The sequence below is a fragment of the Balaenoptera musculus genome, chromosome 19 (assembly GCF_009873245.2).
Source record: "Balaenoptera musculus isolate JJ_BM4_2016_0621 chromosome 19, mBalMus1.pri.v3, whole genome shotgun sequence".
Lineage (NCBI taxonomy): Eukaryota > Metazoa > Chordata > Mammalia > Artiodactyla > Balaenopteridae > Balaenoptera > Balaenoptera musculus.
In genome coordinates, this window is record NC_045803.1 from 2,591,023 (window position 1) to 2,733,186 (window position 142,164).

The 142,164-nt window shown below is 49.3% G+C and overlaps 4 protein-coding genes across 9 annotated transcripts in view; 1 reads left to right on the forward strand and 3 right to left on the reverse strand.

Annotated features, from left to right (window-relative positions):
• Positions 1-3,721: 3,721 nt before the first annotated feature.
• Positions 3,722-18,251, reverse strand: ZNF444 (zinc finger protein 444). 2 transcript variants are annotated; one of them, XM_036832273.1, is made up of 4 exons: positions 18,163-18,251; positions 11,009-11,342; positions 6,456-6,540; positions 3,722-5,006 (listed from the first exon to the last, which is right to left on the reverse strand). In XM_036832273.1, exons 1-4 carry the CDS (start codon positions 18,186-18,188, stop codon positions 4,423-4,425), a joined length of 1,029 nt encoding a protein of 342 aa, XP_036688168.1. In that variant the 5' UTR covers positions 18,189-18,251; the 3' UTR covers positions 3,722-4,422. The 2 variants fall into 2 exon arrangements, with proteins under 2 accessions (XP_036688168.1, XP_036688169.1); XM_036832274.1 differs by lacking the exon at positions 18,163-18,251 and adding an exon at positions 17,991-18,083.
• A 14,223-nt stretch (positions 18,252-32,474) lies between these two features.
• On the forward strand, positions 32,475-56,950 carry ZNF787 (zinc finger protein 787). 5 transcript variants are annotated; one of them, XR_005017335.1, is made up of 4 exons: positions 32,475-32,622; positions 47,102-47,190; positions 55,144-56,458; positions 56,493-56,950. XR_005017335.1 is itself a non-coding variant. In XM_036832270.1 (4 exons), coding segments are annotated over exons 3-4 (1,074 nt in total). In that variant the 5' UTR covers positions 32,475-32,622; positions 47,102-47,190; positions 48,516-48,612; the 3' UTR covers positions 56,217-56,950. The 5 variants fall into 5 exon arrangements, 4 of the variants coding, with proteins under 4 accessions (XP_036688165.1, XP_036688164.1, XP_036688167.1 ...); XM_036832270.1 differs by adding an exon at positions 48,516-48,613 and having other exon boundaries at positions 55,144-56,950; XM_036832271.1 differs by lacking the exon at positions 32,475-32,622 and adding exons at positions 33,229-33,250; positions 48,516-48,613 and having other exon boundaries at positions 55,144-56,950.
• A 3,977-nt stretch (positions 56,951-60,927) lies between these two features.
• Positions 60,928-92,044, reverse strand: NLRP5 (NLR family pyrin domain containing 5). Its single transcript, XM_036834850.1, has 11 exons — positions 91,691-92,044; positions 88,993-89,070; positions 83,982-85,578; positions 82,477-82,644; positions 79,042-79,206; positions 74,762-74,932; positions 72,078-72,248; positions 69,266-69,436; positions 66,561-66,728; positions 63,130-63,300; positions 60,928-61,060 (listed from the first exon to the last, which is right to left on the reverse strand). The coding sequence occupies exons 1-11, from the start codon at positions 91,977-91,979 to the stop codon at positions 60,928-60,930; spliced, it is 3,282 nt and encodes a 1,093-aa protein (XP_036690745.1). The 5' UTR covers positions 91,980-92,044.
• A 9,391-nt stretch (positions 92,045-101,435) lies between these two features.
• Positions 101,436-142,164, reverse strand: part of NLRP8 (NLR family pyrin domain containing 8) — a 114,606-nt gene continuing 73,877 nt past the window's right edge. Inside the window, exons 3-13 of the mRNA XM_036833981.1 lie at positions 123,937-124,000; positions 123,549-123,803; positions 122,239-122,313; positions 119,484-121,083; positions 118,246-118,416; positions 115,565-115,732; positions 112,499-112,654; positions 110,836-111,006; positions 108,960-109,130; positions 105,045-105,215; positions 101,436-101,565 (exon numbers count right to left, since the gene is read on the reverse strand). Of these exons, the coding sequence (XP_036689876.1) occupies positions 101,436-101,565; positions 105,045-105,215; positions 108,960-109,130; positions 110,836-111,006; positions 112,499-112,654; positions 115,565-115,732; positions 118,246-118,416; positions 119,484-121,083; positions 122,239-122,313; positions 123,549-123,803; positions 123,937-124,000 (3,132 nt within the window). The remainder of the gene's footprint in view (positions 101,566-105,044; positions 105,216-108,959; positions 109,131-110,835; positions 111,007-112,498; positions 112,655-115,564; positions 115,733-118,245; positions 118,417-119,483; positions 121,084-122,238; positions 122,314-123,548; positions 123,804-123,936; positions 124,001-142,164) is intronic.

Here is a 142,164-nt window from a genome sequence, read left to right on the forward strand (position 1 = left end):
TCAGATTTAAAGTTTTAGACCCATGTTTGTCTTTTCAGTCTTATCAGAGAATTCCCCTCACATACACGCAATGAAGCAACAAACAGGAGGTCCTTGTGCAGTTTGAAAACCATTTGCATGAAAGCTTGATTTCTCTTTCCTGCCTGAGAAAGGAGGTAAAGAGAGATTTCCTGGGCGTCAGGAGACAGGCATCCTTCTTTCTCGTGGCTCAGCTTCGAGCAAGCACCTCTGTCCATTGTGCTGAATATTCCTGCATCTCCCTCAATCAGTTCCTCCTCATCTTGGACCAAAATCAAGGGATTACAATTAACTCTCTAAAGGACATGGGTGTGTTATTGTTGGGGTTGGGGATCTGGATTAGGTTTAACACCCCTCTCCCTCTCCTGCCCGTAAATAACCCAGAGGTCAGTGTCGTCCCAACACCCCCCACTTCCCCACTCCTGTTTTCACCACTTCACGCCCCAAAAAGAAGGGATTTGGGGAGTCATGCTTCAGTTGTTGCCCTGACTCAAGAGAGGGGCAGTGAGGAGGCATCCCTGCATCTCACTGGCCGACTGTGGGATTGTGGTAGATTCTCTGCGGGTCTGTGGACCTCCATCTCCTCACTGATGACCCGGGGAACCGATTGTATCTTGGATTTTTTCCTACGTTTATGGACCCTCTTAAAATCTGTTGTGTCATTTTGTGAGTGGGGTGGGGGTGGTGCTATAGATCTGATTTTCTTTCTTTCTTTCATTCTCCCTGCTGTCACCGCCCGGAATGTTTCGAAGAGAGGTCATGCTTCTGCGATACTTCTAGTTCCTTGCCTCCAGCTTCGGGTAGTATTCAGTAAAGTCATAATTATTGATTTAAAAAAAAAATCTCATACAAATAGATACCAGTGCTGGGTTGATGATTTATTGGGCTTCTTTACGACAGACCAGCAGGATGCAGAGCTTGCTGGATTAGGGCTGGATGAGCCGGGGCTGTGCGGTTGGTGGGGTGCGATGTCGAAGCAGGGCTGCTGCTCAAAACTGGTTCATGCCGCACCAGACGGTCAACCTCCACACCTGGCTGCTCCGTCTGCCAGACGGAATAAACCTGGTCCCCACAGCCACCTAGCTGTGTTCGGCTTAACCTCTGACTTGGCAGGAGCGGTGAACCAACCCCTCTCCAAACTGTTAGCCCGACACAGTTTCATTTGCAAGGAGTTACAGGAAACTCGGGTTGTTTTTGTTTTTGTTTTTTTTAACACTCTAGCATGATTTTATAAGGCTGCACAGCTGAATTCTCACCCTGTTTCTGGGTTTTGGACAACTTTTCCTGAACAGTGTGCGTGCACCTCCTCCTCCCCCGCTCCCACGGTGGACACCCGAACAGCCTCGCGAGGCACAGGGCTACTACGCAAGTGCTCCTGTGTGCGGCGGAGCACGGGAGAGTGTCGGGGTGGGCGAGCACGGGAGTTTATCGGGGTGGGGTGGGGGCCAGGGCGTGAGTCCACCACGGATGACGCCGACACGCTACAGAATCTGGAGTCCTGCCAGCTGGTTCTGCCTGCGCCCGCCTGCACCCCCAGCAGCAGGGCACATGCTTCCTCCCGCCGTGCAGAGGGTCTTTCTGTTCCATTTCAGCCTCCCAGCCTCTCCTTCCCACCCCGACCCCGGCCACTGTGCGAGCCTTGGAGGAAGGCACGGCCCATCACCAGGTGTGGGAGCCAAGGTGGGACCAGCGCTCCCCGGCAGGCAGACAGGGGGCGGGGGTGGGTGCCTGTGTGGAAACAGGCGAAGCTCTGGCTGTCAGAGCGCTTCATCTTCCCAGCTGTCTCTGATACAGGGTGTTTTCTCCCCCTCCACCAACCCCTACCATGCCCGAGGCTCGTCCAGCACTGTGATCCCCAGTGACACAAAGGTGGAGGGGATGGGACATCTCGAGGGACCGTCCACACTGGTGGATGCAGTGTGTTGGGGTGGGAGGTCCCCAGAGGGAGGTCAGGGATGGAGGCTTAACAAGCCCAAGCCACGGTTGTGCTGGCGGCAGAGGCTGGGGCCCCTGAGCGACGGTAGGAGCTGGACTAAGTACTATTGCTGGGTGACGAGCAGGCATCAGGCCGCCGGGGCCAGACACCCAGCTCAGATCCGTGACCGCGGCCCAACCACGCACCCTTTCGATACCTTGGGCCCCTCACCTGCGTGATGGGGGTAACCACAGTGCTTGCCTCCTTGGGTTATGACGATTAAAAGACCTGATGGCTTTAAGTGCTTGAAAGAGGGGCCGGCACATGGCACGCTATTGTCAGACCCAGTCTTCGGCCCCCAGCGCCACGGCCTGACACCTCCACTCTCCCCCCTTGTGAGGTCCTGCGGCAGATGACGTGGCCTCTTGAAGCCGGCTTCCTCTGCTATAGACGTGGCAACATGGACCTCTAGTGGAAGGAGAGCCCTGCCACTAAAGGTGCCCTCGGTGCTCACTGCTTCTAATGGCCCGGCAGTGCAAGCGTTTGCAGTCATTCCCTCATTTCGTTTCCAGAATGGGCCCCTTCTCAGGGGCCAGAGATCACGGAGCCTGGGAGCTGTTAAGGCCAAGACTCCAACCCAAGCCGTTCGGTGCTGGGCTGAGTCTGGCCTGTGTTATTAGCCCCATTTCACAAGGTGGGTGCTGAGGTCTGAGGGTTTGCCCAAGGCACCCTGGCAGTTACCTGCAGACCACCTGGCACCCGAATCTCCTCCAGCTGTTACGGGTCTCGGAAGGTGGGGCCCGGCTCTGGGTGTAAATGCCGGACAGTCCAGCTACTTGCTTTCCCAGACTCCCCTGCAGCCACCCAGGTATGACCGGTGGCCTGGGTTTTACTGGACCAGGAGCTGGCAGAGGAAAGCCTATGGCAGTGACCATGGACGATTTGGCCGGCAGAAGCCCAGCCAGGCTCGGGCGCTGGACACACAGGAGCCCAGGGCAACACAGAACCGGGAGGGCGGGTGGACGTCAGCAGGGGGCGTGGTCAGGCCAGAGCTCTCCTTCCAGGACACCCAAACAAGGCAGCTGCCTTTCCTCCCCCGAGAGGAGGGACCAGGGTCTGGACCCCAAGCTGCACTGAGGACCCTGAGGAGGGGGCTGGCCAAGGGCTGCCCCCAACAGTGAGCCTGCCCCAGGCCCCCACCTCCTCCCCCGGGGCTCCCAGGTTGGCGGCCACCAGGGTCCTGTGACCACTCCCAGCAGGAGACCGGATGGTTTCCTCTTTGGAAAACGGGCCACCAGAGAGACCTACTGACACTGATATTTGAGGGTCCCCCAATGAAAGGGGGTGACCTGCCCTTAGGAAGGGATGTGCGTGCCATTGCTATTTACAGATGTGAACACCAAGGCTCAGAGGGGGAGGTGACCTGAGATCATGGAGCCTGGAAGTTGTTAAGGCCAAGACTCCAACCCAAGCCGTTGGGAGCTGGGCTGAGCCCGGCCTGCGCGAGGTGGAAGCAGGGAGCGCTCCTCCTGGGGCGGGGAGTGGGCTCCACGAGGTGGCGTGTGCCCGCATTTCCCCCACAGCGCAGACCCCCGCGAGAACTCCTCTCTGTCACCTCTCACGGGGTTCATCTCAACTCTAGGCTCAAGGACAAGGAACCAGCCCCCTGGGCCCAGGCTCCCAGGGCCCTGCCAGCTGGGAGGGTCTGAGGTGGGGCCCACAATGCCCCTCCCATCCTGGGCAGCTTGGGGAGGGCGGCCCCCAGGACAGAACGCAGGGCACTCGGGGTCTGCACAACTTATCAGTGGCTTTATTACTCTCCAGATGCTGGTGAACTGTCGTCTCCGACGCGCTTCCCACGGGCAGGCATCTCTGTCCATCCCATGCCTTCTGGCTCGCGGAGAGACAAGCCAGGCCAGGGAGCCCACTGCCAGAACCCAGGTCTGTCCTGTCGGAGCCGGCCCCGACTCCGTCCTGGGGGGTGTCTCCGGGGGGGTGTCTCCAGGGGGGGGGTGTCTCCTGGGGGGGGGGTGTCCTGTCGGAGCCGTCCCCCACTCCGTCCTGGGGGGTGTCTCCGGGGGGGGGTATGTCTCCTGGGGGGGGTGTCCTGTCGGAGCCGTCCCCCACTCCGTCCTGGGGGGTGTCTCCGGGGGACGAGACCCAGTCCCCTTCCTCCGGCCTCCTCTAGACCAGGGGCCCCGCCTGCTGCTCCAGCCCTGCGCTCCACTTCTGGGCTCCTGGCCAGCCCTGCCCCCCACCCGGGAAAGGGAAGGACTGCGGAGTCTCCCTCTACAGGCGGGAGAGACTGCGAGGACGAGGACGGCGTGAGATCCGAACAGGAAAGTGAGGTTTGGGACCTAAAGTGAGGCTTGGGAAGGAACAGAGAGCTCTAGAGCACCAGGAGGTTCGGACAAAGGAGGGGCTGCTGGAGGAGAGACGGGGCCGAGGAGCCGGTGAGGGACGGGAGGGGTTGCACGGCGGGGCGGGGGCTACCCCAGCGGCCAGGGCGGGAAGGGACCCCCGCCTTCGGGGCCCGGCGCCGCCGCCCCACTCGCGCCCGCCGCGCGCCCGTGGATGCGCTGGTGGCGCAGCACGTGCTCGCGGCGCCCGAAGCCCTTGCCGCACTCCCAGCAAGCGAACGGCCGCGCGCCCGAGTGCGTCTTGCGGTGGCGCACCAGGTGCTCGCGCCAGTAGAAGGTCTTGCCGCACTCGCAGCAGGCGTGAGGCTTCTCGCGCGCAGGCAGCGGGCGCAGGGCCGGACCCGGGCCGCCGGGGTGCGTGCCGCGGTGGCGCCGCAGGTGCTCCTTGCGCCGGAAGGCCTTGCCGCACTCGGGGCAGGCGTGAGGCTTCTCGCCCGAGTGGCTCTGCCGATGGCGCAGCAGGTGCGCCGGCTTCAGCGAGGCCTTGCCGCACTCGGGGCAGGACGCGGAGCCCGGGGCCGCCAGGAAGGCGGGCAGGCTGGGCGCCGGTGGGGGCGGTGGCGCTGGCTGGGGGCTGCCCGGCTCCTGCTTGTAAGGGCGCGCGGCCTGGGCGTCCCCCGTCGCCAGTTCCTCAGCCCTGGGGGCTGCGTCTCCTGCAGGCAAAGGCGCAGAGTCAGGGCGGGCGCAGGGCACAGCCAGGCAAGGGCAGGCCGCGAGGGCGGCCCGTGTCCTGGCTAGAGGGGTGGTCCCGCGGCAGGCGGGGAACGCTTAACGCCAGGAAGCCCTCCGGGAGGGAAGAGCGTTGTCCGCCAGCTTCTGATTCACCCCTGGGTCCCTGTACTGCACAGGGCCTGGTGCAGAGTAAGTGCCCAATCAACGAATGGATGGGTGGATGGACGGGAGGAGGAAATCGATAGGTAGGTAAGTGATAAATGAAAGTATGTAGACGGATGTTGGAGTGGATGGATTGGGTGATGGATGGACGCGTGGGTGCACGGGTGGGTGGATGAACCACACATTTCCTTTCCTCAGGTTTCCAAACTGCTCTATGGAATTCCAAGGAGGTAAGCAACCTTTAAGTGTCACACTAGGACGGGTGTGATAAAAACCTGTCAGTCTCTCCCTCTGTGCCGGGCACGGTGCCGAGCACGTTGGTGTGCCGTCTCATTCCACCCCCACTGTGGTCCCCGTTGAGGGACACGAGGGCACTGCCTCGGGTCCCCAGTCACCGTCCCAGAGCTGCTCCCTCTCCGACCCACCCTCCTCTGGAGGTCCATAGGCACCCCCCCGCCCCCCCGCGACCCGGGCTCTACAGGTCCTGATGGTGTCATCAGAAGGGCCCCCATCCTGCCACCTCTACACGTGGCCTCAGAGACGATCCCCAGCTCCTCCGTCCCCTCCAGCCACAGCCCTGGCACAAGGTGAGCGCCACCCTCCCCCATGGGTCTCCAGGTGCCTGAGTCCACGCCGGCTACCAGAGTCACCTTTTTGCCTCTCGTGGCCATCCTCGGGTTTTGCCTCCCAGGTCTATTCCCCGCTTTGACGAGATTCAATCTGATTCCCCTTCCTCACCCTAATGCCCGTGGTCGGGGTGGAGCCAGCACCTTCCCCAGCTCCCGGCCCGGGCATCGGCGCCAGGCTGGCCAATGCGAAGAGAGTCCTGCACAGCGCCTGGGTCGGGAGGAGCATGACGGCAGGAGGTCTCGCCCCGCGAAGAACCGGGGCTCAAAGGCTCTGGGGTCAGGCTGCCGGGGTGCAACCCTGGCTTGGCCGGCACCCGAACCTGGGTGAGTTATTTCACTTCTCTGTGCCTGGGTTCCTGCAGCTACAAAAGGTAGCAGATGACGCCGGGTATCTCAAGGGCGGGCGCGGGATTTTGGCGAGCTGGCGGGACCACGCCTGGCGCATCACTGGCGCTCACTGTCCTGTCTGACCCCCCACTCGCCGTGCCCTCCAGGGCAGGGCGTGTCTGATTCAGCTGCCGCCCTGGTGCCAGCACGGGGCCTGGCTCACAGCAGCGATGTTCACTGGGCAAATAAAGGACGGACAGGAGAGGGTCCCCCAGGGCTGGGAGCGCCGTGGGGAAGGGGTGAGCTGCTCACCTGAGGGCGTCACCCCACCGTCTTCCTTTCTCACGCCGGCCCTGGAGCCTTCCGCCGCATCCCGAGGTGCCCTCATTGCTGGTCCCTGAAACCAGAGATACCACAACCCCAACTGAGCAACCTGAGCCACAGCCTCTACTTCTCTCCCTCTCAGTCCTACCGCTCGCTCTGGGGGAAGCCGGCTGCCAAGCTGGAGGGTGCTCGGCCACCCCACGGAGAGGCCCACGTGGCGAGGACGGAGGCCCCCAGCTGACCACCGCGTGACGGAGCCGCCTCAGAATCAGATCCTCCAGCCCTGGGCCGGCCTCCAGGTGAGGACAGCCCCAGCCGGGTCTTAACTGCAACCTCGTGAGAGACCTTGAGCCAGCACTGCCCCCAACTCCTGACCCACGGAAGCTGCCTGAGATGATAAATGTTTACTGTTCTGAGCCACTAAGTTTGAGGCGATTTGTTACACAGCAGATAAGTGATGCATCTGCTTTGAATTTTAGCTTTTTAATGCCTTTTGCAAACTCCTCGACAAAATGCAGAAGGAAAACAGAGAAGCTACTTTTAACTCAGCAAAAAATGAGAACGGAACTTTTCCCAGCTCAACCGGTGGTTAGCTCTGAGCAGCATGGCACCAGCCAGAAGACCAGTGGTTTAAAAAGAAGCTTCACACTACTTCTGGTTCCTTTATACTCTTTCTCATTATTCCTCGAGCCCATGCCTCCAGGAAAGACCAGAATTCTCCTGGTGCTGATGAGGAAGAGCTGTCAGGGGTTACAGGCACCCAACCCACCTTCTCACATTTCACTTGTTTCAACGCTTTTGGACCCAAGCAGCTGTTAGGCTGAAGACCAGCGATGCCGACAATTCTACCAGCTGGCGAGCAGATGGCAGGAAGCTTCCAGGGCCTTTTATGAAAGCTCATCTTTAGGGATCCCTAAGTGCCCACCTTGTCTGGTGGTGGCGGGAGAACCCGCACGGTCACCTTGCTACTTCAGCAGACTAGTGTGGCTCAGGGCGTTACAGCAACGCAGGTGCTGCCCCGTCACTCACGTCTGCTGTGGCCTGGTCGCTGCCACGCGCTCAGCCCCCACCTCTGCCCGGGGCCCCGCCCGCACCTCCAAGCCCAGGCAACAGCAAACGGCCGATGGTGTCCTGGGCGGGCCAGGCGCTCAGAGCCCTACGCTTCTGCACGCGCTCTTCCCTCTGCCCGGAGCCCCGTTCCCACCCCTGTGCCCGGCCTGCCCTCCTACACACCCTGCAGGCCCTGGCCAAGCGCCAGCTCTGCCACCTCCCGCAGGTTCAAGGGCGCCCCCATCCTGGTACCCTCCACACTGCACTCCCAGCAGCTTCATCGAAGCGTGACACACGAACAGTGAATGCACATGGCTCACGGCACACGACCCGAGGAGTTCCACGTGCATATGTGCTCATGAAGCCCCAGAACACACACGTGGCCCCGCAAGCTTCCCCGTGCACATCCGTAACCTCCCCGCTTCCCTCCAGCAGGGCAACCACTGATGTGCTTCCCGGCACGATACAGTGGTCTGTCTTCTAGGACTTTATGTTCATAGAGCCATACAGTAAATCGGTACTTCTTCGGGGCGGGGGGGAGGGTCTAGTTTCTTTCACTCAACATCACTGAGATTAAGGAGGAAGGCCTACAGTTGTCTTTCCTTGGTTTTGGTACCAGGAAAACGCTGGCCCTGTAGAATGAGCTGGAATGTTCCTTCCTCTTCAGATGCCGGGAAGAGTTGGTATGGAGTTATTTTCCCCGCGAAAGGCCTGGTCGACCTCCCAGTGGAGCTGCCTGGGCTTGCACGCTCCAGGAGGGCAGGGACTGGCCTGTCCCACTTCTGTGCTGACCCTGGCGCCAATCTTTTTATAAATAGCAGCTTTATCGCGACATGACTCATATGCCAGAGAATTCACCCATTTAAATTGCAATTCCACGGTTTTTGGTACGTTCTGTTGTGCAACCATTACCACAATGGATTCAAGAATATTTTCATCACCCCCAGCCCCCGTACCCCGTCCCTATCAGCAGTCACTCCCCACTTCCTCCCCGCCAGCCTCTGGGAACCACTAATCTGCTCCCCACCTCTATGGACCTGCCTCTTCTGCGAATCTCACGGCAACGGAATCATGCAACGAAAGTCCTTGTGACCGGCTTCTCTCATGTTTTCCTCGTGTTTTTGATGTTCGCCCACGGTGTAGCGCGTCAGGGCCTCACTCTTCTATGGCTGAGTAGTGTCCTGCTGCGTGGACAGGCCGCGTTCTGTTGATCCACTCACCAGACGGTGGATGTGAGGGTTGTTCTCACTTTTTGGCTGTTACGAGGGACGCTGACTTGCTACCACTCAGGTTGTGTCGCATGCGAGGTACGTGTGGACGTGTTTTCACTTCGCTGGGTTCACACACAGGAGTGGGGCTGCTGGCCCACGTGGCCGCTCCACGTTCAACCCGAGGACTGCTCTCCACCGCGGCTGCACCATTTTACATGCCCACCACCTCAGAGGGTCCCGACCCCCGGAGCCTCTCACCGCAGCCCGCAATGGACACTGAGCGAATGCACGGACGGAGGGATGGAGGTGTCCAGCCATCTGCCTTTGCTCCAATGGCTCACCATGTTCCTCGAGGAAGAGGGTCAAGACGAGGGCGTGACGAGGTGTGGGGCGGGGCTGGCACGGGGCCACCTGGGTCCTGGGCGCCTCCAGCCACAGACCTGCTTGGGGGGCCCGAGCGAGTTACTTCCCACGCAGGGGTCAGTTGTGGGGGGAGGTGGGCAGCACATGGTGTCACCTGGAGCCCCCGCTCAGACTGGTGGACGCCGAGCTCCCAGCTCCCTGGCCTCAGGGGGGCCCGGTAACCCCAGGTGACACCTGCCGGTGTGCAGGCAGGGTGGGAGCAGGACGCGGGCCGGCTCGCCCCGGAGTGGAGCCTGGGAAGCTGCACTGCCCGGCCACCCTGCGATTCCCAGGCACACAAACCTGGGAACTTTATACTGCTCGGGGCGGGGGGGCCCTGCAGGTGGCCTGCAGGCTCTCTGGTCCCGGGTCACAGGCACAGGATGCTGGACTGTGCCAAGGCTGAGCCCCATCCCCAGGAAGATGCTGGGCCAGGTGTTGGCACCCAGCGGGGGACAGAGGCAGGGATCCCGGGCCACAGCACATGGGTTCTGTCCCTCTCACTCCTCCCTAACTGGCTGTGTGACCTTAGGCAAGTCACTCGACTTCTCTGAGCCTCATACCTTCATCTCTGAAATGGAGAGGATGATAGCCTCCAGTGACCACCCCTCAGGACCGCATGGGGACACGCAGGCCATGCTGATAGTGCGATCTGGGGGAGGTCTGGCCCTGCTGTATCGGCTTGACCCCCAGACGGACCTGAGATTAAGGTCAGCCTCCCCGATTGGGAGGCCATGTCTACAGAGGCTGGGGAGCCCCCCTGGTTGGCAATACGCATGCTGTCCACGTGACCTGGGGCGAGGAAGCTCCGTGAGGGTCTCCCTGCCCCATCCGCCTGCTCCCTCGGCCGACTTTAATCTGTGTCCTTTCACTGTGATGAACAGCAGCTTTCCTCAAGCTCTGAGTACTTCCCATGAACGACTGAACCCGGGGGTGGTCCTGGGATCCCCGAACTCTGTACACGCGAGTCACCTGGTACCTGCCAGTGCCCAGGTTTTTCCCTGAAAGGGCCAGAGGGCAAAGGTTTTCGGCTCTGCGGGCCCTCTGGTCCCTGTCGCGACCGCTCAGCTCTGCCCTGGGGAGAAAGAGGCCACAGGCGACACACGAGTGGACGGCGAGGCCGTGCCCCCGTGAGGCTGTGTCACACCACAGCCCCAGAGGCTGGCAGATCTGGCCCTCAGGCTGCAGTCCGCTGACCCCTGGGGTGCAGCCAAGGGCTGACCTTACCCAGAGAGAGGTCTGGCCCTTGCCCTCACCTGCTGGGAGGGGACCGCTGAGCCCTCACTCAGCACGTCCTGCCTGCCAGGGGCCTTGGGCTGTGCTGGACACTCCAACAACATAACTCACGTGGAGGCTCTGGGCCACACTGTACCCGCTCAGCCTTTCGCGGGGGCTGGAGCCCCAACACCTCCAGGCGCGGGGAGCACCCTGGTTGGCGATGCTCCCTGTGTCTTGCACACGTTGTCGCCAAGAGTTGGCACCGCTGACGAATCCCCTGGGAGGAACCCTCCTGGACCCTGCCCTGCTGCGCCCTCCTCGGCTGATTTAATCTGTGTCCTTCCGCTGTGACCAGCTACAGCCGTGCGCAGGACGCTGAGTCCTTCCACTGAGCTGTCAGACCTGGGGGTGGTCCCGGGGACCCCGAACTTGCACTGAGCATCAGGAGGGCGGGCTTGCGTACAGTCCCTCTAAACGCCCTCGCTGGCCTGACTCCCCCGCCCCGACTCGACCACACCCTGGACCTCAGGGTGCCATGGAGCCTGTAGTGTTTGCCTCCGTGTGGAGCTGAGGACCCCCGGCCCTGGGGAGGGCAGACGGCAGGCCCGGGGCGGGGGGACGCGGCGGCGCAGGCCCCTCCCGCCAGCCGCCCCCGCTCACCCAGAACTCCTCCAGCAGGGCCGCGGCCTCCTCCCCGCTCTGGGGCCGCCGGCTGCACACCCAGGCCTGGAGGTTGGCGGGCAGGGCGCTCAGGAACTGCTCCAGCACCAGCAGCTCCAGCATCTGCTCCTTGGTGTGCACCTCGGGCTGCAGCCAGTCCCGGCACAAGGCGCGCAGCAGGCCCAGCGCCTCGTGGGGGCCCGAGGCGTCGCCCAGGTGGAAGTGGCGGAAGCGGTGCCACGGCGAGTCCAGGGTCAGGCCCTCGGCGGCCCGGCACTCCTGCTTCACAGGCTGGGCGGCCGGGGCCTCCATGGGGCCGGCGGGACGGCAGCGCCTGTCGAGGGGGAAGGGCAGTGGTGAGAGCCCAACTCCGTCCATCCCCCGGAAGCCCCCGCCTCCGCCGTGGGCACGGGGTTGGACACCACGCTCCGTGCGTGCGCGCCGCAGACGCCCGCCGCGCTCGCCGGCCTCGTGTGGCCTCCCTGCCCTCCCCCTCCCCCCGCAGCCTCCCCGCGCACAGAGAACTTAGAACGGATCCCGGCACGTAGCACATGCTCGGGAAAATGTGAGTCGTCATCACCACCATCGATGCCTGGTTACGTCCCAACCCACGTCCCTGAGGCAGACACCCTAGGATGCTTGCTCCAAAGCCCCCCCAGTCTCTTCCTTACTGTCCAGTGTGGACAGAACTATGTCCGTCCGTACCCCCCGCCAGGTTCATATGTGGAAGCTCTAACCCCAAATGTATTTGGAGATGGGGCTTTTAGGAGGAAATGAAGACTAAACGAGGTCATCAGACCGGGCTCCTACAGGACTGATGTCCTGGTAGGAAGAGGAGATGTGTCTCCCCTGGGTGTGAGGACACAGCAGGAAGCAACCGCCTGCAAGCCGGGATCTTCCCGGGCCCTCACCCGACACCGAGCCCGGCTGCACCTATCCCGGACGCCCGACCTCCAGAACTGCGAGGAATCAGTGTCTGCTGCTGAAGCCGCCTGGTCGGTGGTGTTGTCACGGCCGCCCAGCAGGCCACGACGCTCAGGGGCCCCCAATCACGTCTGGGTACTGGGAAACGCGAGAGACTGCAAGAGGCCCCCCTTATCCGTTCTCCCCGTTCTCCTTTTGTAAGACCTGCGCCCCGGCGCCCCGAGGAAGCCGTGTGCCCTCCACTTCCTCTTCCCCTTCCCGAAGGAGGAAACAGACGTGCAGCGGCTTCAGTCGTGAGGGTGACGCAAAGCAGGGGCTCTCGACCGGGGGTGACGTTACCCTGGGGAGGCATCTAGAAAGGTCTCGCTGGATGGGGGTGGGGGAGCCGTGCTGCTGGCATCCGGTGGCTGGAGGCCGGGGATGCCGCTAAGGGCCTTCCAGTGCACAGGACGGCCCCCAGCAGAGAAGGGCCCAGCCCCTAAGAAACGCCGGCCTGGAACTGTGGTCCTCCAATGGCCTGGGGACCCCCGGGATCCCCAAGGTCCTTCCGGGGGCACCTCTAGGTCAGAACTATTTTCCTAACACAGGTTACCAGCCTCTTTCGCTGCCATTCTCTCCTGAGTGTATGCTGGGGCCTTCCAGAGGCCACAGGCTGAGAGCAGAGGCAGATGGGAGAACCCAGCTGTTCAAGTCAGACACTGAGATGTGCAGAAAAATGATGCCATGTTTCCAGCTTTTCATTTGGGGAAACATGGTTATTTTTCATTTAAAAAGTGTTATTTTTAAAAAATAAATAAATAAAATAAAATAAAAAGTGTCATTTGCTGGGGGGGGGATAAATTGGGAGATTGGGACTAACATATACACACTACTATATATAGAATAGATAACTAATAAGAACCTACTGTATAGCACAGGGAACTCTACTCGATATTCTGTAATGACCTATATGGGACTAGAATCTGAAAAAGAGTGGCTACATGTGTATGTATAATGGACTCACCTTGCCGTACACCTGAAACTAACACAACATTGTAAATCAACTATACGCCAATAAAAAAAATTAAGGAAAAAAAGTGTTATTTATCTTAACATATGGAAAGTTGATTACTGCAATTTCTAAATGCATTAATATTTTGAAATTTTCTCAGCCTTAGTTTCTAACATGACACATACCAATAAATGTAATTCCTGTAAGCAAAAGTGCTTTGGGGGGGGATCTTCAAAAAAATTTTAAAGTATAAAGGGGTCCTGAGTTTAAAACCTTCAAGAGCCACTGGCCTGCAGCCTGGGTTTTGCTTTGTTTTGTTTTGTGTTTTCTTGTTTGTTTGTTTGTTTTTGCCCACACTGTGTGGTATGTGGGATCTTAGTTCCCCGACCAGGGATTGAACCTGCACCCCCTGCATTGGAAGGGCGGAGTCCTAACCACTGGACCACCGGGGAAATCCCTGCAGCCTGCTTGTTTAAGTCAAGTTTTACTGGCGCACAGCCACGCCCGTCTGCCACACACTGATGATCTTCTCAGACTCAAGGCTGGCCCGACCTCAGGGCCTTTGTACTGCCATTCTCTACCTCCATCTTTGCTCAGCTGGCTCCTTCTCACCTCTGAGGCCTAGATGCCATCCTTCCCTCCTTGGACAGCCTCCCTGAATCACCTACACACCCTCCCCTGCAGTTACTGTCATGTCAAGGTATTAATTTCATCTCAGCGTTTAATAAGATCTGGTCTTACCATATCTGGGCGCTGATTTCCCTTGCTAGAATTTAAGCGTTGCAAGGGCAAGAGGCCACATATACAGAGCCCGGCATGCTGGTTGGCACTGAAAGAAAATTTATAGGATGACCGGTCCTGTGTGATTAGCATTATTGCCCCCATTTTGCAGATGGAGAATGTGAAGGCCTTGCTCAAAATCACCCAGCTAATAAGTGGCAGGGGCTGAACTCACACTGGCGTCTGTCTGGCCCTGGAGCCGGTCACAGCATCACCTCCACCCACCCGTCCTTCCATTTAAGGACTGACTAGCCCAGCAGCGGCAGGAAAGACTTCCCAGAAGACCTGGGCCAGAGCCGAGTCTCAAAAGAGGCAGAGAAGCCTGCTCTGTTGTGAGAAAGATCCCTCTGGGACAGGAGTGGAGTCTGACCTGAGTGAGTGAGGCCCTGGGAATCACGCTGAAGGGCCTTGTGACCTCAGGGAGGACCACATGGACCCACGCTCCCGGCCGTCCAAGGTTAGCCCCTGAGGCAGGGCCAGACGGACTCTTCCCTGGATCCCAGGGTCACCGAGCTCAGGGGCTGCTCCTGATAAAGCACATACTGACTGATAAATAAGGTCACTCCATGCAGCCACTATGGAAAACACTATGGAGGTTCCTCAAAAAATTAAAAATAGAACTACTGGGGACTTCCCTGGTGGCGCAGTGGTTAAGAATCCGCCTGCCAATGCAGGGGACATGGGTTTGATCCCTGGTCCAGGAAGATCCCACATGCCGCGGAGCAACTAAGCCTGTGCGCCACAACTACAGAGCCTGCACTCTAGAGCCCACGAGCCACAACTACCGAGCCCGTGCGCCTCAACTACTGAAGCCCACGCACCTAGAGCCCATGCTCTGCAACAAGAAAAGCCCGCGCACTGCAACAGAGAGTAGCCCCTACTCGCAGCAACTAGAGACAGCCCGCGCGCAGCAACGAAGACCCGACACAAGCCAAAAAAAAAAAAAAAAGAATAAAGTAATTAATTTAAAAAAAATCGGTTTAAAAAAATAATAGAACTACCGTTTGATCCAGCAATTCTACTTCTGGATATGTATTCAAAGAAAACAAAAATACTAATTTGAAAAAATACATGCACCCCGACATTCATAACAGCATTATTTACAATAATAGCCAAGACATGGAAGCAACCTAAGTGTTGCTGATGGATAAATGGACAGAGAAGATGCAAAATATGTATATGTGTGTGTGTGTGTATATATATATATATATATATACATATATATATATATATATAAAGTGGAATATACAAATATAAAAACATATATAAATAAATATAATGGAATATTATTCAGCCATAAAAAAGAATGAAATCCTACTATTTGTGAAAACATGGATGGACCTCGAGGGTTTTATGATAAGAGAAATAAATCGGATAGAGAAAGGCAAATGTATAATTTCCCTTACATGTGCAATCCAAAAAAAACAAAAATAAGGCAAACTCATAGATACACTGAACAGATTGGTGGTTCCCAGAAGCAGGGGTGGGGGTGTTGGTAGGCAAAATGGGTGAAAAGAATCAAAACTTACAAACTCCCAGTTACAAAAGAACTAATTCCTAGGGATGTAAAGTACCGCTTGGTCACTATAGTTAATAATACTCTGTTGTGTATTTGAAAGTTGGGCTTCCCTGGTGGCGCAGTGGTTAAGAATCCGCCTGCCAACGCAAGCGACACGGGTTCGAGCCCTGGCCCGGGAAGATCCCACATGCCGCGGAGCAACTAAGCCTCTGAGCCACAACTACTGAGCCCGCGTGCCGCAACTAATGAAGCCCACGTGCCTAGAGCCCGTGCTCCGCAACAAGAGAAGCCACCGCAATGAGAAGCCCGCACACCTCAATGACGATCAGCCCCCGCTCGCCGCAACTAGAGAAAGCCCGCGCGTGCCAACGAAGACCCAACACAGGCAAAAATAAATAAATAAAATAAATAATTTTTTTTTAAAAAGCATTAAAAAATATATATCTTAAAAAAAAAGAAGGTTGCTGAGAGAACAACTCTTAAAAGTTCTCATCATGAGAAGAAAAAATTCTATAACTCTGTACGGCGATGGATATTAACTAGACTTACTGTGGTTATCGTTTTGCAATATATACAAATATCAAACCGTTATGTTGTATACTTGAAACGAATATATGTCAATTATAGCTTGACAAAAAATAAGAAGAAACAAAGCAAAATACATCCACACACAGAAAAGGTCCCTCTGCTGTGAAAAGCAACTCCTCTTATTCAGTGAGGGCCAGTAGCTCCAGCGGCTGCCACAGTGCTCTGTGCTGCCTCCATGAAAGTGACTGTAACATGCCTTTGTGTGTCCCCCTAGCATCATCCAGCCCCACCGGGCACCCTGGAGGCCTCAGGAGACCGCCACGAGGCCTGTGTCTTACTCTGCCCCACCCGTCCCTCCCAACAGCCCTGCGACTTGGGGAGATGAGCCCCACTGTAAAGAAGGAGAGAAATGGACACGCAGAGAGTGACAGAGAGGCAGGATTCGAATCCAGAGCCCACGCCTGCTGCATTAACTTAATGGTTAAGAGGCAGGGCTCTGGAAGAACAGACTGGTGGTTGCCAAGGGGGTGGGGGAGGGATGGAGTGGGAGTTTGGGATTAGCAGTTGCACGCTACTATATATAGGATGGATAAACAACAAGGTCCTCCTGTAGCGCATAGGGACTATATTTAATATCCTGTGATAAACCATAATGGAAAACAGAATAAAAAAGAATGTATATATGTGTATAACTGAATCACTTTGCTGTACAGCAGAAATTAACACAACATTGTAAATCAACTAAACTGCAGTAAGTTTTAAAAAACGCAAAAAAAAAAAAAAAAAGGAAAAAATTAAGAGACACAGCTCCTGGAGCTTGCCTGCCTGGCCTCCGCTTTTAATTCAGCCATTTACCGGTGGTGTAACCTTGGGCCCTCTCTGGACTTAAATTCCCCACCTGTAGTACAGATCTAAGAGTAACTCCTTCCCCACAGGGGTTGCTAGGAGCATGAATTAGAAGAGGCCCCCATCCCACACAGAGTAAGCGTTCAGTGAAGACCTGCTGGCCCACCCCTGGGCTTCCCACCCTTCACTAGTGACATTTAGCGCTGGGCAACTCTGTGTGGCAGCCATCCTCTGCAACCTACGGTGTTTAGCAGCATCTCTGGCCTCCTTCCACAGTGTGCCAGCAGTATCTCCCCAACTGTGACAATCAAAAATGTCTCCAGAGAGTGCCTCGAGGTGGGAGGGGGGCAGGCGCAGTTGTCCCTGGTGGAGAACCACCGGTCCACTGAACAAATATTTACTCAGAGCAAAGGGCCCTGGAGCAAATCCCAGCCCTGCCATCTCCCAGCTAGTCGTCCCAGGATAAGGTGTAGAACCTTTTACACACTGAATCTCCCTTCCCGGGCTGTAAAATGGGGAGAGAAGTCATACTTACCCAAGAGTAGCAGTAAGAATTCAAGATGTAAGGAAAACAAAGATGCTGAGAACAGCACCCAGCTGTGCTAAGCAAGCCTTCAACCAGAATTAACCTTTACTGTTACTGTTACTTGGTGAGGTGCTAGGGATATAGCTTCGATCAGAAGCACACACATTAAATCCAAGTATGAGCAGGAGTAGGGGTTAAAATAGCAAATAAAAGAGGGAGGGGGGGCTGACGGGGAGGAGGGCAGCCTCACACGCTAACAACAGCAAACACAGCCTTGAAGCACTGCACGCCCACGAAATTAGTCCCTTGCAACAAGCTAGTGGGGGGGGGGAGGGCACCCGAAAGAAAGAAAGAAAGAAAGAAAGAAAAAAAGGAAGAGGACAATTCAGCTCATCCTCGGGAATCTCACAACTCCACAAAAGTGAGATCCAACTTGTAAAGACATGCACGACGTGAACCACCTGCACCCCACCCACGTCTGGACCACGACCCTCCCCCAGAGCCCCTTCCAGCAAACCTCTCCGACCCGGTCCGTCCGGCGCCCCCAGACTCCTCGGCAGGGCCCAGCCCACCCGCTGCTGGAGTCCCCTCCCCCTCCCCCCACTTCCCGACCCTCCCCCACTACCCCCCCCTCAGTTTCCAACTCTCCCTCACGTTCTCCGCCTCCGGGACCCACAACCCCCTCCCACTTCCCGACCCTCCCCCTCCCGTTCACGCTCCCCTCCCCCTCCCCCTTCTCGGGCCCCCTTTTCATTCCCTCCCCCAACCCTCCCGTTCCTCCCTCCTCCGGCCTCCAGCCCCCCTCTCCCCAAAGCTCGTCCAACCGCCCCCCCCCTCCAATCCCTCCCTCCTTGCCCCCCTCGCTCACCTCACTCTCCCGGGCGAGGCCCCCCAAGCCCCCTCGCCACCTCGCACATGCGCACAGAGCTCACCAGGACTCCATGCCCCGGCAGGCTTTGCGCCAAACTCATCCGTCCCCCTCCCCCCAACACTCCCAGAAACCCAGTGGTCCTTTCCCCCCACTACCCCGCCGGCTTCACCCAGAACTGCATCTCCCACGAAGCATCGCGGCAAAGGCGGATTTCCATTGGCTCTCGCTGTGGCGACCCTCTCACGCCCGTCCCCGAATGGCTCCGCCAGAGCAGGAACTACACTTCCCAAGATGCATCGAAGCGCTGCCAGCGGCCTATGGGTCCTCGCAAACATGGCCTCTCAGCGCGTCAGGGTTTGGACTACATTTCCCAGAATGCACGTGTAATTCTTCCCATTGGCCCGCGCGCGGGCGGGCCCCGGGCATGCGCAGACGTGCCGAAGGTGGGAGCCGGTGGGCGAAGGGAGAAGGAGGAGCCATGGCGGCGTTGCCGTGGAAACCGGAGGAGGCTGGAGGCTCCTGGCCCTCAGGAAATGGGGCCCCTGTACCCTAGGAGCGGGCGGCCCGAGCCAGAGTTCTACGCCAATCAGGGCCTGCGGGGTGCGTCTCCTTGACAACGGGTCGCGTTTCACCCCACCCCAACCTGGGCAGAAGCAATGATGTCTGAGGTTGATGCGCGATCCGAACGTAAGCCGGCTGCCGGCCTCAGGGGAGCGTGGTCCGGGGGCCGACCCAGGCGCCCTGCTCTTTTCTGTGAGCCCGGCACGCGGTTTCTGGCCTCAGTTTACCCCGGACGCCCCGGAGTTACTCTTAGTTTGAATCGGGGAGGGAACTGCCTGAAAGTCCTCGACGTGCCCCCGTTGGACAGGGCCTCAGTCTCCCCATTTCAGCAACGGGAAGATGAGTTGGAGCTCTGTGCACAGACGGTTCCAGGCCGGAGGACGACCCAGGAGCCGCGTGGACCCAGGGCTAGTCAACGTCTGGTCCACACCTCGTTTCCTCGGTGCAGGAAGGGTGAGAAGGACACTCCCCTCGCCCCCACCTCCACCGTCCGGACTGGTGCGCAGACAGGGTGTGACAGTGGCTGGCGCGTAACCATCATTCATTAGATGGACAATCACTTTTCCCCTGGTTTCACAAGCGGTCAGTGGCTGAGTCACAATCTCCTGTCCGAGACCGGGTGAAAACCAACCTCCTCACTGTGGTCTAACCAACCCTGGCCCACCTCTCTGCCCACTTCTCCCCTCTTGCCCAATGTGTTCCAGCCACACAGGCATCTTTTCTGCTCCAGGAAAACACTGATCTTTGTTCCCACTCACTTCTGATTGACCCCTTGACGTCTCCACTTGGATTTTTTAAGGGACATCTCAAACCTTAAGGTGGGCAGAGGAGAATGTTTTGCCCCTCCCCCAGCAAGGAAACTTGCTTTCCCCACAGTTTTCTACCCTCTTAGACAATGAATCCAGGGGACTTCCCTGGCGGGCCAGTGGTTAAGACTGCGCTTCCACTGCAGGGCCACGGGTTTGATCCCTGGTCGGAGAACTAATATCCCACAAGCGGCACGGTGCAGCCAAAAAAAAAAAAAAAAAAGAATACAGTTCCACGGCATTCAGTACATTCACATTGTTGTGCAACCATCACCACCATCCATCTCCAAAACGCGATTCATCTTGCAAAACTGAAACTGTTCACACTGACTCCCCATTCCCCCTGCCACCAGCCCCTGGCAGCCACCATTCTACTTTCTCCCTATGAATTTGACTATTCTAGACACATCATGTAAGTAAGTGGAATCATACAGTACTTGTCTCTTGTGACTGGCTTATTTCACTTAGCATAATGTCAAGGTTCACCCATGTCATCATGGCAGGTGTCACAACTTCCTTCCTTTTTAAGGCTGAATAATATTCCATCGCATAGATAGACCACATTTTGTGTGTCCATTCCTCAGAAGGCGCTTCTTAAAACTTAAACCCTTGGACTTCCCTGGCGGTCCAGTGGTTAAGACTCTGAGCTTCCACTGCAGGAGACATGGGTTCGATCCCTGGTCGGGGAACTAAGATCCCGCACGCCGAACGGTGCAGCCAAAAACAAAAAAACTTAAACCCTTGACTCAATCGGACCCTTTCAGACCCAGGATTCCTCTAGCTTATGTGGTGCCTTTGTGCAAATTACAAGAGGGCACCCCGCGGAAGGAGTGCAGGGGCTTGGCAAGCAGATGTTCCTCTAACAGTGGTTCTCAAACTCTGGTCCCCAAAACAGCTGCAAAGCATCCCTTAGCAGCCCGTTAGAAATGCAAATTCTGGTACTTCACGGGTGGTCCAGTGGATAAGGCTCTGTGCTCCCAATGCAGGGTGCCTGGGTTCTATCCCCGGTCAGGGGAACTAGATCTCACATGCATGCAGCAACTAAGAGTTCGCATGCTGCAACTAAAGATCCCGCGTGCTGCAACTAAGACCCGGGCACAGCCTAAATAAATAAATAAGAAATGCAAATTCTCGGCCCCCAACTCAGAACCTCAGGGGGCAGGCCAGCACTTTGTTTTAACAAGCCCTCCAGGGGATTTTTATGCGCCTCACGTGCATCCACGCCTCAGGCACACACTAGAATAGTAACCACTCCACAGGGTTCCTGTGGGGATTCACGAGTGAATACATACAAAGCACTTAGGACACTGCCTGGCAGAGAGTAAGGCGTCAGTCGATAAATATTAGCTATTTTTCACTTCACCTATAATTGAGTCACTAATGAAGGCAAGCCCAACCCGGATGCAAAGTTGACCCCACCCCACCCCCAGCCCGCCACCATGTAACGAAACAGCTTATTTCACCACAGAATATCCTCTACTCATCACTTGTCCAATTCCTGTGTACTGGGCACTTATTATAAAGACAGCTCCTGGGCAGGCTCAGAGGATACAGGCGCAGACGGGAAACAGAATCCGGGTCCATCCCGAGCTTCAGCATCACACAGTGGGTGTGTCAAGGTTCAGAACGCCCCCCAGCACCCCTCCGCGGAGATGCAACACCCTGGGTGGACCAGTTCATCAGTGTCTTCATCCGAATTGGAAGTGACCTAGCACACAGAGTCCTGTGGGAAGGATGAGGGCCCAATAAAGGGCAGTGCTTATTGGCCTAAGCCAATCAGACGCTCCCGTTCTCCTTGCCAGTGATTGGCTGAGGCTCAGGTGTGTGACACCCTCTGACCAATGAGGCGTGAAGGCAGGTTTGTGGGGCACCTCAGGGAGAGGTTTCCCCAGCTCTCAAACAGGAGGTAAGCAGTCAGAGTGGTCCTGCATTGTCTGGTCTGTGGGTGACACTTTAAGCGGCGGCGGCCGCCATGGGTGCCATGAGGGGTGACAGTCGGAGATCCCACTTAGGATGGAAGGGAGGAGAGAGGGCGGAACCTGGTCCTTTTTTTCCCCGCTATTTTTAGTTTTTTGAGGAACCTCCATACTGTTCTCCATAGTGGCTGAACCAACTGACATTTCCACCAACAGTGTAGGATGGTCCCTTTTCTCCACACCCTCACGGCATTTGTTAAATTGTAGTTTTGATTTGCATTTCTCTAGCAATTAGTGATGATGAGCATCTCTTCATGTGTCTATTGCCCATTTGTATGTCTTCTTTGGAGAAATGTCTATTTAGATCTTCTGCCCATGAACCTGGTCCTTCTTAGCATGGTTGAATTAACCGACCAGACTCCTCTTTACGATCACATCCCCTCAAGCCTTTTCATGCCAAGCTGTCTGCTCTCGAAAACAAAGGTGACAAAAGTCACACACACCTCCAGGGTCAGTTCCCTGGAATTGCAACCTGTATGGTTGCCCAGGGCCCCACGCTCGGTTTAATGCTTTCTTGTGGCTATCTTCAAATTCTTTTTTTATTTTTTTAATATTTATTTATTTATTTGGCTGTGCTGGGTCTTAGTTGTGGTATGTGGGATCTAGTACCCTGACCAGGGATCGAACCTGGGCCCCCCTGCATTGGGAGCATGGAATTTTAACCACTGGACGACCAGGGAAGTCCCCATCTTCAAACTCTAAATGTTTTTTTTTTTTTTTAACATGAGGCTCTGCATTTTCACTCTTCATTGGGTCCGCAAATTAAGTAGCCATTCATGTAACATCACCTTGATGGTTTATGCAGTATCCACACACCACGGCTGTTTCTCCAGCATTCAAGTATACCATAGTTATTGGTGAGGAATAGAATGAAAGAAGGACTCCCTGGATGTCCTCCCTCCATTTCTTCACCTGGTAACATCGTACATCCCTCAGTGATCAATTCAGATGCCGCCTTCTCCAGGAAGCCCTCCCTGACTATGCCCACCACAATAAACCTGAATGAAGGGCCTCATCTGAGCTTCCACGGTGTCCCTTCTCTCTCCACCTCATGCTTCAACTGTGTGTGTGTGTGTGTGTGTGTGTGTGTGTGTGTGTGTGTGTGTGTCTGCCCTGCTGACCCTCTGGTGAGGAACTCAATAACACAGACCCAGTTGTTGCCAGCTCCCAGCTTGGGGCCTGCTCCTGAATGAGTAAATAAGCATGGAAGGAAAGTGGTTGTCACCCTACTTCCCAGGCCCGAGGGCGAGAATTCCTTTGGCAGCAAATTTAGCCATACCCTATAGAAGCTCCTCGGCTCCTTTGTAGCACCAATGTAATTATTACTCAAAATAATAATTAACGTTTTCTCTTTGTATGGTGTTTAAAGCAGGGAGATCCTCCAGAGCTGGGAGGGCGTTGGGTTCACTTCTGGGTCTCCAGCCCAGAGCACCTGGGAGGCTCAGGTAACGTTTACTGGATAAACAGGTGATGGATGAGCCTGTGAACAAAGGAGGGGAAGAGTCCTGGGATGAATGGGCGGTGTGTCTGTGTAAGACTGCAACCCCCAGTGAGGGCTCCCAGGGGGTGGGGGGAGGCTGGATTTGAGAGTGAATCATCTTCACCAGGCCGCAGGAACCAGTCAAGGGTGAACAATGAAATTGCCCAGTGAGACGGCAGAGCAGATCAAAGCATCAGCCCATTTTACAGTCGGGATAAGTGAGGCTCTACGAGGTAAGTGCACTTTCCCCAAGTGACACAGCAGGAGAGAGGCAGGGGTGGGGCTGGACTCAGGTTTTAAGACCAGCAGTGGGTGTGGTGAGCCTCATCTGAGGCCATGGCCCAGCCCAGGGTGGGGGGCAGGTTCTCCACTGGCCCGAATACCCCCTTCCCTGGGCACACCGACAGTGAGCAGGGCCTACAGCAGGAGGGAGTCAAACAGAGGTTTATTTTCTCACCGTTCTGGAGGCTGGAAGTCCGAGATCAGGGTGTCAGCAGGGCTGGTTTCTTGTGAGTTCTGATTTTGGGTATTGGTTGGGGGTAGCACACTTTAGTGAGTAGGTGAGTTCACAGGTATGGAATCCACATGCAGTGAGGATCAACTCTTTTTCAAAAAATAATTTTTAGTTTCATTTGTCAAGAGAGAATCCCCACCAAACCAGGAAATAACATTCTTGTTAAATATGAGATACAGGTCCCTGTGTTAAGTGGCCTTTTCCCAGCGCCACTTATTCTGGGATGCTGACTCCCCAGAGGGACCACCGGAGAGGCAGGCTGTCTTTGTGAAGGTGAAGGGCCCGACCCTGGACTTAAATTGCCAGGTGGTAATTCTCAGCTCCTCTCTCCTGCGGCACAGTGTGTGTGGGGGGGTGGGGTGGGGGTGGGGGCGGGGGCGGAGTCAGGGAGATGGGAGTGAGAACAGATTCAGAGCCAGCAACCCAAAACATCTCATGTCCTGTGATATTGTCAGGAAAAACTGCCAGACAGAAATAAACGTTTATTTTTAAACGAACTCCTTCAGCAATAAGAGAGCGTTCCTCATAACCTCACAACCATTTGAATTTATGCTGAACTTTTTATAGCTCTGGGAAACAACTCACTCATTGAAGAGGAAAGTTTAATGGGTTTTATAGTTTGTTTACACCAACCAACGCCTCCTGCAACTCACATTAACTTTCTCCTGACGTTTTGTAATTGCCAAAGTAGGCTTCCCGTGAACTGAAATCTACAGGATCTTAATATAATTGTCTTATTCCGTAATAAGGATCATAGTATATTTTGTAATTAAATGTAGTAAAAGCTCGTTAGCTTTATACTTAAGAAGGTCTTTGAGGTTTTGCTTTATTTCTTTCTCTGGTCAATCTTTTTCTCCTTGGGTGTCAAGAGTTTTAGGAAGCGTGTGTATAGCCAATGTAGGCTCACTCGGGGATTTTTTTAAAATGTTTTATTTATTTATTTATTTATTTATTTTTGGCTGCATTGGGTCTTTGTTGCTGCACGCGGGCTTTCTCTAGTTGCGGAGAGCGGGGGCTGCTCTTCGTTGTGGTGCGAGGGCTTCACATTGTGGTGGTTTCTCTTGTTGACGAGCATGGGCTCTAGGCACGCGAGCGGGCTCTAGGGCACCCAGGCTTCAGTAGTTTTGGCGCACAGGCTCAGTAGATGTGGCTCGCGGGCTCTAGAGCGCAGGCTCAGTAGTTGTGGCACTCGGGCTTAGTTGTTCCGCGACATGTGAGATCTTCCCGGACTCCGGATCGAACCCGTGTCCCCTGCCTTGGCAGGCGGGTTCTTAACCACTGCGCCACCAGGGAAGTCCCTTAATGTTTTATGATTCTGTCTTTTATTATTTTATTATTTTTTGGCCTAGCGGCATGTTGGGATCTTAATTCTCTGACCAGGGATCGAACCCATGCCCCCCTGCATTGGAAGCTGGAGTCCTAACCGCTGGACCACCAGGGAATTCCCCCATCATTTGGGTATTTTTATTTTTTAACCGATGTAGTTAGAAAAGCCTTTTAATGAGACACACATTTCATTCTCAAAGAAGAAATACATAGTTATGCTTTCATACTTCCTTTACAAAGGGAGTTGCTATGGTCTGAATATCCGCGTCTCCCCAGCATTCATGTTGAAATCCTAATGCCTCGTGCCTTGGCACTGGGAGGTGGGGCCCCTCAGAGGTGATTAGGTCATGAGAGTGGTGCCCTCAGATATGGGGATCAGTGCTTTTACAAAAGCGACCCCAGAGAGCTTGCTGGCCCTTTACACCGTGTGAGGCCACATGGAGAAGGTGCTGGCTAGAAACCAGGAAGGGCGGGGCCCTCACCAAAAGGCAATCATGCTGCAGCCTTGATCTTGGACTTGTACCTTTCAGAACTGTGAACAATAAATCTCTGTTGTGGATAAGCCACCCAGTCTGCTGTGTTCTGTGGTAGCAGGCGGAATGTACTAAAACAAGAGTGATACATTTATGTGTGTGTGTGTCCATATCTCTGTTTCTCTTCCACGTCTAGCACCTGCTTCGTGGGATTATTGTGAGGATTAGTTGAGATCACGTAAGTGAAGAGCACACCAGTGTCCCCCTGGATAAATTTTAGTTGATGTTGTCAACTCCTTGTGTTACCAACCAGGGTTCTAGGCCTACTTAATCAATAGAAACTGATCAGAGGCCAGACAAGAGATTCAGGCAAGGCTTTATTGGGGCCCCTGCTGCAGCAAGGGGGAGCGAGAACAAACAACAGTTTCCCTTGCTGGCTGGCTTGCTGGGGGGAATGGGGGGAGCTTGTTCCTTATCTGGGTTGAGGGTAGGGGCGTGTCCAGGGGTCAGGCCAGAGGAGTGGCTTAGGTGGGTTGCCCACCCCTCTGGTAGTGTTGTGTACAGGGGGCATGCTCAGTACCCTGCTTTTGGTCCCAACACCCTGTTTTTGTTCCTGGCTCTTCAGAAGTGGCAGTTGGGTTTTTCGGTCTCTTTGTATCTTTTGTCCATAATTTTGCCCCAACTGCACATTCTTGCAGTTATTTTTAGTCCCATACAGTTTGATGTTTGTCCAGGTGTAAGCATTGCAGCACTGCAGCAAAGGGTCCCAGGTCCCAGCCTGTGTCACTTGCACAGTGATGAAGATAACACGAGGAAATGCCTGTAAAGCACCCAGCACGCCCACCTGTTGCCAGCCCGGACCCTTCCTTGAGACCATCGTTATTCTCCTGGTGCCCACTCCGTTGTCTCTGATAACTGCACCCAGTTTTCCTGGGGAGCCGAGTGGGCCATTTCTCCCCCACTCCCTTTCCCCCTGGTTTTGGGGAAGCTGGCTCCATTACCAGCTCTAGGAGTGATCATATGACTCACCCCCTCCCCAGCCGCTGTGACTGGTTCAGGCCACCCAGTCAGATTCAACAAAACGGAATGGAACGTTTACCAAAACAAGTGAGAGAAAGGCAGGCACCAACTTTCCCACCTAACTTTTAGGGAGGTAAGCGTAGCTTGGAAACTGCTGGAGGTTACCTTGCCACCATGTGGATGCCTAGAGTGAAACAAAAGGGAGGGTTGCAGAGCCAAAAGGCAAGAGACTAGGCCTTGGTGACACTCTTTGAGCTCCTGGATCAAACCATACCTGAAGGTGTCTATATATATGATTTGGTTTTCTTTTTTAAATATTGTTTTTTTGTTTTTTTTTTAATTTTAATTTTTTTAATTTATTTATTTATTTTTGGCTGTGTTGGGTCTTCGTTTCTGTGCGAGGGCTTTCTCCAGTTGTGGCGAGTGGGGGCCACTCTTCATCGCGGTGCGCAGGCCTCTCACTATCAAGGCCTCTCCCGTTGCGGAGCACAGGCTCAGTAGTTGTGGCTCATGGGCTCAGTTGTTCCGCGGCATGTAGGATCTTCCCAGACCAGGGCTCGAACCCGTGTCCCCTGCATTGGCAGGCAGATTCTCAACCACTGCGCCACCAGGGAAGCCCCTCTGGGGTTTTTTTTGATGTTATACAAGCCAACACAATTTTCTCCTTTTTTTTTTTTTTGCCTTAAACCTGTTTGAACTGTGTTTCAATTTCGTGCAACCCGAGCCCTAACTGTCATAGCCCTCCTAGTTTATGATCGGATTCCTGGGGATTGGAATCCTTGAGATCCGTGCAGATTGCTTGGAGCAGCCACACACCTGGATCATGGAATTCTGAAGTGTTAGGGCCACAAGGGGCCTTGAAGGAAACCCCAAGCAATGACCAGAGTTTCAGAGCCTGACGGGCGTGGGATCGAATCTCAGTTCTGCCCTTGCTCACTGTAGGACAGAACTGGACAAAAAGGGGTCATTGTTATAATGGGGATGGCACAGGGAGGTGGCGGCGGATGGCGCGGGGGAGGTACCTAACCTGGTTGAGTCGTGAAGGACGAGAAGGAATTATCGAGACGAAATGAGAGAGGGCAACAGAGGTAGAGGGAGCAGCTAGAACAAACACGTAGAAGTGGAGAGATGGCAGCACAGCTGGGAGAATTTCCAGTAGCTCTCTGTGGCTATAGTTTACTGTTCCCTTGGGGGTTGGGGGCGGCTGTCAGATGTGAGTCTGGACGAGTGGGCCAGAGCCACACAATGAAGGGTCTTGGAGCTCAGCCAGCTCTGACTTCCTCCGGAGGGCGTTGGGGAGCTGTGGGAGGGCTTCAGACAGGGAAGAAACTTCATATCGGGGTGATAGAAAGCTCTTTCTGAGGCTGATGTGGGGAGAGGCCGGAGGCAGGGAGGACAGGACAGAGCCAGGGGTGGGATTGTCCCCTCCCTCCCATGCACCCCTCAGCACCTGGGATGCACGGAGTAGGTGTGGAAATCTGGGGACGGCAGTGAAGCAAAGAGGGTGGATGGATGTTATAGGACCACCCACCGTGTCCCCTACATGGGGCTGTCAGATTTAGCAAATAAAATTACAGGATGCACAGTTCCATTTGCATTTCAAATAAATGACAAATAATTTTTTAGAAGTATCAAGACATTTTCTACTAAAACATTTCTCATCCAAATCTGACCAGGCATCCTGTAGTTTATGTGGCACCGGCCCGTCTCAGATTTTCACGTGGGTGAGAATCACTTGAGGATCAGGTTAAAAGGCTGATTTTGCCTCGGTAGGTCAGAGTGGGGCCTGGGATCCTGCACTTCTCAAAGGCCCCGGGTGGGGCCGATGCTGCAGGTTGGAGACCTGCACTTTGAGGAAGTGTCCGCACTACCTTGTGGCGGTGGAGAAGAGGATGACACTGTTAATCGAAACAAAGCACTCAGCGCTCTGTCCAGCCCATGATGAAAACCCAGGAGATGGTTGCTCCTCATCATGAAAATAATGATAATTTGAATAGTGTGATTGCGTGTGTGTGTGTGTGTCTCTGTGTGTGGTCTTTCTCTGTATCTCAGGGGACTTCTCAGCAGCTGTGCTGCAAACTCTCCACCTCCAGTCTGCCCAGGGCAGCTGCTCCTGTCACTCGGAAGAGAAGATATAATCAGGAGGACATAGGAAGTGGGTTTGTAAAGGGTTCCAGCGTGGGAGTGTTCCTTGAGCCCCTGCACCCGGGAATCCCTCTGGGCACAGCCCTGGGGGTTTACGTATCACTTCATTCAACTCGTCTTCATTCAACACTGACGATGCTTGCAATGCACAGAGTGCTGCGGGGGACTCGGGGCTCTTTTGGTTACAGTGACAGACGCTCAAGTGGAATTTGCTGAGGCCACAAAGGGGATTTCCTGGGAGAGACTCACTGGAGGGAAGGCAGAGCTGAACAACCCAACCTCAGGAAGGTTAGGTGGTGTTGGGGAGGGGGGCACCTGAACTCAGCCAGGTCATCCTCTCTCTCCCTTCTTGTTTCTCCGTGCAGCTTCATTTTCTCCTCCTGCAGCCTGGCTTCCTGCACACGGTGACAAGGCTGCCATCAGCTCCCAAGTCTCCCCTACCCCACAGAGATAGACAAAAGCTTTTCTCAATTCCAAAGGGGAAAAATCCCAGGGAAGGCTGCTGATTGGCTGAGCTTGGGTCAGGTGACCACTGCTTGCTTCTTTCTTCGAGCTCAGACTCCGTTCTCTCCCCAGCCCCCGTGATCTTATCTGGTCCCACGGCTTTCATTTCCATCTAGATGCTGACGAATCCCTGAAGGGGAGCATTGGAATTGTTTTTTGAGCCTAGCATCCAAAAACCCTGAATTAGTTAGGGTGCGGGAAGCTTCCATAACTAGGAAACCCACACGTCTTAATCCATTAGGGCTGCTATAGTAAAATACCACAGACTGGGAGGCTTATGAACAACAGAAGTTTATTTCTCACGGTTCTCGAAGCTGGAAGTCCAAGATTAAGGTGCCAGCATGGTTGTGTTCTGGTGAATGCCGTCTTCAGGGGTGTAAATGGTGGGCTTCTTGCTGTGTCCTCACATGGTGGAAGGGGCAAGGGAGATCTCTGGGTCTCTTTTATAAGGGAACTAGTTACAATTATGAGGGCTCCACCCTCTTGACCAAAGACCCTCACCTTGTCTTGTTCCAAAGACCCTCACCTTCTAATACTATCACCTTAGGGGCTAGGTTTCAACACATGAACTTTGTGGGGACACATATGCAGACCATTAATACCATACATTATAATGGTAAATCACAAGCTTTTTTCTCTTAAAACTTTTAATGATTGTAAATACACATAACATAAAACTCACCACCTTAACCATTTTAAAGTGCGCAGTTCAGTAGCATTAAGTACATTCACATTGTTGTGTAACCATCACCACCATCCATCTCCAGAGCTGTTTTCATCTTGCAAAACTGAAACTCTGTCCCCATTAAACTTTAACTCTCCATTCCCCCTCCCCTAACTCCTGGAAATCTCCATTCTACTTGACTTGTGAACTGGTCTCTGTGACTGTGACTAAGTATCTCATATCAGTGGAATCATACAGTATTTGTCTTTTTGTGACTGCCTTATTTCACTGAGTATAATGTCCTCAAGGCTCATCCATGTCATAGCATGTGTCAGAATAGTCTTCCTTTTTTTAAGGCTGCATAGGGACTTCCCTGGCGGTCCAGCGGTTAAGACTCCACGCTTTCAGTGCAGGGGGCGTGGATTTGATCCCTGGTCAGGGAACGAAGGTCTCACATGCCACGTGGCAAAAAAAAAAAAAAAAAAAAAGGCTGAATAATATTTCATTATATGTATATACCACATTTTGTTTATTCATTCATCAATGGACACTTAAGTTGTTTCCATCTTTTGGACTAATGCTGCTATAACATGGGTGTACAAATTAGACATTTATTTATTTCTTGATCATGTAACAATTTGGATGGATATTGGGTATTGGGTGATGGAGATTGTCTCCATGAGGTGGTTGTTAAAGGACCCTGAGTTTTGGGGCTACACCATTGCCCAGGGTTTTGTTATCCTCCGTATCCAGCTAACAAGAGGGGAAAGAATATGGAGCAGGCATGCTTGTTTTTAAGCACCTTGGTGTGGAAACGGCCACTGTCACTTCCATTCCTGTCCTATTCGTGGCAACCACTCACAAGTCCACACTTAGATGCCAAGAGGACTAGTAAATATAGTCCCTGGATGGGAAGCCACATTCCAGGAATAATTCCATACATTGGAAGGGAAGAGCAGGTTTTGTGGTGAATTAGCCATCTCTACTGCAACCCCATCCTGTGTTTGGGAAATAGCCCAATACTATTGGTTTGGCTGTCTTAAGAGAGACTCAGAATTACCAATAGTTTAAATCAGATAGAAAGCAATTTCTCTCCTGTAACATCTCAGCCAGCACAGAGCTTCTTTTCCACAAAGCCATCAAGTGTCTATCTTACTCCTTCTAGCTTGTTGCTCCACTATCTTCCATTTATGGCTTCCATCTGGTGATCCAAAAGAGCTGCTCTGGATCTTGTCATTGGGTCCTTCATTTAGTCAGCTGTTTCCCCCACCAACCAGAGAAGTTCCGAATGATCTGACTCAGAGGAGCACAAACGTGTGACCTTTCTTATACACAGGTCTCGTGGGGGTGAAGTTCATACCCATATAAATAATTTGTATTATTGTTAATGTCATAGCCCTTTCCTTCCATTCTAAGATGCATTCAAAATTTTACCTATGTAGTATTTCTGAAGGTGAGACACAGGCATACCTTACTATTTACACTTAATACAGGACTTTTTTTTTTTTCCTGAAAGGATATTATTAAATCAACAATGCACATTTTATGATTGATGCTGGCTGAGCCTTGAGGGCATACAGCAGCCACAGTTGTAGAAATAATACTACTAGTAAGTAATATTAATCACTACCATTTCCATTGAGAGCTTACTATGAGCCAGGTATTGAATTAAGCAAATGTACACAGATCATCTCGTTAAATTGAGGCTGTGAAAGGTGTTATTTAACAAGCTAATGACTTCCAAGCTTATGACTGTTTTGGTGATGACGATAAGAAAATAATTATAAATAACATCGATAAATCATCTGTTGCTTAGGTGACAGCCAGCCAACTACAGACCCGGGAAAGGACGAGAGGGTCCCAGCCCGCAAGGACACTGTGGTGTAAACAGGAATTTGAAAAGCATATATTTACTAACAGAAACAGCTAACTAAGCTTACAAAGCGCCCTCCTCACAAGAGGGGAGGTGGATCCCTAGCTGCTATGATCAATATTCTGTGACAGATACACTACTGATACTATGTATAAAATAGATAACTAACGAGAACCTACTGTATAGCTCAGGGAACTCTACTCAGTGCTCTGTGGTGACCTAAATGGGAAGGAAATCCAAAAAAGAGGGGATATATGTATACGTATAGTTGATTCACTTTGCGGTACAGCAGAAACTAACACAACATTATAAAGCAACTATAGTCCAGCAAAAATTAATTTAAAAAAATATTCTGTGACAGGAGGCACTTTGCACAGGCACGGGTCAATGCAAGAATTTGGAGCCAGACTCCACGAGTTCGAGCCCAGGCTCTGCATCCTCGGTTGTGTGAGTTTCGCCAAGAGCCTTGATCTCTCTGTTCCTCGTATCTGCAAAACAGGACTGGGTACTCAGTAGGACTTAATGTATCTAAAAGCCCTCGGAGGCAGGCGCGCAATGCTACTTTAGAAAGGAGGACACAGGCTCAAGAGATGGACATCGACGCCGGGCGGCGCCTGAAGCGCTCAGTCCAGTCAAGAAAGGACCAGGGTGGCAGACGAGTGACCCCTCCGGGCACGCGGGCTCCAGCCGCTGAGAGCGGCGTCGGCAGGGAAGGGGTTACAACGATAGAGACGACAGGAGGACCAGGGGTGGCATGAGCCGCCCTAGCTGCCATCCTCCCCGACGCCTCCCGTCCGGGGCTAGCGCCGGGAGTCGAATGCGCAGGCGCGAGAGCCCGGCGTGGGGGCGGGGGGCACCTCCCTAGACACCCGGAAGTCTCCGCCTAACGGGCCGAGCCCGGGCCTCCTGTCCTGGAAGGGGGCGGGGCCCGAAGCCCCTCAGAGCGCGGCGCCATAGAGCGTGGACGGAGGACCCTTGTCCTAGACGCATCCGGAAGTGGCTCCCTGGGGCGCCCGCTCCGCACCATAGAGCTGGGGGGGGCGGCAGCTAGGGGGTCGCCGGGCTCGCCTTCCTAGAGCGGCGAGGACGGGGTGGAGGCTGGAGGTGGGGTGGGGTGGGAAGGGGAGGGGGGAGCGGCGCGGGCGGAAGCGGCCAGGAAGGTCACTTCCGGCCTGGGCGCCCGTCCCCCTGACCCCAGGGTCTGAGTCGCCGCTGCCGCCGCTGCCACCATCCGCGAGGGAGGAGAGAGGAGGAGAAGTGCGGCGCGGCGGCCCCGGGACCGAGGAGGTGAGGGGAGGGCGCGGGGGCGGGGGGCATGCGCCTGGGGCCGGGTGGGCGCGCGCCTCAGGGCGCCGGGCTGCGGCCGGGGGGGCGGGCGGGGAGGCGGGAGGCGAGCGCGACTGGGCGGGCGAGTGCGCGTGCGCGCCGCTGGGGGGGCGTGAGTGGGCGCGCGGCCGGTGACGCGGGGCGGGGCGGGGGCACCGGGAGGGGCTGCGGGGAACGCGCCTGGGGAGTGCGCGTGCGCCGCTCCCGGGAGCGCGCCCGAGGCGGGAGCGCGCGCCGGGCCGGAGGCTCGGGCGAACGCGTCCTCACTAGCCTTCCCGGCCGGTCGTGGCCGGAAGCGGTGGCGACTCCCGGGGGAAGTTGAGGCCCCGGTGGGGGAGGAGGCCGCGCGGGCCCAGCCTGCCTGACCGGAAACGGCGGCCCCGGGGGGCCCGTCGTGGCCCCCGGCCTGCCCCCATTCCTTCCCCCTTCCAAAGGAACCCGGTCCCGTTGTCGCCCCGGGCGGGCTGCGTGCGGCCTTTGATCCGGCCGATAATTACGGGCATTCCGGCCGGCGGGAGGCTCATTCATTCGCTCCTGCGCGGGCGGCGGGCAGGAAGCGCGTGCGCCAGAGGGGAAGTGATGGGCCAAGGTCAGGCACCGCGTGGCCCGCGGGGCAGGGCAAGGACGGTGGCCGGGCCCGATGGCCATCCCGAGGCCTCCCGGGCGCCGAACCGCGCCCCTGAACCCCAGCTCTCGGCCTCGGCCATAAAGGGGGACACCCCAGTTCGTGGAAATGAGTACTCCTCGGTCCCGCGGGGTCGGGCAAGCTTGGGATGGCGTGATCAGTCGGAAAAGTGAGCCACAGCGAGTGTGGACAGAGGCTGTTCCAGAGCCGTTACCAATGCTTGACACCAAGGACAGGGAGATGAACAAGGTCCCTGAGGGAGCGGGTAGAGACCTGGACAGAGGTCCGTTCCCCTCTCTTCCCCTCTCTGCCCCCGTCCTCATCCAGGGGGCTGAGCCAGGGAAGACACCGCACCCAGCCCAATCCAGAGGGGCAGTCAGCGTTTTAGGAAAGGACTGACTTGGTTTGGGTTTTCCGTGTGGTTCCTGGTGCCCGGCCCTGCGTTGGGCAGTGCTGAGGATCCAGCTAGGAGCTGGGTCTGGCCTCGCTTCTGGGGAAGCACAGTTGCTGTTGATCCTGGCTTATCTCCTCTCTTAAGACTGTAAGCCTCTTTGGCTAAATGGCAGCTGGCATTCACCTACCTGTCTCTGCTGCAGCCTCCTTTGGTCCTCCTGCCTCAGCCACAGAGAACATTGAGATCAGATTCCTTCTAATGTTATCTCTTGTATTAGCCCTTTTCCTCCTGGAAGTTATCCAGGTCTGACCACCACCCAGCAGAGCTAGAGAACAGGGAGGGTTTAGCGCCACGCGGGGCCCAGGAGCAGCACTGCAGCGTGTTAGCCCAGGGCTCTGGGGTCAGACTGACCTGGGTTCAAGTCCCAGCTTCACCGTTCACCACCTTACGGCACAAGTAATTTCTCAGTTTCTACTTGAGTAAAACAGGGATGGTAATAATAGTATTGATTTTGGTAGAAAGGTTCTTAATGCTTTCCTTTTAGAGCCAAAGCAGATCTCATAGAAGTGGGTGTAAAGCGTGTGGACAGGCCTCTGGGGCCAGGCATTCCTAGGCCAGGCTCGGGCTCTGTCTGTTCCAGCCCTGTGACCTTGGACATGCCACTTCCCCTTTCCCAGGCTCAGTTTCCTCCTCAGTCCCTTAAGATGGAGAGCACAGTCGACCGTTCGCTGGATAAGCCTGGTCCATCAAGGCTGCTGCCCAGGCCCCGCCCTGTGCTGGGCCCTTGGACACAGCGGTGGTCCTGGTGCAGTGCTCTGCGGGGGGGGTGGGAGAGGAGGGTCACTCGGCTGGGCAGCACTTCCTGTCCTGGAGCAGCTCAGAGCCCTGCGGGGGAGGCACGTGCACGGAAGCTCGGGAATTTGCCAGGATAGCCCTGGGAGCTAGAGGAACCCAGAGGGAGGGCATTCTGGTCAGGGAAGGATGTCTGGGGAAATGGCGTGTTCCGAGTCTTGAAAGACAGGGGAATTGGCCAAGAGGACTCTGGGACTCCGGGGAGGAGGATGGTGAGTTCTGGGCGGGCAGAGGTACTCGTGCCCCACGGCCTCCAGCGACTGCCTGGGTGCCCTGTGCTCTTTGGTGGTCACTCCTGGGCACGCAGCTCTCGGGGCACCTGTGCTCAGATGCGGCGCATGGCCCCCTAACCCTGGCTGGCTGGCCCGCAGTGCTGCTTGAGGTCTCCTGCCTGCCGAGGCACGTGCCGGGCACTGCCCCCAGGGACTCAGCTCTGGCCCTGGCCTCCTGGTGGAGACAGACTGCAGATCTGACGACACTCTGGCTGAGCCCTAGGCAGGCGGCTGGCCCTGTGCCCGGTACTCACTGTCCTGAGCCCTCGGAGGCCCTGGGATGGGGTGGTCATGCCACTCTGGGGAGGACTGAGCCCCAGGCGCCACAGCAGCACCAGAGCATGGGTCTGTGTGAATCCCGAGCCTGGCCCTTTCCCATGATGCCGCCGCCTGTGTCAGCTTCTTTCTTTCGGCCACGCTTGGGGCCTGGGGGAGACAAAGGCTGCTCTGAAGGAGGTCTCTTAGGTGTCAGTAGTTGGTTTGGGGACTCGGGGATCCCCTTCCGGTGGGGCAGCTATCGTGAAGATTCGTACAGGCGGGGCCGCTGCCTCAGGGCACTCTGAGACCCAGCCCCTCATTTCAGGTGTGCCGTTCACAGGTGGTGAGAACCCGGGCAGTGCATGCTGAGGTGCAGGTGTCGGGAGGCCTCACTAGCCTAGGGGGCAGGTGGGGGAGTTCGGGCGTCACGCTAGTAGGGTCAGCAGCCCTGTCGTAGGAGCAGACAGAGCCGTCGCCTCACCCCACTGCGCAGCCAGCCAGCTGAGCTTGGGGTGAGGGGCTGGTGGGGAGGGCCCTGGGCTGCTCCTGGGCCCGCCTTGGCGGGCTTTCCCTGGCTCTGGCTGCCTGGTCTCTGGGCTCGCAGAACTCTGGCATCTCTCATGCCGAATGGGGAGCCCTGTGTGGGCAGCCTGGTAATGAACGTTGCTGGGGACCCAGAGACGCATCAGACGTGGCCCCAGCCTTGAGGCTCAGGGTCAGGCCGGCCAGCAAGTTGTGGCTCCCTGGGGCTCTGTGTGCAGGGTCTGCCGGGAGGCCGCAGTCCCCTGGGGCTGCGTGGGGGACACGCAGGGGTGAGCAGGCCGGGGAGATCCTCCCAGGGACGTAGGCCGCGTCTGTAATCGTGGAAATAAGGGGAGCAGGTGCCCCTGTCCTCGGTGGAAGTGGAAGAAGTGCCTTGGAGTCTGGCCCACTGGTTTCATCTTGGCCCTCCTGCCCTGTGGCTCTGTGGCGTTGGGTCAGCCAGTGAACTTGTCTGAACCGGGCTTTAGACTCCTGGTTCACACTTACTAGGCGGTACTGGGCGCCTGGCTCCTTGTGGAGCGCGTCATCTCGTTTGATCTTGACGCCAAGCCCACGAAGAGGAGGCACGGGGTGAAGCACCTGCCCTAGGCTGGTGGGTGGTGAGGCTGATCCCGACCCTGGCAGCCTGCCCTCCTGCCCAGAGAGGACGGCCTCTCGTCTCTTGGTGGTGTGGGGATCAAGATTACGTTCCTCCTGCGCCGTGTGCGTGGTCTGCAGTGTGGAGCCTGTGCTTGATGAATGCGAGCTGGCCTTTTTTTTTTTTTTTTAAATTAATTAATTATTTATTTTTGGCTGCATTGGGTCTTTGTTGCTGCACGCGGGCTTTCTCTAGTTGTGGTGAGCGGAGGTTATTCTTCGTTGTGGTGCGCGGGCTTCTCATTGTGGCGGCTTCTCTTGTTGCAGAGCACGGGCTCTAGGCACACGGGCTTCATTGTGGCGGCTTCTCTTGTTGCAGAGCACGGGCTCTAGGCACACGGGCTTCAGTAGTTGTGCCACATGGGCTCAGTAGTTGTGGCTCGCGGGCTCTAGAGTGCAGGTTCAGTAGTTGTCACGCACAGGCTTAGTTGCTCCGAGGCATGTGGGATCTTCCCGGACCAGGGCTCGAACCTGTGTCCCCTGCAGTGGCAGGCAGATTCTTAACCACTGCGCCACCAGGGAAGTCCTGCGAGCTGGTCTTATTTGATAAGAGGGGACAGCTGAGCTGAGGGAAGGGCGAAGTCTGGGAAGGGTTTCCGGGGGAGGTGCTGTTTTTGCTGGGCTCTGGTAGCAGATCTACAGGGGGAAGGCGGGTGGGCAAGGTGGAAGGAAGCACCGGGCAGATCGCGCAGATGGCCAGGTTGGGAGAGCCCACGCTCACCCGGAGGATGGGGAGTCTGGCCCGTTGGCCTGATTGAGGGCTGACAGAACATGAGATGCCCCGTAGGTGCAGTTCTGTTTTTTGTTTTTTTGTTTTTGTCCTGATGAGTATTTTGTTTGTTTAAACAATTTTCAGTCACTCACCAACATTTAAGAATCAGGAGTGGTCACGAATGTTTCGGAAGCTCTAGAAACGCTGGGTGGTGGCCGGTGGCTGGGATGGGGCAGAGGCTGCAGTGCTCCCCACTACTCCTGGGTGGGCCTGCGGTCGTAACAGTAGGTCAGGATTCTAGGAGTTCCAGAAACTTCTGTCTCTCGTGGAGCAGGTGGGGAGTGGTGACTGGGGCTGTGCGTGTCTACCCTGAGCTCACTCTTTTCTGAGCCAGCTCAGCCCTGCTCGGCCCCTGGGGAGGGCTTCAAAGGACCTGAGAGAGGCCAGGTGGGAGAAATAAAGCAGTGTAATAGACTTACCAGGAGGCAGCCTAATTGAAGGAAAGGGGGAGGAAGCAGAGAGGCAGAAGGAAACTGGAGCGGGAGCCTAAGGGCCTCGCTCAACCCTGTGTGTCTAAACATGCTGGAATCCTTGTAGGGAATAGTGGTCTGCCCAGCTGGCCCCAGACCAGACAGAAAACATCTAAGTGGTCAATCCATGGAGGAAACACGGACAGTTGCCACCAAAAAAGGGGTACAAGATCCTGATGGCATCACAGAGACATTCCCCCAACATTCAAACCACAGGTCTGACGTGGAGAGGGCCCTCGGACCACCTTGGGGGCCCGGGTGGCCCAGGCAGATGCAGAGGCGGGAACAGACCGGGTCTTCAGGCCTGTAGTGAGGGGTGAAGACGCCCCCAGAAAAGGGAAGTGAGGAAGGAGCTGGATGGGAGATGGAGGGGTGTGCCTGCAGCCCTGGGGGTACTGGGGGGCACCTACCATCCAGGGAGGGCTGAAGAGGGGCTGAGGGTCCGAGGCGGCCCTGTTGAGTCAGCGGGCTGAGAGCTCCAGCCCCCTCGCCTGCAGGGAGCTGGCGTGCGCAGGAGCGGATGCCGGAGATGAGGAGCGCCATCCCAAACTGTGGCGGGTGGTGGTGGCTACGGAGGGAAGTCGGCCCTGCGCTGGGATGTGGGCGGGGCTTGCTGGGCTAGGGATTTGACATTTGAGCAGAGCCTTGCAAGGTGAGAAGGGACCAGGCAGGTGGAGGACTGGGCCGGGCCCTCTGGAGGGAAAGAGGAGGCCTGGGCGGGAGGTGGGAGTGAGGGGCTGGAGGAGGAAGTGAGTTTGCAAGGGTGACTGGGGCCGACGGGGCCCTGCGGGACCTGCGGAGGAGTCTGGATTTTGGACTGAGTGCAGCGGGCACGTGTTGGAGGTGGTTCGGGCAGGGGAGTGATGTGAACTGAGCTACCTTAAAAAAAAAAAGTAACAGTTTCATTGTGATGTAATTCCCATGTTGTACAGTTCACTTAAAGTATACAGTTAACGTATTCACAGGGATGTGCAACCATCACCACGCTGATTTTAGGACTTTCTCATCATCCCCGAAAAGGCTGTGTACCCACTCCCGTCCCCCAGCCCGGAGCCTCTGAGAACCACTGGTCTGTGTTCTGACTGGATTTGCCTGTCCTGGACTTTTCACGTGAGTGGAATCACACACCACGTGGTCTGTGTCTGCCGAGGTCCATGTGTGACGCGGCACTGGTCAGTGCTTCCTTTTCCTGGCTGAGTAATACTCCAGCTACAGATGGACCACGTTTGTGCGTCCATTCACCCGGTGATGGGGGTTTGGGTTGTCTCCACTTTCTGGCTGTTGTGATTTATGCTTCTGTGAACACGTGTGTATACATTTTGAGGCGGACGTCTTTTCATTTCTCTTGGGTACGTGGCCAGAAGTGGAGTTGCTGGATTATACTGTAATTCTGTGTTTAACCTTTTGCGGAGCTGCTGATCTCTTTTCCACAGTGGCTGCACCATTTCACAGTCTCAGCAGCAGTGCACGAGGGTTCCAACTTCTCCACACCCTCGCCAACACTTGTGTTTTCTGTTTTTATTATGTCCGTCCCAGTGGGTGTACAGTGGGGTCTCTCTGTGGTTTTGATGAGCGTTTCCCTGAGGGCTGATGATGTTGAGCATCTTTTCACGTACTTACCAGCGTGCTGTCTTCGGAGAAACCTCTCTTCTGATCCTTTGCCCGTTTTTTGTTGCTTATTTGAACTGAGTGCCTTGAAAAGATGAATTGGTCCGTGGTGTGGGGAGTGGACTCTGGAGGGGCGTTGGGCAGGAGTGCCGGCCCCCGGGGATGGGCGTTGGGAGAGGAGGGTGGTGAGGATGGCGGGCAGGGGAGGGGGAGCCGGCGAGCAGAGCTGGGGGAGGAGGGCGAGGTGAGATTGGCAACAGAAGAAAGAGCGGGGTAATTGGTGGGCAGGCATCCAGAGGAGGTGGGCGGGATCTAATAACAACAATAATAACGATAATTTGTCTTGCACTTCATAGCCAGCGGGGCCTCGTCAGCTCGCGCGCTAATTGAATCGCTCAAGGCCCTAGCGGGGGCGTGTCTTCGTCTCTGCAGAGCGGGGGTTCTGCAGAGCGGGGGTCCGAGCAGGGTGAGGCTGGGCCGGTACTGTTGAGCGTCTGGGGGGCCGGGGGAGGGTAGGACCCACCGCTTTCGGCCTCCGGAGCCATCAGAGTCCACAGCCAGGCTGGCTGCGGGAATTGCCCCTTCTCCCCCAGGGAGCCGCCCGGGTCCTGAGAGCAGCTGGCGTAGGGGCTGCCGAGGCCCTCAGCTCCGCACGGGAAGGGGCTGCAGCTTCCCCCGCTGCCCTCTGAGGCCCTGGGGCAGGACCCCAACCCCCCGGATCAGGGCAAGAGGCCCCAGCTGCTGCTCGAGTGGATGAGCGCACGAGTGGCTGGCTGGACGGGGCAGGGGGACCTGGGTATGCCGGTTTAGTGAAGGCCCGCGGCTCTCCACCAGGATCGCTGGTCCCCCGGCGCGCGCTTCCTGAGCCTCTCACTCAGCTCCAGGGGTACCTGCTGGTCCCTGTTGGACGGGGGCGGCAGCCGAGGCCCAGAGAGGCTGAGCCGCATGTGCAGGGTCACAGAGCGGAGTGGCCGAGGCACCAGGCTCCAGCCTCCGTGCCGGGAGCCAGGGCAGCACCGCCGCCGGGGCCTTTTCCGCGGAGACAGAGGAGATGCCGGGGTGTTCTCACCCCGTGGCTGGTTTTCAGTCTCCCTGGTAGGTGGTGTAACCTCCCTCTGCTCAGGGCTGAAACCGAAATGCAGAGCGGACTGTCCCCGAGTCCCCAGGTGTGCCCTGCGCCAGGCACCCCTGACCAGCAGCGCCAGTGGGAGCCCCTGCCGACCCCCCAGAAGTCAGCGAGAGAAGCTGCATCTTTCTGGGTCCTCGTAGTAAAGTTCTGCCCGATCAGGGCTTCCTGCCGTGTCTGGAGTACCATGCAGACGCGTGGCTGGGCCTGCACGGCCCTGCTCTGGCCCCTCTGCCTCTAGTGCCTCATCTGCTACCCCGGGGCAGGGCTGGCTCCGTCGTTCTCAGGGCCTGGCATGAAATGAAGAGGTGAGCCCTTTGGGCAAAAAGCAAGAAAAAAGCTTTTCCCTTTCTTCCGAGGTCTCTCAGCCTGTCAGGGTGTTTTTAATTTGGTATTTCGTGTCGCGCTCCCCCAGGTACAGGGTTGCCCTCGGGGGTGCAGGCCTGGCTCCTGCCCAGGCCCCCGTAGGACTTCCTGTGCAAAACACGGATCCCGAGGTAAGATTAGCAGTAGTCTCAGGGCGGCGACCACAGAGTATTGACCCCCATGCGCGGGGCTCCCTCACCACTGGCAGCCCTGCTGTGGCCCCTGCAGGCACCCCACCTGCCCCTTCCCGCCCTCCATTCCGCCATCCCAGGCTCAGCCTCCCTCAGGCCCACCTATCCTGTCCCCGCCAGGCCTTTGCTGGGTGTCTGCTCGGCCTGGGACGCTTTCCCCTAAATCCCGGCATCCCTCGTTCCTTTGCATCTGGGTTGGCAAACTCTCCGTAACAAGCCGGAGAGTAAACGTTTGAGGGCTTACAGACCAAGAGGCGATGTTGACACCTACATACCACTTAACATGTGACCATTTAAACCCCGTGAGAACCGTTCTTTGTTGGAGGGCAGCTTCCAGGAGGGTCATTGTGTACGGATCCTCCCTTATGTTATCCCATCTTGGCTCCAGTCTGGCCCATGGAGGGGCCTTTTGCAGTCTGTAGGGGGCATAGGATTTTCCCCTGCCCTCCTAGGGCTTCCGGCTGGACTGACTAAGGCGGATTAACAGGAGAAAAGCATACGAATTTTATTTCCATGAGCTTGGGAGCCCTCACGAGAAAATCGCCGGAGTGCTTCTTATACACCAGGGTGAGCAGGTGCCGTGGTGGGGAGTAACCGCGGGACCCGGGGGGACGCAGGAAGGAAGGTCATTTTAGCACATCTCTCTCGGGATGTTTCTTCCTGGTGCCGGGAGGGCACTTTCACGTATCTCCTGCTTTCAGGGGAGAAGGTGGGTTCAGAGCGTCCTTCTTGCACCTGCTGTTTTCCGACTGCCCTGAACTCGGGGTCATCAGCGTGGCAAAGCAGCCTGTCAGGGTGGAAGTTCTGCATCTCACGTCCTGGTTCAAGAGCAGCCCGTTCCCCTCCATGGCCAGCCTCACTTCCCTGCTGGCTCTTCCCACAGTGGAAATCGGGGTGTTGGTTCCCTCACTGCCTTGTTCTGGGCAGCGTGGCTCCCGGTGCTCAGTCAGCACCTCTGGCTGCAGGGAAATCTCTGGTGCAGGGCTGGCCGCCCGACACCTCCCTGTCCTCCGTCCCTTCCCCCAGAGCCTGTGGGTTCCCTGGAGGGAGGATGGAGGCCAGCCCAGGCCTTGTCGCTGCAGGAAGCTGGCCTGAGGTGGACGCTCGAGGCCGGGAAGTCCCTGCTTTATTGACTTAGACGCGATTGTTCCAGTGGCAGCACATGATAACCGCCTGGCAAACGAGTTTCGACCCAGAAGCCACAGAGGAGCGGCCTCTGTCCGTGCCACCTCCGCAGCCCCCGAGCCCTTGGCCTCTCTTCCTTTTCTTTCTCTTATGTGTTTCTTTTGTTGCCGGGGTTTGAATCAGAGGGCCCCATGCGAATTGTTAGGTCTTTTTACTTTTTAATTGAGATATAAGTCACACGTTGGAAAGTTCGCCCTCGTAAAGTGTACGATTTAGTGGTTTTTAATATACTCACAGAGTTGTGCAACCATCACCACTGTCTGATTCCAGAACATTTTCATCACTCCAGAAAAACCCCGTGCCAGTGCGCGGTCCCTCCCCATCCCACCCCCAGGCTGGCAGCCGCTTCTCGGCCCGGACGGTTCACATGCCGGAGCCGTGCTCTGCGTGGCCTTGTGTGCTGGCTGCTTCCCCGGGCCTTGGCCTTGTCACCCCTTGTTGGCTGCCACGCACAGCACTGCTGTGAGTAACACTTAGGAGTGGGATCCCGGGGTCACACGGTGGCTTCATCATTATCAGGACCTGCCAGGCCCTCTTCACAGCGGCTGCCCCGACTGGCACGCCCGCCAGCCGAGCAGTTGTCACGCTTCCCTGTGGTCTGAGGGCCCGCGCAGTTCTCTATCCCCGGCACCCCCTGATTTCCCTGTTGTGATACACAGTCCTTGTGGTCATCAGAAAAAAGCCACCTTTTAGTCTTTTCCCCTTGTCACACAAGTAATTACCCATTAGTGTAAAAAAAATTGAGAAGATGAAGGTAAAGGAGAAGAAAATGTTAAGATGGCTCTTCCTGTTATTGGCTGGGGGGGCGGGGGGGGGGGGCGGCCACTTTACAGTGTTGTTTCGGAGCCTGTGAGATCTCCGTAGACCTGCTTCCCATGGTCTGTGATCTACTTGTTACACTTTCTCCTACCACGGGGCTGGCGGGTTCTTTCCGGTTCTTACCCTGTTCTAAATCTTGCTGTGGCAGACTTTTTTCTTCCCTGCAGGAAACAGTTTCCGAGGTTTGGGTTTTCCCCGCAGATTAGCTTATGAAGTGGGCTTCCCCGGGCAGGGGCCGTGAGCTCCGCAGCGGCATCACCTGACGGGGCCCTCGTCACCCGGATCGTGCGTGTTGTACCCGGCTCTCGGCCCGCTAGGCGCTGGGGCCCGATGGGTCCGAGGACCAGTCTGTCCTTCCGGTGTGGTCTCACCACTTCCTGCAGCGGGTCCTAGAAGGGGGGTGGTCGTGGGGGTCGGATTTGGGGTGCACTGCGTTCCGTCCCTCGAGCCTCTGCTCTGTTTATCGGGCTGTCACCCACCCGTTGGCAGCACATGTCTGTGCCTGGCGCTGTCGTGGGGCCCCTGGGGGGTCTTGGCAGGGCCCTGCAAGCCGGGTACATCCCCCGCCCCGTGGCCTGCAGCGAGGCCGTGGGCCTGGGTGGAGGGAGGCAGGGCAGTGTCCTCCCTTGTCCCCCAGCTGCCAGGGTCCTGGGAGTCGCCGCAGCCCTAAGTCCCGCGCCACCAGCGCTCAGTAACTCCTGGCTGCTGTCCAGGCGCTCCCTGCTGTTGTTGCAGGGGACCCGGGATCTGGCCCCACGACGTCCGTGAGCCTCAGTCTCCCCGTCTGTGAAACAGGTGTTGTCATGGTGCCCCCCCTTGGAGAGACCCTGCATTTCACACGGTTCCCCAGGCCTCCGCCTGGCCTTCCAGGCCCTGTAGGAGAATCTGCCCGCCCTTCCTTGCAGCCTCCTTGCTGCCCCCGGGCCTTTGCACCCACTGTCCCTGCTGCCTGCATCCCTGTCCCTCCACGCTGCTTGTTCAGGCCTGCTCCTGGGGCCCCCTCCCTGGGGAGCGGCCCCTCCCAGCCCCTCTGTGTGTGTCGTGGCACTTGCGTTGTCTGAAGTCACCTTTTCTTTCCTGTGCTCATTGGTTTTCTGTGTGCTGGACTGGCAGGGACCTCCCCGTGAGGCAGGGGCCGCAGCCTGTTTACCACAGTGTTCTCCAGTGGGGGAGGGGCTTGGCCGGGACAGGTGGGGAGAAGAGGGTTAATTACATCAGTGTCTTGGGAGATGCGCACAGCACACCCCCAGCCCGTGGAGCCGCTAACACTCCTGCCTTAGCCTTATTTTCTTGTCAGGCCCAGATGCAGATGGGCTCAGGTACGGTGGCGGGAGCTGCCTTGGTTTTGCCATCGACCCCTCCCCGCCCCGCCGTGCAGCAGGCAGGGCTTGTGATGCCGTGCAGGGCACGAGAGCCGGCTCACGGAATCCTCTGTGCGTTTTCTTGGGGACCCCCTCCTGTCCGCTCCCCACTCTGCATGCTCACTCCCACAGGTGCCTCCAGGGCCCTGGGCCTCCTGACGGGGCCGCCCGGCCCCCGCCGTGGCCTCCAACCAGAGCTTGTCCGCCTCACCACCGGCCTCACCTCCCGCCGCTGGCTCCATTCCCGTGAGCCGCCAGGTTCAGGCTCCCACCTTCCCGTCAGATTTCTGCAATTCTCGCGTGCTTGGTGGGTGTCCCCCTCTTCGCGTCCCGACGCTCTGCTCACTGCTGGGTCCGGGGGGTGCTTGGGCAGCCCCGCCCAGAGGTGGCCCAGGCCCCAACAGGCCCCTATGAGGGGCCTCTTCCTCCCTGGCCTCCTGGCTTGTCTTGCCCTTGGATTACGCCGCTGCTCTTAGAGTCCTTGTGACCATTTGTTGAGCGTCAGGACGGCGGAGCGGGTGAGCCACGCGGCCTGCGTCCCTCCTCTGCTCCTGGGCGCCTCCACCTCTGTGCCCTGGCCTGGACCCTGTCCCTGGTGGGTGATTTCCAACACACCCGCTGAAGACTCTTTCCCGCCTCAGAATTGGGATGTCTCTTTATTATTCACTTTTGGACGGCTTCTCTGTCTGAACACCCTGTAGCTAAGGCCCCAGGCCGAGGCAGGACAGCTCTCGCACCTGCGGGCGGTGGGCCGGGGTCAGTGCGCCAGTGAGGCGGCGCAACGGACTCTGGCTGCAGCCTACGGACAGTCCAGGCCCCCAGCCCCCTTCCACGGGCCCCCGGCTGCCTCACCCTGGGCGGTGGCCCTGGTGGTGGTCACGTGGGGCGCGTGGGCGCAGGTTAATGCAGGGCTGCATCTGACTGGGGGACCCGGGCCCGCCTTCCCTCCTGGCCTCTCCGGTTAACTGCCCGTCTCCTGGTCTCGGGACTCTGCGAGTGAGCGCTCGGGAGAGCCAGGCCCAGACCCTGAGCGGCAGCTCCGCTGGTTCTGGGCACAGACTTGGAGCCGGGACGGTCTGCCTTCACGTTCCGGCTCTGCCGCCCCTGCCTCGGTATCCTCACGCCTGGGGGTGACGGTCACACCTGCCCAGAGGGTTGCATCAACCACTGAGAACAGTGCCTGGGGGCTTGTGAGCGACCCCCTCGGCACAGCCGCGTGTGTTTATTCCTTAACTAAACAGGCCGGTTCTTTGAGCTCCCGGCAGATGTCAGCAGAGGTTACTGAGGGGCGGGCCACGGAACGGGCTCCTTTCAGTGCCTGGATGGTGGTGAGCCCCTTGCTACTGGGGGGATTCAAGAGAAATGGGTCAGGCTTGTTGTGCCAGGGTGTGTGATGCTTGGGGCTGGATGGCCCCGTTCCCAGATGCCAGTTCCCCCAACTGGAATGGGGGACAGGACCGTGTGGGGAGAGGTTCTCTGAGCTGCGTGCATGCAGACAGACGGGCCTTGGTTTGGACCTGAAGGGTCCTGAACACGAGAGGAGGAGCCGAGGCGCCGCCCCGGGTCCCAGTCGGTGTGCCCCTTCTTGTCAGAAGTCCTGCCTGCCTGCCAACGTCCTGCTGGGGAGGGATGTCACACCGAGGAGCAGGGCCCAGAGGGGACCGGAATGCCGTGGCCCCAGTACCAGGCTCCGCTGCCCGGGGCTGGGCGCCTGCCCACGCCTCCCCGCCCTGCACACTGAGTCCAAGACGCAGGCAGACCCCTGTCGGCCCCGCACCTCTGCGCAGCCTGGAGCCCAGGCCTGGCAGCTCCTGCCCTGCCCACCCTGCAGGGGCCAGAGCGGGAAGGGGAGGAAGGCTGAGCCGTGCGCCCCAAGGGCCAGGCTCTGCCACGTGGCATTGCCCCGGGCAGTGGCGGGGAGTGGAAGTGTGGGCTCTGGAGGCAGGCCACACAAGTATGTGAAGGACGTGCACGCCAGTGTCCACAGCAGCTGTGCTCACTGTAGCCAAAGGGGAAACACCCAGGCTCTGTCTGTCACCCAAAGAACAGAGGAACGCACAACACGTGGTCTGTCCCTGCAGGGGAGCATTACTCAGCTGTGAAAAAGAAGGAAATTTTGACACGCTGCTCCGTGGGTGAGCCTTGAGAGCGTGCCACTCAGCGAGAGAAGCCAGACGCCAGAGGCCACGTGCTGTGTGATGCCATTCATAAGAAACGTCCGGGGTTAGGGCGAGTGGTGGCCAGGGGCGGGGACCAGAGCGGCCGGCGCTCCTCCCGTGCAGGTCCCTGGAGGGTCCATCGTCGCCGTGTCCAGGCCTGGTGTGGAGTCTTGCTTGGCTGGCCCATGTCTGGAAGCAGACCTCAGACTGTGAGCTGCTCAGACGCTCAGTGCCCGTGTCACCTGTCTCCCTGTCACACACTGTCACGTCTCAGTGGGGTTCGCCTCATCCTGGTGCAGGGAGAGACCTTAGGATGGGCCTGGCAGGGGAGCCCTTCTGGCCTTGATTGGTGGGATGGACCCTGGCCTGGAGTGGATTTAGGGTTCCCTTGCTTGGGGTGAGAGCTCCGTCTGTACTTGTCTCGTGTAGACTTCACGGCCCATGTGTCGGGCCGTCCTCCATCTTCCTGGTGAGGAAACCGAGCGGGGGGTGGAGGGGGTCTCTTGCCCCGGCCCCAGCTGGTCAGCGGTGGAGCTGGGATGGTAGCCCCGGCCGGGGGCCGCAGCCGGAGCACTTCCTCCTCACCCAGGTTGCGTGTGGCCTCGGGCTGGCCCCCTGTCCAGTGGGGGAGCAGAGGGCCGTCTCTCCCTCGGCCCTTAGGTCCCCACTGCCATGCACCTCCTGTGTGCTGGGCCTGAGCTGGGCGCTCAGAGCCCACACAGCACCTGTCCCCCCACCCCGGGGCCCTCCGTGCAGTCTGGCGTCCTGTAAACTCTGTCCTCCGTCTCGTCCCCTTCTAACAGGGACCCAGACATGGAGCTGCGGGAAGAGGCGTGGTCTCCGGGGCCGTTGGATTCCGAGGACCAGCAGATGGCCAGCCATGAGAACCCAGGTGAGGCGGCCTTGGGGAGTTCTTCCCAGCTGGTCCCTCGCCCTTCCCTGGACCCTCGCTTCTTTTGTCTCCCCTTCCCCTCCCGTGGCTCAGGGCTCACCATCCTCCGGGGGCTCAGCCAGGCCGCCTCCCGGGCCTGTGTGGGGTCTCCGAGTTCCCTCCCAGCTGGGAGCCCCTGGGGGCTGCCCTCTCCCCTCGCTGGGTGCTCGGCACCGTTTCCAGGTGGCCCCTCGGTCCCCCCCGGGCGGGATGCTCTTTAGACCAGGGTGGCGGGCCCACGTACCAGTGGGCCAGGACGTGGAGAGCTGGGGACAAACTGTGAAGTGCGGGGAGCGGCAGGCTCGCAGAGCAGGGCCAGTGACCGTCCTGGGGGGCAGCTGGGTGTCTGGGTTCTTATGGGGCTTGTATCTTTCTGGGTTTTATCTGCCACTTTTTAAATATTGGCCACATGTTTTGTTTGACAAAGCGTTTTTGGGGTTGAATAGAGCTCGTCTTGGAGCCCTCGGGGATTAGGCTTTGCTTGCTGAGACCCCGCCTGGCCCCGCTGGCCCCTTCACGGCCTCACCCCTTGCCCTCTGGTGAAGACGTGCTCCCCGTTTCCAGGGGCGTTCACGCAGGGCACCTGAGAAATAAAGTATGAGCTCTTTTTCATGCTGCTTTTGATGCGTCTTCGTGCGGGCATCACGTCCTCGTGCGTCGTGGACGGGGTCAGCCAGCATTTCTTGCTGCGAGGGGCCAGAGGGGAGGTGTTTTCGGCTTTGTAGGCCTTGTGCCCCTGCAGCGTGGAAGTGAATGGGCGCGACCACGTTATTTATAGAACAGGCTCTGAGGTCGTGATCCCGGTGCCAGCGTGTCGTAGTCGTCCAAGAGAGGTTACGAGGGCCTGGGCGGGCTGGGGATAGATTGCGTAAAGCACTCGAGCCCCTTCGCCTGATCTAGTTCTAAGATCCACTGAGGGGTGAGGGAAGCTCCTTGGGCTGGCTCCGGGCAGCCGTGGTTACACAGGAGGAAACAGATTTCAGGGCACATGGCGCGTGGGGCGCAGACCCTCCACCACCCAGCAGGAGGGCGCACGGCCCATCCTTCTCCGTTTCATGCCGCCGGGCCTGCCCCTTCCTCCTTTCCCTGTCTTTTAGCGTTTTTAGAATTAATTTTACAGTCTGTTTCATGCTGGAAATTTCCAACGTCGATAGTGTGGTGATTGCACTTCCCACTGCCTAGCCTTAGCGGTGAGCAGTACTTTGCGGTCTTTTCCCGGTTGTGCCTGCTTTTTCTTCTGGAGAATTTTAAAGAAAATCCCAGATATTGTATCATTTCACCTACAGATTCTCCAGCAATAACAAACGCTCATCTCACCTGACGAAGCGTTGCCCAGTGTGTGAAGGTGTCCCCAGCTGTCTCCAAAATGCATGTTTGCCTTGAAGTAAGGTGGTTTTAATTTTACACCCCGTCCACTAACTCATTCTCTTGAGGAAACCTCTACAAAGCACAAGTGGGTTCTCGTATCCCCTTTGTCCGGCCTGCTGTCCCCGACCCAGCCCCCCACCGGAGTCTGCTGCACGTCTGCTCCGGCCCCTCCCCGTGTGGTGCCCCCAGCCGCGTGGCACCCCTTCGCTCAGCTTGTAGCCGTGTGGCCTGGCTGCGTCCACGCTGCCGCGCGTCCCCTGGCTCTGGGCCTGCCCTGTTGGGTCCTGCCTCTGTGGCAGCCTCCTGTGGGGGGACAGTGGCGGACCCCTGCCCTGAGGCCCCCCCGGCTGATGTCTGGACGCAGGAGCTGCAGCCTCGGCCTGGCAGCAGCCCCCGTCGGCTGTCTCCCTGGTGCGTCGGGACGAGGGGTCCGTGAGCAGGGCTGTGAGCGCTGCCTGTGTGCCCCGAGCTCGAGGCCAGCCACCTCGGGCAGGCCCTCTCATGGGCTCCTCTCCCTTCGAGCTCGGGGTGCTGACCAGAGGGTGCTGGGCGGGGAGAGGCCAGGCCACCGCCCAGGGTGAGGCAGCCGGGGGCCCGTGGAAGGGGGCTGGGGGCCTGGACTGTCCGTAGGCTGCAGCCAGAGTCCGCTGCGCCGCCTCACTGGCGCACTGACCCCGGCCCACCGCCCGCAGGTGCGAGAGCTGTCCTGCCTCGGCCTGGGGCCTTAGCTACAGGGTGTTCAGACAGAGAAGCCGTCCAAAAGTGAATAATAAAGAGACATCCCAATTCTGAGGCGGGAAAGAGTCTTCAGCGGGTGTGTTGGAAATCACCCACCAGGGACAGGGTCCCGGCCTCCCGCTGTCAGGCCCGCCTCTCACGTCTCAGTGCCCTCCAGAATTACCCCGCAGAGCTCACCGCAAATGCCACGTCTGAGCCGGATGACAGCAGACCCACCACGTAAAAACACAGCAACTGCCTGTGGGCAAAACCCATGTTCCCTGGTCACACTGGCAGCACACCTTAGGTGCAAAGCTCCAAAATACAGCTGGATGGGGACAGGCCAGCGTGGTGTTAGCAGGGGCGGGAGGGGAGGACGCCCCAGGTAGCCCTCGGGGGTTCACTGGAGGACTTTGGGGTGGTCACACTGAGGCCAGCAACTGAAGTTGGAGGGGTTCTGTCCAGACCAGGAGTGGGGAGCGCGGGGCCGCTGGGGCCCATGGCTTCCTTTACCCAGGTAAAGTGCCCTGCCTGGGCAGGACCCACGCAGAGCAGAGCCCGCCGGGAGGGGGTTCAGGATTGAGTGGGACCCCTGTCATTGGCCACAAGGGAGAAGGGAAGGTCCAGATATAATCAGGGGTGGCCGCAGAGCAGGGAACCCTGCACTCGGAAGAGGGAGCCCTGAGGAGCCAGAAACGCTGTCCAGAACGTAGCGTCCCAGAAGTTCAGGGAAACTGACCACAAAAATGAGCGAAACTGGAAAACGTTGAGTTCGGTGCTCTTGCTCCCACCCCCCAGGAAGCTATTAGAATAAAAAAGAAGAGGGGCAAATAGTATCTCCACAGACGGGGAGGGTGGTCAGAGATCCACCTGCAGGCAGGTCAGGATTGTTCAGAGCGGCCAGGAGGTGGCGGCCCCTGGGAGTGCAAGAGCAGAGCAGCTCCGCGCAGGGGGCAGAGCTCAGCGGAGAATTAGAAATGGAGTCAAATTAACTTCAAAATGAAGTAGGAGGAATTCGAGACTGAATAAAAATAACACATTGCTCCTTAAGGAAAATTGAAGGTGAAAAAGAGGGACATTTTAAAATCAAAAAGAAATGAGTAAAGATTAAGGCAGAGTAAAAAAAAAAAGCCAGGTACTGAAGTTAGGTAAAGAAAGCCCTTTGAAGAAGAAATCCAAAGGCAGATAATGGTAAAAACTACGAGTCCAGAAAACATTCCTGAAATGTAAAAGTTAGGTATTGAAGGAGCAAATCACAGATCTGAGAATATCAACTCAGATGAACAAGACATATTTTATTCAAGTCACTGGGCTTTAAAGGAAGAAGCAAATCCTTTGGGGCATCTAGGCAAAAAGAGCAAATGACTTACAAGGCAAAGTAGGTGGGATTGCTGTCAGACTTTGTCAGCAATGCTTTGTGCCAGGAGAAAATGGAGTAATATTTATGATTCTCAGGGGAAGAAAAGGTAGAGCCAAGGATCATATTCAGGAAAACTGACTTCCACGTTTGAAGGGCGCAGATGGCCTCAACCAGCAGGAGCTGAGCAAATAGGGTTCTCGCGGGGCCTTCCCGAGGAATCTGCGGGCAAGTGAGCCTCGGGCAGACACCGTGGCTAGAGAGATGGGCGGTGAGCCAGGGCAGGCTCAACGAGGGCTCTGGCGGTGGAGGTCTGGCTGTGAAATCAGTGAGGGGAACAGGAATAGTTCACCTGATTTCTCAGGAATGGTACTTGCCAGTGGTGGTGGTGATTCTAACCAAGTTAGAATGCTTATCTTGAAGCTGTGTGATGTGGGTTCAGCAAATAAGCAGTTACGGGCTAGTCAAGTCCTCTCCTCCCCTAGTGAGGACCAGAGATGCAGATGTCCCAGAAAAGACCGCATAGAAGCCTTTTGGCCTGAATTTGTATGGGAAGTATCAGTTAGAAGTCACAGGAGTTTTATCTTAAGAAAAAAAAAGAAAAAGCAAAGATCATTTCCACATTTTGGTTTTGAAACTGTTTCCCACCAAAAGAAACCAGAGTCCCTTGGAGAAATGGCCGGTTGCTGGTCTGGGGTGGGAAGTATGGTTGAACCTGCAGCCCCTTGTTAGGCTGGATGGCAGAGAATCTGTCAAAGACCACCTGGGTCCCGTCCAAAGGACTCGGAGCTCACTTGAGACTCCCACGCGCTGAAGATGGCAGGCGGTGCAGCCCACCAGATGTATTTAAATCCGTGATCTCCTAATGATGTTAAGAAAGGAAAGACTACATGGTTGCCTTGGAGGATGGTAGGGAACCAGTTCGTAACCTGGAAAACTGGGCAGGTAAGGGGAAATGAGATTCATCCCGCCACAACCACATGAAATTTACCACTGGGTACCAACCAACAGGTGATGTAGAGTCTCTAAAAACGATTCCAGCTCCGAAACGCAGGAGAAACCACAGGACAGCCCCATTTTGCACCCCTTGACGGATCAGCAGACCTAAGCGTTGAGCATCGGTGGCCCTTGATATCACAGAAAGAGAAACACGAGATATCGGGTGCCTTCAGTGAAAGAACAGGATTGCACCTTCAGAATGACTTCAGGGGCCGGCGCGGCTGGGTGAGCCAGCTGCGAACTGGCAGCAGATGCAGGGGGCTGGGAGCGTGCCGTCAGCAAGGGTGCAACCGGCCGTAGGGCTCCAGTTCTTCAAAAGGAAAATCGTAAGGAAGAGCAAGAGATGGGGGAAGTCGTGTCTTACAGGAGACTTAAAGACATACTGAAGTAAAAAGTAACACCAAACTGTAGTGTCTGGGATGTTGCGCTTGGGTGACAGCCGTGCAGACATGCAAGGGAACGATTACTGCACAGGTCAGGATGGTGGTTATATTTGGGGTTGAGAGGGGGTGAGCTTGGGCAGGGCACGGAGGGGCTCCCGGTGGGTGGCCCAGACCTGTTTCTTGACGGGGCATTTGTCTTTCTGCATTGATTGTGGTCAGCTCTGCATTCCGTTTGCGGGCTCTCTGCATGTCGTGTGTTTTAGGGGGAAAAGGTTAACATCCGGTAAAGCCGCAGGTCCTGCGCTTCCCCAGAAGGTCTGCTCAGGAGGATCCACCCTGGGGCGGGAAGCTGCGTGGGCGGCAGGACCCCCCACCCCCCACCCCCCCGCCTGGGCCCAGAGCGCAGGAGCCGGAGCTGAGCCCCCCTTCAGCGAGAGAAGGACAGTGACAGTTGCTGTGGGATGACGGGACCTGGGGCCTGGGCCACCCCCTCCCCTTCCCTTCCGGGAATGGCGATCGCTCGTCATTTCTGTCCTTTTTATTGAGTGAGCCCTTTGTGCTGGTCACCGTCCTCTCCTCTTTCCGGGAGTTCTTGCATCCTTTTGAAGATGACGTTTGTGCGGCAGGGAAGTTGCCCCATGAGGAGGGTGGCCCAGAGGGAAGCCGCTGACTTCCAGCCTGACCCGGAGGGGTGCAGACTCAGACTCTGGTGTGCATGAGAGCCGCCCGCTGCTTGGAAAGCGCTGGTCCCTGCACCCACTCGCGGGGGGACCAGGAATCCGAAGGTTGAGAGAGAACCCCGCCTCCCCAAGTGATTAGACCCTCTTCCATTTAACAGCTTAACACCTGCTTAAAAAGTAGTGTGTGGGGTAAATGGAACGCAGCAGCGAGAGAAGAGTCACCTAGCCCAAGGCTACAGCGAAAGCCTGCGCCCGCGGCACGCACCTCACTGCCCAGCCGGCTTCTCGGGCCTTCTTTCCCCGTTTCTGGACCTGGACGAGTGGTCGGCCCCTCACCACCACCCCCCGCCCCCACCCGCATCCAGGGCCCAGGATTGAGTTACAGGTGTTTCACAAGTTCAGATGGGCTGTGTTCAGTTCCTGTCATCGTGATTGTAAATACTCTTCATCGCTGAGTCAGGTGGTGTATCGTTAAACTTTCTTGACAACTTTGAAAACAAGACGTTTATTTCAGTCAAAGGAGTACAGAATACTTGCGATGGGTCAGGTGGTGCGGCTCAATTGCCGCAAAGAGCAAGTCTCCTTTCCAGCCCAGCCCAGCCCACCCCTGCTGCCGGGACACACTGCTCAGAGGCAGACAGCTCCCCAAGGTTCAGTTTTTTATTCTCGAATATCTCCACATAATGTGCTTATGACTCTATTTCTTTTTCTCTTTCTTTTTTTTGTTTGTGCCTGGTGGCTTGCGGGATATTAGTTCCCTAACCAGGGATCGAACTGGGGCCCATGGCAGTGAAAGCATGGAGTCCTAACCACTGGACGGCCAGGGAATCCCCATGATGCCACTTCTTGATTTATGTTGACACCAAAGTGGGTCCCGTGTCATCTCTTGAAAAGCGGCCCCCACCCGGCCCAGACTTCCTACCTGGATTTTTTTTTTTTCCTGCTCCATATATGATTCTATGTCCCAGTGCCCTTTCCTGTACAGGCGGTCTTGGGACCCAGACTACCCGTGCAGATACTGCTTTGCCGCTCCCGGGCCGTGTAGCCTCGGGCGGTGGTTCATCTTCCAGGGCAGTTGGAGCACTTTGTTCCCGGCCAGGTGCTGGAACACAGGGATCCGGCCGCTGTCCTTATGGGCTTGCAGGCTAGTGAGAGGGAGAGGGAAAACAATGTTCGGTAGGTTATAATGGGATTCACCTTGGAAAGACACCTTCGCGGTGCGCCTGGGGGCGGGGGCCGGGGGCGGGGCCGGAGGCGGGCGGGCGGGGCTGTGATCAGGGGGCGGGGCCGTGCCCCAGGGAGCGAGGCCGGAACCCAGGCAGGAGTCCGGGCTTGAGCACCTGCCCCACCTCCATTCTGTAACTCAGGCCCAAGCCGGACAGGGAAGGCAAATGTCGCCAAGGGTGCACACAGAACAGTCTCGTAGAGCTGGGCAGGCTGCGGGGAGGGGGCAGGCTCTCATCTCTCCCGGGAGGCCAGCCGCTCAGGCCAGGCCGGGCGCAATTGTATTAGAGGCTTTGTTGGGCAGACGGCCCGTGGTGGTGTCCTCAGTTTGCAGAGGCCAGGACCAAGGCCCCACGCTCCTTTATTGTTTGCACTGGGCATACAGTACCCACAAACCCAGGGACCAGGGTGAGGAAGTCTGTAATAGAGGCTGCAGTGTTTGGAGGTTGCACTCCCAGTTAATGGAGGGTCAGGACTTCCGTGCTGGCCTGTGATCCCATTAACCAGTCTGGTGACCCCTTCCTCTTCTCTCTTCTCCACCCGCAGCCAGGATTGTCTTCCGAGAGCCCAGATGTGACACCATCATTTCCCGCTTGTACACCCACAGGGTGCTGCAAGCCCTTGTCCCTGGGCAAAGGTGGAAACGGCGCTGCGGCTGCCTTCCGGTCTGGCAGGGCCGCGCTCTGCTGGCCCCCAGCCTGAGGCCTGGGCTTCGGGAGGCATTCTTTACTAGGAGCCTTCCCTAGACCTCCATCCCTTACCCCCGTTGGTTTCTGTTGTTTCCTTTAGCAGACATTTCTGGCGTCCCTACTAAGCCCCGGGCATTGTTCTAGATGCGGGGAAAGGCCGTGAAGGAAGGAAAAGTCCTAAGGGATGGGTAATGAATGTTCAGTAAAATGCCAGGGCGTGTTCGATGCCCTGAGGACAGACACTAGGAGGGGTGAGGGGAAGGGGACTGATGGGAGGGACGTCTGCCCAGGGCCAGGTCCGTGAGGAGGGCTCCGCACCGGCAGGGCCCAGTCGCCCTCTGAGGGAGGTTCTGCCACCGCCCCCGTTACAGGGAAGCCTGGGAGGGCGCACGAGTGAGCGAGGTTCCCGGGGGCACGCAGAGCAGCAGGTGGAGGGGCCGCAGGCCGCCCTCGCACGTGGGCTCTCTGACTCCCTCCTCACCCCTCTTGCCTTCCAGTGGACATCCTCATCATGGATGACGACGACGTCCCCAGCTGGCCCCCAACCAAGCTGTCCCCGCCCCAGTCGGCGCCCCCGGCTGGTCCCCCGCCCCGGCCGCGGCCGCCCGCCCCCTACATCTGCAATGAGTGCGGCAAGAGCTTCAGCCACTGGTCCAAGCTGACGCGGCACCAGCGCACGCACACGGGCGAGCGGCCCAACGCCTGCAGCGACTGCGGCAAGACCTTCTCGCAGAGCTCGCACCTGGTGCAGCACCGGCGCATCCACACGGGCGAGAAGCCCTACGCCTGCTCCGAGTGCGGCAAGCGCTTCAGCTGGAGCTCCAACCTCATGCAGCACCAGCGCATCCACACGGGCGAGAAGCCCTACGCCTGCCCCGACTGCGGCCGCAGCTTCACGCAGAGCAAGAGCCTGGCTAAGCACCGGCGCTCGCACAGCGGCCTCAAGCCCTTCGTGTGCCCGCGCTGCGGCCGCGGCTTCAGCCAGCCCAAGAGCCTGGCGCGCCACCTGCGGCTGCACCCGGAGCTGTCGGGGCCTGGCGTGGCGGCCAAGGTGCTGGCGGCCAGCGTGCGCCGGGCCAAGGCACCCGAGGAGGCGGCGGCGGCGGACGGCGAGATCGCCATCCCGGTGGGCGACGGCGAGGGCATCATCGTGGTGGGCGCGCCGGGCGAGGGGGCCGCGGCGGCCGCAGCCATGGCGGGCACGGGGACCAAGGCGCCGGGACCCCGCTCGCGGCGCGCCCCGGCCCCCAAGCCGTACGTGTGCGTGGAGTGCGGGAAGGGCTTCGGGCACGGGGCCGGGCTCCTGGCCCACCAGCGCGCCCAGCACGGCGACGGGCTCGGGGCGGCGGGGGGCGAGGAGCCCGCGCACATCTGCGTGGAGTGCGGCGAGGGCTTCGTGCAGGGCGCGGCGCTGCGGAGACACAAGAAGGTCCACGCCGTGGGCGCGCCCTCCGTCTGCAGCCGCTGCGGACAGAGCTACTACCGGGCAGGCGGGGAGGACGACGACGATGACGACGACGAGGCGGCGGGCGGGCGGTGCAGCGAGTGCCGCGGCGGGGAGGGCCGGTAGGGGCGGGGGCCCGGGGGGGCAGGGCCCCTCGGGCTTGGCGGGGACGACGGCGCAGGACCCAGAGACCCGGGGAGAAACGGACAGAGGGCTGCCCCGGACCGGCAGCGCGCTCTATCCCCTCCCCTCCCGCGGCCTGTGCGGCCCGAGAGGTGCGGCGGGCCTGAGGCGGGGCGCTGGGGACGCCCACCGGGCCGCCCGGCCCTTCCCCGCGCCCGGCCCTCGGCCTGGCCTGATGCTTGTAGGTTCCCGGCCCTCGGCCTGGCCTGATGCTTGTAGGTTCTCGGCCGAGCCCGAATCAAGACGTTGTGTGAGAACTAGAGAGACCAAGATACGACAAAACCCACGAGCGAAAGACCATTTTCCCTCTTTCTCTTCCCCCACCAACGGGGGGTGTTGAGAAGATGGCGAGCATTGAGACCTTTCCATTCGGAGGGGCCCCAGAGAGGGAAGGGAAAGAGGGGTCCTTTTCCCTTTAGAATTTTCTTTATAATCATATCCCCTTCCTGACCCCGCCTACCTATTATTTTCTCTCTTCTCCTTCGCGGGTCCCATCCTTTTTTCCTCGCCCTAGTCCTTCCTCCCCCTCCTGGATCTGGGGTAGCAGAGAAGTGCTGGAGCGGAACTAGCCGCTGTCCCAGGCGCACCCCGCAGAAAATGGGTTCCCGTCTCATCCCGGGCCTGGGCACGGTTGGAGGAGGGGTGCGGGGGGCAATAAATCGCACTATCCAATTGTCCCTGCTGTGCGTGGTTCTTGAGTTCGGGTAAACGGAGGGCTCCGCACCGGGCAGTTGCTGCTGAGGGGGCACTGGCCACGGGCCAGGCCAGTGGAGAGAGGCCAGCTCGGCCCGCGCTCGCGCCCGGGTGCAGACTGGGCGGTTGTCCTGGAAGAGTGACCGGCCAGGTCACCGGCAGCGGGTTCTGGGCCCCAGCAGAGTGGCTGTCAAGTATCCAGGCTGGAGGATGGGCAGGCCTGTGAGGAACCGGGGCGTTTGTTCAGAGTAAGGCCCGCCCACTGCTGCTTTTGAAAGGAATCCCACCGTCCGGAGGCGCAGGTGGGAGTTGCACAGGCCGTGCCTCACCTCACGGGGGAGGGCAGCCTCCCCCCACGCAGTAAACGAGCCCATGCTCCCGTCTGGGCGTCCTCCCCCAGCCCCTGCAGCCCCTTCCTGCATCCAGCTTCTTGGAAGACTTGGCCTGGATGTTGCACCTGTGTCCCCCTGCTCAGATCCCATCGGGGGAGCAGGGGACAGTCACGGGGTCACATGTCACTGCAGAGGAGGCTGGAAGTGTCCCTGGCCTGCCACTGCTTCCTAGCGACAAAACTATCCTAGAGGCGGGAGGTGGACTCTGGTGGATGAGTGGGTACCTGCCTGCCCCCAGGGCCCCACTGGAGGAGCCGGCCAGGGGGCTGGCGGGAAGACAAGGGTGGGCAGTTGCTTTCTGGTGCTTCTTGTGTTCTAGGCGCTGTGCTACTTGCCAGATGGACCTGGTCCTGCAGCACCATTGCAGCAGTCCTGGGACGTGAGGACTGCTAGCAGGTCAGTCCTCAGGGTGGGGCCCTCTGATGCCAATTCCAGTGTCCTGGGACCCTCAGCTGGAGTCCTGGGGACCACGTCCCCGGAATCTTCAGGGAGTATTTCCAGCCTGGCCAAACGCCACGGCTGGACTCAACGTTCCTTTTACCTCTGCAGAAAGAGAGAGGAGTTTACCAGCAGAAGGGGAGCTGAAGGAGGAAGGGGGGTTTCTTCTACCTTGAGCCCTGAATCTCTCCCTGGTGCTTTGCTGTCCTTGAGCAGATCCTGCCCCCACCCACCTCGGGGCCTCAGGTTCTCACCTGGTGAACCAGGGGCTCAAAACCAAGGTCACGGATGGCCACCTGGTGGGCAGAGACGTGACTCCCTAGGAGGATATATTAGAACATCTTAGGTGCGATCATAGGTCAGAGAAGCCTGTTCTCAAGTGGCCATCGCCTCAGTTGGAAGTTGGTTGAGGCAGTTCAGCTTATTTTGAGATCTCAGACCCCTCCAAAGGAGGGAGGGGTGATGCTGTTGTTTGTCCAGAGCGGGCTTGGGTAAACAAAGGCTGAGAAAACATTGCCCAATACCTGCAGTCCCTTCCCTCTCATCCAGCTCTGCCCTTGGGCGCTTCCGGAGGTGGGGGAGGGAGGGAGGGAGGAGTCGTGCCTGGTGGGTGGAAGGGATGTGCCCTGTCACTTGGGTAGAAGTAAGGGCTTGGATTGAGTCATTCTCTCCCTACCCCTGGGGCAAGAAAGATTCTGGGCCAATTTCCACGGTGCAGCATATAGGCTGTGTGACTCTGGGCAAGTGAACTAACCCCTCTGACCCTCGGCTTCCTCCTCTGTGCAGAGAAGATCTTGCCTGTCTCGACTGTCTCAAGGGATCCCTGGGAGTGTCTGTAAGTGCCTGGTCCTTGGTCACTGACAGCTAATTCCTGTCCCGGGAAGGAGCCTAATGCAGGGTTGAGGAGCCAGGGTTCAAATCCCTGTTCTGCCAGCAGGTGCCGCTTACCCTCTCCAGGCCTTGTATGCACTCACCTCCTGAAGGACATCTTGGTTGCTTCCAAGTTTTGGCAGCTATGAGTAACGCAGCTACACCTTTGGGTCTACGAAACAGCTGTCCTCCTACGAGGGAAACAAGAAGTGTCCACCCCCTCAGCATTACACGCCGATGTGGGCTTGCCAGGGAAGCAGTTCTGTCCCGCGGGGTGTGGCGGTGCTTCCGAGGGAGGTTTCTCTGTTTAACGGAGAGTGGCAGTTCTCGGGTGGCGGCGACTGTGCCCCAAAGGTAGCGTCTGGCAATGTCTGGAGCCATTTTTAGTTCTCAGGACTGGGGGTGGGTGGGTGCACCTGGCATCTAGTCGGTAAAAGCCAGGGATGCTGCTCGATGTCCTACCGTGCACAGGACAGCCCCCTTGCCCACCACAAAGGATTATCCTGCCCCAAAGTTCGACAGTGCTGAGGATGAAACACCTACCCTGGGGACGTGTGAGCCATCCTTTCCGGATGACGCTCTACCGCCACCTAGTGAGCTCCAGGGGAGGTTCAAGGGAATGGCAGGGAGGTGGGTTGGGCTCCTGCCCTCCTGGTGCTGCTGAATTCACTAAACCCACCAGTTGGGGAACTTCTACTCAGTGACCTCAGGTCAGGAATTCTGTGACTCGCAGCTTAGGGGATCAGAACTGACACGGCTTCACACCACACACAGACCCAACATTACCCACCTGCAAAGTGTGAAGAGTGGGTAGAAGGGAGTGCTACATCACATGACATGGGGAGAGGATCCAACTGGAGAAAATGACAACGGAAGAGCCCAGAGTCATCCAGGAGGCAGCATGTCCCCACCCTGGGTCCCCACCCCGTGGCCAGACGTACTAGGTCAGGGCGATGTCCCTGGATTTGCCAGCGGTCGCCTTCCAGGAGACGTTCCCTGTCCTCTTGCTCTGCCTTCCGGGGGCGCAAATATAAAAATAAAAACGCATGCAACTATGTATCATATTTTAGATCCCACATATAAGTGATACCACATGGTGTTTGTCTTTCTCTTTCTGATTTACTTCATTTAGTATGATAATCCATGTAGCTGCAAATGACATTATTTCATTCTTTCTTATGGCTGAGTAATATTCCAGTGTAGACGTGTACCACATCTTCTTTATCCATTCCTCTGTTGATGGACATTTAGGTTGCTCCCTGTCTTGGCTATTGTGAATAGTGCTGCTGTGAACATTGGGGTGCACATGTCTTTTCCAATTAGAGTTTTCTCTGGATTACTAATTGACTTTTTGTGACACCAGACAAATGTCAACATCCATCGGCCTCTGTTTCCTTATCTGTAAAATAGGAAAAATATTACCTACCTCTTGGGGTTGGTTTGAGGGAGAGACTGTGGTAGACCAGTTGTTCTTTACTACACTAAGCAATAAATTCAGCTTTGTGTTTATATCTCAGATGTTGAATGATAGTCACATCCTACTTTGAAATTCAGATATGTGCTTTAAAAAACCAGCAGATCTGTGTTATCAAAATTTGGGGGCACTTTTAAGGACCTAAGTCCTCCCCTCCTCTGCTCTGGAATCACACCCACATTGATCAAGAAGGCCACTGGAGGGACTTCCCTGGCGGTGCAGTATTTAAGAATCCGCCTGTCAACGCAGGGGACATGGGTTCTATCTGTGGTCCAGGAAGATCCCACATGCCGTGGAGCAACTAAGCCCGTGCACCACAACTACTGAGCCCACGTGCCGCAACTACTGAAGCCTGCACGCCTAGAGCCCGTGCTCCACCGCAAGAGAAGCCACCACAATGAGAAGCCTGCGCACCACAACAAAGAGTAGCCCCCGCTTGCCCCGGAACCCCACGTGCAGCAATGAAGACCCAACGCAGCCAAAAAAAAAAAAAAAAGGCCACTGGATGCTTTTTCCAAATGCTCAGTGTTTATTTGATTCTCTCTCCATGCCCTCTGGTAGGACAGACATTTCACAGATACTGAGGTCCTATGACATGAAGGTCACAAGCCTACCTCAGGCAAATGCAATGACCAAGTTAAAGTGGACACACAAGAATCACTACCTATGAGGGCTTTATGAGAATCAGAAATCATTATCCATCTTTGAGAAGGAACCCCTGGGCACAGCTGGACCCCAGAAGGTTCCTCCATCACAGCGAGTGTGGGTGGGGAGGGTTTTTACATCTTCAGTTTTTCCACCAGTACCGGTCATCTTCCGCAAAAGAATACCAACTGTCACCAATTACAATGTGCGGCTTGAGTCGCTGCAGCTCCTCCAGAAGCCGCCTTATTCGAGCAGGGTATTGCCATTTCCACAGCCTGGGGAGCAAAAAGGGGACTTACTACTCTGAGAATTTGCTTCTGACGCTTCTCCCTTCCTCAGAATTCCTGGACTCCCCACCAAGGGTCTGAAACCTCCTCTTGCACTTTTTAAAAAAAATTTTGGCCACACCACACGGCATGCGGGATATTAGTTCCCTGGCCAGATATCAAACCCCCATCCCCTGCACTGGAAGCGCGGAGTCTTAACCACTGGACCGCCAGGGAGGTCCCTCCTCTTGTACTCTTGAGGAGAAACAGTGTGTTGTTCCCCATAGAATGAAAGTCAGTCCCTCCTTGTAAAGGAACTCTTTACAAGGCAGACACTACACTGAGATTTTACAGGCACCTGTCCCTCATAGCAATCTGAAGAGGCAGACATGGTTATTCATCCATTCAAGAACTCCTTCCTGAGAACTGACTTTGTGCCAGATCCTGTTACAGGGTTTAGAGGCACAGTGATGAACAAGGCAAAATCCCCACCATCACGAAGCTTATATTCTAGGAGAGAGAAACAGGTATTCAAATAGACACATGGTATTGTCCCCATTTGACAGATAAGGAAACAGCCTCCTGAAAGGTCCATTAGTAAAATCTAGGTCTGCCTCTTCTCATCTTCACCTACTAAGTCCCCTAAGTCACAAGCTTATCTCATCAAAGGCTACATTGCCTCCTGAGTCACTGACACAAATATGCCCCTTTTCAACACAGCCTTCTGCCTTTTCAGCTCACTCGCTGAAGTGATCGCTGAAACCGTTCTCTTTGGCTGCATCAAGATCTCCAAATCCACTGAGCCATGCTTTCCAATCCACCCTCCCCCTCAGATTTCACACCACAACCATCGTGTTCTTTCTGGTGACGTCCATCAGTCAAAACTTGACCCCTGGATAAATCCACCTGCTGTACGCTGGACCATACAGGAGAAACCAGTTAGTCAACCGGGAAGTTTGCGACTGATATAAATACATCACAACCAGCCACAAGGGGCCTTCCGTGCTGCCGCAAGTTTTATGTTTCTCCAGTCAGGTCTTTACTTCCCTCAATCACAGCTGTACTTCTTCAGCTCCAGGGGCGCCCTGAACTTCTATTTTGTCTACGAACATGAGGTGCTAAGCAGCAAATACTTTTTCTATCGTCAAAATTAATTCCACACTCGGTCACTCTCTCTTACTCTTTCGTTTCCTTCTTAGCGTTTACCACCTGCAGTAATCCTGAACATTAAAAACATTTAATGGTGGGAAAATACACATAACCTTTACCATTTGAACCATTTTTCATTGTACAGGTCAGCGGCACTCAGTCCATCCACACTGTTGTGCAACCATCAGCACTGTCCGTCCTTATAACTCTTTTCATCTCCCCCAGCTGAAACTCTGTCCCCGTTAAACACTAACTCCCCGTCTCCCGCCCCCCAGGCCCCCACCATTCCACTTTCTGTCTCTGTGGATCTGATGACTCTAGGTACCTGACCTAAGTAGTATCATGTAGTATTTGTCTTTCTGTGACTGGCTTATTTCACCAAGCATAGTGTCCTTAAGTTTCTTCCACGTTGTAGCATGTGTCAATTTCCTTCCTTTTAAGGCTGAATAATATTTTATGGTATGGACAGACCACACGTCATTTATCCATTCACCCATCAGTAGATACCTGGGTTGCTTCCACCTCTTGGCTATTGTGAATGCTGCTGCTATGAACACAGGTGTGCAAATATCTCTTCAAAAACCTGCTTTCAATTTTGTTGGGTGTATACCCACAAGTGGGATGGCTGGATCCTATGGTAATTCTAGTTTTAGGTTTTTTTTTTGAGGACAAACATTTTATTTGTATGTCATCTCTCCACGCTCCCCAAACCCATCCCCAGAGGAAGCCCCGTGGTACCAGGCACCGTACCCGCCCTGTATCTGCAGCACCCAACACGGTGTCTGGAACACGGTGGGCACTTAGTGGTTGGATAAAGATCTGGTTGATGACACAAGGTCTCAACTTCTCAGATCAACTGCTTCTCCACCAACTAGTGTGCCTGTAGCAGAAGGAGGTTCGTATTTCAGAAGACATCGCCGGGGACTTACCCGATGGTTTGTAGATTAGATTTGGGGTGTGCAAAGGCCAAACACAGCTTTGTCATCCCTCTGGGACCGAAATTGTTCTGCATCAGGTTTAGGCTGGTCAGGTGTTGATTGCAGGAGAGGGCGGAGGAGAGGGCCTCACAGCCATTGGAGGTCAGTCCACATGTCTCCAACCTTTAGAGAGCACAGCACAGCCAAGGAATGACCCCAAGATCCGGATCCTTCCTTCAACCCATGTTTGACTTCCACCACAACTTTAAAATCACAGCGGGGGGCTTCCCTGGTAGCACAGTGGTTGAGAATCCGCCTGCCAATACAGGGGACACGGGTTCAAGCCCTGGTCTGGGAAGATCCCACATGCCGCGGAGCAGCTAAGCCCGTGCACCACAACTACTGAGCCTGTGCTCTAGAGCCCAAGAGCCACAACTACTGAAACCCACGTGCTACAACTACTGAGCCCCACATGCTACAAATACTGAGCCCGCGTGCCTAGAGCCCGTGCTCCGCAACAAAAGAAGCCACCGCAATGAGAAGCCTGCGCACCACAACGAAGAGTAGCCCTCGCTCACCACAACTAGAGAAAGCCCGCACGCAGCAACAAAGACCCAACGCAGCCAAAAATAAATAAATAAATACCACAACAGAATACTACTCAGCCATGAAAAAGAACAAAATCTTGCCTCTTGCAGCAATATGGGTGGACCTGGAGTGTATTATGCATAGTGAAGTAAGTCAGAGAAAGACAAACACTGTATGTTTTCACTTAAATGTGGAATCTAAAAAATAAAATGAATGAATGAAGAAAACAGAAATAGAGTCATAGACACGGAGAAAAAAAAAACCAGTGGTGGGGGGGGAGGGGCAATAGAGAAATAGGGGATTAAGAGGTACAAACAACTAGGTATAAAATAAATCAGCAGCAGGACTTCCCTGGTGGTCCCGTGGTTAAGAATCTGCCTTCCCAATTTTTTCAGATTCCACAAATATGCGTTAATATATGATATTTGGTTTTCTTTTTATGACTTACTTCAGTCTGTAGGACAGTCTCTAGGTCCATCCACATCTCTACAAATGACCCAATTTCATTTCTTTTTATGGCTGAGTAATAGTCCATTGTATATATGTGCCACGTCTTCTTTATCCATTCATCTGTCAATGGACAGTTAGGTTGCTTCCACGTCCTGGCTATTGTAAGTAGTGCTGCAATGAACATTGGGGTGCATGTGTCTTTTAATTACGGTTTTCTCTGGGTATATGCCCAGGAGTGGGATTGCTGGGTCATATGGTAGCTCTATTTTTAGTTTTTTAAGGAACCTCCATACTGTTCTCCATAGTGGCTGTATCAATTTATATTCGCTCCAGCAGTGCAAGAGGGTTCATTTTTCTCCACACCCTCGCCAGCATTTATTGTTTGTAGAAACAATGTACTTTAAAAAAAAAATTATTTATTTATTTATTTTTGGCTGCATTGTGTCTTCGTTGCTGCGTGCGGGCTTCCTCTAGTTGCGGTGAGCGGGGGCTGCTCTTTGTTGCCGTGTGCGTGCTTCTCATTGTGGTGGCTTCTCTTGTTGCAGAGCATGGGCTCTAGGTGCGTGGGCTCAGTAGTTGTGGCATGCAGGCTTAGGTGCTCACACGGCATGTGGGATCTCCCGGACCAGGGATCGAACCCATGTCTCCTGCGTTGGCAGGCAGATTCTTAACCCACTGCACCACCAGGGAAGTCCCAAAACAGTTGTACTTTCATTAAAAAATACTTTATTGCTAAAAAACGCTAATCTTCTGAGCCTCATCGAGTCATAGTAGTAAACGTAAAAGTTCACCAATCTGGAATTAACAGATACAAGCTACTGTATATAAAATAGGTAACCAACAAGGACCTACTGTATAGCACAGGGAATATGCTCAATATCCTGTAATAACCTATAAGGGAAAAGAATCTGAAAAATAATTATATATATATATAATGTATAACTGAATCACTTTGCTGTACACCTGAAACTAACACAACATTGTAAATGAACTATATTTCAGTTAAAAAAAGTAAAAAGTAAAAAAAAAGCTCATTGCTCACAGATCACCATCACAAATATAATAAAATGAAAAAAGTTTGAAACATTGGGAGAATCACCAAAATGTGACAGAGACACCAAAGTGAGAAAATGTTGGAAAAAATGGCACTGATAGACTTGCTTGATGCAGGGTTTGCCACAAACCTTCCATTGTGAAAACATAGTATCTGGGAAGAACAATAAAATGAGGTCTGCCTGTAAGCTACTTTCTGTCTTTATGGATTTGCCCATTCTGGATATTCATAGAAATGGAATCATACAACATGTGACCTTTGTATTTGGCTTATTTCACTTTAACCTAATGTCTTCAAGGTTCATCCACATTGTAGCATGTGTCAGTGCTTCAGTCCTTTTTTTTTTTAATTTAATTTTTAATTTTACATTGTATTGTTGATTTATTGATACAATGTTGTGTTAGTTTCAGGTGTACAGCAGTGATTCAATTGTATATATATATAATATATATATAAAATATATATATATATATCCATTCTTTTTCAGATTCTTTTCCCATATAGGTTATTACAGAATATTGAGTAGCATTCCCTGTGCTGTACAGTAGGTCCTTGTTAGTTATTATATATATATATATATGTTAGTGTGTACATGTTAATCCCAAACTCGTAATTTATCCCTGCCCACCATGCTTCCCCTTTGGTAACGATGTTTGTTTTCTATGTGAGTCTGTTTCTTTTTCATAAGTTCATTTGTATCCTTTTTTTTTAGATTCCACATATAAGCCATATCATATGGTACTTGTCTGTCTCTGTCTGACTTCCTTCACTTAGTATGACCATCTCTAGGTCCATCCATGTTGCAGCAAATGGCACTGTGTCATTCTTTTTTTACGGCTGAGTAATATTCCATTGTATGTACTGGCACACTGTTTTAAACAAGCCTCTGGGGTGATTCTGATGCTTAGTAGGGTTTGAGAACCAGCCATGTCATCATTTGCTCTTTGGTCCACCTTTCTCGCTAGACCATAAATGCAGCCACTCCAAGGTCTTTACACGTCCATACCTCCACCATTTGGCGCTGTGCTCAGCACACATGGGGTTTCCAGTAAACATGTATCTATTTAGTTCTCACTACCTCCAGACCCTGTTCTCAAGCGTTGGCTATTTAATTCATCCATATAAAGGAGCTCAGTTGGAATTTGTGCCTGTCTGTTACTCTGCCATGGTTGTATTTTGTCTAATTTGATGGAATTGTGAAAATCAGAACATGGTCTTTGTTCAAGCGACTTAACAATATTTCTGCAGTTCCCTCACCAATCATACACCAGGGGGAACTAAAACTCCCCCTGGGAGTGGGTCCCCTTCACTCTGTGCCCAGCCCTCAAAGAGGTGATCCCAGGAAACATACCCAAGTCTCCTCAGAGAATTCTTCTGCTTCAGTCCCTCACACAGCGCTGCAATCCCGTGGTCACCCAGGGCATTGGCGGCTAGATCCAGGCTCTTCAGGTGTTGACTTCTTGTGATGACATAAGACAGATTCTTGCAGCAAGCGGCAGTGAGATGGCAATTTACCAATCTGCAAGAGGAGGGAAGTGGGGGTGGGTGGGGGAGAGAGAGCATGAGAGAGAGAGATGAAGAGAGAGAGAGATGGAGAGCGAGAGATGAAGACAGAGAGATGAAGAGATATAGAGAGATGGAGAGAGAGAGGGAGAGAGATGGAGAGAGAGAGAGGTTGAGATGAAGAGAGAGAGAGATGGAGATTGTTGAGCGAGATTTAGAGAGAGAGACAATATCTGTACCTTTTGAGGAGAGCGCCACCGTGGGATAAGGTTCAGAAACAGTAGAGATTCCCCTTGTTCCTTCCTAACTGGCGATCTTTCTGTCCACCCCTGTGAACAGCTTAGGACAGTTTATCATCTCAAGAGACAGATAATAGCAGAGGGTGGGGAAAGTGTTTGAAGAGACTGGAGGCGTCTTCAGACAAAGAAATGAGCGTATCAGAGCATTCTTTTCACCTGAAGATGGGATAAACATTCTCCCTGGTGGAGGGCAGGGAGAGAGACGGAAAAAAACACGAGTAGAAATTGGTAGAGCCTCTGACAAAGGGACAGAGCCCTGAGAGGGACAGAAAAGATGATAGAAGTCACTGAAACACTAGGTAGGGTTTGGGATCCAAAAGGAGAAGGGGTCTGGGTGTCCTGTTCCCAGGAGGAGTGGGAGAGGGTGGAAATGGCCCCTTCAGTAATGACTAGATGAGTCATTTGAGTAGACCCGACAGAAACAGCTCCGGAGTCTCACATCATCAACTTAGTGTGCTAAGCACAGAATGATCCCACTGGGCCCATCTCCATGAGGCATTCACAGCAAGAACGAGAAAGGAGGGCTTCCCTGGTGGCGCAGTGGTTAAGAATCCGCCTGCCAATGCAGGGGACACGGGTTTGATCCCTGGTCTGGGAGGATCCCACATGCCGTGGAGCAACTAAGCCCATGTGCCACAACTACTGAGCCTGTGCTCTAGAGCCCATGAGCCACCACTACTGAAGCCCACGCACCACAACTACTGAAACCCATGTACCTAGAGCCCGTGCTCCGCAACAGGAGAAGCCACCGCAATGAGAAGCCTGCACAACGCAAAGAAGAGTAGCCCCCACTCGCCACAACTAGAGAAAGCCCGCACGCAGCAACAAAGACCCAACGCAGCCAAAAATAAAGAAAAAAAAGAAAAAAAGAAAAAAGAACGAGGAAGGACTCACTTGTGAAGACCAGGTGGGAATGATCAAGTCTTAGAGGCCAGTATGGACCAATGGTGATGGGGAGGACCAGAAAATCTCCCAGCACTTAAGTGCAACCCCAAAGAAATGGCATCTCCAATGGACTAAGCTGAATTTTCTATACCATGCAGCATTAGGGCTCAAAACGCCAATTCCATGAAAACAAATAGAAGAATTAATACTTGGGGGCTACTCAGAGGTTTGTGGGCTACGATCTCTATCCAATTCCTTTCGTTTGTTTATTTTTGGGGAGGGAGAGCTCTCAAAGTGGTCCCACTTTTTGGTCCATTAACTCTACCTTTGTAATTGATCATTAAGAAAAGGCTACCAAGCACACAAAGTTTGATAAGGTACACATGACTAAAACACTGGACATAAGCCCAGTGTCCAGCTTTGGGGGATTTTATTTATTAAAATTTTATTTTTTATTTTTTTATTTTTTGGCCACACCACTTGGCATGTGGGATCTAGTTCCCTGACAGGGATTGAACCCATACCCCCTGCAGTGGGAAGCACAAAGTCCTAACCACTGGACCGCCAGGGAAGTCCCAGCTTTTGGGGGTGTTTAAAGTTATTATGCACCATTAAATGGAATACCATATCGTGCTTCATTTACTATTATGATTTGCTTATCTCAAGGACAGAATGTGAGACCCAAGCCAAGGTTTAGGTTCCTTGGGAGTTTAAGTAGTCCCCCTGGTGTATGATTGGTGGGGGAACTGCAGAAATATTGAGAGCCACATGCCTGCCACATGGTAAGAATACCTGAAGTGGTGACTGCTAAGATCCTTTCTTTGTGACACATTCAATGTTGCTTATGCATCCGGGAGACATTAACTGAAATATTAAGAGTGATTATTGCTTGGTTTCAAGCTTAGAGATTTATTTCTGCTCATTGAGGTCTTTTAATTTTTTCTAGTTGGTTTAGTGATGGAATACTCCTAGTATATAAAAATGTTCCGATAGGGGTGAAGAAATTTGAGCCCCAGAGAGAAAAGGGATTGAGAGATAGACAGCCATCCCCTCCCCCTCCACCCCACATACAGAATGAATAGCTGAAGATTAACTTGGTGCAAGATGTTCTGAAAAGTAAAGAGGTTTTAGAGATCAAGCGTGTCCTAGAACCCCCATAGATCCTTCCACGGGCCTCCCGTTCAGAATACTTTCTCTTTCCTTCCCATACTCACTGCAGTGTCAACACATCAACTTACCCAGAGTGTCCACCGGAAAGAAGGAGCCTCAGTTGACCCTAGAACTAATTTGTGGTACCATCGCTCTTGACATTCTAGAACCTCAGGCCCCCAGATGGTAGAGTGGATCCCCAACAACCAGGGAAACTTACTCAAGGTCCTGGAGGGGACAAGACGACTCCATCATGACCTCACACAGAAGGTTCATCCCGTCATCTGCCAAGGGGTTCATGCTAAGGCTCAGATGCGTCAGACGTCTGTTGCCCATGAGTGCAAATGCAAGAAAGCCACAGCCAGCCACATCCAGGTTGCATGCGTTTAGTCTGCAGGGCACACACAGGGAAAGAGGGCAGTCATGCGTGTTCCTCAGTGCGACCTCACGTGAGCAACTTCCCTCGGCCTCAGTTTTCTCCTCCTGTGGGTGTCAGGGACGGGGTGACCGTGGAACACCTGGCACAGTGCACGTGCTGGGTGCTTGTCAAGATCCATCTCTTTCTAATTTTCCTCCATACTCAGTGCATTCGCTTCCTATGGCTGCTGTAACAAAGGGCCACGAACTTAGTGTTTTAAAAACACACCTATGTTATCTTATGGTTTTGGAGGTCAGAGGCTCACTGGGCTGGAAATCAAGGTGTTAGCAGGCCTGTGTTCCTTCTGGGGAGAATCTGTTCCCTTGCCTTTTGCAGCTTTTAGAAGCTGCCCACATGCCTTAGATCTTGGTCTCCAGCCAGCAACTGTATCACTCTGTTATCACCCCTCCACCTGTGATTCTCCTACCTCCTTCTTTCCCTCTGAAGGACATGTGTGATTACATGGGGGCCACCCAGATACCCTAGGAGAATCTCCCCATCTCAAGATTCTTTTTAAAAATTTTTTCTTTTGCTATTTTATTCTATTCTATTTTATTTTTACTTTGGCTGCACCGCACGTCTTGCGGGATCTTAGCTCCCTGACCGGGGATCGAACCTGTGCCCCCTGCAGTGGAAGTGCGGAGTCCTAACCACTGGACCGCCAGGGGAGTCCCTCAGGATTCTTAACTTAATCACACTGCAATGTTACCTTACCATGTAAGGTAACATATTCATAGGTTCCAGGGATTAGGACATGGACATCTTGGCGGGGGGGTGGTCCTCGCTAGTCTATCTACACTACTATCTCCCCATACTTACTCACTGGGGAACCTTAGAACTCGTCATAAGGTAGACATATGAATCAAAGTTATATTCTTCAACAGAATTTCTGGCTACAGGTATACCATTAATGCACGAATATTTTCCCCTCATGTGATGTTGTTGGTGGACTAATCGGTCAAAGAGATGAAATGGCAGAGCTGGTTGTCAGCACTGAGCAGAACAGTCTCACATTCTTACTGTCAAACCAAAGATTTCGGATAGAAGAGTCTGGCAACACGAGGGGGCAGTATTCAAAATAGTGACAGGGACACCTACACCTACTGTAAAATAGCTAGAGTACACAGCACCCCCACATGTGTGCGTGTGTCACACACACTTTGTGGCTATTGATCCTGCATCACCAGTACCCTCGTCTGAAAATCTCATCTCTCTTTTTTTTTGGCCACGCGTCACGTGGGATCTTAGTTCCTTGACCGGGGATCAAACCAATGCACCCTGCATTGGAAGTACAGAGTCTTAACCACTGGACCGCCAGGGGAAGTACTGAAAAATCTCAGCTCTTATCCAACACTCCCCTGCCAGAATCTAACCTATGTAAACATAGGGACCACATCTGCCTCTCATCTCTGTCCCTAGCAACCAAGAATGTTTGCCCAACGTAGGTGCTTAATAAATGGTCAAGCCTCATTATTCATGGACTCTGCATTCCTGAATCCGCCTCCTTGCTAACATTGGTGTCCCCAAAAACCGATATTTGCAAATCAATAATGTGCAGAGCAGAGAAAAATTTGAGTTGTCGGTTGCACATGCTCCTAGCTGAGGTTGGAATTTTTCAGCTGTCACACCATAAACAGGCATTCCTTTTCATGGTCCAGTTAATGCCACGATATTTTGCATTTTTTTGTTTTTTTGTTGTTGGTGGTGGTGACTTCATTGTTTAAAATGGCCCCCAAGGATAGTGCTAAGGTGCTGTCTAGTGTCCTAAGGGTAAGAAGGCTGGGATGTACTTTATGGAGAAAACATATGTGTTACATAAGCTTCCTTCAGGGATGAGATCTAGTGCTGTTGGCGGTGAGTTCAATGTTAATGAATCAATAATATGCATTAAATAAAGTGTCTTTAAAAAGAAATACACAAAACAAGGTTATGTACTGATTGGTTGAAGAAAATGTGACACAAGTGAACTTATCTACGAAACAGAGACAGACATACATACATAGAGAACAGACTTGTGTTTGCCAAGGGGGAGGGAGGCTGCGGGAGGGATGGATTGGGAGTTTGGGATTCGCAGATGTAAGCTATTATATATAGGATGGATAAACAACAAGGTCCTACTGTATAGCACAGGGAACTATATTCAATATCCTGTGATAAACCATAATGAAAAAGAATACATGTATAACTGAATCACTTTGCTATACAGCAGAAATTAACACAACAATATAAATCAACTATACTTGAATAAAATAAATTTAAAAAAAAGTGACCAGAGGCTCCCAGGAACCTAACCCTGTATTTCCCCCAGGAGCAATGGTTCAGTATTCGCTAATTCAGCATTTGCTAATTCAGTATTCAAGGCAACTCTACAGAACACAACTGCCACAAGTAATGAGAATTGGCTGTATTTGGATAAATGAGGACTTCCCACTGTAAGAAAACACAGAGGCGGAGGTGGAATTTTCCACGGAAGGATAAAATATAGGAGCTATCAGGAGGGGCAGGATGTGGCACTTATCAGGCCCCTTCGTCCTGACAATTTCCACGTTCCCCACTGCTTTCTGCTCTTTGTAATAAAGCTACGAATCCTCGCAGGGCAGCGAGTTGGACTCACATCAGCCTCTGTAGACCACAGCTGGGAAGTTTCACGGCTCGACACAGCAGATTCATGCCTTCACTCCCCAGGCTGTTTCCTGACAGGTACAGGTGTGTCAAGCTCTGGTTCTTGGTGAGAGCCGAGGCCAGAGTCCTGGCAGTCAGGGCTGTGAGGCCGCAGTTCCCCAGTCTGCAAGGAGAGAGTCCCAGAAAGGAAATGATATCTATTCTTAAATTTCCATCTCTCCCTCCCTTGCAAGGAAGGGAGAGAAGGTCACCCCATAGCTGACACGATCCTGCAGATATCTGGTGATGTCACATCATGTCTGTGTTTAACTTGCAAACTCAACTCCAGTGCTTCAGTCCCCAAATTCCACTCTGAAAGAATGAAATAATGCCATTTGCAGCAACAAGGATGGACCTAGAGATGGTCATACTGAGTGAAGTAAAACAGAGAGACAAATATCATATGATATTGCTTATATGTGGAACCTTAAAAGAAAAGATACAAATGAACTTACAAAACAGAAATATAACTCACAGACATAGAAAACAAACTTATGGTTACCAAAGGGGAAAGGTGGTGGGGAGGGATAAATTAGGAGTTTGGGATTAACAGATACGGACTACTATATATAAAAGAGATAACCAATAAGGACCTACTGTATAGCACAGGGAACTCTACTCAATGTCTTGTAATAATCTACAAGGGAAAAGAATCTGAAAAAGAATATATATATGTATATACATACATATATGTACCTACATATATATATATATACATATACATTTTTTATCTGAATCACTTTGCTGTACACCCAAAACTAACACAACATTGTAAAGCAACTATACTTCAAATCAAAACAAAACAACAAAACAAAACAAAAATACTACTCTAAATATCATGGGTGATTAAATCTTCCATCAACCACCATGGGCAGCACCTGGGCAATGCAAATCTGCTCTCTATCTGGCTGTTTTACTGTGGTGTGAGGTTTTGCAGAGATGGGTGACTTCCCTATTTCGAAGGACTTAACATTTAATACATCATGACCCATAGATATAAACTAGATAGTCCACCTCTTTAGCAAAGCTTAAGAAGCAACAGTACTTGAAAATGAGAGTTTAATAGTACTTCTCTCATGGGATTGTGACAAAATTAGATGAATTGACACATCTGACGTGCTTAGAGCAGTGCAATGCACATAGCAAGCCCTTCCGCTGTATTATTGGCGGTGGTTCCTTTCGATGAAGGAAGAAATGCTTGCTGGGTTGGACTTGAAAGGGATCAGGAACAGGCCACCTCAAAAATATGCTACTTTGACTTAAACAGTATTTTGAGCTGGAGGCAATTAAGAAAAATCAGACACAGGAGGAGCTCTCTGCCCTCCACCTATCTGCCTGAAAGCAGGACACACATTTCCCCCACTTCCTGTACCAGGGAAAGAACAACCTTTATCACAGAGATGGAGGTGGCACTGAGGTGAGTCTTCCTATAACCCTTATTTTCTATTAGTTTCCCCCATTTACTTCCTAGTCACCTTCCCATAATTTATCAGCCCATAGAAGCCCTAAACCCCTTTCCTTTGTCTAGTCACTTCTCCACAATTTTGTTAAAATGGTATATAAGCTCCTGAGTTTAACTGCTTCTTCGGGTTTTTCACTTCCTTTCTGTGAAGGCCCCATGCACATTAAAAAAAATTAACGTCAATAAAATTTGTATGCCTTTTCTCCCACAAATCTGTCCATTGTCTGTTTAATTTGCAGGCCCCAGATACTGATTATAAGAGTGTAGAATAAAGTTTTTCTCCCCCACCCCCCCAACAGGTTGATGGCTAGAAGCTATGTTGGCTTCCACTGTGATTTTTTTTTTCCCCCTTCTGGGCTTGAAAGGGTAATTTGTGCCACTTGGTTTTCAACTTTTGCTCTGATTCAGAACCAAACTCCTACTGAAGGAGAATGCTCCTGCCATGGCATGCTTTGGGAGTGGTGGGGAGAAACAACCTTGTCCAAATTGTGGGATGTCAAGGAGGAAATTCCCAGGTAACAGATCAGTTCCCTAGGTATCAAATGGGAGCTCAGATTTTAGTTGTGCCTTTTATTCCCTGTATGACCTGAGACAAGAGACTTCCCTTCTTCTGGATTCTGCTTTCCTTATCAGCAAGTGGGAGGAAAAAATTCCCAGCTGGTAGGTTGCTTGTGAAAATGATGTTAATGGGAGAGAACACTTAGCACAGAGCCTGGTGCTTAAGGATGCCATAGATGGCAGCTTAACCACAATCCTACGTCTCTTTGGGATTTTGGCATTGGAGAAAGTTTCAAGTATATAGTACAGTATTGTTAACTATAATCTGAATGCTGTATGTTAGATTCCCAGAACTTATTCCTCTTGTAACTGGAAGTTTATACCCTTTGACACATATGTCCCCATTTCCCCAACTCCCAGCCTCTGGCAACCTCCATTCTACTCTGTTTCTTCAAGTTCAGCTTCTGCTTTGGTCTTTTATATCAGTTTGGAGTCAGTGGCAAAGACATAGATGTTAGTTTTTGGGTCTTTCTCAGACCTCCACGTTGGGCTCTCCCATGAGGTCCCATCTCCCATTCTAACCCTCGGCTTACGCATCAGCCAATTCCCCACCCTTTTCCCCCATGACTTGGATGATCTCAAGAGAAGATAACTCTGGTGAACAGAGTTCAACTCACATAAGCTTCTGCAGGGTGCATTGTGTGACCTTCAAGGCATCACAGAGACTCTTTATGCTCTGGTGAGTCACCTTATTTCCTGCCAGGCTCAGGGATTTCAGGCTGATGGACGAAACAAGCATTTGGGAGATCACCTGACAACAGGTGTGGGTTAGTTCACAGTGATCCAACCTGCAGAGACAGGCAACGGGAGACACATCTCCACCTCTTCCCAGAAGCAAGCCATTTCCCCTCCTTCCCCGCCCGGCAGCCACTCTGTCCCTTTGGCTGGTTCCTGGATGCTGTTTGCTCTGACCTGAGGGTCTGAGCATTTGCTGTTTCTGTTTGCAACACCCCTCCTCATCCCAGCCCCAGGTCTTTTTGGGGTTCAATTTTCCATTCACTCTCCAGAGTGTCACTTCTTCTGAGTAAGTGGGTCTCACTACCTTCCTTAACTATGCCTGCCCTGTGCTACCCAACCCCATCCTCTTGCTTCAGTATTATTTTATTCATAGCAATTATCAAAAGCTGACATCTCATATATTTATCTGACATATAACACTGTGTAAGTATCAGGTGTAACTTGATATATTTATACATTGCAATATGTATACATTGATTTGATACATTTATATATTGCAATATGATTGCCAATGTAGCAGTAGCTACAACCTGTATCACATCACGCGTTATCATTTTTTGTTTGTTTGTTTTTGGTGGGAATAATTCAGATCTAGTCTCCTAGCAATTTTGATGTTTATAATACGATACTGGGGCGTCTATAATCATTACACTGTGCATTAGATCTCCAGGACCTATTTATCTATTAGTTGCAAGTTGGTACCCTTAAATAGGATATCCTCTAGGCCTGATGTGTCACGTAATCTGCCGTTTTGCAGGTAGCTTTACCATCTGAAACATGGAGATGACCGCTACCAACCACAGCAGTGCTTGTGAGGATTAGAAGGGTAAATACCGCAGCGAGGCGTTGCTCTAATTGTGCAAACCTGTTCTTGCTTTTACCTGGATGCAGAGCTGGACTACATTTCACAGCCTGCCTTGCAGTGAGTATGATCACACAACTGAGTTCCTGCTAAGAGAATATGAGGGGGAGTGATGTGAACCACTTCTGGGTCAGGTCCATAACACCTCCAGGTTTCCCCAAGCTCCCTCTGCTTCTATAAGCAGACTGCCTGTGCCCAGCAGGGTCTTGGAAGCTGTGCGTTAACAGTAGGACCTGGGCTTCCCTGGTGGCGCAGTGGTTGGGAATCCGCCTGCCGATGCAGGGGACACGGGTTTGAGCCCTGGTCCACGAAGATCCCACATGCTGCAGAGCAACTAAGCCCGTGAGCCACAACTACTGAGCCTGTGCTCTAGAGCCTGCGAGCCACAACTACTGAAGCCCGTGCACCACAACTACTGAGCCTGTGCTCTAGAGCCTGCGAGCCACAACTACTGAAGCCCGTGCACCACAACTACTGAGCCTGCGCTCTAGAGCCTGCGAGCCACAACTACTGAAGCCCGTGCACCACAACTACTGAGCCTGCGCTCTAGAGCCTGCAAGCCACAACTACTGAAGCCCATGCGCCTAGAGCCTGCGCTCCACAACAGGAGAAGCCACCGCAACAAGAAGCCCATGCACCGCAACTAGAGAAAAGCCCTCATGCAGCAATGAAGATCCAACGCCGCCAAAAGTAAAAAAATAAATAAAATAAATAAATTTATGAAAAAAGAAAACAAACAAATGCTGGAGAGGGTGTGGAGAAAAGGGAACCCTCCTAAAACAAAAACAAAAACAAAAACCAGTAGGACCTGTTAGCCTGGACTGTTTATATAGACATCTCAACCCCCTTTGGACTGTTTATATAGGCCATAAATGCCCTTCTATTATTCCTGAGCCATTATACATTTTTGCGTCTATTTGTCACAGAACCTAACGAATACACTAGCACATAGAAAACAATCTCAATTATTTGCTCTGTTGGGTTTTAGATGGACCTTTTAGAGTTCTCCAAACATACATGCTTTTGGTGTGTGTGTGTATGTATAGCTTCTCGGTTCACTTATTTTTATCTCCCCGTGCTAGCCTATGAGAACAGGAACCTTGTCCCATTCATCAGGACATTGCCAGAACCCATGAGATAGTGTTATAAACATAACAGGAGCTCTGTATTTGTTCAATGCAAGAAAATGAATCTCCCATTGAGCTTGCAATCAAAATCCTTCACAATGTGGTCCGATCTGTCTTTCAAAGACAGATCTGTCCCTCCCATTTAGAGATTAGCCAATCACCCCATCCCTTCTCTCCACTCAATACATCTTTGGGGGCATAGTTTGGACCAGGTGCTGGGAATAAAGCAGTTCTAGGTTCTGGGAATAAGCAGTGAAGGAAACAGAACACTCCTGTCCTCATGAGTTACCAGAAGGTAAACTCATTAGGATTCCCAGAAATGGGCTGTCATTTCCCACCATACGATTTTACACTTTTCTCTTTCCTTGGCCCCAAATAGTCTCTCTCTCTCTCTTTTCTGACAATATGTGTCTTATTTATTCTTTGAATCCAAGCTCTAGTTACCCTATTAGTGAAGCATCAAGAGAGACAGAGACAGAGAGACAGAGACAGAAAGAGACACAGAGAGACACAGAGACAGAGACACAAAGACAGAGATGACAGAGAGAGATTCATCTCCTCATTCCCAGAGATGGTTGTAAAACCCACATGGCATTTAGCAGACACATCCGCATTTCCATCCTGTAAGGACTTCTACTCTCCGACTGACTTCCTTGGGTTACGTTTTTAAATGTGCAGTTTGCAAGTTAACATAAGGTGCAAAGCAAGCTACGCTTCCACACTTGCGGTGTGTCAGTCAACAAAGCTGAGCAGACCTCGTGCTCATCTGTCTCAAAATACACCAAAAGCACCAAGGAGTAGTGGTCTTTAGTTCCAGCTAATCTAATTGGCAAGACACATGCCCAGGAATTATAAAACTGTGGTAAGAACTCCAAACTGGAAATGACCAAAATGTCCCTGAATTGGTGAATGGCTACACTAACTGTGCACATCTGTATCACTGAACAGTTCTCAGTAATAAAAAGGAACACACTGTTGATATATGGAACAGCTTGGACGGATCTCAAGGGCATTTACAGATTGAAAGAAGCCCATCTCAGGCAATGACATACTGTATGGTTCCATTCATATAGCGCTGTTGAATGAAAAATTATAGAGATGGCAAACCTGAGTGTGTGTGTACACACACACACAAACACACACACAAGGGGATACTTCTCAGCCACAGAAAGGATGAAATCTTGCCATTTGTGACAACATAATACCCTCAGGATCAATTTGTGTTAAGTGAAATAAGACGGAGAAAGACAAATACCGTATGATTGCACTCATAATGTGGAATCTAAAAAACTGATAAAGAAAACCCCCAAATAAATGAACAAACCAAATCAAAACAAACATGTCGATACAGAGAACAGAGTAGTGGTTACAGGGTGGTGAGGGAGGTCTACTGCATAGTGACGGATAGAAAACAAATTTTTGGTGGTGAGCATACTGAAGTGTAGATGGAAGTAGAAATATAATGTTGGGGACTTCCCTGGTGGCACAGTGGTTAGTAATCTGCCTGCCAATGCAGGAGACGAGGGTTCAAGCCCTGGTCCGGGAAGATCCCACATGTTGTGGAGCAGCTAAACCCGTGAGCCACAACTACTGAGCCTGTGCTCTAGAGCCCAAGAGCCACAACTACTGAGCCCATGTGCCACAACTACTGAAGCCCGTGCTCTGCAACAAGAGAAGCCACCACAAGGAGAAGCCTGTGCACTGCAACAAAGAGTGGCCCCCGCTCGCCGCAACTAGAGAAAGCCTATGCGCAGCAGCGAGGACCCAACACAGCCAAAAATAAATAAATAAATTAATTAATTAATTAAAAAAGAAATATAATGTTATAATGTTATACAAGTTTCATATATACAAGTCAATGTTACCACAATAAAAAATGTTTTAACAGCCTAAATAAAATTGGTTTTTGCCAGAAAAAAAATTGAAAGTTATGTATATTTCACCACAAGAAAAAAGTAACACAAAATTTACCATCTTAGCTTTTCAGTGTACAATTCAGTGGCACTAATTATATACACACTGTTGCGCAGCTATCGCCACCAACCTTATCCAGACTCCTGATTCTCTATAATATTTTAGCAGCTTTCTGTGAATGATTATTTCAAAATAAAAAGTAAAAACAATAAAGCCCTGAAAAGCCCCAAAAGCAAAAACCATACCCAGGACTTACCTCAGAGACTCCAGCAAACAGTTTGGGTGCTTTACTGCTTCACATGCCATCATAACATCTCTATCCTTCAGGTGAGTGCTTTCCAAGTCCAGGTATTTAATATTTCGGTTGATAAGAGTTAGCCAGAGGTGACGGAGACCAAGGGTAATCTGGGCACCTGTAAATCTACAGAAGAGGAAAGAAAACACTAGTTAGACATTTGGGTGACATTTGGTTGTATCCTAATTTTTCCTTCTTGCTCTCTCTTCCATTTCAACTCTGATCTCTCATTATTTGCGTTTACAATTGCCCCTCAAATAACATGGATTTAAACTGCATGAGGCCACTTATACATGGATTTTTTTTTCAATAAATATATAAAAATATATATGTAGAACATTGTGTGCAAAACTTGTATTGAAGTGGATAGCCTATCATTACACAGGAATAAGGTGAGTGATATTCAGTATAAAATTAATAATGTGTTTGTTTTCTCACTGTTTCATAACTTTGCTTTCAAAGAATTGCATTACTATACAGTCTGCCTTTCTCTCTCATAATTGTAGAAACTGTATCAGCTGATCGTCACAGGTAAGTGGTTTTTAAAAAATGTAACAATGTTTCCAATATTGTATTATGAGTATGATTGTAATATGGATGCCATAAAAATTTTATAATGATTCATTCATTAGTGTACAGGCCAGGCTACCATAAAGCAATCTTATTGCTGCTTCTTCATTATCTATGCATGAATCATTACACCTGTAAATAAATATGAATTTCTTTCACATTATATTTTCATTTTTGATGTCCACTGTTACATGTATGTATATACACATATGTACGTTATACATATAACATCTAAAGTATTTTGTATCATATAATATTGATGGAGATACTGACAAATGATTCCCCTTATAGACAATGTCAATTTATGGTATCAATAAATACAGTACTGTAAAAATGTACTTTCTCTTCCTTATGATTTTCCTAATAACATTTTCTTTTCTCTAGCTTACTTTATTGTAAGACTACAGTATATAATACATATATAAATATGTATTAATTGACTATGTTATTGGTAAGGCTTCTGGTCAACAGTAGACTATTAGTGGTTAAGTTTTTGGGGAGTCAAAAGTTATGTTTGGATTTCTGACTGCATGGGGCCAGGGCTTGGCATTGTTCAAGGGTCAAAACAATTCCTGCATTGTTCAAAGGTCAAAAGTATTTTATTTTAAAGGAGCAAATACGAATAACTATGACGCATCAGGCACTGGGAAGAGCGTATTAAACAATGCTAATATTCTGTGCCCTATGGAGCTTAACCTATCAGGGAAGACGTTCAAAAGAGGCAAAGAGTTATGCATAAGAAAGCTAAAAATAGAGCTACCATATGATCCAGCAATCCCACTCCTGGGCATATATCCAGAAAAAACCATAATTCAAAAAGATACATGTACCCCGATGTTCACTGCAGCACTATTTACAGTAGCCAGGACATGGAAGCAACCTAAGTGTCCATCAACAGATGAATGGATAAAGAAGATGTGGTACATATATACAATGGAATACTACTCAGCCATAAAAAGAACAAACTAATGCTGTTTTCAGCAATATGGATGGACCTAGGGATTATCATACTAAGAGAAGTAAGTCAGACAGAGAAAGACAAGTATCATATGATATCACTATGTGGAATCTAAAAAAAATGGTACAAATGAACCTATCTACAAAACAAATAGAATCACAGATGTAGAAAACAAATTTATGATTACCAAGGGGGAAAGGGTGGGGAAGGGCTAAACTGGGAGATTGGGATTGACATATACACACTACTATATATAAAATAGATAACTAATGAGGACCTACTGTATAGCACAGAGAACTCTACTCAGTACTCTGTAATGACCTATATGGGAATAGAATCTAAAAAAGAATGGATGTATGTATATGTATAGCTAATTCACTTTGCTATGCAGCAGAAACTAACACAACATTGTAAATCAACTATACTCCAAAAAATTTATAAAAAAAGAATGAAATATGTTATAGTTCATTAAGAATAGAGCTACAGATATCTAGCCAAGTTCAAGTTGAAGAAAAAAGTCAAATGTCAGACTGTGCAATGTGATATCATTTGGATTAAAAACTTCATATGCCACTATATATTTATAATTGCATGGAACATTTTTGAGAATATGTGAAAGTAATTAGGCAAACAGGAAGCTGAAGAGGCATCAAGGGACTTACTGAAAATCCTTTGTACTTCCTGAATCTCTTTACCATTATCATGTATCAGGGTTGAATGACAAATACAGTGATGACATGGATTTTTTTGTTTGTTTTTTTAACATCTTTATTGGAGTATAATTGCTCTACAATGGTGTGTTAGTTTCTGCTGTGTAACAAAGTGAATCAGCTATGCATATACATATATCCCCATATCTCCTCTCTCTTGCATCTCCCACCCACCCTCCCTATCCCACCCCTCTAGGTGGTCACAAAGCACCCGAGCTGACCTCCCTGTGCTATGCGGCTGCTTCCCACTAGCTATCTATTTTACATTTGGTAGTGTATATATGGATGACATGGATTAAAGCAAGTGACAGGGTGTAACAAGAGCTTAACACAGGGGCAGCTAGTGGGGAGGGATTCCCAAGGGAAAAACAGTTAAGATAACAGCTGACAGAGAAATCAAGTTTGGTGTAGGACTTAAGGTGAACAAAGCATTATTCTTATTCTGGGATCACCAACGCTCCTTGGCTCAGCCCAGTTTAAGGAAACTAATTCGGGAAGAGATAGAAGTGGCCAGGAGAGAAAATGTTGCAGCCAAGAACTTGACTTGGTCTAGTCTTGAGTGTCACTGTTACTTCACTTGGTCCTGGAGGGAAAAGTAGAAATAGAACCTTTGTTGAAGTAGAAGAAGCCCTTCATTTCCTGCTCTAGGTGTCTGGTAAGTACCCTGGCGTCTCCAACAGACCCAGGAACTTATTGGGTTGGCCCAAAAAGTTCATTTGGGTTTTTCCGTAAGGTGTTATAGAAAAACCCGAACGAACTTTTGGGCCAACCCAATATATTAGGTACTTAAATATTTGTTACCTTATTAGCCTAAAAGCATTAAGGACTGATTTAAAGGCTCTCACAGATCATGCACCTTGATCTTGCTATTGCCTCATGCTCTACCATTTACTGAAATGAGCCTCCCTCACTTTTCCCCCACTAACCAACTCCTATTCATCCTTCAAGACCCCGAGTAAATAAACCCACCTTAGTAATCCCTTCACAAGGTCTTTATTCATTCCCCATCCTGTGCTTTTGGGAACTTGGTTCCTATACCTTCCATGGCCCTTATTCCCTCCGAATACATTTTATAGATTGGTCTTCCTCAGTAGGTGGGAGAGGAGAGCCATGACACAGCCAGGCAAAGGGGCATGTACAGGGGCTGGGAAGCCTTACATCAGATTCTGTATTTTACAGGTTGGCTGCCTCAGCTTGATGCAGAGGGTCTTCATGGCCTCTTCACTCAAGACGCTGCCGCTCAGGTCGAGCTGTCGTAGGCTGGGGTGGGTGCTGAGCACAGAGCAGAGGTGTTCCCAGTGTTCATTACGCGTCCTGATCTGCAGGCTGTGTTGGAGAAGGAAATAAGCATTTGCTTCCACAGGATGGATCTTGACATGAACAACTGGCCCAAAAATGCCCGGGGAGAGAAACCAGTGTATTTAGGGTGGGACAGGGATGGTTTTAGAGGCTCTGAGGCCAGTGTAGCAGATCTAGCCTCATGCTCTGGAGAAGTGCTCTCGTAACCACCTGCCTCCTGAATATTTCGACACCCACGGGGCACACCTCCAGCTCTCGAGTAAGATTTGTGCTTAAATTCTAGCTCCCCCTTGAACGTCAGAAGGTGCAGCCACTACTGAAAACAGTATGGAGTTTCCTCCCCCAGATTAAAAATAGAACTACCAGGGCTTCCCTGGTGGCGCAGTGGTTGAGAATCTGCCTGCCAATGCAGGGGACACGGGTTCGAGCCCTGGTCTGGAAGATCCCACATGCCGCGGAGCGACTGGGCCCGTGAGCCACAACTACTGAGCCTGCGTGTCTGGAGCCTGTGCTCCGCAACAAGAGAGGCCGCGATAGTGAGAGGCCCGCGCACCGCGATGAAGAGTGGCCCCCGCTTGCCGCAACTAGAGAAAGCCCTCGCACAGAAACGAAGACCCAACACAGCCAAAAATAAAAATAATAAATAAATAATAAAAAATCAAAAAAAAAAAATAGAACTACCACATGATCCAGCAATCCCACTTCTGGGGGGTATATCAAAGAATTGAAACCAGGAACCCAAAGAGATATTTGTACTCTATTAGTCACAATAACCAAGACATGGAAACAACCTAAGTGTCCATCAGTGGATAAAGAAAATGTGGTATACACACAAAATGGAATATCACTCAGCCTTAAAAGAGAAGGAAGTTCCGTCATTTGCGATAACTGGGATGAAGCTAGAGGATAATATGCTAAGGGAAAAAAGCAGTAACAGAGAGACATGCATGATCTCCCTTACATGGAGATTCTAAAATAGTCGAATTCATAGAAGCAGAATGTAGAGTGGTGGTTGCCTGGGGCTGGGGGTGGGGGAAATGGGGAGATGTTGGCCAAAGGGTACAAAGTTTCACTTATGCAGGATAAATACATTCTGGAGAGCTAATGTACAACGATGTGCCTAGGGATAGTAGGCAGTCTTAAGTGTTTTCACCACACACACACTCACACACACACAAACAAAGAAAATGATAACTATATAAGGTAATGGGTATGCTAATTCACTTGATGGTGATGATTATTTCAGGTATATCAAAGCACCAAGTCATACATCTAAATATATGCAATTTTCATTTGTCAATTGTAGCCCCCTTTCCAAAGATGGAAAGAAAAAAAAAACAAAATTGCAGAGGTAAGGTACTCACCCTTGGCGAATGCTGGGCCATGCCTCAGCAAATTCATCCTTTGGGACCTCTCTGACATCCAACCGAATTTTCCGTAAATACTGGCAATGCCGGAAACAGAAAGAAGACACTATTAAGTCCATTGGCCGGTTCAGCGGAAGCCACACTTCTTGGAAGCCGTTCAATGCCGAGCGAACAAACTCGTCATCCTGTGTCTCAAAAAGACAGTAGAAGGCGTCAAGGAAGTCTAGCGGGGCAGTGGTGTTGGCGTGCTGACCCAACAGAGAGATCCAGTGCAGAAGCCTCTGCTTTGCCACCAGCGGGACAGGACATCCCAGGAGGGTTCCCAGCGCCCCCATCACCTCTTTGCTCATGAGGCCAAACAAGAACCTCTTCATCTGGACCAAGTGGACGTTGAAGTCGATTTGCTTGAGTTCCATCAAACTCTTTACATTCTCAGTGAACAGAGGGTAGGGGTCCCCCTCTCCTTCCAATCCTTCCAGGACATAGTACAAGGCAGCAAAGAACTCCTGGAGGCTGAGGTGTAAGAACATGTAACACTCTTCCCAGCGGCTGCCTTGGAGAAGGACGCCTGTGTGAAACAGGGCGGAGAGCTCAGGCTCCTTCAGTCCGTGCACGCCCAGGTCATCGCTGTAAAACACGAACTTCGTATTCCACACGCCTTCCGCAGCCATCCGGCACAAGCCCTTCAAGGTGACTCTCTCTTCCTGACGCAGACAGCGCCTGACTGCATCTTTTGGAGCGAGCTGATGGAACACGAATGAGGCATACAAGCCCGTGAGAGTCTGGCAAGCGATGGAAAGGCTCTTTCCTGGTGTCTCTTGCAGATTGAGAGCCTCACAGACCAGAGAGCACACGACGGACACCTGGCACTTGTCACACACCTCATGGTTGCCCACCACTGAACGCAAGGCTTGCGTCTTTTGATGTTCGTGCTTCACATGCTCAAGAAGCAACTGCATCCTTTTTTCCACCGAGAGTCCCCCAACCAACAGGTAATGGGGAGACAGGAGCACGGACTGGAGCTTTTCTAAGCCTGAGTCTCGGACGGTGATGATCAGGGAAGACTCAGGGAGCAAGACTTTCTTCAGAAGACTGTGCATCAAGACGGACACGGGCTGCTTCTCCGCCCAGTCTCCAGGGAGATTTGAGTCATCGTCTTTGAAGGCGAGGTCCAGGTCCTCAAATCCGTCAACCACAAACAAGAGCCTTTCTGGTTGGGACAGGATCTCCTCCACCTGGACCTGGGTGTGTGGCCACTGCCTGGAGATTAACTCTGCAAAGCTCCACTCCCTCGTCCACTGTACCTCTCCGGCGCGGAGGAAAAAGACATAGGAGAACATGCCCTGGTAGAGCTCACCTTGTGCCCAGAACAGCAGGATCCTTCTGGCCAGAGCCGATTTCCCGATTCCCGCCTTTCCGTGTAGAACCACAGTGAGAGGCCGGAAGCCCCCCTGGTCTGGATTAAAAGCCCCCAACAACACGTGCGCATCTGGACAGTCAGAGGCAAATTTTTCAAAGCTGTGGTGTGCATCCTGCTTCGTGGAGAACTTCCTCATCACGTGACTCTTATAGCCCTGTTGGTCATCTCTGTGGCCTGAGTCGGACAGGAGAGAAGAAGAAGGAGATAGAGAGTTTCAAGAAAGTCTGGATTTTAGGAAAAAACTAGCAAAAAAGCAAAACAAAAACCGCAGACCTAGTGGATCTTAAGTCAGACAGCCTACAGCTGTGGGTCTTTTGTTTCTTCCTAGCAACGTACATATAACAAGCTCTGTCCCTCGTACGAAGATCACTTCCTCAAAGCTTATGGATGTTCTGCAAAATAGCTCTGTATCCCTTTAACCTGATTTCTCTTTCCAGGACTTCATACCTGATAGGTTACATTTTCATTTGCTTATTGTCTGTCTCCTGCAATGGATTCTGCGCTGGGACTTCGCTACTTGCTACTGTATCTTCAGTATTTGTAACAGTGCCTGGTGCCCTGTGGACACGCAACTACGTATTCACTGAATAATCTACACTGAACATTCCTATGTGGTCTCTGAAAGACAGAGGAGCTTGGGGGAGCTGAGGGTGTGTGAGTGGCCCTGCGTTCCAGACCTCGGGGTGGGCGGGCACATTCAGTTCCGGCCCAGGAGCCCCGGACTACTGTGGAGAAACAGCTCCATGTGACAGGGGACCCTGCTCTTTAGGAGGAGGTAAGCGCAGCCTTTGAAGTTACACCGGTCCTGCCTGGAACTCGAAGCTCTATAGTGTCTGTGATTTGGAACAAGTTGCCTCATTTTCTGGACCTCCATTTCCTCACCTATAAGATGAGATGGACATCCTCTTCAAGGGCTGTGACAAATATTTAAGGAACAAAAAGTGCATTCGATATTTATCAGCACAGGGCTTGGCAAAGATGAGCAATGGCCACTACTATCATTACAAAGCGTAATTCTTTCAACCTTACCCTCTTTATTTTATTCCCAACATTTGTCATAAATGGCAATTCTTTTATGCGTTTAATCATCTAGCTCCCAGCTTCCAAGGTGAGCTCCATGAGAAAAATACCTTGTCATTCTACCTCCATACGTGTAGCCTCTTTAACAGTCCCTGACATCCAATAGGTATGCAATAACATAAAAAATTAGATGATCATACTAAGTGAAGTAAGTGGGACAGAGAAAGACAAGTATCATACGATATCACTTATAGGTGGAATCGAAGAATGGATACAAATGAACTTCCTTACAAAACAGAAGGAGACTCACAGACCTAGAAAAGAAACTTATGGTTACCAAAAGGGGAAATGGCGGGGGAGGGAGGGAGAAGAATATACACACTACTATATATAAAATAGGTAACTGATAAAGACCTACTGTATAGCACAGGGAACTCTACACAGTACTCTGTAATAACCTATATGGGAAAAGAATCTGAAAAAGAAGAGATATATATGCGTTACTGAATCACTTTGCTCTACACCTGAAACGAAACACAACACTGTAAATCAACCATACGCCAATATAAAATAAAAATTTTTTAAAAATTAAAAATTCCTATCCGGTCCCTTACGTTTGCTGGTACTACCATTATCTTAAAAAAAAAAAGACAGCAAGACTCTCTCTATACAAGCACATGACACAGTGACTAGCCTTACATAAACGCTCTACACAAAAGTTCTAAATCTTAAACTTCATTGTTCTGCATCAGGAAGGTCATGAACAGATCTGTGTTAAACCCACAAGCAGCAGACCCTCTGAGATCTGAACAAGGTCCATTTGCTGAGGTCACACTGATGTATTATCTTCCGTCAAAAGGACAGACTGTGCTCCTGGGTTGTAGGTTTTTGTGGAGGTAGAGGAACCCCAGAAAGATAGGCTGCAGTTGAATTCAACCCTTCTTTGCCTCTTCCTCAGCCGCTTTTTCTTTTTCTTCTTCTTTTTTTTAAAAATTGAAGTACAGTTAATTTACAATGTTGTGTTATTTTCAGCTATATAGCAATGTGATTCAGTTTATATAAATATTTGTATATATCTATATTTATTTATATATATTTATGAGTATATATAAACACATATTCTTTTTCAGATTATTTTCCATTATGGTTTATTATAAGATATTGAATATAGTTCCCTGTGCTATACAGTAGGTACTTGTTGTTTACCTATTTTATATAGAGTGTTGTATATATATATACATGGAATATTACTCAGCCATAAAAAAATGAAATAATGCCATTTGCAGCAACAGGAATGGACCTGGAGTTTATCATACTAAGTGAAGTAAGTCAAAGACAAATATCATATGATATCACTTATATGTGGAATCTAAAAAATGATACAAATGAACTTATTTACAAAACGAATAGACTCACAGACATAGACAACAAACTTATGGTTACCAAGGGGATACTAGGGGTCGGGGGGAGACACCTTTTCTTCTCCCATGGATTTAATGATCATGTCTGTACTTAAGAGTTCCAAATATTGCTCTCTAGTGCTGATTTCTTCCCTAAAAATCCAGGATCATATGTGTAACTCACTACCTTAAAGGGACCTCAAATTCAATGCACCAAAGACTCATTTCAGCTTTTACCTCTAACCAAAAACTTACTCCTTCTGGTAAGTTTCCTGTAAATGATAATTAGAAAGAAGCTTCTATGAACTTACTTTGGAACAGATATTTGACTCATTCCCTCATACAGAAATCTAATTTTAGCCACACATCATCACTCTATGGCAGTTTTTCATCAATAAAATGGGGATATTAATACCTCCCTTATGAGATGGGTGTAGGATCCCACGACATAATCACAAAATGTGAGAACAGCGCCCGGCCCATGGCAAGTATTGTAGAAATGTCGTCATTGTTGGTATTTGTTACTACCCATTCCAACTGAAAATGGACAATACTGGCAGCTATTAGGTTTTCAAATATTTGTCCAAGGAATGATTAAAGTAACCCACACCTGCCAACATAAGTTATGTTGTACAGATGGAATAAAAGCTCAGCTTGAAGTGATTTCAGAGTTTGAAATTTACTTCATTGACTTTCGGGACTTCCCTGGTGGTCCAGTGGCTGAGACTCCGCGCTCGCAAATGCAGGGGGCCCAGGTTCAATCCCTGGTCAGGGAACTAAGATCCCACATGCCATGCCGCAACTAAGAGTTCACATGCTGCAACTAAGATCCTGAATGCGGCAACGAAGATCCCGTGTGCCGCAACTAAGACCCTGTGCAGCCAAATCAGTCAAACAATCAATAAATATTTTTGAAAAAAATCATTGACTTTCAACATCACCATCCACCAGGTTGTCTAAACAGAAAGGTGGGAGCAATTCCTGAACCTCTGTTTTTCTGAAACCCTCAACACCAAATTCTACTAGATATATCTACCCCATATCTTACTGAGATATTACTATCTTAGATCTCAATAAATATTTTTCCATGATAATTTCCTTATACATAAATGTTAATAGTAGCATCATTCATACACATCCATTTTCCACCCTCCTCTCCCCCACTAACTTGGTACTTCTTCCATGCTTGGACCTTGGTCCATCTTTGTTGGTGTAGAATGTTCTGGTATTTCAGCCAGTAAATATTCTGCAATAGAGAGTAGATGAGATAATGTCTCAATAAAGTCATGGCAATTCCCCAAATCAGGGGTGAGCACATCCTCTGCCCAAATTACTGAGGGCAACGAAGGCTAGTCTCAGGATCTCACAGTTTATTCCATGACTAGTCTGAAATGAGGAAAATGGAGACAGACCCTCAAATACCACCAGCACGGTGAAGCAGCAGAGATTTATAGTAAAGAGTGTCTGATTTTGAGCACATAAATGTACATTTCAGTCCCATTTTTGCTGCATGATCCTGGGTAGGTCATATAATAAGACAGTATATTATGGTTATTAAGAGTTAATCGTCAAGGGCTTCCCTGGTGGCTCAGTGGTTAAGAATCCGCCTGCTAATGCAGGGACACGGGTTCGAGCCCTGGTCCAGGAAAATCCCACGTGCCGCGGAGCAACTAAGCCCATGTGCCACAACTACTGAGCCTGTGCTCTAGAGCCCGTGAGCCACAACTACTGAGCCCGCGTGCCACAACTACTGAAGCCCACGTGCCTAGAGCCCGTGCTCTGCAACAAGAGAAGCCACCGTGATGAGAAGCCCACACACCACAACGAAGAGCAGCCCCCACTCGCTGAAACTAGAGAAAGCCTGTGTGCAGCAACGGAAACCCAAGGCAGCCAAAATAAATAAATAAATTAATTAATTTTTTAAAAAAAGAGTTAATCGTCAAGAGTCATCTTAAACGCCTCTCTCAAACGTCAGAATAGTTAGTTAACTACTCAGATGCCTGTGAGTTCTCCAAATAGAGGTACCTTCAACTCATGAGCTCTAACATTGACCAATCCTCCCTCCCCCTCCCCCATCTACTTGCTGCAAAACAGCTCTTCCAGTATTTCCTGGGATGAGGCAATGGAACCCCATCCACCCCGTCACTCATGCCAGAAACTTGGGTACCATGCTTGATACCATATTCTCTCTCTGCATTTAGTCCTCAAAAACTGTTGTGTCTGCTTCCAAAATATCTTCCAGTTCCATTTCTACTTTTTCTTTAACTGCCATCATCACCCTAGTCCAAGCCGCCTTTATTTCTCCCATGGGATGCCAGAATGGACTCCTAACTGGTCTCCCCACGTCTACACATGACTCTTTCCAGACCACTCACTTCAGCAACAATGTTGAAATGCCAGTTTGATTATTTCTACCCCTACCCCTTTAAAACTATTTAATTGCTTATGCTTTGCTATTAAAATTATTTTCAAGATGCTGTCTCACTTCTAGACCATCTTTTTATCTTCATCTCCTGCCATATTCTCTCCAACGCTTCATGGTCTATCCAACCTCTTTCTTTGTTAAAGACTTCATAATGTTGCTCTCTTTTGCTCAGAATGTTCTTCTCTACCCAATTAGCTCGGCTAATTCCTTTTCTTCATTTTTGTCTCAGCCTAAACCTTACTTCTTCTAGGAAGTGATTCTAGTCTTCACATATTTTTCTACACCATCCATTTAAAAAATTGCCCATGTATCCCTCTTCCCTATTGCATTGCAAGCTATAAATCTCTGGCACATGATACATGAGAATTTAAAGATACGCAAAATGAATGTTAAGTAATTTTTGTCACATATTAGATCATGAACTTGGTCAACTTGTGTAACTTGGTAGAATCTCTATTTTAGCTTCTGTCATGGGGAACCTATTTTTTGGGTGGGTTTGAAAATCAACAGCAGGGCACATGACAGCTTCAACATAGTATTTAGACTGGGGTACTGATTGGTAAACACCAACTATTATTTTAATTTTATAACCCTTCTTTCCTGTGAATAATACTAATATGTTTTCCACCCAGGGCTTTTTTGAGGCGCCGAAGGAATAGCTTCTGTTCAAGTCCTTTGCAGCTACAGCTGATGAGCTACATATAGGCATGTAATACCTGTAAGTCTTTAGGGTCAATCTGACTGCTTACACTTGGGGCTCTTCATTAAGCTTTTGTCCACAGTTGAGGAGACAATTCCTCCTGATGAAGGAGAGCTATTATTTTTTTCTACTACCTTTCTCCTAAATACCTTAAGATAACTACACAATTTGATCTAAGTACCAACGTACTATAACATGGGCACCAACGTTCTGAGGAAGGTCAGTCCTTAGAGAAGTTCCTTGAACCTTAGTCCCTCAGTCTGGGGCAAGAAATAAGGGAGATGCCCATTATACAGCCATTAGTGTTCTCAAAAAATGAGTGAAGCTTTGTTAACCACTTTCTATACATTATCTTATGGAACCTTTGCAACAGCACAAATAAGCATCAGTTACTGTTCCCAGATGTGGAATCCAACGGTCAAAGTAGGAGAAAATTTGCCAGAAGTCATACTTGTGGTGGCACCAGAGCTACGCACTTCTGACTACAAATCCCATCTACTAACTTTGACCAAATTCTGTCCAGATAGAGGGTTTATCTACCCATGTCTTCTCCTTCATTGTTTCACAGGCTGGAGATGACTCTAGCTTCCAGCCAATGAGTGAGTTAGCTCTCCTAGTTCGGACTCACGCTGTAGAGGTGGACCCCCTGAGAGAACAATGATACCTTTCCCATTCCCATGGGAACCTGAGGTCACCTCCCTTTTCTCCTACCCCTAGACCTGCCCCAAATGTCTTACTCACTTTTCATCTCATCCCTGGCCATCTCCGAGAGGGCTGAGAGGCTCATCTTTTCAAAGATGTCAATGGATATCTTCCAGGCAAAAGATTCTTTATAATGCTCATGCAAGAGGGAGGTGAGCCGTTCCGAATCGGCATTATCCACTTCAACCAGTGGAAAAGAGCAGGTTGCCGGTTCCGAAGCGCTTTCCTTTAGTAATGCCTTAAATATCTGCAACTCTTCTTTGTGTAGCTGCTTGAAACACCATTGCAGTCCATAGTTGGAAAAGGAGGATAATTGGGCTTCTCCCATCTTAACGCAAGGCTGAGAGCTCAGGTTTTGATGGAAAAGTAGATTCTTTGGTAAACGAAGCAAATGGGACCTGCTGGAAAAGTGACACGATTCAAAAGAGAAACTTGCATCAAATTCTCAAGTTTGTACAACCAGCCTCAATTGACTCACCAGATGGAACAACATTCTCTATTCCTTTTTAAAAAAAATTAATTAATTAATTAATTTATGGCTGTGTTGGGTCTTCGTTTCTGTGCGAGGGCTTTCTCTAGTTGCGGCGAGCAGGGGCCACTCTTCATTGCGGTGCGCGGGCCTCTCACTATCGCGGCCTCTCTTGTTGCGGAGCACAGGCTCCAGACGCGCAGGCTCAGTAGCTGTGGCTCACGGGCCTAGTTGCTACGCGGCACGTGGGATCTTCCCAGACCAGGGCTCGAACCCGTGTTCCCTGCATTAGCAAGCAGATTCTCAACCACTGCGCCACCAGGGAAGCCCTCTCTAATCCTTTTGTGAAAGATACTGAGAGAAGCCCAATTAACAGGTAACAATTCTTCATAGACTTATAATTACTTGACACCGTATCTATCTTGTTACCAGAATATAAGCTCTGGGATATTTTACTGCCTGTATCCCTAGTTCCTGAAATAGCACCTGGCACAGAGTAAGATTGAAAACACTTGCCAGTGAATGCTCTTGGCTAACAGGCTAGACTCAAGGGAATTAGCAAATAGGTTCCCCACCACTTACTGAAAATCAGTCACACAGTTTTTAGATCAGTTGATTCCGGTTGTGCCTGTTAATATAACATTCAGTTATACAAACACAGTGAAGATTTTTGGTATAAAAGTATACTGATAGGGCTTCCCTGGTGGCGCAGTGGTTAAGAATCCACCTGCCAATGCAGGGGACACGGGTTCAAGCCCTGGTCCGGGAAGATCCCACATGCCGCGGAGCAACTGAGCCCGTGTGCCACAACTACTGAGCCTACGTTCTAGAGCCTGCTAACCACAACTACTGAAGCCTGCGTGCCACAACTACTGAAGCCTGCGTGCCTAGAGCCCCTGCTCCGCAACAAGAGAAGCCACCGCAATGAGAAGCCTGTGCACCGCAACGAAGCGTAGCCCCTGTTCGTCGCAACTAGAGAAAGCCCATGTGCAGCAACAAAGACCCAACACAGCCAAAAATAAATAAAATAAATAAATTTAAAGGTAGATGAAGGAAGGTACTACTTTAAAAAAAAAGTCTACTGATAAATATCTGAAAATATCTGATCTGGAACTTGTATTTATAAAATATAAAACTGCTCTCAAGTCCAAGCTCGCTCTGCTCGCCGCACGACAGACCAATAAATTGGAGACGAAGTGTTGAGGCGGGAATACGACTTTATTCGGAAAGTCGGCAGACTGAGAAGATTGCAGACTAAAGTCTCCAAATAACCATCTTATCAGGGTTTGGATGCCAGCTTCTTTTATAGAACAGAGAGGGGGAGGAGATGAGGAAGTAAAGTAAAAAAGGCCATAAGATTTGCAAATATCTCCTGGAATGGCCAGCCTCGGGGAGGGGATGTGTTAATTTCTTGTTTTTGGTGGACAGGGTCAGGATACTTCCCTGAACAAAGGCACTTAGGTTTAATCTTCAGGCAGAGGGGCAGTGTGCCCCGAGGCAGGCCATTATGTATAGATAGTATCCTTTTAGTGAACAAAGGCAACAGGAAGCAAAGGTTAAAGTAAAAGAAACAGATCAAACACGTAGTCAGATTTGGCTCTTCCCTGTAACAAAACCTCCTAATAAGAGGATAAATAACTCAACCAACAAGAAGCAAAGGATCTGAATAGACAATTCCCCCAAAGAAGATACACGGATGACTAATAAGCACATGACAAGATGCTCAACATGATTAACCATCAAAGCAGATTTGATCACCTCCATCCACTAAATCAGCTTGTTCTACGGGTATCTATAGTGTACACTCATGACCTGTGCCAGACATTTCTTCTCTTAGTTAGAAGGCTGGTCTGTGACAACATAAATATTTTGTACTTGTTAGGAATGCTCCAGGCATAATTCTTTTTTAAAAATTTTTTGGCCACACTAAGAGGCAAGAGGGATCTTAGTTCCCAGACCAGGGATCAAACCCATACCCCCTGCAGTGGAATCACGGAGCCCTAAAGACTGGACCACTAGGGAAGTCCCTCCAGGAATAATTCTTAAATCTGGCAAATCTCCTCTTTCACTACTGAATGATCTCTAGAAATAATGCATTTAAATGTAATTATTATTGGATAGTTTTGTTCACAATAGCGAGACTGAAGGTCATTTAGGGGTTGATCAATAACATGTGGGTTACTTCAAGCAACGTCGCACTCTGCATCCTTAAAAATGCTCAGTAATCAGCATAGGTTGGTGCCTCAGCCTCTAAGACATTTAATACAACCCTCACCCCCTGTATACACACTATCTTTGGGGGATGAGCATACAATGGATCAAGGTGGGGGGTGGTGAACTAACGGGCCGAGGAAAGGACACATTTTACTTCATATTTTCCCATACTGTTTGCTTTTTCAAAATACTAAAAGGTATCACCCATTAAAAATTACGTTTGTAGAAGCTAATAGAAATAAATGCATTTTACTAAAACAATTGAGGGACTTCCCTGGCCGTCCAGTGGTTAAGACTGTGCGTTCCCAGTGCAGGCAACACGGGCTCGATCCCTGCTCGGGGGAAGTAAGATCCCGCACGGCACCGCCAAACAAACAAACAAACAAAACCGCAATTGAGACATTCTTACCATTACTCATCTATGAAAGAGAAAAAAAAGATGAACATTGCTGATGATGGAGAGACAAAGTTTATGTGCTGGATTACTCAAAACAGAACCCTTGAAAGAACATAAGCTTCCGGGAACATTCCTGTATAATATTTAGGAAAAATATTGACCCTCTTGGCAGAAAAAGTGAGAATACTTATTTCTAAGGACGCATTAAAAAGGTTGCCTCCTAACCACAGAGCAACTAAGATTTCCTAGGTTACAATTAAATGAAAATTATATAGAGAACAGACTTGTGGTTGCCAAGGGGGAGGGATGAATTGGGAGTTTGGGATTAGCAGATATAAACTAGTATATATAGGATGGATAAAAAACAAGGTCCTACTATATAGCACAGGGAACTACAGTCAATATCCTGTGATAAACCATAATGGAAAAGAAAATGAAAAAGAATATATGTATATAACTGAGTCACTTTGCCACACAGCAGAAATTAACACAACATTGTAAGTCAACTCTACTTCAATAAAATAAATTTTAAAAAATTAAGTGAAAATTTCCTAATTATATAAAATGTATAAAATGTATATAAAATGTAAACTCTAATGTAAAACTACCTTGATACATGGAGATTGAAAACATAAAACAAACAAAACAAAAATCTCCCAACTATCTGGTTAAGTGACTAAATTAACAAGGGAGGCTTATTTAAGAGAATGCATTTCAGCTTGCCACACAGATGCGTATCTATCCACAATTCAAATTAAACATCTGTCTCACTGCGTGAAGCAATCCACCAGAGGGATTAAAGGGGCAAGAAGACAATCACAAAGCTTTCAGGGGTAGTTAAAAAGAAATCAGTATGGTTTAGGGAAGGTTATTTTTTAGGATGAGATGACAGCTTTTGGGATCTTACTTCCCTGACCAGGGATTGAACCCAGGCCCCCGTTGTGAAAGCGCTGAGGCCTAACCACTGGACCTCCAGGGAATTCCCATGAGATGATTGAGAAAGTTTATATGCTCAGAGCTAAGAGGAAATAAAGTGGAAGAAGCAAAGAAAAAAATTAAATGAGTACTTTTCTAAATCCCTTCTTAGGAGATTTGCAGCATCTCATGTAAACTTTCTGTAAACAGTATCAATATATAACGATTACTGTATTATTACTACAATTATTACTATAATAATAATATTATTATTGTCCTGACTTTACAGAGTTGAAATCAGAGGTTCTGTAAAGTTCTGTAAAGTGGAAGAGCTTGCTCTCTTTTAGGAAAGAGCATTGTCCTGTGCATCTGATTCTAACTCCACCTCTTCCAATACATCCCAGACTGGGAACTGATACATCAAACACAAAAGACAGGCGAGTTGATGGGAGGAGAGCCCAGGTGGAAGGATGAACGTGGGATAGGCTGACGGACACCTTCTCCTGTAAAATCGAGGCAGGAGGGCTTCCCTGGTGGCGCAGTGGTTGGGAGTCTGCCTGCCAATGCAGGAGACACGGGTTCGGGCCTTGGTCCGGGGGGATCCCACATGCCGCGGGGCGGCTGGGCCCGTGGGCCACGGCTGCTGGGCCTGCGTGTCTGGAGCCTGTGCTCCGCAATGGGAGGGGCCGCGACGGTGAGGGGCCCGCGCACCGCGGTGAAGGGTGGCCCCCGCTCGCCGCGGCTGGAGGGTGCCCTTGCACAGAGACGAGGACCCAACACAGCCAAAAATAAATAAATAAATAAATTTATTAAAAAAAAAAAAAAAAAAAATCGAGGCAGGATTGGTGAGAAGGCAAAGACATTATTCCAATAGAAGCAGGACTGTAGGTTGTAGGGATATAAGTTAAGACTGGTGGTCAGGGACTTCCCTGGTGGCACAGTGGCTAAGAATCCGCCTGCCAATACAGGGGACACGGGTTCGAGCCCTGGTCTGGGAAGATTCCACATGCCGCAGAGCAACTAAGTCTGTGCACCACAACTACTGAAGCCTGTGCACCCCGTGCTGTGCAACAAGAGAAGCCACTGCAGTGAGAAACCCGCGCACCTCAACAAAGAGTAGCCCCTGCTCACCACAACTAGAGAAAGCCCGTGCGCGTGCAGCAACAAAGACCCAACACAGCCAAAAAAAACACAAAAATACTGGTGGTCAAAGCTATTTTCTGGGAACAAATGACTCACCAAAGCTGTGTTTGTCTGTATCCTTTATCTATATTCTTTCCTGAAACACCCTTCTGCACAGGTGTCTTAAAAAAATTTTTTTTATTGAAGTATACTTGATTCACAATGTTGTGTTAATTTCTGCTGTACAGCAAAGTGACTCAGCTATACACATATATACTTTTTTTATATTGTTTCCCATTATGGTTTGTCCCAGGGTGTAGAATATATTTCCCTGTGCTATACAGTAGGACCTTGTTGTTTATCCATTCTATATGTAATAGTTTGCACCTGCTAACCCCAAACTCCCAATCCAACCCTTCCCCTTCCCCTTCCCCCTCGGCAACCACAAGTCTGTTCTCTACGTCTGTGAGTTTGCTTCTGTTTTGTAGATAGGTTCATTTGCTGCACAGGTGTCTTCAATGATTCCACAGAAGCAGTTAAGATTACAGGGCTTGACATCAGTTAGACCCCGTTTCAAATATTGAGTCACCTCTTGGCACCCCAGGCAAACGCATTTAACTCAGCTGTAACTCAGTTTCCTCCCTCGACAAAGAATACCCTCAGGACCCTATAGCGCTTTGATGACTGCAAGCCATAGTGAACCTATTATTAGCAGAATTAACAAAGGAGTCTTGTAAGATGTGGACCAGACATCAGCTGGCCTCGACCCTTGAGTCAGAGCACCCCAATTCTGTCCTGTACTTTAGACCTAGAGATTGGGAAGAATTGAGAGCTGTACCGAAACACCCCAAACAGAAATGTTTTGTGGGTAGACCTTTTCAGCAAAGCGGGGAAATGGGACACTTCCTTCTGTCTAAGGGTATCTTTGGTCTCTGGGCTCTGACGAGTCGAAACGGAGAGAGAGGGAGCACAGAGTAGGGCTCAATGAACAGTTCCAACCAGGAACGGAGAAAAACGGGGAGAGAAAGGTACCAGGAACAAGACAGGAGAAACTGCTCACCAAGATGACTCCTCACCTCCAAGACCAGATCCCAACTGGCAACCACGTGGTGACGGCTCTTTGGGGAATCTTGGGCCGGTGACGTGGCTGCCGTCCATTGGCTGCCACGGCTCTAAATGGCCAGACCCAGCGTAGATGTGGAGCAGCTGCTCTCTGCACCTGCATGCCCCGCCCCCTTCCCACCTATCAGGTGAGGGTGCTGCATCACCCTTAGCACACCTGTGCCCGGGACCTCTACAGCCCTCACCTGGTTGTCCCAGAGCAGTGATGTGTGTGTGTGTGTGTGTGTGTGTGTGTCCTCATTTTACCGGACCTGGCATTTACTGACCACTCTCTAATGCTGCTGCTGTTGTTTGTTCAATTGACTTTCTCCATAAAACTCTCTTACCTGGAGTCCTGTGAACTCATAATATATATACCTGTTTGTTATCAAATGAATCTCTTCCAACATTCTAAAGTGCCCCTCTTCTCACCATTGCTAATCACCAGGGAAATGCAAATTAAAAAGGCAATGAGATATCCCCTCACATCTGCCAAAATGGCCATCATCAGAAAGACCACAAATAACAAATGCTGGAGAGGGTGTGGAGGAAAGGGAACCCTTGTTCACTGTTGTGGGAATGTAAATTGGTGCAGCCACTATGGAGAACAGTATGGAAGTTTCTCAAAAAACTAAAAATAAAACTACCATATGACCCAACAAGTCCACTCCTGGGTATATATCTGGAAAAAAAAAACACCTCTAATTCGAAAAGATACCTGCACCTCAACGGTCATAGCAGTACTATTCACGATAACCAAGATATGGAAGCAACCTAAGTGTCCACCAACAGAGGAATGGATAAAGAAGATATGGTACATACATACAATGGAATATTACTCAGCCATAAATAGAACAACATTTTGCCATTTGCAGCAACATGAATGGACTTGGAGGGCATTATGCTTAGTGAAATAAGTGAGACAGAGAAAGACAAATACTGTATTTTATCACTTATATGCAGAATGTAAAAAAAATGCAACGAACTAGTGAATATAACAACAAAAAAAGCAGACTCACAGACATAGAGAACAAGCCACTGGTTACCAGTGGGGGTGGGGAGGGGCAATAGAGTGGTGGGGGAGGGGGAGGTACCAACTAGTGTGTGTAAGACAGGCTACAAGGATGTAGTGCACAGCATGGGGGAATTTAGCCAATATTTTGTAATACATGTAAATGGAAAGTAACCTTTGAAAATTGTGTAAAAAATAAAAATTTAAAAAAAGTGCCCATCTCGGTTGATAGCAACACCAGCTACCTTTTGCCTCGAGCCTCCACATTAATGATTACCTCCCAAAGCATTTCTTTCTTTTTTTCCGGCTTTATTGAGGGAATCATCAACACTGTGTAGGCTTAAGGTGTATAACATGTTGATTTCATAGACATATATTGCAAAATGGTTACCACAGTAACGATATCTCCTACTTCAGTGGTTCCCAAACTTCACTGCTGGTTGGAATCACCTGGGGGAACTTTTAAAATCCCTGATACTCAGGCCACACCCATTCCAATTAAGTCAGGATGTCTGGAGCTGGGAGCTAGGCTACAGCACCTTTTAAGATTCCGTGTTAATAAAGTGTGCCACGAAGATGCGAAACCTCGATCATACTTTCAGCCTTGCTCATCTCAAGGCATATTCCCTCCTTGCTTTAGCAAAGTGGGGGTCTCCTAGGTCCTTCTGGGGAACGTGTCAGTTGGGGGGGTGTTCTCTGGCTTTACATTGCCCACCTCCGAGCCTGCCGACCCCAGGCAAAGCATTTTGGGCAGCCTCACCTCAGTCACTGTGAATCTTCTTAGCAATGCATCACGTGTGAAATTCTGGGCTCTGGAGAACAAATTAAAGCAAATTTTCACTTTAGAGACCGACTTTGGATGGACATTTATTTCTGTCCACCCCTGAAGAATGGACTGGGGCTGGGGTTGAAGGTCTCAACTGCTCTGACTTTTGCAACAAAACCCCTTTAGAGAGTTGAGAAACCAACGTAGGTAATACCCGGTCATCACTTTGTGTAGAAAACGAGGACTGTTTCAAAAGAAAATACTTGTATGACTGCTTTCTAGATCTTTGAGTTCTAAATGCTGCCCTAACTACTTTAGTCCTGTGCTAGATAGCTAGGATCCGAAAAACTGCAGAGTCTGGGGAATTCCCTGCTGGTCCAGCGGGCCCGGGTTCCATCCCTGGTTGGGGAAATAAATCCCACAAGCCACACGGTGTGGCCAAAAGAAAAAAAAAAGTGCAGAGTCTGCCCTGTGATGTGCAGTCTATTCCACAACGTTGCACAGGAGGCCACCTGCACATTCAAAGGCTTCTCAAGGTCCTCTGATGGTCACTGGGGAGACAGAATTCAGAAAACCACCCTCTAGACCTTCCAAACTGGGTCCAGGTTCAGTCTAGTACACATCCAAGAGAAATTCGCTTTAATTTGTTTATTAATGGACTAAACTCCTTCAAAAAAAAGTTGAGTCATACTTCACTTTTTATTTTTATTTATTTATTTTTAATTAATTAATTTATTTTTGGCTGCATGGGGTCTTCATTGCTGCACGCGGGCTTTCTCTAGTTGCAGAGACCTGGGGCTACTCTTCGTTGCGGTGCACGGGCTTCTAATTGTGGTGGCTTCTCTTGTTGCGGAGCAGGGGCTCTAGGTGTGCAGGCTTCAGTAGTTGTGGCACACGGGCTCAGTAGCTGTAGTTCGCGAGCTCTAGATCAAAGGCTTAGTAGTTGTGGCACACGGGCTCAGTTGCTCCGCGGCATGTGGGATCTTCCCGGACCAGGGCTCGAACCTGTGTCCCCTGCATTGGCAGGCAGATTCCCAACCACTTCGCCACCAGGGAAGTCTCACACTTCACTTTTAAAAAAAGAGTTCCTTAAACATGAGATGATTTCCCTGTTCCATCACTTGCTATATTATCTCCCTCAGAAATTTTCTCTGGACCCTGTTTTTTTCCTATTTTTTTATTATTATTTTTAAAACTTTTTATTTTGTATTGGATTGGAGTATAGCCGATTAACAATGTTGTGATAGTTTCAGGTGCACAGCAAAGGGATTCAGCCATACATACACATGTATCCATTCTCCCCCAAACTCCCCCCCATCCAGGCTGCCACATAACATCGAGCAGAGTTCCCTGTGCTATACAGTAGTGGACCCTCTTTCGAGGCAAGATGTTTTCCTTCTAACAGTTGATGTACAAGTCTATTTGTAAATAAACAACACTTGACAAGTTTTTGAATTGCATTCATGCACATTTTTAATTCAATTCTCACGATACTCCAGTAGGTGAGTCCGATATTTCCCAGAGACAATGTTAACATGACATATTCAATGACATCCAGAAGCCAGGAATAGAAGTGAGCTGGAATGCCCCTTACGTGGTGCCCCCAATTCCGTGACTGATCTACGTCTGGCACATGACCTTCAGTATCTCCGAGGGAGCTATTTGGAGGTCACGCGTTACACCATTTCCCAAAACTAACTGAGCCATTGTAGACTCAGAATGGCCCACAGAATAGGAAACCATTACCCAATTTTTCATCAGGAAAAAATTATCCAGGGGGTCACAAGATCAATTCGTCCACTCTGCCTTATCACAGCACTCATCTTTCCAGTCCTGAACTATCTTCAGGATTTTGTTGTTCACCACTGGGCCCTCCAGTCTTCGCATCATATCCACTCCATCGCTCTGTTTCTTCTCCCTGAGAAGGATAAGAATCAGGTTTGGTTCTCCTATGCTCCGTTTTCTTTTGCAGTGCTGGAAAATATGTAAAACCTCTAGGACAGAAATTTACCACCCATGAGATTGATATAGTAAGTCCCCTACATACGAACACGTTCCGTTGAGAGTGCGTTTGTAAGTCCAGTTTGTTCATAAGTCCAACAAAGTTAGCCTAGGTACCCAACTAACGCAATCAGCTGTATAGTACTGTACTATAATAGGTTTATAATACTTTTCATGCAAATAATACATAAAAGCAAAGAAACATTTTTAATCTTACAGAACAGTACCTTGAAAAGTACAGTAGTACAGTATAACAGCTGGCATCCAGGGGCTGGCATTGAGTGAACAGGAAAGAAGAGTTACTGACTGGAGGAGGGAGAGGAGGTGGGAGATGGCAGAGCTGAAGGCTCATCAGCAATAGGAGACGGAGGGCAAGCTGCACAACCCGTAGAGGACGCACACACGAGACAATGTACGCCAGACAGGTGAACTAACTTACGTGATTGGATATGCGAATGCATGTTCACATCTCTGAAAGCTCGCAACTTGAAGGTTCGTATGTAGGGGACTTACTGTAAATGGAATATTGCCTGATGTATCAGGAAACAAAGGATGTCATAGTCATCAGTGATTGCAACCCAGTGGTGAGCTGGTGAGCCCTGAGGGAACTCAGGAAGGAAACAAAGAACACCTGCCATCTAGCAGCCATCAGACTGCAGCCACTCCCCACGGTGAGCCCTGAGGGAACTCAGGATGAGAAAACGCAGGATCCTGGCCCCAAGTAGCTGAGATACATATCAAAGGCATGGTTTCAGTGAGCCCAGACTCTTGCATCTTCCCATACGTAGAAAAGTGCTAAATGCCTTAACTCGAGATATCTGCTTTTCTTTTATTAACAGTAATCTTTTGTTCCTACCACCTGCCCTTTGTTGCAAAACTCCTGTATATCCTAGCTCCCCTCTCGCCTCCTCCGAGTAGTTCTCTCAGGGTTATGTGAGATGCTGACTCCTGGGCTTGAAGTCCTAAAAATACCCACTGAATAAAACCTACCTCTCAACTTTTAGGTTGTGAATATGTTTTTCTAGTCAGCAAGCTCAAGATCAATGGTGCAGCTCTCAAGAGCTCAGGGATGAAGCCCAGGTGCCTTGGATCCACCAATTACAAGGTGTGGCAGGTGCCTCCAAGTGGCCCCAAAGATCCTTCTTCCTGTTATTCACACTCTCATGTAGCCCCCTCTCTCACTGGGCTATAGTGGGTCTGTGTGACCATTAGAATAAAGCAGAAGGGATGGGTCTTTCAAGATTCAGTAATAAAAGACTGTGGTTCTGTTTTGGGCACTTTTGCCCCCCCCCGCCCCCTTCTTCCCTCTCCCATCACTTGTTCAGGAGGGAGCCAGCTGCAACGTTAGGAGCAGCCTTGCAGATAGCAACTGAGGCCTCCTGCCAACAGCCACGTGGGTGAGCTTGGAGGTTGGTCCTCCAGCCTCATCACCCTCCAGTCAACACCTTAACTCAGCTCGTAAAAGAGCCTGAGTAGAACCATCCAGTTAAACCGCTCCCGTATTTCTGACCTTCAGAAATTTTACAACAAATGTGTGTTGCCTTATTAAGCATTGAGATAATTTGTTCCGGGGCAACAGATAATGAATACACCAGCTGTTTCCTATGACCTTTACCCAGAATCCATCGATACTTGAGATCATGATGGTCTCAGGCGCTGAACTTAGTGCCTTATAGATGCACTTTCTTCCAGTCCTCATAGTATCTCCCGGAGGAGGATGCCAATCCAATATTACAGAAGGAGAAACAGATCCCCTAAGCCCTTCACAGCCGCAGATCTGGTAAGTGATGATAACACATTCATTTGTTTAAGACAGGAGAGAAGATGAAGAAACAAACAGTGTAAGAGCAGCTGGCTACGTTTTTACTTTGTTTTTTTTTTTACAGATGGCCAAGAGGCACATGAAAAGATGCTCAACATTGCTAATTATTAGAGAAATGCAAATCAAAACTACAATGAGGGGACCTCCCTGGCGGTCCAGTGGTTAAGACTCCACACTTCCAATGCAGGGGGTACGGATTCGATCCCTGGTCGGGGAGCTAAGATCCCACAAGCTGTGAGGCATAGTCAAAAATAAAAAAACAAAACAAAACAAAAAAAACTGCAATGAGCTACCACCTCATACCAGTCAGAACGGCCATCATCAAAAAATCTGGAAGCAATAAATGCTGGAGAGGGTGTGGAGAAAAGGGAACCCTCCTGCATTGTTGGTGGGAATATAAATTGGTACAGCCACTATGGAGAACAGTGTGGAGTTTCCTTAAGAAACTAAAAATAGAGCTACCATATGATCCAGCAATCCCATTCCTGGGCATATATCCAGAGAAAATCATAACCCGAAAGAATACATGCCCCCCAGTGTTCATTGTAGCACTGTTTACGATAGCCAAGACATGAAGCAACTTAAGTGTCCATCAACAGAATAATGGGTAAAGAAGATGTGCTACATATATACAATGGAATATTAATTACTCAGCCATAAAAAAGAATGAAATAATGCAATTTGCAGCAACATGCATGGACCTGGAGATCATCATACTGAGTGAAGTAAGTCAGACAGAGAAAGACAAATACCATATGATATTGCTTATATGCGGAATCTAAAAAAAAATGATACAAATTAACTGATTTACGAAACAGAAACAGACTCACAGACTTAGAGAATGAACTTATGGTTACGGGGGGGGGGGGGGGGGGGGGGGAAGAGTGGGGGGGAGGGGTAGATTGGGAGTTTGGGATTGATATGTACACACTATACTTAAAATAGATAACCAACAAGGACCTACTGTAAAAAACAAACAAATAAATAAATATTTTTAAAATGCAAAAATAAAAAAGAGCAGACAGTAGAATCCAGGTTTATTTTCTTATTTCACACGCAGGAGTTGTGGTCTGTCAGCCACATGAAGGAAACTATAAATCCCCAGTAGGGCTTCCCTGGTGGCGCAGTGGTTAAGAATCCGCCTGCCAATGCAGGGGACACGGGTTCGAGCCCTGGTCACGGAAGATCCCACATGCCGTGGAGCAATTAAGCCCGTGCGCTGCAACTACCGAGCCTGCGCTCTAGAGCCCGCGAGCCACAACTACCAAAGCCCACGTGCCTAGAGCCCGTGCTCCGCAACAAGAGAAGCCACCGCAATGAGAAGCCCGTGCACCGCAATGAAGAGTAGCTCCCGCTCGCCACAACTAGAGAAAGCCCGTGCGCAGCAACGAAGACCCAACGCAGCCAAAAATAAATAAATAAAATAAATAAATTTATTTAAAAAAAATCCCCAGGAAAGGAACAAAGGTCATTAGCAACATGTGCTGACAGCATTTGGGGTCCAGAATATCACTGCTGATGAGGAGCTTTCCTAGAGCTATGCATCCTGCACAGGGAACCCAGCGGATACTTACAGAGAGACCTCAGATCCCCACTTCCTCTTCCTGACGGCCTCACGCAGGAGGAGGATACCCCCAAACCCGATGTCGTTCTTGCTCAAGTCCAGGTATCCCAGAGTTTGGTTGTTGAGGAGCACGGAAGCCATGGCCCGGCAGCAGACGGAGGTGAACAGGCACTTTTCCAGCCTATGGAAGAGAAACAGGGAGCAGAAAAGTCACCACATCCTTCATCTGAGAGCTCAGCCAGCCTAGCTGCTCACAGCCTAGAAATCACACTCCAACCAGAATGGGTCATTTCATTCCAATTAGCTTCCTTTTCTTTTGAAAAATGTTATTTTATTCTGGAGTACAGTTGATTAACAATGTTGTGTTAGTTTCAGACATACAGCAAAGGGATTCGGTTGTACATATACATATATCTATTCTTTTTCAAATTCTTTTCCCATTTAGGTTATTACAGAATACTAAGCAGAGTTCTCTGTGCTATACAGTAAGTGCTTGTTGATTATTTTAAATATAGTAGTAGGACTTCCCTGGTGGTGCAGTGGTTAAGAATCCACCTGCCAATGCAGGGGACAGGGGTTTGATCCCTGGTCAGGGAAGATCCCACATGCCGCGGAGCAACTAAGCCCGTCTGCCACAACTACCGAGCCTGTGGTCTAGAGCCCATGAGCCACAACTACTGAGCCCACGTGCCACAACTACTGAAGCCTGCGTGACTAGAGCCCGTGCTCCGCAACAAGAGAAGCCACTGCAATGAGAAGCCCGTGCACTGCAACAAAGAGTATCCCCTGCTCGCCACAACTAGAGAAAGACTGCATGCAGCAACGAAGATCCCACCAACCAACAAACCAACCACAAATAAATAAATATAGTAGTAGTTTTTTTAAAAATTGTAGTTGATTTACAATGTTGTGTTAGTTTCTGGTGTACAGCAAAGTGAATCAGTTTATGTACATATATATATGTATATATATTTTTTTCATTTGTGCTCATCTAGAAATTTATTTCATACTTGAAAATATACTTCACTCACTCTAAGAGATGAATCAATATTTAAAACCCAAGACTAGGACTTCCCTGGTGGCGCAGAGGTTAAGAATCCACCTGCCAATGCAGGGGACACGGGTTCGAGCCCTGGTCCGGGAAGATCCCACATGCCGCGGAGCGATTAGGCCCGTGAGCCACAATTACTGAGCCTGCGCTCTAGAGCCCGCGAGCCACAACTACTGAGCCTGTGCTCTAGAGCCCGCGAACCACAACTACTGAGCCTGTGCTCTAGAGCCCGCGAGCCACAACTACTGAGCCTGTGCTCTAGAGCCCGCGAGCCACAACTACTGAGCCCATTCGCCTAGAGCCTGTGCTCCTCAACAAGAGAAGCCACCGCAATGAGAAGCCCACGCACCGCAACAAAGAGTAGTCACTGCTCGCCGCAACTGGAGAAAGCCCGCACGCAGCAATGAAGACCCAACACAGCCAAAAATAAATAAATAAATAATTTTTAAAAAAACCCCCAAGACTAACTTTCTGGAGTAAAAGAATTGTGACCTCCAGAACTCCCTTCGAGTAGTTAATTATCAACAAAAACGAAATCCATTATCAGGACTAATCCTAGAAATTAAGGATGTAACATAATGTGATTTAAATGCTCTAGACTTATGTGATATCACTTATATGTGCAATATTAAAAATAACACAAATGAGTATATATGCAAAATAAAAGTGAGGCAGGAGATAGATGGGCTCCAGGCTAGACATTTACAACTGGCCTCCTGTTTACACTTCCTTGGGTGAGAAGAAGATGGGCTCCAGGCCAGACACTCATTACCAGCCCCCTGTTTACATTTCCTGAAGCAAGAGACAAACGGACTCCAGGACTACATATTTATGACCGGATTCCTGTCTATTTCGAGATCTGCACCTCAATATAAAAACCAGCAACAGAAATAAGGTAAATAACCAGACACTGGACATTTTTATGGCAGGGACAGAGTGGGACAAACCCTGTTAAAAGATCAAGAGGTTATGTATTTCCCATCCTTGGGGCAAGGGAGACATTGCACATGTGCAGAAAAGCTCCTTGGGGGTCAAAAAGGAGGAGCACCACCCCATAACATGTGATGCTAAGGCCGTCCCATAGGCCTCTGGGCTGAAATCCATCTTGGAAAAAAGTTGCGCACGCAAGTTGGGGAGGGTCCTAGGGCAGGTCAGGTGTGGAAAAAGAAATTAGATAATTGGCCACAGGTAAACAAAGACCCGGAAGAACTGCCGTATATGAATGACTTAACCGCCTCTTTATGGGGCTCCTGGTCATTAGGCGGGACGCCCACACCCTTTCTCTCCGGGTGTGCGTCTCTGCCCTGCTTCTATCTTAACTAAGCAAACTGTTTCTCTGTGTGCTCTCTCACTTGTTGTTGTGCTATGTCTCTAATAATTGTACCTGTTTTACACGTTTCTTTTTTGCCTCCGTGAGAAATGCATTTTTCACCGGGGTCAAGAGCCAGCGGGTGTGGTGGCTGGGATTCCTGGTTTTCATCCAGGCTCCCCAGGTTCAGTTCCTGGGCTGGGAATTAAGATCTCGCTTCACGCCACCTCTCACTGCTGCCTCTCCGAGATCAGAAGCAGTCTCAGAGACATAGAAAACAAACTGGTGGTTACCAAAGGGGTGAGGGAAGAGGGGAGGGACAAATTCGGTGTATAGAATTAAGAGACACAAACTATTATGTATAAAATAGATAAGCAACAAGAATATATTGTACAGCACAGGGAATTGTAACCATTATCTTATAATAATGTTTAATGGGGGTATAATCTATAAAAATACAGAATCACTATGCTGTACACCTAAAACTAATATAATATTATAAATCAACTATACTTCAATAAAAAATAAAAGCTAACATTTCTGAGTGAAAAAAGTGATCTAGACTTAGAACCCAGATCATACCAATAGTGAACAGAAAATGCAGGTAGGAAAGCGGCAAAAAAAAGTTGTATAACTGAATCACTTTGCTGTACATCTGAAACTAACACAACATTGTTAATCAACTATACGCCAATAAAAAATTTAAAAAATAACTCAAAAAAAGTTTCAACCTTTGTCATCAGAGATGTCTATAAATCTTTTCTAAATATTTAGGGTAACCACTAAAACAATTAAAAATAGGATGAATTCTTTCAAATCACTTGGCTAGTATGCATGTTAGCATAGAGACCTTTGGGAGAAGGAAAAAATATATACAAAAAAAAGATTCTCTAAGCATAAACATTGATTTTGGAAGACTCGCCATGTAAGGTATTAGTCTAAAATTAACAAATTCTTCTTTATCTTTCATTGAATGGAAGAATTTAACAATGGTCCTTAAACTATAGCATTCACGGGAATCATGGGAGGTGATTGTGAAGCACAGACTGGCGGGGTCTCCACCCTCAGGGCACCACAAGATCCAGCAACCCCACTTCTGCGTATGGACCCAAAGGAATCGAAACCAGGATATGGGAGGGATACCTGCACCCTCACGTTCATAGCAGCACTATTCACAATAGCCAAGACACGGAAGCAACCTCAATTCCCATTGACAGATGAATGGATAAAGAAGATGTGGTATATACACACAATGGAATACTACTCAGCCAATAAAAAGAATGAAATTCTGTTTGTGACAACATGGGTGGACCTTGAGGGCATTATGCTCAGTGACATAAACCAGACACAGAGAGACAAATGATGCAAGAATTTGCCTAACAACTTCCCTGATGAAAAGGTTCCTAGTCTGAGGACTGTACGTTGAGAACCACTGCTCTGAAGTTTCCAAGTCCTCCAACCAAATGGAGGGAACACCCCCCGAAGTGCAAAACACATTCCCACATTCTACCCCAAGAGAATTGTACAGACACTTGGTCTCAAAGAAGGAAACGGGGACAACTTACTCAAGAATCTGTAGGCCAGAGTCAGGGTTCATCAGGGCCTGACAGAGCAGGATAACCCCGTCGTCCTTCAGGCTATTAAAACCAAGGTCCAGACTTCTCAGGGTTTTATTTTTATCAAGAGCAGAAGCCATATCCCGACAGCACTCAGAGGTCAAGGCACAATTTCTCAGCCTGCAGAGAAACACCAACCAAAACACCCTTAGCTTTCTTTCCTGCCTTTTTTTTTTTTTGGTATAACAGCTTTATCAAGATATAATTTACGTGCCATATATTTCACCCATTGGAAGTGTACACACCACTGGTTTTCAGTATATTTACAGAGTTGCACAACATTTACCACGATTCTAGAACATTTTCATCACCCCAAAAAGGAAAACAGTGTACGTTTTAGCAGTCATTCCCAATTTCTTCCCCCACCCACCCCAACTCTAGCAACCACTAAATCTGCTTTCTCTTCCTGTCAATTTGCCTATTCTGGACATTTAATATAAATGGAATCATACCATATGTGGTCTTTTGTGATTGGCTTCTTTCATTTAGCGTAATATTTTCAAGATTCATCCACGTAGCAGCATGTATTAATATATAGTTTGTTGCTTTTTATGGTTGAATAATATTCCATCATATGGACAGACCACACTTTATCCATTCATCAGCTTTTGGACACTTGGATTGTTTCCCACTTTTTTGTCACTACAAATAATGCTGCTACGGAAATCCGTGTACAGTTTTTTGTGCAGATTTTGTTTTTATTTCTCTTGCGTGTATACCAAGGAGTAGAATTGCTGACTCATGTTACGTCTCTGTTTAACCTTTTGAGGAGATACCCATCTGTTTTCCAAAGCAGCTGCACCATTTCCTGCTTCTTTTTGGGATCCTGAAAGCTTCAATGGGTTCAGGGGATATTGTGTGTCAGTTCAGCACTTCTGGTTTTAGGAAACAGCAAATTTCTTTAGGGTTTAAGACAGTCTGAGTTTAATTTCTGTCAGTGACAGCCAACGTGCCCTGACACCCAGGGGAAGTCATCTACACAATTCAGGATAGAGTGAGATAAATACCAAACAGGATATCACTTAGTATGTATCCTGGTTCATATCACCGAGGTTGTTACATGACTCACTTCAAGCAGAAAGCCAGGTCACATTACATTATTCTGATCTCAGAGGTGTAACACTCACTCCCAAACTCTAGGAGTTAGAGGAATACATTGGATCAGAGGTTCCCAAACTTTCTCCATTTATGCCCTCCTTAGCGTCTCACTTTTTTCACATCACCCCTGTACTTCATTAAATTTTGCTCTGTGGAATTCCCTGGTGGTCCACTGGTTAGGACTCCACGCTTTCACTGCCGAGGGCCCGGGTTCAATCCCTGGTCAGGGAACTTAAGATCCCACAAGCCGCATGGCATGGCCAAAAAATAAAAAAATAAAATAAAATCTGTTAAAAACTTTTTGCAATGCACTCGCTCTCGTGATCGCAATTGCTGAAGACGGACCTTTGCAAAGATATGACATCATTGAAAGGAATGTAGCACAACCTGATGTTAGAACAGAACTACCTCAAGCTAAGAGTTCTTGCGGCGATGAACAGATGTCAGTATCTCTTACATTTAAAATATCCTGCAGCGCCTCTGTGAGTTCACCCCTGGGTACCTCGGCACACAGTTTGAGAACTCTGCTGCTAGATAATTTGCCTCTGAAACTGAAATCATAACCACCTTCCTCTTTATTATGTTTTCTTCCAGTATCAGCACAATGCCTAATATGCAGTAGGCACTTAATAAGTATGTTGCATAAATGGACACATATATCACAATCGCTCTTTATCGCCCTATTCTACTCCAGGGAGTTCCAAAAAGAGGACATTTGGGGACTTACACCAGCCTCTGCAGAGGATACTGAGAGCATTGCAAGGCATTCCAAAGCTGTTTCGCCCCGTCATCCTTCAAGGCATTTTTTGCCAAGCTCAGATGGGTCAGATTCTTGTTACTCGCGAGAGAAGAGATAAGACTTTTGCAGGAAGGTGACGTGAGGTCACAGTTCTCCAACCTGTGGGAGAGACACACACAGACGGGATGCAATTTAATTCATGCCTGCGACAGGATTTTCCTTGTCTCATGCTGAGAGATGAAGATTTCAATCAGGGCTTTCCTTCTACATGCAAACGCCTCATCCTACTTCTGTTAAAAGCTCTTAGGGCTTCCCAGATTTAAGGGGGGGGGATAGCAACTTTGATGTGAGAAGCAATTGGGGATCAGGAAAACAGTTACAGAGAGGGATGAAGAGGGAAGAGAAAGGGACCAGCAATGACCAAACAGTAAATAACATATATGGAGGTGACCTGGGAAGAGACACCATCTCACAAGGTAAAGAAAAATAGAAACATGCACTGAAGACAGACACGGGCACTCGTATTAGAGAAACTAAGATGTATAGGAAGGTCCTGAAAACGTTTTCATGTGTGGTGAGGGAAGTGCAAACGTAAACAAGAAAGTATCTAATGTTGTAATAACTTTGTATGGTGACAGACGATAACCATCTAGACTTATCGTGGAGATCATTTTGTAACGTAGAAAAATATCAGATCACTGTGTCGTACACCTGAAACTCATATACTATTGTAAGTCAATTATGCTTCAATTAAAAAAATAATAAAGTGGTACTTGAGTCATAAATAAACAATAACACGTTATTTTCTGCTCAACAGATTGGCAAAAGCAGTAACAGTAACAAGAGTCGGATGAGAATTTGGAGTTGGGGGAACTTGCGTACACACCATTGGTGGGACTGCAAGTTGGTACCAACAGTCTGGAAACAAGCGTGGTAGGACTGAAGATGAATGCTCTCCATGACGTGGCAATTCTACTAGCGTGTGTCGGTGTGTCAGGGTGTGTGTGTGTGTGTGTGTGTGTTAATAGCTCAACTATCGGTGGCAAGTAAGATGGACACCTAAATTGTTGCACATTCATACAAATGTTATCCTTCAGCACCAAAGAGGAACAGCCTATAGAAACAACAAAACACTGAGGAAGACTAAAATGTCGGTTGATTGGAAAACGCACACATGCTCAATGAGGCCACTTATGTGAAATTCAAAGCACTGCAAAACGGTGCTCTGTTTAAGGATCCATATACAGTATTATCAGTGTAAATACAAATAAGGAGCCTCATCGACCCAATTCAAGATGGCTGTGGGGGGGTGGGGGTCATGGGGTTGGGGGTTGATATGATCAGTGGGGAAGGAAAATAGTACTGTTAAGGTTCTACTTCAAAAACTGGATGATAGATACATCAGGCTCATTATAGGTATATATTCTAGGATATTAGGTGCAAATCTGTCTCTCTGTCTCTGTCTCTGTCTCTGTCTCTGTCTCTCTCTCTCTCTCTCAGCTCAAGCCTTCATTGCCCCATCTATGTCATTAACAATCACGACTTAATTTTGCTCCATTATACACACATTCCCCCATTTCTGTTGTTCTCCTAGAAACACTCAATCTACCAAACAACCGGGCAACAGCATGACAACCACAAAAAGACTTACGACAGCTTCTCCAGTTGGGCCACTGGCAGGTGGTGACATGGCTCAAACCTCCCCAGGGAGCTGCGTTTCAGCATTAGAGTCTTCAGGTGAACGTTGTTCTTGAGATTCCTGGCAAGGTCAGCCCAATTTCTCGGGCTGAAAGGGCAATCTTCCAACCTGCAGAAGCCACGCAAAAACGCTGAACCTTAGCTCCTGGGGAAAATGGTACCCACATAGCCACCTAGACCTCACCTACTGTCTCACATCCTTGTTCTTCACCCAAGAGTGACTGGAGGGGTGATTTCCATCTTCCCTGAGTAAACCTGCATCAACTTCAGCGTCTGAATTGCAAATAATCAATAGAAAATAATACACACTCAGGGCCATGACAAATTGGCATGGGCGAACTGTCGGGCTCTAATTCCAAACCAGGGACTTGATTCTGCCCTTGAAATACCACTTCTTTTTACATTTATTTGCCAAACCATTTTCAGGATAAAGAATGAGATTCAGTCAAACTATGGCCCTTGGACCAAATTTGCATTACCACTTGGTCCTGTACAGCCTGTGAACTGAGTGATCTAAAATTTTTTTTTAAATTTATTTTTGGCTGTGTTGGGTCTTTGTTGCTGCACACGGGCTTTCTCTAGCTGCAGCGAGAGGGGGCTACTCTTTGTTGCAGTGCGCGGGCTTCTCATTGCAGTGGCTTTTCTTGTTGCGGAGCACAGGTTCTAGGGCGCACGGGCTCAGTAGTTGTGGCACGTGGGCTCAGTAGTTGTGGCGCACGGGCTTAGTTGCTCCGTGACACGTGGGATCTTCCCGGACCAGGGCTTGAACCCATGTCCCCTGCATTGGCAGGCGGATTCTCAACCACTGCGCCACCAGGGAAATCCCTAACATTTTTTTTAATAGTTAAAGAATATTTTGTGACACATGAAAATTAAATGAAATTCAAATTGCAGTGTTCATACATAAATAAAATCATTAGTAAATTATATAATTATTACAGTTATTAATAATACAATTGATAATAAATCATTAAAATTATTGATGAACTCTATGAATACATAATTATTAATCATAATAAAGTTTTATTGAAACACAACCATGCCTATTCATTTGCATATTGGCAATGGATATTTTAGCACTCTGTCACCACTATTTAATTCAGATGTTATAGCAGAGTTGAATAGTCGTGACAGAGACTATACGTCTTGCAAAGTTGAAAACATTCCTTACCTGGCCCTTCATAGAAAAGGTTTGCTGAACGCTGACACCGATAATATTATAGTAAGAAAAATTAGGAAGTAATGAGTTTTAACTGTTACCTTTGTTTTTTAATATAATTTATTCGATACTAAGTTTATGTGAGTTAGTTTTTTAATAATGCTGTTTAGGGCTTCCCTGGTGGTGCAGTGGTTAAGAATCTGCCTGCCAACACAGGGTACACGGGTTCAAGCCCTGGTCCGGGAAGATCCCACATGCCGCGGAGCAACTACGCCCGTGCGCCACAACTACTGAGCCCACGTGCTGCAACTGCTGAAGCCCGTGCGCCTAGAGCCCGTGCTCCACAACAAAAGAAGCCACCGCAACGAGAAGCCCGCGCACCGCAAGGAAGAGTAGCCCCCGCTCGCCACAACCAGAGAAAGCCCATGCGCAGCAACGAAGACCCAACGCAGCCAAAATAAATAAATTAATCAATTAAAAAAAAAAATAATGCTGTTTAACAACCCTCACCAAATTACTGAATGTTTAACAATCAGCTCTTGCAAGCCAGGGTGGGCTGGCCCAAGCTCACCCCTAGGGCTATGGTTTCTCTATCTCAGACACACCTGGGACATCAAATTGTAGTTTTCAAGCTGAGTGAAACTTAGAACCAGAGGGTAGAATGGTGGTTGCAGGGGCTGGGGTGGGGGAAATGATGGTCAAAGGGCACAAACTTCCAGTTAGAAGATGAATAAGATCTGGAGATCTAATGTACATCATGGTGACGATGGTTAACAAGACTGTAGTGTGTACTTGACGTTTGCTAAGAGAGTTGATCTCAAGTGTTCAGATGGTGGCTTTGTGAGATGGCAGATGGGTTAATTAGCCTGATTGTAGCAATCATTTCACAGTGCATACATATATGAAATTGTCACCTTAAAAAAAATCTGAGTGAACAGCCAGAAAAAAGAATGAAATATTGCCATTCGCGGCAACATGGATGGACCCAGAGATTATCATACCGAGTGAAGTGAGTTAACGACAAATATTTTGATATCACTTATATTGGAATCTAAAACATAATGTAAATAAATTTATTTATAAAAGAGAAACAAACTCACAGACATAGAAAATAAACTTATGGTTACCAAAGGGGAAAAGGGTGGGGAGAGGGATAAATTAGGAGTTTGGGATTAACAGATACATACCATTATATATAAAATATATAAACAATAAGGGTTTACTGTATAGCACAGGGAACTATATTCAATATCTCACAATAACCTATAATGGAAGAGCATCTGCAAAAATAGATGTATAACACAACAATTAAAGCAATTATACTCCAATAAAGATGTTAAAAAAATATATATGTAGGGCTTCCCTGGTGGCACAGCGCTTAAGAATCCCGCCTGCCAATGCAGGGGACACGGGTTAGAGCCCTGGTCTGGGAAGATCCCACATGCCGCGGAGCAACTAAGCCCGTGCGTCACAACTACTGAGCTTGCGCTCTAGAGCCCACGAGCCACAACTACTGAGCCCGCGTGCCACAACTACTGAAGCCCGCGTGACTAGAGCCCATTCTCCGCAACAAGAGAAGCCACCACAATGAGAAGCCCGCGCACTGCAACAAAGACCCAACTCAGCCAAAAATAAATAAATAAATTTATAAAAAATATATATATGTATAACTGAATCACTTTGCTGTACACCTGAAGCTAACACAATATTGTAAATCAACTATACTTTGATCAAAGAAAAAAGCTGAGTGAAACTTACAACTGATTACAATAAGATGTCAGGCAGGCTGAGCATGTAACCCCCACCTCTGCATGGACCGCCTGGGTGCCAGGGTTCTGTCTCCATCCCTCCCCGTCTCACCTCAGACACTGTAGAAAACACTGGGGATGTTTCAAGGCGTTGCACAGAAACTCCATGACCTGGCATCTCACTTCCGTGTCTTGTATTTCCAAGTATCTCAGGTACTGGTTTTCCACCAAAACTCTGATTAAGTCTTCATTCAACACGAGGGGGCTCACATGCCTAAAGCTGCAGAGGTAAGCAGTGTCCGGTTATCATAGGCTCGTGTCAGCCCATCAGCTCTTTTTTCTTGAAAAGTTTTATTGAGGTATAATCGACACACCAAAAAAAGTGCATCTATCATATATCTAATGCATCCAATTTCATGAGTTTGGACGTGTTCATACACCCATGAAACCATCACCACAATCAAGGTGGCTAATTAGTTTTTTTTTCCCCTCCAGCTTTGTTGAGATGATACAGATAACAATGTATCAGTTTAAAGTGTACAGCACTTGTTGATTTGATGCACTTACATATTGCAAAATGATTACCACCTGAGCAGCAGCTAACCGCCTCCATCTGGTCACATACTTACCATTTCTATTTTGGGGTGAGAACATTGAAGGTCTATTCTCTTAGCAACTTTCAAGTATACGATACAGTATTGTGAACTATAGTCACCATGCTGTGCATTAGATCCCCGGAAAGTATTCAATGTTTAACTGGAAGTTTGTAGTACATTTTGACCAACATCTCCCCATTTGCTAATTAGTTCTTCTTCGTTCAATCAGTCCATAAATGCGTGAGGCCCCTTTCTGTGCAGCCCAGGGCTCCAAACTGGATTCTCTTCTCAGCTCAGCCTCCTAGTTGGATGACCTTACGTGAATCACTTAATCTCCCCAAGCTTCATTTCACGTCGAGAGAGCTCATGACATTTTCCACTTAGGACGGTCACGAGAATGAACACAAGTGATGCCTGTAAGAAGTTCTGCATAGGGCTTGATGTAGAAAGGGAGGCACTCAAAAAATGGGAGCTAGGGATTTCCCGGGTAGTCCAGGGGTTAAAACTTCGCCTTCCAATGCAGGGGGTGTGGGTTCGATCTCTGGTCTGGGAGCAAAGATTCCCACATGCCTTGCGGCCAGAAAAGCAAAACATAAAACAGAAGCAATAGTGTAACAAATTCAATAAAAACTTTAAAAAAATTGGTCCATATCAAAAAAAATCTTTTAAAAAAAATGGGAGTTAATGATAATCATTATAATAACAGGAGAGAAAATAGGTCAGATACTGGTCAAGTGGGCCATTTCAAGGAATTTTGATGAAGTATTGAGTTTCTGGGTTTTAAAAACCATAGGGAGAGGGTGTATAAGGTAATAGCTAAGAGAACTGATTCTGGAGCCACTGATTCTGGAGTTTAAATCGGTATTCCAATTAGGTACCAGCTGTGTAACCTCGTGCCCTAGCTTCCTCATGAAATACCTACTTCTTTAGGATGCTTGTGAGTTTTAAGAGCACTGAAATGTGATGCTGGACCTCAGACAGCCCAGCAGAGGGTGAGTGCTACGTAAATGTCTGTACATTTTTTGCTATTGAAGATAATGTTGCAGTGATGTTCTCAACCATTCCTCCGAGTATGTGCCTATGTATTTACCTTGGGTGGATTTAAAAAGTGGACCTTGGGGTCAAGGTGCACATGCATTTCTCATTTCGTAGAGCTTGCCAAACTGCAGCTGGACCTGGCTCACCTTCTTCCCTCTTTCATGGGAATCTTGACCTGTGACACGCAGGGGCCTGCTAAGCGTGGTGCATCACAGAAGTGGGGTGTGGTGATGGAGGAGGCGAGCCTCAGACCGTCTGAGATGGAGAGCGTTCCCCAAAGCTTACCAGCTGTGTGACCTCAGACAAGTCACTTAACCTCTCTGGTTCTCCCTTTTAAAAAAATCAGGATAACAGTACTTACCTCAAAGGAATGCAGTGGTAAACCATACTAAGTACCTGCTTAGCACATGACGATTCGAGCAGTAAAAACAACTAGGAGTTTTAGTTTTTTGAGGAACCTCCATGCTGTTTTCCACAGTGGTGGCCAATTCACGTTTTCACCAACAGTGCACTGGGGTTCTCTTTTCTCTACATCCTCACCAACACTTGTTATCTCTTGTGTTTCTGATGACAGGTGTGAGGGGATATGTCATTGTGGTTTTCATCTGCATTCCTCTAATGTTTAGTGACGTTGAGCCTCTTTTCATGAGCCTGTTGGCCATCTGTATGTCTTCTTTAGAAAAACAACCTCACTTACATGTGGAATCTAAAAAATAACGAAACTCATAGACAAAGAGATCAGATTTATGGTTGTCAGAGGCGGGGGGTGGGGGAATTGAGTGAAGGTGGTCAGAAGGTACAAACTTCCAATTATAAGACAAATAAGTGCTGGGGTGACTGTAGTTAACACTGCTGTGTGGTAGATTTGAAAGATGCTAAGAGAGTAGACCATTCAATCACTGGGAAAGAACATTCTGGTAACTGTATGAAGTGATGGTTGTTAACTAAACTTACTGTGGTCATCGTTTTGCAGTATATGCATGTCAAGTCATTATGCTGTAAAACTTAAACCTACAGTGTTATATGTCAATTATATCTCAGTCAGACTAGGAAAAAAACCCTATGGACGCGGATGCCTTCAGCACGCCTAGCGTGAGCAGAGAGGGAAACAGACTGTTTCCATGGAATTCCTTCCAACTAGGATGTGTTTTATACTCACATCAGTTTCTGGAGTTTACAGTGTGGATGTTTCAGTGCCGTAGAAAGGACCTTCACTGAATCAGGATCCATAGTACTGTTTGTCACAGCCAGGACTTCCAAACTCTCGTGTGTCCTAAACACAGAGCAGAAGTCTTGCCACCAGAGATAACACCTATCACTGCCCTCTGGTCTGTGTGGGAGAAAAAGAGAAAAGGGCTCATCGTTAGAGATTAAGCTTGAGAAAACCTACCAGCAAACCCAGGGCTTCCTTATGACCACAGACCCCTTTATGACTGTCATAAGATGCCCTCATTTAAGAAGATGCCCAGCAGAACTGTTACAGGATTTGTCATTTCATCCCAGGAAGATTCGTGGCCTCACTTCTATTTTCCTGTGACTTAGGGAGAAAGAGAGTTGCCTTTTAATCACTTAGAATTTATATGGGGGCAGAGATTAGGATGCAAAATATAATCCATAGTCTTACTCTGTGCATATGAAATTGTTACTAAAAAGAAAAAACTCTATATAGGAACAGAATAAGGGAAAATTATTCTTGCTTTTTGGGGGACTGGGGGAGGGGCACAGTGAGCGCAGAATCCAAAATCCAGAGCAAGACCAGCACATAGTGTCTTTTGGCTCTGGGAGAACCTCTAATTTCCCCTTCATTCTTCCCCATCATAGAAAGTCTCGTTGGACAGCACTTCCTTAGAGACTAAAAGGCTTATGATGTACAGAATTGGGGTGATAGATGAAACGGAGTCCCCACATACATGGGAAGGAGGGTGTGAAGCATAGAGGCCAGGTAGGTGAACCACTCCTCTTGTTGGTTTCCAGGATTCTCCCAGTTTTAGCATGGAAATCGGCACCCCAGGAACACCTTCTGTTTGTTTGTTTGTTTTTAACATCTTTATTGGAGTATAATTGCTTTACAATGGTGTGTTAGTTGCTGCTGTATAACAAAGTGAATCAGCTATTCATATACATATATCCCCATATCTCCTCCCTCTTACGTCTCCCTCCCATTCTCCCTATCCCATCCCTCCAGGTGGTCACAAAGCACCAAGCTGATCTCTCTGTGCTATGCGGCTGCGTCCCACTAGCTCTCTATTTTACGTCGTGTTCTGTTTTTAAGACTGAAAGTCCCATGTGCAAGGGATCCCCTCAAGACGGAGGTGGTCGCCCTAGATGCCCAGGAGATGGTAGGCAAGGTCCCCGACAGGACCGTGAATCTATCAAGGGAGAGATGGGCGCACTTACCCAGAGGCAGGAAGGGGATCCGGGTAGAGGCTGCTCGCTTTGGTGATGATCAGGGTGACAGTCAGCTCTAACTCCTGCAAACGTCCACAGAACTTAAGGCAAAAGGCAGACACTTGCACGTCTTTGCTTCTGCTGATGACCAAAGTAGCTTTACGACAGTTGTTTAGGATCTGACTCACAAATACCTCCTCCCGGATTTCATGCAGACAGTTGAATAGCTGTGGGACCCCGTGGTGCGGGGTTGGTGGGTCACATTCATGGCGCTGGGCTGCGACCTTCAGCAATTTCTTCTTGTTGCCCAAGGACACCTTGCATCTGAACACCTGCTCCACGGCTAGAGCGCACGTGTCGTTTAAAAGGCCAAATAAAAAAAGCGCCATCTGGGCGAGATGGTTTCTCTTTCTTCCGGGATGTGCTATCAGGCGTAGGACGTGGAACCGGTCCAACACATGGAAATTTCTGAGTCTTCGTGGGAAGCAGAGAACATACAACAAGGCGGCAAAAAATTCCTGAAAGGTCAAGTGGGCAAAGGCGTAAAGGTCTTTGTTGCCCACCACCCTTCGAAAAATATTCACGCTGAGAAAAGTCTCGACGTCCGTTTCATCCAGTCTGGCCAGGCTGAGGTCTCTCTTATTAAACACCCATCTCCTTTCCCACATGCCCTCTGCGGCCAAGGAGCACAGACCTTTCAATTGTTCTTGGTGAGTCTTATTGAAAAGATTTCTAACCCTGGTTGGAAACAAGCTGGAAAGATAGTGGACGAATACAGCTGTGGCGTTTGGAAATGTGTGCAGGAGATTTGCTCCTCTCTCCATCTGCTGTTTCAGACAAGAACATACCATCCAGCAGATGACAGGCACCTGGCACATGGAGAAGAGAATCGTGTTTCCCATGACAAAACTCAAGGCTTCATCGGCTTCGCTCTTGTTTCTGAAGTACGTCCTGAAATACCTGGATCTCTCAGGCACACTAAACCCTGTAAGGGTTATCAGGGACGGGCATTTCAGAAAGGGATTCAAGTTCTTCCAAGAGGTGAACCTCAGGAAGATGATTAGCGTGGCCCCGGGAAGCATTCTTTTGCTCAGCAAACTGGTCAGGAGGACAGACCAGGGCACCTTCTGGCTCCAGTCTTCACTCAGGTCCTCTGGTCTATCTATGAGGGTTGAGGTTAGTTCCTCGAAGCCATCAAAGAGGAGCAGAAGCTGGTCTGCTTTGGATATGATCTTGGACGCCAGAGCCCGAGACCCGGACAACTTGCATGCAATGAGCTCAGCGAAGCTCTGCTCGTCCAACTGGCCCATCTCCTGGCAATGGAAGTAGAAAGCGTTCCAGAGCTTGTGGGCGTAGAACTTGTTTTCTGCCCATTCTAACATCACTTTTTTGGCCAGGCTTGTTTTTCCAACCCCGGCGACCCCCTGAAGAACCACAGTCTTGGGCTGTCTTCCTTGAGGTTTTCTGGGAAGAAGTAGACAGGGTAAGAATGTCTCTTCTCTGTGTAGGTCTTGGTAAAAGAAGTCCGTGTGGTTCCCAGGCCAAGCGGTCCTGTTCCATAGGGTCGAATATTCATTCATCAAGCGTAGTCTGTACTCCCGTAATTTATCTGGATGAACGAGATGGGAGGGATACGGGGTACAACGTCAGTTGTTTGTGAGAACTAACCGAACAATCAGGAAACGAGCCTTGGTGTCTACATCCAGCTCCAGGACACAGTGCATCAATCGCGCACGTTTCCGGAGAGCAGTGCGTCAATTAAGAAGCTGCAAGGGACAGAACAGACAACTTGAAGTGGCTTAGACAAAGCAAGAACTGCTCGTTACATAAGAAGTGGGGGGCGGTTATAAAGCTCTGGAAATTGGTTCAGTGACCCCATAGCTTCTATTGGCACCGCAGTTCTTTTGGTCCCTACTTCCTATTTCTTAATTCTCAGAAGATGGCTGGGGTAGCTTTATCTATGTTATTTGTATTTTTTAAATTAAAAAATATATTTTTTAATTTTTATTTTGGCTGCGTCACACGGCTTGTGGGATCTCAGTTTCCCCGACCAGGGATGGAACCTGGGCCCTCGGCAGTGAAAGCGCTGAGTCCTAATCACTGGACCCCCAGGGAACTCCCTAGAATCCTACTCTGATGGTCCAGGATAATGGAGACGGGGAAGGAGGGATGGATTAAGATAGCTGCTGTGTTTGCCTACCTACTGACCATTCCTAGCCTGGCAACAGCACCCTAAATTTTTTGGAGAACCGCCCCCTTCCCACTCTCCGGCCGTTACTTCGGACGGTGGCTGGACCTACCATCAAGCTGCCTCATAAGCACATGAGCCAGCGTCCACCCACCAGAGCATTTCACCACGTCATTCATCGAGGAGCTCGTGGTCTCGGTTCATTCAAGGGAGTGAGCTCCAGGACTTGTGTTGGAAAAACGAGAAATAAGCACTCTTTTTTCCTGCTGGTGTTGCTAAGGGCAGCTGGTGGCAGAAACGGCCGGTGTGCAGAGGAGGGACCACTCAAGACTGAATCCAGTGGAAGGAGGGAGAGAAGCGACGTCTCGAGGAGGTAGCCTGAGCCCCTGCATCCAGCTGGGTCGGTGGCTGGACTTCCTGCTCAGGTGAGTGCCCAGCTGCTCTTTTCTGAAGTTCTGCTTCACAGAAGGGACACTAGACATGTTCATTTACAGCCTGCCTTGCCTTGGGAACTGGGCTTCTCATCCCCACCCATGGCCTGTTTCCCACCAGAAGCTGCACAGGACCAGCACATACCAGACTCATCTTCCTCCAAGTTCATTTGTGTCTCTCTTGGGTTCAAGGCCTCTGGTTCCAAGTTAGGTAAAATGTCTGGAACAGACAAGGAAAGGAGCCCCTCACTGGAATGATAAGGTGGACGGAACAGGGAGAGCAACACGGAGGTAACGGGACCTTTTAGGATAGCGGCGGCCACGTCACTCACGAGTCTCATTCTCTCACCACCTTAGTTCAGGGAGAAGAAGATTACCCAGACCTCCCATCGCGATGTTAGGAAGTGAGAAAATGGTGCTGTGTCAGAAGGTCCTTAGGAGGGTGTTTAATAACATATACATGTACAGCCCAGCCAAACACTGCACTCACACACACACCTATATGTAAAACACAGAAACACTTTAATATACACGTGTGCATTTAGGAACCAACCTAAATGTCCATGGACAGATGAATGGGGAAAAAAGATGTGGTACATACAGACAATGGAATAGTACTCAGCCATGAGAAAGAATGAAATAATGCCATTTGCAGCAACATGGATGGAATTAGAGATATGTGGAATCTAAAAAAATGATACAAACGAACTTATTTACAAAACAGGAATAGACTCCCACACACAGAAAACAAACTTATGGTTACCAAAGGGGAAAGGTATGGGGAGGGATAAATTGGGAGATTGGGATCAACATATACACACTACTATATATAAAATAGATAACTAATAAGGACCTACTGTATAGCACAGGGAACTCTACTCAGTACTCTGTAATGGCCTATATGGGTAAAGAATCTAAAAAAGAGTGGATATATGTATATGCATAACTGATTCACTTTGCTGTACTAACACCTGAAACTGAAAATAACACAACACTATAAATCAACTATACTCCAATAAAAATTAAAAAAATAATAAAATAAACAACAATATCCTACTGTATAGCACAGGGAACTCTACTCAGTATTTTGTAATAACCTATAATGGAAAGAATGTGAAAAAGAATATATATATATTCATACATATATATATACGAATTACTGTGCAGTACATCTGAAACTAGCACAACACTAAGTCAACTATACGTCAATGAAAAAGGGAGCCAATTTCCAAATTAAAAAATAAAACCATAGTCGAAAGAAATAAAAAATAAATAAACGCTTTAATATACATGTATGTATGTGCATATATGTGTATGTATCTATGTATGTGTATATTTAGATGTATAAGAAAATAAAGTGTAAATATAGTGTATATATATAGGAGTGGCTAGTGAAGCGTTTAGCTCTGTAGCACCCAAGCCCAACCCCATCTTGTATACCAGATTCTTACTCACCATTCAGCTCCATCTGTACCCGAAGACACAGTTCTGCCTGGTTCATCTTGGCGAAGATGTCGTGAGTCACCTCCCAAGCTAGGCGTCCAGGGAAGCACTCAATTAGGAGGTGAACCACCTCCCCCCACCGGGCTGTCTTCAGCTGGTCCCAGCTGATCTGGAGAGAGCCAGGTCTGGGGCTCTCTTCCACTAAAAGCTGCTTGAACCTCTGTAGATTCTCCTTGCTTAAGTAGACCATGTACAGCATGACTCCGTCTTTGAAAGGGAAGGTGGAGGAGGAAGAGGATGAGAAGGAAGAAGGGGAGTGAGAGGAGAAGGAAGGGGGGGAAGGAGAGGAGGAGGGGCAGGAGGAAGAGTCAGAACTCCAGTTCACATAGCTCATCGTTACTCAAGACCAAGAACCTCAGCGCCAGCGACAAGGAGGACCAGTTGGAGGAGAGAAGAGACGCGACCTGGGGAGACATGAAGTTACAAGAACGTGAAAACGCCACCCCAGGGGACAGATTTATGTAATCCATATTGGATGGAGCATACCATGTGCTGGCTATCCTCTTCCCTCCCTTCCTCAAAGATTCTCTGGCCTGCGGAAAAACCTGGGAGCCCCTCCAGTATTGGGGCTCAGTGTTTAGACTCAAAACCATTTTGTAGTTTTTAATTCTCTATGCCACTTATTAGCAAGGTGACTTTGGGAAAATTGCAGAGCCTCTTTGCGCCTCTTTTCTCATCTCTGATACTGGGGTCTTACCATATGTGCTCTTGGGGTTGTGAGGATTCTCAAAGAGATACGCCCACAAGTACATTTAAGACGGTGCCTGGTTCATCATAGCTAACAGTGACTCAGGGCTTCCTTCTATACCGTGATTATTTTAAAGGCTCAATGGGAATTTATAAAAAGCACCTGGAATCAAAGGTTTATTCCCTTCTATGCATCTTCTTGCATCTTCTCCACCATATGTCTTTCTTTTGTCTTCTTCCATCGTGTTTATTGTGTGTAAAAAGTGGAATGTGGAGGAGAAAAGAATGAAGTCACTAGGGGGAGTGGGGCTTTCGCCTTGGTCTACCTACTACTCGTATCCTATTGCTTCTCTGAGTTATCTTTTTTTATGTATTATCATCTGTTAACTCTTGTCTCCATCACCCGAGAACTTCCTGGATACTTAAGTCACCATGTATTGGGCACTGACTCAAAGTTTTATCTCCTTCAATTCACTGCAGTGGTTTTGGAGAATTGCAAGCTCCCTGTGGATGACGACCACCTCTAGTAGCCACGCTACTTAAACTTCACCTCCACTCTTGATTCTGTTATTCTGATATTTGAGCAAAAAGAAAAAGTCTACATTAAGAAAAAAGAAAGGTCTCAAACAACCTAACTCTACACCTCAAGGAACTGGAAAAAGAAGAATAAACTGAGCCCAACTGGACCTGGTGAACTCAAGTATCTGATATAGTAACTGTAAGAAAGTGATGTGGAAAAATAGGAGATAGAAGAGAGAGGAAAACAACACCACCACTCACCGCTGAAGGGAATTAGGCTTCCTGTCTCCTTCCTGTCACAAACATCTCCCAAAGCAGAAAGAAAAAGCACTTGGTCTGCCCCACGTTCCACCTTAATAGGCTCTGGGGTTCTGGGCAACGTGCATCCCCCCTTCCCATTGGCTGGGCTGGTGCGTTGTCATTCTTCATGGCATGGATTTGAAAGCATTTAGCATCCTCGGTCAGAGGAATTGGGCCACAAGGCTTATTCTCACAGGTGCTTCCAACTTGTGAAGGATCTGCTCCCCTACCTCTTAGATTCAGAACAAGCAACTTTAGAAAATTACAGGTTTGGAGTGTTCCCCAGACTCACAGAGGACTAACACTGTTGTCAATCCAAAGGTGCTGCATCCAACGGAAAACATCTACAGCAATTAATTGGATGATCTTGTTCACATGAGCATCTCCCCTATTTGGAATGTAATCTTACTAAGCAAAAGGGGGGGTTTCAGTATCACCAGGACCTAATGTGGGTCCCAAAGCAATAGACCCTGTCAAAGGAGACTCAGAGACAGAGCATGTAGGAAAATGACACACACACACACAGACATATATATAAACACATATATTGGTAGTAGATTTCCATGGGGTCTTTTGGGTTTTCTGAAATGTAATCAAGTCATCTGCACATATAGTTTTACCTGTTCCTTTCCAATTCTTATGCCTTTCTCTACTTGCTTCCTAATTGCTGATTTAAGTTTAAAATTAGTTACAATTGTCAACTTCCTGGATCCCCAGAGCCTATTAAGTTGGAAGGTGGGGCAGACCAAGTGCATTTTCCTTCTGCTTTGGGAGATGTTTCTGACAGGAGCCAGGAAGCCTAATTCCCTCCAGGGGTGAGTTAAATTAGTTACAATTGTAGTTAAAATTGCTAATTTAATTGGCTAAAACCTCCAACAGGATGTTAGTTAGTGGTGGCCATGAGACCATCTGTCTCGTTCCTGACTTAAGTGGAAAAGCCTCCGTGTTTATGATGGAACGGCTTCATGGGTGGTTTTCCTGGCATTGGGAGAAGAAATGGTCCCTAGATGCGGTTGCCTCTGTGGTTTTCAGGCCTCAAGGACGCTTTTTAAAAATTTTATTGTAGTTGATGTACAATGCTGTGTTAATTTCTGCTGTACGGCAAAGTGATTCAGTTATACATATATATACATTCTTTTTAATATTCTTTTCCATGATGGTTTATCCCAGGAAATTGAATACAGTTCCCTGTGCTATACAGTAGGACCTTGTTGTTTATCCATTCAATATATAATAGTCTGCACCTGCTAACCCCAAACACCCAATCCTTCCCTCCCCCACCTCACCTCCCCCTTGGCAACCACTAGTCTGTTCTCTATATCTGAGGCCTCAGGCACTCTTGATTCCTCTCGTCGTTCATTGTTCTACAAGACCCCTCAGATGGTAGGAGAGGTATCTACATCAGTGGCCTTTGGCTGAAGTGGAAGATTCCATTTACATCCGATGGGTTTTAATTAGAAACCCAACTCTGCCTCTCCTCTCCCAGGTGGGGATGATTTACACCTAAAAGAGGAGGACTCAGCAATTACCTGTAGCAGCTGGGTCTTGGTGGCTTCTTACCCTATCCCCAGACACGCTGCAACAGAGGGGGCGGGACGTCCGGAGACAGACCTGATCGGAGCCAGAGGGACCCGCGGGCCAATCACAGGCTGGGGAGGGCGTGGAGTTGACTTTGAGGTTCCCTGCCTCCGCCAGCTAGAAACGTGTGTGAGATTAGAAGTCGGCTTGGTAAGGGACGTCTCCTTTCTCTGGGGCTCCGAACTTTCCCTTCCTTTGGTTTTTCTTTTCTTTTTTAAAAGAACAGCTTTGTTGTGATTGATTTAAAGTCGTGGGGTGGGTAGAAACAACCAGCTTTTCTGAGGTATAATTAATATACGAAAAAACACTGCACATATTTTAACATATGTAACTTGATGAGTTTGGACACAGGCATACACCACAATCAAGGGAATAGACATAGCCAGCACCTCCAAAAGTTTCTTTGTGTCCTGTGTGTGTAGTGTATGTGTGTGTGTAGTAGGAACATTTAACATGACACCCATCCTCTTAAAATTTTCAGGGTACTATACAGTATTGATGACTATGGGTACTTTGCTGTAGGGCAGATCCCCAGAACTGATTCATCTTGCATAACTGACACTTTACACCATGGGAGATACATGCAATAGGACTTTATTCGGCCTTAAAAAAGAAGGAAATCCTGCCTTTTGTGTGACAGCATGGATGACGCTGGAGAACATTATCCTAGGTGAAGTAAACCGGTGCCAGAAGGAAAATACAGCAAGATTCCACGTCTGTGAGGTACCGAAAAGACTCCAACTTTTAGAAGCAGAGACTAGAACGGTGGTTACCAGGAGCTTGGGGTGGGGGCGTGGAAAATGGGGAGTTGTTGCTGGCGTCTTCTTAATCAGCAGGAATCTGTTGCACCTCTGTCCTCTCATTGGAAGCTTCCTGCTTTCTAGACCCAGGAGATTCTACACAGGTCTTTGAGAAATTGCAGATGAATTTCTGCCTTCTTGTTTTTTCTCCCTCCAGGGTTTTTGCACCTGTTTTCACTGACCACTGGTCTGTAACCCTCTTGCCACCCTCCTTGCCTCAAGCTGATGCATCCTTCAAGTCTCTTATAATTCCCTTTCCTAGGCTCGCTTGTTCTACACGGTATAATCTCATGGCTCCTGTCGGGGGGGAAAAAAAAAAAATCCCTTCTCACACTCAACACACATGATACTAATTACAGTTGATCTGCTTATTGATGGATTCCATGTTTGTGAATTCACCTGCTTGCTAAAATTTATTAGTAACTCCCAAAATCAATACTTGGGGTACTCTCCGTGGGCATTCTTGGGCATGCACAGAAAGATGAAAAATTTGAGTCCCCTGACACACGCTCCCAGCCGAGGTTGGACCTGGCAGTTCTTTGCCTTCTTGTTTAAGCTCAGCTCTCATCCTTTATACAAGTGTCGTTTTTGTGGATCTATTTGGTGCCAATTTTTGGGTGTGACATTGCTGTTTAACAAACCCAAGTATAGTCCTGAAGTGTGGTCTAATGTTCCTGAGCACCTGAAGGCTGTCATGTGTCTTCCGGAGAAACCGGTGTGTTATATAAGCTTCCTTCAGGCATGCGTTATAGTGCTGTTGGCTGTGAGTTCAACATTAGTGAATCAACAATATATTTTGAGTAAGGTGTCTTTAAACCGAGACACACATAAAACAAGGTTACGTATTGATTTGTTGACCAAAATGTTGTAACCAGAGGCTCGAAGGTACCTAATCCTGTATTTCACATAGAAGCAGTGGTTCTGTTATCACTGCTTCAGTGTACTGGTGACTTTATAAAACGTAAGTGGTGTGAATAATGAGAATTGAGAATCGGGTGTCCTTATGACAGGAAACGATAGACATTTAATGAACACCTCATGTGCGCCTCGTGTGCCTGGGAATGGAGGATTGAACGAGGCAGACAAGGATTTCCTAAACATGGTCTTCATCACCAGCATGTAAGCTTGTGAGATCTGCTCATTCACATCCGTGTCACCAGTTCCTAGCGTAGCTCTGAGGGGCTAATGTAAAACATGCAGACGCTAGCTGATAACGCTGTCTTATATCATGGAAATTTGCTAAGGGAGCAGAACTTCAGTTTTCTCACCCCAAAATATGTGTGTATATATATGATATCACACATAGTGATGGATGTATTAATCAGATGGGGGCAGTCCTTTTACAATGTGTACATATATCGAATCACCACGATGCACACTTTAAGTATCCTATAATTTTGTCAATTATACCCCGATGAAACTGATTTTTTTTTAAAAGGGGGAAGAGGCAAGTCTCTGTGCCTGTTTACATGAGTGGGAATTAAAGTTAAAAATTTTTGACTTGTATTTGTCCTCACAATGGCTTAATGCATTTTATGTCTACACCCACAGACCATCTCCCTTGCTCAAGCTACAGAACATTTCTGGTGCCCTAGAACGCCTCCAAATGCCCCCTCAGCACTGACCACTATTCTCAACTCATGGTAGAGTTGGCTCCTTTTTGCCCATTCTTGAAATTCATATAAAGATATTATGCAGTGGGAATCTTTGGTTATCTTTTCTGCTCAACATAATTGTGAGGTTCATGTGTCCTGTTGCCTGTATCAATTGTTTATTTTTATTACTCTGTAGAATTCCATCGTACGAAGGTAACACAGTCTCCTCGGTGGACATTCTGTGTGTTCCAAATGTTTATCATTGAGTAGAGCTGCTGTAAACATCCTTGCGCATGTCTTTTGATGGATGTTTCCTGGATAGTAGCCGGGAGTGTAATTACAGGGTGTATGTACATATATGCTGCAAACAGTTTTAGAAAGTGGACGTATCTTTTTAAACTCTCACAAGTAACGTATGGGCGTTCCAGTTGCTGCGCATTTTTGATAACACTTGGTGATGTCGACTCTTATCGTTTTAGTCACGTGGGGTGCAATATTATTTCCTTCTGGTTTTAATGGAAAGTTTCTGAGTCATGCTTATTGGTCATTCAGTTAACCTCATTTGTGAGGTTCCTGTTGAAGGGTTCTGACCACCTAAATATTTTTATTTCAGTTGTTGGGTGTAGTTGTAGCTATATCAATTAGGTCAGGTTGATTAATGATGTGATTCAAATAATCTATATCCTTACATGATTTTCCTGCTTGTTCACTTTGTTATTGAGATGTGTTTAAATCTCCAGTGTATTGTCCTTTTAGTTCTGTTTTTCCTTTATATATTTTGAAGCTATGCTATCTGGTACATAAAATTTTAGACTTGCTATATCTTCCTGCTGTACTCAACAATATATAGTGTGCTCTGTATTTAGTAGTAATTTTGCTTTAAAATCTACTTGATAATGATATAGCTATGCACATTTATTTCTGGTTAGGGTGTACATACTGCATTATTCCCCATTAATTTACTTTAAATGGTTTATGCTCTGATACTTGAAGTGTATCTTTTTTATCTTTATTTTTATTTTTTAAACATCTTTATTGGAGTATAATTGCTTTACAATGTTGTGTTAGTTTCTGCTGTATAACAAAGTGAATCAGCTATACATATACATATATCCCCATATCCCCCCCTCTTGCATCTCCCTCCCACCCTCCCTATCCCATCCCTCTAGATGGACACAAAGCACTGAGCTGACCTTCCTGTGCTATGCAGCTGCTTCTCACTAGCTATCTATTTTACATTTGGTAGTGTATATATATCCATGCCACTCTCTCACATCATCCCAGCTTACACTTCCCCCTCCCAGTGTCCTCAAGTCCATTCTCTATGTCTGTGTCTTTATTCCTGTCCTCCCCTAGCTTCATCTGAACCATTTTTTTTTAGATTCCATATATATGTGTTAGCAAACAGTATTTGTTTTTCTGACTTACTTCACTCTGTATGACAGACTCTAGGTCCATCCACCTCACTACAAATAACTCAATTTTGTTTCTTTTTATGGCTGAGTAATATTCCATTGTATGTATGTGCCACATCTTCTTTATCCATTCATCTGTTGATGGACACTTAGGTTGCTTCCATGTCCTGGCTATTGTAAATAGTGCTGCAATGAACATTGTGGTACCTGACTGTTTTTTTTTTTTTTTAAATTTATTTATTTATTTACTTATGGCTGTGTTGGGTCTTCGTTTCTGTGCTAGGGCTTTCTCTAGTTGCGGCAAGTGCGGGCCACTCTTCATCACGGTGCGCGGGCCTCTCACTATCGTGGCCTCTCTTGTTGCGGAGCACAGGCTCCAGACGCGCAGGCTCAGTAGTTGTGGCTCACGGGCCTAGTTGCTCCGCGGCATGTGGGATCTTCCCAGACCAGGGCTCGAACCCGTGTCCCCTGCATTAGCAGGCAGATTCTCAACCACTGCGCCACCAGGGAAGCCCCCCTGACTGTTTTTGAATTACGGTTTTCTCAGGGTCAGTAGTGGGATTGCTGGATCATATGGTAGTTCTATTTTTATTTTTTTAAGGACCCTCCATACAGTTCTCCATAGTGGCTGTATCAATTTACTTTCCCACCAACAGTGCAAGAGTGCTCCCTTTTCTCCACACCCTCTCCAGCATTTGTTGTTTGTAGATTTTTTGATGATGACCATTCTGACCGGTGTGAGGTGATACCTCATTTTAGTTTTAATTTGCATTTCTCAAATGATTAGTGATGTTGAGCATCCTTTCATGTGTTTGTTGGTAATCTGTATATCTTCTTTGGAGAAATGTCTATTTAGGTCTTCTGCCCACTTTTGGATTGGGTTGTTTGTTTTTTTGATATTGAGCTGCATGAGCTCCTTGTATAATTTGGAGATTAGTCCTTTGTCAGTTGCTTCGTTTGCAAATATTTTCTCCCATTCTGAGGATTGTCTTTTTGTCTTGTTTATGGTTTCCTTTGCTGTGCAAAAGCTTTTAAGTTTCATTAGGTCCCATTTATTTATTTTTGTTTTTATTTCCATTTCTCTAGGAAGTGGGTCAAAAAGGATCTTGCTTTGATTTATGTCAAAGAGTGTTCCTCCTTTGTTTTCCTCTAAGAGTTTGATAGTGTCTGGCCTTACATTTAGGTCTTCAATCCATTTTGAGTTTGTTTTTGTGTATGGTGTTAGGAAGTGTTCTACTTTCATTCTTTTACATGTAGCTGTCTAGTTTTCCCACCACCACTTATTGAAGAGGATATCTTTTCTCCATTGTACATTCTTGCCTCCTCTATCAAAGATAGGTGACCATATGTGCGTGGGTTTATCTCTGGGCTTTCTATCCTGTTTCATTGATCTATATTTCTGTTTTTGTGCCAGTACCATACTGTCTTGATTACTGTAGCTTTGTAGTATAGTCTGAAGTCAGGGAGCCTGATTCCTCCAGCTCCGTTTTTCTTTCTCAAGATTGCTTTGGCTATTTGGGGTCTTTTGTGTTTCCATACAAATTGTGAAGTTTTTTGTTCTAGTTCTGTGAAAACTGCCATTGGTAGTTTGATAGGGATTGCATTGAATCTGTAGATTGCTTTGGGTAGTATAGTCATTTTCACAATGTTGATTCTTCCAATCCAAGAACATGGTATATCTCTCCATCTGTTTGTATCATCTTTAATTTCTTTAATCCGTGTCTTACAGTTTTCTGCATGCAGGTCTTTTGTCTCCTTAGGTAGGTTTATTCCTAGGTATTTTATTCTTTCTGTTGCAGTGGTAAATGGGAGTGTTTCTTTAATTTTTCTTTCAGATATTTCATCATTAGTGTATAGGAATGCAAGAGATTTCTGTGCATTAATTTTGTACCCTGTTACTTTAACATATTCATTGATTAACTCTAGTAGTTTTCTGGTAGCATCTTTAGGATTCTCTATGTATAGTATCATGTCATCTGCAAACAATGACAGCTTTACTTCTTCTTTTCCAATTTGGATTCCTTTTATTTCTTTTTCTTCTCTGATTGCTGTGGCTAAAACTTCCAAAACTATGTTGAATAATAGTGGTGAGAGTGGGCAACCTTGTCTTGTTACTGATTTTAGAGGAAATGGTTTCAGTTTTTCACCATTGAGAATGATATTGGCTGTGGGTTTGTCATATATGGCTTTTATTATGTTGAGGTAGGTTCCCTCTATGCCTACTTTCTGGAGGGTTTTTATCATAAATGAGTGTTGAATTTTGTCAAAAGCTTTTTCTGCATCTATTGAGATAATCATATGGTTTTTCTCCTTCAGTTTGTTAATATGATTTATCACATTGATTGATTTGCATATATTGAAGAATCCTTGCATTCCTGGGATAAACCCCACTTGATCATGGTGTACGGTCCTTTTAATGTACTGTTGAATTCTGTTTGCTAGTGTTTTGTTGAGGATTTTTGCCTCTATGTTCATCAGTGATATTGGTCTGTAGTTTTCTTTTTTTGTGACATCTTTGTCTGGTTTTGGTATCAGGGTGATGGTGGCCTCATAGAATGAGTTTGGGAGTGTTTCTCCCTTTGCTATATTTTGGAAGAGTTTGAGAAGGATAGGTGTTAGCTCTTCTCTAAGTGCCTTGATGGGTCTGGCTAAAAGTTTATCAATTTTGTTTACCTTCTCACAGAACCAGCTTTTAGTTTTATTGATCTTTGCTATTGTTTCCTTCATTTCTTTTTCATTTATTTCTGATCTGATCTTTATGATTTCTTTCCTTCTGCTCACTTTGGGTTTTTTTTTTGTTCTTCTTTCTCTAATTGCTTTAGGTGTAAGGTTAGGTTGTTTATTTGAGATGTTTCTTGTTTCTTGAGGTAGGATTGTTTTGCTATAAGCTTCCCTCTTAGAACTGCTTTTGCTGCATCCCATAGATTTTGGGTCGTCGTGTGTTCATTGTCATTTGTTTCTAGGTATTTTTGATTTCCTCTTTAATTTCCTCAGTGATCTCTTGGTTATTTTGTAGCATATTGTTTAGCCTCCATGTGTTTGTATTTTTTACAGTTTTTTTCCTGTAATTGATAACTAGTCTCATAGTGTTGTGGTTGGAAAAGATGCTTGTACAATTTCAATTTTCTTAAATTTACCAAGGCTTGATTTGTTACCGAAGATATGATCTATCCTGGAGAATGTTCCATGAACACTTGAGAAGAACACTTGAGAAGTGTATTTTGTTGTTTTTGGATGGAATGTCCTATAAATATCAATTAGATCCTTCTTGTTTAATGTGTCATTTAAAGCTTGTGTTTCCTTATTTATTTTCATTTTGGATGATCCGTCCATTGGTGAAAGTGGGGTGTTAAAAGTCCCCTACTATTATTGTGTTACTGTCAATTTCCCCTGTTATAGCTGTTAGCATTTGCCTTATGTATTGAGGTGCTCCTATGTTGGGTGCATAAATATTTACAATTGTTATACCTTCCTCTTGGATCGATCCCTTGATCATTATATAGTGTCCTTCTTTGTCTCTTGTAATAGTCTTTATGTTAAAGTCTATTTTGTCTGATATGAGAATTGCTACTACAGCTTTCTTTTGATTTCCATTTGCATGGGATATCTTTTTCCATCCCCTCACTTCCAGTCTGTATGTGTCCCTAGGTCTGAAGTGGGTCTCTTGTAGACAGCATATATACAGGTCTTGTTTTTGTATCCATTCAGCCAGTCTGTGTCTTTTGGTTGGAGCATTTGATCATTTACACTTAAGGTAATTATCAATATGTATGTTCCTATGACCATTTTCTTAATTGTTTTGGGTTTGTTTTTGTAGGTCTTTTCCTTGTCTTGTGTTTCCTGCCTAGAGAAGTTCCTTTAGCATTTGTTGTAAAGCTGGTTTGGTGGTGCTGAATTCTCTTAACTTTTGCTTGTCTGTAAAGGTTTTAATTTCTCCATCAAATCTGAATGAGATCCTTGCTGGGTAGAGTAATCTTGGTTGTAGGTTTTTCCCTTTCATCAGTTTAAATATGTCCTGCCACTCCCTTCTGGCTTGCAGAGTTTCTGCTGAAAGATCAGCTGTTACCCTTATGGGGATTCCCTTGTATGTTATTTGTTGCTTTTCCCTTGCTGCTTTTAATATTTTTTTTTGTATTTAATTTTTGATAGATTGACTAGTATGTGTCTTGGCGTGTTTCTCCTTGGATTTATCCTGTATGGGACTCTCTGTGCTTCCTGGACTTGACTGTTTCCTTTCCCTTATTAGGGAAGTTTTCAAGTATAATCTCTTCAAATATTTTCTCAGTCCCTTTTTTTTTCTCTTCTTCTTCTGGGACCCCTATAATTCTAATGTTGGGGCATTTAATGTTGTCCCAGAGGTCTCTGAGACTGTCCTCAATTCTTTTTCTTTATTCTGCTCTGTGGTAGTTATTTCCACTATTTTATCTTCCAGGTCACTTATCCGTTCTTCTGCCTCAGTTATTCTGCTATTGATTTCTTCTAGAGAATTTTTAATTCATTGTGTTGTTCATCATTGTTTGCTCGCTCTTTAGTTCTTCTAGGTCCTTGTTAAACGTTTCGTGTATTTTCTCCGTTCTGTTTCCAAGATTTTGGATCATCTTTACTATCATTACTCTGAATTCTTTTTCAGGTAGACTGCCTATTTCCTCTTCATTTGTTTGGTCTGGTGGGTTTTTACTTTGCTCCTTCATCTGCTGCATATTTCTCTGTCTTCTCATTTTGCTTAACTTACTGTGTTTGGGGTCTCCTTTTTGCAGGCTGCAGGTTCGTAGTTCCCATTGTTTTTGGTGTCTGCTCCCAGTGGGTAAGGTTGGTTCAGTGGCTTGTGTAGGCTTCCTGGTGGAGGTGACTGGTGCCTATGTTCTGGTGGATGAGGCTGGATCTTGTCTTTCTGGTGGGTAGGGCTGCGTCTGGTGGTGTGTTTTGGGGTGTCTGTGAACTTAGTACGATTTTAGGCAGCGTCTCTGCTAGTGGGTGGGGTTGTGCTCCTGTCTTGCTAGTTGTTTGGCATGGGGTGTCCAGCACTGGAGCTTGCTGCCCATTGGGTGGAGCTGGGTCTTAGCTTTGAGACGGAGATCTCTGGGAGAGCTCTCGCTGATTGTTATTACATGGGGCCGGGAGGTCTCTGGTGGTCCAGTGTCCTGAACTCGGCTCTCCCACTTCAGAGGCTCAGTCCTGACACCTGGCTGGAGCACCAAGACCCTGCCAGCCACACGGCTGAGAAGAAAAGGGAGAAGAAAAGAAAGAAAAAAAAATTAAAATAAATAAATAAAATAATTAAAATGAAAAAGTAATTAAAAAAAAAGAAAAGAGCAACCAAACCAATAAACGAATCCACCAATGATAACAAGTGCTAAAAAGTAAATTACGATAAACATAAAAATCAGAAACAAGTCAGTTGCAGACAGCAAACCCCAAGTCTACAGTTGCTCCCAAAGTCCACCGCCTCAATTTTGGGATGATTTGTTGTCTATTCAGGTATTCCGCAGATGCAGGTACATCAAGTTGATTGTGGAGATTTAATCCGCTGCTTCTGAGGCTGCTGGGAGAGATTTCCCTTTCTCTTCTTTGTCCGCACAGCTCCCGGGGTTCAGCTTTGGATTTGGACCCGCCTCTGCATGTAGGTCGCCTGAGGGTGTCTCTTCTTCGCCCAGACAGGACGGGGTTAAAGGAGCCGCTGCTTCGGGGGCTCTGGCTCACTCAGGCGGGGGGAGGGAGCGGTACGGAGGAGGCGGGGCGAGGCTGCGGCGGCAGAGGCGTCGTGACGTTGCAGCAGCGTGAGGCGCGCCGTGCGTTCTCCCGGGGAAGTTGTCCCTGGCTCACGGGACGCTGGCAGTGGCGGGCGGCACAGGCTCCCGGGAGGGGCGGCGTGGAGAGTGACCTGTGCTCGCACACAGGCTTCTTGGTGGCGGCAGCAGCAGCCTTAGCGTCTCCTGCCCGTCTCTGGGGTCTGTGCTGATCGCCGTGGCTCTCGCCCGTCTCTGGAGCTCGTTTAGGCGGCGCTCTGAATCCCCTCTCCTCGCGCACCCAAAACAATGGTCTCTTCCCTCTTCGGCAGCTCCAGACTTTTTCCCGGACTCCCTCCCGGCTGGCTGTGGTGCACTAGCCCCTTCAGGCTGTGTTCACGCCGCCAACCCCAGTCCTCTCCCTGCGATCTGACCGAAGCCCGAGCCTCCGCTCCCAGCCCCGCCCGCCCCGGCGGGGGAGCAGACAAGCCTCTCGGGCTGGTGAGTGCTGGTCGGCACCGATCCTCTGTGCGGGAATCTCTCCACTTTGCCCTCCGCACCCCTGTGGCTGCGCTCTCCTCCGTGGCTCCGAAGCTTCCCCCCTCCACCACCTGCAGTCTCCGCCCGCGAAGGGGCTCCTAGTGTGTGGAAACTTTTCCTCCTTCACGGCTCCCTCCCAGAGGTGCAGGTCCTGTCCCTACTCTTTTGTCTCTGTTGTTCCTTTTTTCTTTTGCCCTACCCAGGTACGTGGGGAGTTTCTTGCCTTTCGGGAAGTCTGAGGTCTTCTGCCAGCGTTCAGTAGGTATTCTGTAGGAGTTGTTCCACATGTAGATGTATTTCTGATGTATTTGTGGGGAGGAAGGTGATCTCCACGTCTTACTCCTCTACCATCTTGAAGGTTGATCTTTTTTATTTTTAATCTAGTTTGCCAGATAGTCTTTAAATAGTGTTCAGCCCACTTATGTTTATTAATTTATTTTTTGTGGTCAAAAGTTTTTATTGAAGCAGAGCTGATTTACAGTGTGTTAATTTCTACTGTACAGCAAAGTGATTTTTATACATATATATGCATTCTTTTTAAATATCCTTTTAATCATGGTTTATCCCAAGATGTTAAATATAGTTCCCTGTGCTATACAGTAGGACTTGTTGATCCATTCGATATATAATAGTTTGCTTCTGCTAAAACCCAAACTCCCAACCCTTCACCCCGCCTCCCCGCCTCCCCGCCTCCCCGCCTCCCCACCTCCCCCTTGGCAGTCACTAGTCTGTTCTCTGTATCTGAGGCCTCACAGATTCTTGATTCCTCTCATCTTTCATTGTTCAACAAGAACCTTCAGATGGTAGGATACCATCAGTGGCCTTTGGCTGAAATGGAAGATTCCGTTTACGTCAGATGGATTTTTATTTAGAAACCCATCTCTGCTTCTCCTCTCCCAGGTGGGGATGGTTTACACCTAATAGAGGAGGACTCAGCAATTACCTGTAGCAGCTGGGTCTTTGTGGCTTCTTGCCCTATCCCGAGAGACAGGCTGCAACAAAGGGGGTGGGACGCCTGGAGACAGACCTGATAGGAGCCAGAGGGACCCAAGGGCCAATCACAGGCTGCGGTCCACCATCCTTTGGGTGCGCTAGTCTTGCTTTAGCTGTAGGGGGGCCCCCTGGATCTGGAGATTGTGGGCCCATGCAGAGAGGACCAGGCACTCCAGGTCAAAGGGGGTCCTTTGCTGTCACATCGTCCCCAGCTCCCACACCCCTGCACGGTCCAGCCTTGGGACCCAACCTGCTTAGGTTCCAGGGATGTGACACCAGCCCAGATCACTGAGGCCTGAAGGGAGTAGAGTCAGCATTTCTTTTATTCTCTTATTTTAATTTTTATTATGTATTGGTGTATAGGTAATTGACTGTGTTGGGGTATTTTGTTGTTTGGTTTTGCAGGGAGTAGAGCAACTTGATTCAATTATACATAGAGGTATAGTTGTTCCTTTATGGGTTCCTTTCACATTTAGGTTATTACAGTGTAGAGTTCCTTGTGCTATCCAGTGGGTCCTTGTTCATTATCACTTTTACACATATTTCTGTGTATATGTCAACCTCAAATTGCTAATTTCCCTACATGCTCCTTTCCCCTGTGGTAACCATAAGTTTGTTTTCTAAGTCTGTGAGTCTGTTTCTCTTTTGGAAACAGGTTCATTTGTTTCCATTTTTACATTCCGCCTGGAAGTGATATCATCTTACTTGTCTTTCTAGGTCTGAGTTACTTCACTTAGTATAATCATCTCTGCTTTGATCCCTGTTGCTGCAAGTGGAATTCATTCCTCCTTTTTTATGGCTTAATAATATTCCATTGGGTACAGGTGCCACACCTTCTTGATCCATTCATCAGTCATTATACAATTTGTTTGTTTCCATGTCTTGGCTATTGTAAGCAGTGCTGCCGTGAAAGTTGCGGAGCAGGTGTCTCTCCAAATTCAGGTTTTCTCCAGATCTCGGCAGTGTGAGGTGATACCTGATTGTAGTTTTACTCTGCATTTCTCTAATAATGAGTGATGCTGAGCATCTTTCCATGTGTTTTTTTATTTTCTACAGTGTGAGTAAAATTGACACCTTCAAACTGGCTTCCTGAATGGCTGCCCTGTTTTGCATTCTTCTTCGATGAACTAGCCCCGGGTTTTTCTGGAGGGCAGGTGTTATTTCTTCACAGCCCCACAGGCCTTGCGATTATTGAGGGCCCGTCAGCAGCGTTTTCCACGTTGTAGTTACAGGAAGAGGCCACAAGGCGGCAGCATTTCTTCTTGGCCAAGTCACTCTGTCTTTTTTGTTTTTTTTCTTTTTTCCGTTTTAAGTTAGTTTTTATTTTATATGGGAGGAGCGTTGATTTGCAGTGACGTGTTTTGGGTTTACCTGTACAGCAATGTGATTCTGTTATACATAGAGGTCTATCTAGTCTTTTTCGGGTTGGTTTTCCAGAAGGTGATTATAGTGTGTTGAGTAGAGCTCCTTGAGCTATTCACAAGGTCCTTTTTGATGATCTATGATCCATATTAGTGTTTATATCCTGCCAATGCCAACCTCCAAAAGTATCCCTCACCCCACCTTTCCTGCATGGTCATCATAAGTTTCTTGTCTACCTCGGAGAGTCTGTTTCTGTTTTGTCAATTAGATCATTTGTATGAATTGACAGGTTTCACCTATAAGGGATATCTTATGCTGTTTGTCTTTCTCTGACCTCATTCACCTAGTATGATCATCTGTTACTCTATCGTTGTTGCCTCAGATGGTATGTGTTCACTCTTCTTTTCGGCTGAGTAGTATTTCTTTGTATGTATGTACCCCATAATGTTCATTTTTCTTTTGATGCACATTTGGGTGGATTCTGTATCCGGACTTGTCCTAATCGTGCTGCCATGAAAATACAGGTGGCACGTGTCGTTCCGATTTATGATCATATCGGGATGCAAGGCCAGGAGAGGGATTGTCGGATCACATATTGGTTCTCTGTGTAGCTGTGTTACAGGAAGGTCCATTCAGATCTCCACAGTGACTTCCACAGTTGACATTCCTTGCAAGAGTGTAGGACGGTTCTCTTTTGCCCACGTGCTCTGCAGCCTTTATTCCTTGTAGATTTTTTTGGCGATGGCCAGTCTGAGTGGTGTGAGGTGATACCTGATTGTAGTTTTACTCTGCATTTCTCTAATAACGAGTGATGCTGAGCATCTTTCCATGTGCTTTTTTTTTTCTACAGTGTGAGTAAAATTGACAGCTTCAAATTGGCTTCTTGAACGGCTGCCCTGTTTTGCATTGTATTTCGATGAACTAGCCCCGGGTTTTTCTGGAGGGCAAGTGTTATTTCTTCACAGCCCCACAGGCCTTGCGATTATTAAGGGCCCGTCCGCAGCGTTTTCCACGTGGTAGTTACAGAAAACGGCCACAAGGCGGCAGCATTTCTCCATGCCCAACTCTGGTTACTCGGGGAAGCCGAGCCCGAAGGAAAGTCCTGTGCCTGGGTCCTCAGTTTGAGTGGAATGTGCCAGAAGAAACACCGAAGGGCTTGTGTCTCATTGCTTCCTCTCCCTTGCCCTTCAACCCCCAGACAAATCCTAGTGCCTGTGAAACCGCTGTGATGTCGGAGCTGTGGTCCATAGGTGGGGCGACTCCACGGAAGGAGGCTGGAGGAGGGAACCCCACCCCCAGGAGACGTGGACCCCCGGGGACGTTTGAAAGCTCTCCTTCCCGCCCAGAACGCAGCATCGTTCCTGGTGCCCGAGGCGTGGTGTAGCTGTAGGGCAGCCCCCCTGGATCTGGAGATTGTGGGATGCAGAGCGGACCAGGCAGTCCAGGTCTACGGGGGTCCTTTGCTGTCACATCGTCCCCAGCTCGCTCAGCACCGCGACAGTCCAGCTTTTGGCCCCAAGCCTGCTCCACGTCCATGGATGAGACCCCAGCCCACGTCCCCGAGGGCTAAGGGAAATGGGGTTGGCATTTTTCTTTTTTTAATTGTAATGTGTATTTTGTACTGGTGTATAGGTGATTTAGTTGGGTGTGGTCGTTTTTTGTTTGTTTTATTTCAGTGTACAGCAGATGATTCAGTTATACATACATGTATATATGTTCCTCTTTGGGTTCTTTTCCCATGTAGTTTATTAGAGTGTTGAGTAGAGTTCCTTGTCCTATCCGGGGGGTCCTTCTGGATTACCTGTGTTTTTAATATTGGCCTGTATACATTAATGGCAACCTGCCCATTTCTCCCTCACCCCACCTTTCCCGTTCGGTGAACGATACTTCATTTTCCATAGCTGTGAGGCTGTCTCTGTTTTGCACATTAATTCCTCTGGATCCATATTTAGATGCCACCTCTAAGTGGTATCATATGGTACTTGTTTTTGTGTGTCTCACTTCTTGAGTAAGTATGATCATCTCTCCTTCCATCCCTGTGGCTGGAAATGGAATGATTTCATCCTTTGTTTATGGCTGAGTTCTATTCCGTTGGGTACAAGTGCCGCACCTGCTTGAGCGATTCATCTGTCCTCCTACACTTTGGTGGCTTCCGTGTCTTGCCCGTTGTACGCAGTGGTGCCGTGAATGCTGGGGTGCAGGTGTCTGTCCAAAGTTTGCTTTTCCCTGGATATCTGCCCAGGAGAGGGATTGCTGGGTGCCATGGGATTTGTATTTTTACTTTTTACAGGAACCTTCCCATCGTTATCCGCCGCAGATGTACTGATTTACATTCCACCAAGAGTGTAGGAGGGATCTGTTTTGCACACCCCACATCCAGCATGTATTGCTTGTAGATATCTTGATGATGGCCCTTTTGACCTCTGTGAGGTGATACCTCGTGGTACTTTTGATTTGCCTTTTTCTGAGAATTAGTGACCATGAGCATCTCTTCCTGTGCTTTTCGGCCTTCTGTAAGTCTTCTTTTTTTTTTTTAAAGGCTCTTTTTTATATATATATATATGCTAGGTATTTTTTTAAAATTTTATTTATTTATTTATTTACTTATGGCTGTGTTGGGTCTTCGTTTCTGTGCTAGGGCTTTCTCTAGTTGCGGCAAGCGGGGGCCACTCTTCATCGCGGTGCGCGGGCCTCTCACTGTCGCGGCCTCTCCTGTTGCAGAGCACAGGCTCCAGACGCGCAGGCTCAGTAATTGTGGCTCATGGGCGCAACCTCTCCGCGGCACGTGGGATATTTCCAGACCAGGGCTCGAACCCGTGTCTCCTGCATTGGCAGGCAGATTCTCAACCACTGCGCCAGGGAAGTGGTTGGGAAGCCCCTGTAAGTCTTCTTTAAAGAACTGTTTCGTACTTTTGCCTATTTAGTGGTTTTTTGAAAATGTTAATCAGCTGCATGAGCTACTTGTATGTTTTGGACATTAATTTCTTCGGGTAGCTTCGATTGCAAGTCTTTTTGTCCATTCTGCAGGTTGTCTTTTTGTGTTGTTACGGTTT

Bases quoted from the DNA above. Each gene is read 5' to 3' on its own strand.
- NLRP5 (XM_036834850.1), bottom strand. From the start codon at position 91,979: ATGGGAGAAGCCCAATTATCCTCCTTTTCCAACTATGGACTGCAATGG. The intron at 79,207-82,476 runs GTAAGGCTTCCC...CCTCTTCTGTAG, and splicing joins TGTAAAATACAGAATCTGAT to ATTTACAGGTGCCCAGATTA. The intron at 66,729-69,265 runs GTAAGTTTCCCT...CTCCTCTTGCAG, and splicing joins TGTCCCCTCCAGGACCTTGA to ATTGGTAAATTGCCATCTCA.
- ZNF444 (XM_036832273.1), bottom strand. From the start codon at position 18,188: ATGCTTCGTGGGAGATGCAGTTCTGG. The intron at 11,343-18,162 runs GTGAAGCCGGCG...CCCCCTCGACAG, and splicing joins CGTGGGAGATGCAGTTCTGG to GCGCTGCCGTCCCGCCGGCC. The intron at 6,541-11,008 runs GTGAGCGGGGGC...CTCTGGTTTCAG, and splicing joins CCCTGCTGGAGGAGTTCTGG to GGACCAGCAATGAGGGCACC.
- ZNF787 (XM_036832269.1), top strand. From the start codon at position 47,112: ATGGAGCTGCGGGAAGAGGCGTGGTCTCCGGGGCCGTTGGATTCCGAG. The intron at 47,191-55,143 runs GTGAGGCGGCCT...CTTGCCTTCCAG, and splicing joins GGCCAGCCATGAGAACCCAG to TGGACATCCTCATCATGGAT.